The sequence below is a fragment of the Cloeon dipterum genome, chromosome 2, assembly GCF_949628265.1.
Source record: "Cloeon dipterum chromosome 2, ieCloDipt1.1, whole genome shotgun sequence".
NCBI lineage: Eukaryota > Metazoa > Arthropoda > Insecta > Ephemeroptera > Baetidae > Cloeon > Cloeon dipterum.
In genome coordinates this window covers 9,340,696-9,455,113 of record NC_088787.1, presented here as the reverse complement: position 1 = coordinate 9,455,113, position 114,418 = coordinate 9,340,696, and the positions used below count along the sequence as shown (strand labels likewise).

Genomic DNA, 114,418 nt, shown 5'->3' with positions numbered 1-114,418 from the left:
GACTCAAATTTGTATGATTATTTTTGAGCAACATTAATTTTACAGGACATCGTGAAAAACTATTTTTTGAAATAAAAAATCATTTTCTACTGCGAATGGCTGAACCGATTTTGGTTTTCAGCACGTCAAAAGAAAGCACATTAAGTAAAAAATGCACAGTAGCTAAATTGGGTCTGAAATCGCAGCGGAAGTTCCTTAAAATTAAATTAATTACGAAAGTATACGCTGGCGCCATCTGTTGACGGCTTTGAACACTGAGGATTTACACAACTGGAAAAATACTTATGATTTTATTTGCAACAACACAAAATTCATATCAAGTCAATCTGTTTTCCATGATTTGAAATATGTATTTTCATTGATGTATTTTTCCATAATTTGATTTTAAGACCTGATAGTTAAATAGTGTATTTCTTTATTTAAAATGCTCTCGCAATTTGTTTATTCATTAACTGTGTGAGGAAAATTTATAAGTAAAACGTGTTTTTTCAGATACTAGTTTTCTGAAATATAACCAAATATAAGTGCCTCATTTATAACTTAAAAAATAGAATAGCTCTATCAAGTATAATATTATGAAATAATTTATTCTATTAATTTTTTTAATGAAAAGTACGTTTAACTAAAATAACGGGTCATATATTATAATAAATTAAGATTCAGGGTATTTTTATCAAGCTCTGCAGAAGATATTTAACATTTGAGACACTGAGTTATTATTTTGATAGCCAACGTGGAAGTACTGCACAAATTGAAGCTTGCGCAGGTTCGTGATAAATTATTACTTCAAGGCGGTAAATTTTTTTTGGAAGGACCCTTTTTCAAAACAGGTCATAATGATGGGTTTGAAGCTTTCGCAGTATAAAATATTTTCCTGGTGCACTCGCTACATACTTGAAATTATATTATCTTGAGGATTTAAAGTTTACAACTCTTCACATTTAAAACAATCTTCTATTTTTTTTTAAAAAAAATCCTAGGTTGCCATAAAAAAGTCAAACGCCCAGTAAAAAAATTAACGACATTTATTCATGAATTCAATGCGCAGGCAATGAAGGTCCGTCCATTCAGCAGTGGCATGCGCACACAGCACATACAGCAACATTGTATCCTGCAATCCGAATTTTGCTGCTAATATGCACACGTGTCTGCGCTGCTGATGATTTCCATTTATGTGCTTTTTGACACAGTTGGGCGTATTGCAGACGACGTGATCGCCGAGACGCGGATAAAATGCAAATCGCAGTCATAAAAATCAAAAGCTACTCAAAATCCCGGCGCGTGTTTGCGCGTCTCGGGAGATAAATTTATTAATTTTTGGTACGGTACCCATTAGCACGTCTTGCGCTGCTTTTATTATCGGCCGCGCGCACCCGCCGGCGTTTTATTTTTCTCGCCACTTTTTATGTATAATAGTTTCTTTCTTTTTTTTATTTCTGTTAATATCAGCAAAGTCTGTTTAATGGTTAGCAAAAAGGATTAATGTCCGATGAAGGCCGTCGAGTCTGTGCACGATCGGTATTGTAGATAAATCGGGGGAGAGCCTTATTAAAGCCGTCCGCCGCCGCCGCCGCCGCTGCCGCTGACGACGACCAAGAAGAAGAAGAAGAAGAAGAGCCAGAGAGTATATGTGTATGTGTGTGTGTGTGTATAATTGTTTGCCCTTTTGCATTCAGGCCTTTGAAAACACGTTTATTGAGGCTTCGGACTCACTCACGCGGCGCCGCAGAACGCGATTCGCGTGTGATGCAATTAATTATGCATTGAAAGACAAGGGCACCGGACGCATGCCTTATGTATGAAGTAGTGTCTGTCGCACACAATGGCGAATTCGACGCTCCCGATCGCTGATGTAAGCCTCCCTGAACGCCGTAAATCCAACCATGAGTTTTTTCATTCATTTTTGTCGCGCAAACCAACAATTTTCTTTGTGTATTCAGACGCCTCTCAATTTGATTTATGATCTTGATGAAGATAAATAAATACAGGGCGCATTTTAATTTTTGAATTAATTGCTAATTTGAATTAGGGCCGAGTTAAAGTTAAATTTGAGATTTTGCACAATTTCTAGACACATTTTTTATTCCAATTTTTTATAAATAAATTTTAATTCCACTCGTCGTGATCTATCCAACGGTGCGTATGCGAATTGTATGGTAAATTTTCGCTCTGGTGAAATAAATTATGATATTCAACACGGAGATAGTATACTGAATGCTTAAACGGCATACAAACTTGTAGCCGATATCCTTGCAAATTTAAATAGCAAGACAAAACATATATTTTAAAATACAAAAAAGTAACAACATTCTTAAAAAAACACATTTTATGCTCAATTTTTATAATTTAAATATATTTTATACATAACTATAAATTTAAAATGTACAAATTCAATTTTGTTTATAGTTTTGGTCAACTTCAATTAATTTGTATTTTTTTTTAGAATCGTGAATGTTAATTTCAGGATTCTCTTATATAGAATTTAATAAATTTCCAAAGTCGATAGCCCCTATACTAAAAAATTACTACCTGCATTTTAGTAGTCAGCTATTTTGATTTTCCCCTTTTTAGAAACATCTTACATATTGGAATCAAATATTGATTTGTTCAAACACTCAGGAAACCTCAATTCTGTAGCATTATTATTTCCTTTTTATCTTCTGCGGTGTGCTGCGGACAAAACCGAACCCGTATGCATCTTCCCAACTGCGGGCTACACCGCAAATTCGTATCGTAATCATCAGTCAAATTGACTATTTTCTAGGAACTATCTCCCGAGCGGCACGAAACCCTGCAAATACCCGTTACTTTTCAGTAATCGTGTCAATGCGGCAAACTCTCAAATGTGCGATCAATCAAAAATCCATTAATTTTTTACATTTAAAAACCAGGTACCGGAAAATGGATGTAATCACAACTATGCTTAAATTTTCAAGGTGCGAATTATATAAAAATCATTCTCGTTTAATTTTTTCCTATTTTGATATCTCATTCCAACAAGATTCAGCATCACAGTAAAGCCCTTTTTTATGACAAATGTTTAGAATAAATATGAAATATTCTGCAATTAAAATTTTTAAAAGTAAAAAGTTTTTTGTAAGCAATTAAAATTATCCATGAGAAAAATTTATTCAAATCATCTCGTGATTAGCAAATTGTAAAATTTGTTGAATTTAAAAAGGATCTGAATGCATGATCCGTTAGTGTTCGAAACCACTAACAGATGGCGCCAGTGTATGTTTTCGTGATAAATTTAGTTTTAAGGCACTCCCGCTGCGATTTCAGACTCAATCCTGTCACTGTGCATTCTTCACTTTAAACAATTTTTTTGACGTTCTAAAAACCAAAATCTGTCCAGCCAATCGCCGTAGAATTGTCAGAAAAGATTTTTTATTTCAAACAATAGTTTTTCACGAATCTACGGTGATTGGCTAAACCGATTTTAGTTTTCAGCACGTCAAAAGAAAGTATGTTGAGTGATAAATGTACCGTGGTAGGATCAAGTCTGAAATCGCAGAGGAAGTGCCTTAAAATTAAATTTATTACGAAAGCATACGCTGGCACCATCTGTTGGCGGCTTCGAACACTATATATATTGTAAGCAATTAAATTTATCCATGAGAAAAATTTAATCCTTTAAAAATTGCTGTACAGAAATTAAAGAAGCACTAGTTTTTCTAATAATTCAAAAATTTAGACCCTATTTGAAATCATTTAAAAAAAAACTGCTGTAATACACATTGCAAAATGCTTGGTGACTGCGGACTTGAGGACAAAGCATTGGCACGTCCGCGTTTCTGGGAAGAATAAAGTAAGAGCGCGCAGCGAGTGAGTCGGCGAGGAAAGCAAGCAAGCAAGCAAGCGCAAAGCTCGTTTGAGGTGGTCACGGGGCCGCCCGCCGCAGCCAGTCTCTAATTTTGTGAATGGAGCGGCGGCCGCCGCCGCCGCCACTCGATCCATCCATGAATAAAGAGCTGCTTTGATCTTTATCGGCGCGCTTAGTTCTGCTCGTTCGTTCGGTTACCTGATCCATCCACACCAGCCACTGCAGCTCTTGCCTTGCCGCCCTGACTCACAACAACGGGCCAGGGATGTGAAAAACGGAGAATTTTTAGAATCCTCTCGCGTCTCTATTGCGAAAAAGGCATTTTTTGTTTTAAATTTTGTCGTAGATATTTTTTGCATTTTAAAGTGCATTGACCGGCGAAGAATCACTTTATTACCCCAATAAAATCCAAACAGAAATTTTCGTTTGATGTTGCGTCCCTGAGAGGGACTTAGACAATTCGCAGAAGTTTGGCAAGTCTTGAGTGACGTCATGCTTATATTGTTTGTATTTTTCCTCTTGGCAGTTAAAAGAAGGTGTTTTTATTATAGTTTCATTTTAACTCAATTCCAATTTTGGCAGTTAAAGTAGATTGATACGGGAACAGCAATTTAAATGTCCAATAGAAAAAGGTCTTTGCTTCAAATTTTACAATTTATTAAAAAAAAATTATAACATTTGACCAAATTTTCTTGGCAGATTTTGGTTCCTCTCGTAGAAATCCATCCAACGGCGTAAAACAAATTTTAGGAAACTATTTATTTTGAAATAAAATATCATTTCAATTTAGGGAGACAGTCCTCACCATTTGAAAAGGAAGCCGAAATAAAATTAAATTAAAATTTCGCTCTAGTCGGATCCGTAAGGGGTTGATGTATGTATTTTAGCAACAAGAATTTAAGTATCAATCCTCTTTAAACCTCTTTATAATTGATGGTGGCAACAATGACGTAATTTTTAACTTGACAGTAAATAAAGCGTTATTTTCAAAGCATAAATTTATTTATCTTTTCATTCTTCTCAGGGAAAAGGACAAAAAAAGAAACTTTTGGCTTTTATTAGATTCATTTTTTCTTTGTCAAAATAAGGCATTCTTCCCTTACTTATTTATTTATTAACTTTGCGCAAACTAAAATGATTTTTTTTTATTTTTCTCTGTAAAATCCAGAAGAACGGGTGACTATTTATCACAGCCCCGATTGTCGCGGCAGGGCTGCAGGGGAAATGTGTCGGAAAAGAGAAAAAGCGGTCCTTCTCACACTCTCCCGAGAGACGGCAGCCAAGGCCGGCGCGCTTTTGGACGAAAACCTCCCCCAGAGCTTTTTTATTCCTCGTTATTGGACGGGTTCTCAACCTGTGGTGTGTGAAAAACACTTCTTGATGTAATAATTTTCAGGTGATCCCGCCTCAGGTGGCCATTTAAAATGATGAATTGGCTCTCGAGCGAGAAACGCGTCTTCTGCAAGAAAAAATCGGCTCTTTACTCCCCAAAAAAAATTAAATCTCAGATCGCCGGCGCGCCGAGTGAAAAATCAGAGGTTATCGCGGTGAAAGCTGCGTTGTTTTTAATGGTCTCGCCGCGTGATTACATATTATTATTGCTGATCAAACTGAGCACACACACACGCCGAACGTAATATATGGCCTGATTTGCATGTTTAACCACGCACGCCGCGCGCATTGACAAATGACCTTTTTTACAAGCAGCACGCAACGCTCGTATTTATTTATTTATTTATTTTTTTCTTAATCCGCCACGGCCGACCTTTGCGGGAATCGGGAACTCTCTTTCTTTCTCGGAATAACGCACACGCGCGCGCTCGCGTTTGTTATGGCGCATCATTGCTGCCTATAACTTTTTCAATCGCGTGACTCGGCAAACTAACATTATATAAAACGTACTGATCTGGTTGTCGTTAACTAATGATCCGACTCTCTCGCCACAGATGCTCCTGGCCAATGGGAAAACCCACGGAAACTGACTGGAAAACCCAAAGAGCTTTTGATTTGATGAAACACTTTGATTGCTATTTAATAGAAAAAATATAACAATGAGACCATCCATCAAAATCGATAGATCAATGAAATTTTTAGCTTTTTCTAAATGATAATAATTGAAATTTAGAGCATCTTTATATAGCATCTTCAATGCTCCAAAAAGTTATAGAAAGTTTTTGTCTGCTCTCTGGTCCAAAATAAAAACACAGCTGGCTTTTACAATAATAATTATCACAACCTTTTACTATTCTCATCCAAAGCTATGAGAGAAACCATTGTAAAATAAATTTTATTAATTAAAAAAAAGATTGTTTAGCAGAAGAATAAAATTTAAAAAATTTCTAGCTCATCGTGCGCTTAGAACATTGTAAAAATTGTTGTTACCCCAGTTGTATAATTTCTTAGTGTTCGAAGCCACCAACAGATGGCACCACCGTATACTCTCGTAATAAATTTAATTTTAAGGCACTTCCACTGCGATTTTCAGACAAAATCCTGCCACTGTGCATTCTTCACTTAATTTTCTTTCTTTTCAAGTGCTGAAAACCAAAATCAGTCCAGCCATTCGCCGAAGAAACGTTGGAAAATATTTATATTTAAAAAAAAATAGTTTTTCACGATTCTACGGCGATTGGCTTAACCGATTTTGGTTTTCAGCACGTCAAAAGAAATCATATTAAGTGAAGAATGCACGGTAGCAGGATTGAGTTTGAAATCACATCGAAAGTGCCTTAAAATTAAATTTAATTACGAATTCATTCGGTGGCGCCATCTGTTGGCGGCTTCGAACACTAAGGGCTTATGCAACAGGTGTATTCCGCATCGAATCCTGTATTTTTATTGCATATCATCTTTAAAATACACTTTGTTCTATGGTTATATCAAATTAGCAATAAATATTTACTATTCTGTAGAAAATATAAAGAATAGAAACTCGAGAAGTTTATTGTTATAGCGCTAGATAGTAAATTTTATAGTAAAAAAGCGAGCGAGATTCTTTCTTCTTTTTTTTTAAAAAAAAAAATGAAAAGAAAAAAATACAAAAACAATCCACAGAAGTATCTTTTAATTTTAAATTTCGATTAAATTTTGCCTCTAAAATTTAAAACAAAAATAATTCGTTAAAATAATTTTGCTATTATAATCCTAATCTAAATACAAAACCGTCTAAAATTGGCAGGCCTGATTTAAAATAGAACTATAGTGAGCAACGCGCCGAGATATCTTTCGCACACGACACGCGCTGAGCGCTCGCCTCATTTGCAGGAAAGTGCATTGGCCAGGGCTATATTTTCGGCTCGTGTTCGCTCCGCAGCTCATAAATGAACATGCACAGTCAATTAATCATTTTTCATTATTCGAATGCATCCTGTTGATCTTCCAAGAAAAAAACGAGTGACAAACGAGGCATAAACTGCGCTCTTTTGTGCTGCGAGCGCGCTTTTGCTTCTCTCATCGCGCTTTTTGCACTGCCACGATATATATTTATATATATATGACTTAACGCGCGGCGTATGTGGGCCTGACACGAAAGCAACATTGTATCTCTTTCAAATTGCACCGGCCGCGAAAGACGTCAATTTAGCAAAAAGCGCAAATTACACAAGCTGATCCAACCGGTCCGCGTGTCTGCGCCCGCCGCGTCTTATCTTTAGAATTTTTAAATTAAATCCCGCCTGCATAATGCGGTTGGAATCAGCTTTTAATTGCGTTCGAATCCACAATTTCCTTTCTTTCTGATCAAGCTGCTGATTTTGTTAATTATTGCGAATGCAATTAAGGCCTTTTGGCTTTCAAAAAGACACATCACACGTTTATCAAGATTAATTTTTAGTTTTTGGGGTCGCAGTAAATTCGTGAATTGGGTCCTCTTTAATTTTTGGGCACGTTCGATAGTAGGAAAATAAAAATGGCATTTAATTTAATAATCATGAATTTATTTAATTTTAAAAGGCGTTTTGGGAGAAACGTTCAGATCCGTCATCTCTACTCGTTAAACGTTCAAAGACCTCTTGAATTGCATTTGAATCAGGGTTTGATAAAAGGGCGGACAGTTGGACAAAAAAGAGTCGTCTCCAGAGGGTTTCCCCAGAAATTTTCGTAAGAACCTTTTTAACCATACTATTAAAATTAGGAAAATTGAAAATGACAATAAAATTACGTAACAATTCCCCAACAGCCTTTAAAAGATAAACTTACCGACACAATAAATGTAAATTCTTTTTAAATTTTTTTAGGAAAATCCGGGAAGTTTGTTGCAACAATCTGCATTTTCTAGGCAGAAGAGACAAAAAAATCCCCAAAGCCAATAAAGCGGCGCAAATGATGTTGTCATTTCGACGAAATCGAAGATAAAACGCACGTTAAGTTTTATTTTATGGAGTTGTCAGCGAATTATGGCTTTTTTATTCGCCCGGATCAGTTGGAGGAATGCTGATTTATTCCACACTCTGCATCCTATTCATTTGCATAACATTTCTCTACAGCCGGGTTCACGCGTTTCAAACGCTACGGTTTTTTACCAGCGTGTTTTTGCCCATCTATGTCAGCAAAAAAGCATTTCTAATTGTGTAAATTTTGTATAAGTTTCAAAATATAGAATATAAAATTTTAAAATATTTATTTTCAATTTAATTAAGAAAATAGTTTTTTTACATTTAATTTACATTTATTTGAAAGCTTTACAAATTTATAAGATGATTTTATTTGGTTAATTTTTTTTATACATTTCAGTCACCAAGTTATTCTTGTGCGATGAACGTTAAAAATAAAAATTCTGTAAGAGTGTAAGGATGGTTAATGAATTTGAGATGGAAACTAGAAATAAATCTATAAATAAACTCTTACAATTAGTGTAATTTTGAAACATAATATAATATTGTGGAAGGATTTAAATCAAGTGACACCCCCCTTAAAATTACTGAATTTTTTATTTTTATAATGAATTTTAGAATATAAGTCATATTCTACATTATTGTTTATTTTATTATTATAAATAAATGCAACTATTAATAATTTTTTAACCATTGGCGTTTGGTGAAAATTGTGTGTTTAAAACGTTGTTGCTATTGGTTGCATTTGTTGATATTTATAAAGAAACACTGTAAAATAGAAAATATATTCCAAAATTCATTATAAAAATAAAAAATTCAGTAATTTTGAATAAAAAAAACGCAAAATAATTATATATTTAAAATAAACTTAAAAACAATTTTTTAGCAATTTTACTTTTTTAAAGTTATTTCTAAAAAGAAAATAGAAATATTTTATATTTTAGTTATTTTGGATTATATTTGATTAGTATTTTGCTTAAATTAATCGATTTAGATAGTAAATATATGAAAAAATATTTTTCGGATTTCCAGGGGGTGGTTAAGGGTTCGAAGGGGATGGGCACCCTTATGATCACTTGCATTACCTAGGGGAGGTCATTACGTATCAAATGGTGTGCGGTTTTTCTAAATCGGACCCATAGAAGCTGAGATTAAGCGGAAAACGTGTTTTTATTTATGATCAGAAGACCCGGAAAACATCGATTTTAAACACTCAATTCAAAATATCTCGAAAATGAAAAAAACAAGTCTCGCCAATTTTTTATATGTTGTTACCATGGATATGAGGCACATTTTGGCTATTTTGAATTTTCAAAATTTTATGTACTAGGGTATGTGGGATTTTTTCGAAAAGTTTGACCCCAATTTAGTGACCTTGACCTTTGACCTACGAAGTTTTTTATCTTGGGGAAGTTGTTTGGCGTTAAACGTAGATCATTTTGGATACAAAATTTTTGTGTTTACCACAAACAGAGTCAAAGTTACAAATCGCAAAAAACATCACCTTTTTCAAAAATCTCAAATTTTGAACCCCTGTAAAATGGGCAATTTTTGGAATTTTCACCTAATATTTTAGGGTTCAACTTAGGTCCCCTAGGGCAACATCTCCACCGAATTTCATCAAAATCTGAAGACCACTTGCCAAGGGGGGTGTCACTTGATTTAGATCCTTCCATGTAATATATTTTAGAGGTTTGGTTGGTGTACTATGCGTTTGGAAGTTAGTAAATTGATTGATATTATTGCCAATATATATTTAATTAATCAGGATAATTTGTTTACAATAATAATAAAACTCATTTTTAATAAGCCACATTTTTTCCTCTCAATTCTTAGGGAAATTCTCACGGCAAAATTTCGCACTCTTGTTTTCATTAGCTTTCATATTTTTCTTCCTTTGCAAAATTACAATAATAATGAAACTGCGGAACAATTCTTTTTGCAGAGACTGCTTGTCTCTTTTACTTAGCGCCTTTCTTTTTATGCAACCTGCCGAGCACTCCTTTCATCCTCCAAACCGCTCAAAACCTTTGCCCCTGCGCCGCGCTGCGGATAATTCATCAACTGCGTCGCGAACCAAAACAAATCAACAAAACTCCAAATTTTGCTCATCATCTTCTTCAACCTGATCGAAATTCTTAGCTGAATTCTGCGGAAATGAACAGCCTGTTTCAATTTCTCTTCGATGAGGACGTAACTGGATACAAATTCATCATCGTGAGTCAAATTTTTATTCGAACTCAATTCTTCCAAGTCATTGTATCAATCTTTATTTGAAATTTATTTTTGAGAATTGTCCAAACTCCAATTAAACACCCCAGCTTTATGTTTTTTCTTTGTAGCCGTCGGTGTCGATCGGAAATGTCGGTCAGCTGGCCGTGGACATTCTGATCGCAACTGTCCGGCCTGAGAAATGGGCCATCGCCTGGCACCCGGCCCTCGTGCCCATCGTCGGCGGCGACCCTTACGACTACAGCTCAAACAGCTTGGCCACTGCCTGCGAATGTAAATAATAAGCTAAAATAATAACTTGGAAATCTTAAAATAAATCTGAATTGTTGTTGATTTGCAGTGTATCTGTCGAAAGAGAGAAAACTGATTTTTCTCCAACTTAGATCTCCACTTGTCAAGGTGAGTTGTTTTTTTAAAATTAATTAACGTTCATAATAATTTTTTATAATGTTCAGGAGCATGGGAAGGACTTTCTGCTGAAGCTGTCCAAATGGATCGAGGAGAAAAAGTTCAGCGAAGTTCTCATTTTGGCCTCTTTGGCCGCTTACGAACGGTTCGGACCGCAACTGACAGGACATCCCTTCCGATACCTGACCACAAGCTCTCAGGTTGATCCTGAAATGTAAGCATCTCGCCCTAAAACTAATGAAAATATCGCTAGTATGGATTTTGTTAGATTTTTAGACTGAATATTTTACTAAAATGGTGATGGATTAGTTAAAAAAATAAGATTAATGGCTTGAATTTTTTTAAAATTGGAAATGGGACAATGATTCAATAAAAATTTAATATCCCTACAGTTCCAAGTGGGGTCCAGCCCTGGAGAAGAAACAATTTGAGCTTGGCGGCAAGAAAAGTGAGGATTTTGTGATGATTGGATCAGGATTTGCAAAGCAACTGTATAAATCTTGGTAAATAAAATATCTAGCTAATTTTGTGATTTTCTTATCAAAATTTTGAATTATTGCAGTTCTTCTGCTGGCGTCGAGAGCACTGTTCTAATGAAATTCTGCGACGAAGGCTTCAACGACACGGACGCCAACCAACTTGCTAGTTTTGCCAACGCCTGGAGCAGAATTGTGAGTGGTTGGATGTTGTGGTTAAATATATTTACTAATTTTATTTCACTGTATGCAGCTGTCTGCTGATTCCAAGTGGAGATTACCTCCTTCCTGGAGCCACCTTGTTGGCAATGGCCCACCAACCGGCATTTTTTAATTATTCCCCTTAAATTGGTTTTTGTCTGTGAAATAAATTCAATATCTTATAGATGCTCATTGCCTCTATATTTATAAACTTACAACTGCAACTAATTATTCCTATTGTTAATCGATTGTAAGTAAAAAGCAAATATTTTTAAACATTATTAAAAAACTATGGTTTAATTTAGTTTTCATTATAATTTAAACACAAGCACATTAGCAGGCATAAAAATCATATTTTTTAATTTAACAGCAATTTTATTTGTTCTCTAAATAGTAGAAAATTTTCACTTTATTTTTCAAATGATTTACAGATTTAATCTGAAAATAAATATTTTCCATGCCTGCTTAAATGATTAATAAAATATACAAATATTTTTAAATTATTTCGTTTCGGTGGCTAAAAAATAAAAGTGAGAAGTCAATATAATTTTAAATTTAAAAAAAAAATAATAATATAACGCATTATAATCACACAATAGCGAAAATTACGAGAAAAGCGTGTGCACACTTTTCATTATCTGAAGAAAAGGTTCGCTCCCAAGGCAAAAATATATTTGCATTGTGTGTTAGAAGTGCATTGCTCTCTGCTGTAGGGTTCACGCGCTTTCTCCGCGCCGTGCCGTGAGTCGTCGTGTTTGCGAAGAGAGCGCCCATCTGCAGCCGAATGGAGTGAAAGGTCATGCACGTCTCTTCCAGCCGCCTACGCTCCAAATTTAATTTTCAAGCCGACGTTAATTTTAGTCAAGAGAGTAATTTCTCTCTGTTGCATGATGATATGCGTGTTGCCGTTATGACGTCTATTAATGTTAGTTTAATTGAAGATTAACAATCAGAGAAATTTTTATTCCTTTAACAGATGAAATCTACTGCTTAAGTCTAATTTGCTAATTCGGAGGTTTAAGGAGGATGACTTTGACGAACTGTAAAATATCAAAATTAGTCCAGACGACATCAAAAATAGCAATTTTTCAAATGATTTTCTGAAAAACGATTTTTGTCTGACTGTCTGACAAGAAACCCTATCCTTAACGAATTAAGAAATATCCTCTCAGGAGAAATATTTTAATTCAACGGGGTTTACGAGCTATGGCGCTCTGCATGTGGAAATCCTTCCTTAATTATATTATTTCATTTGCCTTCCTACAATTATAAAACCGATAAAAACTTACAGAGCATGGAAGTAACGCTTGTGGGAAATTTCTATTTTTTTCCCGGTTCGTTGAAAATTAAATCTGATTTATTTGTCACACTGAACAGCTAATTTTAACATAAAACTTTTTTTAGATTGTGAGCAATTTTCATAAAATCTAAAAAATCACTAGAATTGTGGAATCGAAATTCCCAACACTGTAGTAGATAAACAACTAAGAGAGAAACGATTTCCTGGGATTTATCGTCTCACACTTTCTGAGCGAAAAGGTCAACTGCCGGTCTTCCACGCCCTCGTCGTCTATTAGAGCCTCTATTCAGAGTCTTCAGGGGTCAGTTTCTCCTCCCTCGCTGTATCCTCAGTTCTTTGTTACCTTGTCTTCTTTTTTTGAAATCTTGAAAATGTTGGAATAAACTGCGCCAAAGAGATCTTTGGAGGTGAACTCTGACTGCCACTCTGTACAACGCACACGCTTATATATGGTTTCATCTTGAAGTCCGTTTCAACCAGCTCGGGAACCACTTCAGGCACTCAATTGAACCTTTCATTTTCCAGCATACTGGTCTTACTTGATCCTCTTCTGTTTTGATGAAGTCTTGAAATCTGCTTTCTGAATTCCTTTGGAGCCTCTTTTGTTTCCCAGATCAAATTTTCTGAAATACATAAATATCGCTTTCCCTCCCTCGCCGCTGTGGTGAAAAGAAAGTGGCACTTTTGGCACCAGAACCGCAATCGGATTAACAAAGCCATCTTTTTGCAAGTCTGCCAGAAAATGGAGAAAAGTATATTATATTATAAAAACGAAAAGTTAAATGTTTTATATTTCTTCACGCTCTCGGCGAGACTAAATTTGAAGTTTCGGTTTTGAGTCCTCAAGAAATATATCCGATCTATAAAATATATTTTCCTCCGCAAATCGAAATTTACGTAGCTCGCATCAGGAAAATCTAAATTTGCCAAAAATCATATTAACGTCGAATCTTAGAAAAGGTCATTTAGAAAAGGTTTTCTTTAGACACTCTCCGCGTGTCGGGGTGTCCCGTGTCAACGCACCGTCTATAGGCGTAAACTGGTTGAAAGGGTAAATCCGGGCGCCCAAGTTCAGCCGACTGATTTCATTACGGGAGGAAAAGAAGGGCGCGAAAAGGCCGAACCAAAATTGACTGCTGCGGCTGATTGCTTGATGAGCAACTGGGCAAAAAGGCCAAAGGGTTGCATGCCAGATGGTAACGGGTGAGGAGAATAAGAAATATAATCAACTTGTGCTGGTGATACGGAACCTTAAGTTAGATATTTTATCATAATTAATTAGAGCATAATTATTAAATATTTATATATCACTAGATTGATTTGGAATGAATGAATTACAAATAATTATTTTACGTCTAACTGAATACACGTGGTGGGACTCCAACAGTTTTAAACAAAATATAAGCTTATTAATGTTCAATTTGATTGTTTAAAATTAAAAAAAAATAGAAAATAGGAATATTATATAGCTTTTAGAAAATGTTTGGTTGTTTTTAATTAATAATAATTTAAACAATTTAATTTAAATTTTGTTTATTTTATAATTTAAAATGCGAGAAGATCCCAATCACTCTAATGCTTGCTAGTATGTACTGTAATATTTTAATTATATAAATATATCTCTTGTGAACCAATGATGATTTTTGAATTTCATAAATATATGATTCAAGATTGTCAATAAATTTTTTCAGAGTATAAATTTTACAATTCTAACATTTATTTTAACATTTACTCTTAATAAAATTTTAACTCAATTTGAGCAAATACTGCTTTTTAAAATCGATTTTGAAGCCTTGGTCATTTTCTTCAAAGTCAAGAGTCGTAATATCGAAATAATTCCGTAAATTTTTATGTAAACTATCAGCACGAATACAATATTAACTTCACCAAATGCTAAACCGTTAAATTCTAAGAGTTTCATTTTAAGCGTAACAAATTATTATTTTGACTGCAAATTATTGGGTTAGGCTAATTTTGGCGTGGTGTTGAATCAGAAATAAATCTAATTGATTTTTTTTAAACGAAAATCTTTTGAATGTTTGATTTTTACAGTACATAAATATTAGTTCTTCGATTTGTGTGCTTCTTACTATTCTTCTCTGCCCTTAAATCTAGAGTGCTAAAATATATAATTGTTTTGTCAATCCCGTTCCCAAGGTATATTATAATGTGCCTCGCGTGCATGCAATTATATTTCTCCGAGGCGATGAGTAATTGTAATTGGTCAAATTGTTTTTTTGGAGCGAGATAAGAAAGCGGGTCAGCAGCAGTGATCATCGCGCGAACGCTGCTTTGGTCGCTTTGAATGCAAACGCGTTCTTTTAAGTGGCTCTCCGTGTGGTTGTGGTGCACAAAATTTCGCGCCTCTTTAAGTCGTCAAACCTTTTGCACTTCTCTCCGCTCCGCGTCATCACATAATTATCATTGCGCATTTAAATAAGTGTTTCGCCCATGGCAACAGTATGTATTGACTTTAATTTTTTGCATGTCCTCCAGAGAATTCCCGCACAGCTTTAATTAACTAAGATTATTTATGTTAAATATTTTAGCACTCAACAAATATTTTGAAGATACTTATTCTCTTTATGTGTATCGTTTACAAATTTTAACCTACATTTTCATAACTGAATTGCAGAAAGTTTATTTGTTATTTGACAAGTGACAAAAGATTGCCAGAAGAATTCAATGCAGCTTCCACGGTGTGTAGCGAACTGTTTATTTTCCATCTTTCTATACAGAAAGGTCCTGCTCTACTAGTTACGCGGCTACTGGTTGCATCCCAAATTCATGAGCATGAGTTTTCACAAATTTCCTGCATCAATTTAATATTAGCAAGTGTTAAAAGCAAGCTGTGTTTTCATATTGAAGTGTTTTCCGGAAAAACGTCTGATTAAGAAAAATCATACTGTCTCAGAAGAAACAAATCGCAAACATTTAATTATTTTTAGTTATTTGACGAGCATTTGATCTATAAAATATTGTTAATAGATGCCAATAAAAGCAGAAGCATGAGAGGTTGTCATAATTTTTCCTCAGCCCCAAGGCGGAACAGGAAGCTCATGAATAAAGGGGTGCCACCAGCTGAAACTAGTTGAGCAGGACACATTCCTGTAGAAATACGGTAAAATGAATTACTCGCTATGCACCGAGCAAGCAGCATTTAAATTGAACTGAAAATTTACAAAAAAAGGTTAATGCTCTGTAAAACGAGTACAGCCCTTTCAAATATATAAATTACAGAAAAGAACATTTTGAAATTAAATTGATTGGTCAATATCAACACATTTTGGGCAAGCTAATAGTGTGCATAGAAATCATTAAAGAAGCGCCATAATTAGTCTAACCGTTTTGCTAATTGAATACAAGCGAAGCACAAAAGAATGCGTGTTTAGTCTAAAGGCACAATTTTCTGGGTTAATATTACGAGCAGCAGTGCTGAGTAATCTCAAGCTCGAGTGCGACATATTGAATGTGTCAACGAAAAAAATGTAAATTGGGCAACGCGGAATTAAAGACTTAGCAATATTTGTTTTGTATTTCATTCGGAATCTGGAGCAAATAATGCTTTTCATGTTATGGAGTTTGATATTGTATTGTCTTGAAAGGCGGAGCGACTGATTTGTTTGGAAATATTCTCATGTAATTGGAATTTGGGCGTGGTGGGGTCTCAGTGGGAGAAAAACGCTTAAATAGGGGTGAACAAGAGTTATCAACGGACGGACGGACAGTCGGACGGACGGTCGTTTCCGGATCGGAGATGGGTGACGGAATGTGTTGTGCAGTGCGTGAATCTTCGTGGTTTCTGGGGTTGCCTTTTTCTCCATCACTGATTTTGAGGTCCAGCCACCGCCCGTGTGCCCGTGATGTTCAAGTGGATAATAAAGGTTAATTTTGTTCTATAACTTTTGTTTGTATTGAACTGCATTCCCCCCAGATAGGGCTTACAATTAGCTTTTGAATGGGACAGATTGAGTGCAGGTTATTTTATCAGTTGGACATGGAAAATTAGCAATCTATTAAGGTTAAAGCTTAAATTAGGACCATTATGCGCGGAGCCAGAGGAGCACCGACCTGCGGATCAGGTCGCCACCTCACAATAATATAATATTAATGCGGTTTTTTAGGAAGGTCATAATTTTTAGCCTGGTAAAGCCTGCATATTCCCGATTGAGTCAATTTTCAGGTCAAATGTTTTGGAAAGCTCTATTAAAATTACAAAAATTTCATGAATAGTGGTAACATTTTTCGCAATCAAAAATATTTCTCAATTTAAAGAGGAATGATACTGCAAAAGCCTGGGAAATGCTTGTTGCCAATGCATAAACTCGTCCCTTAGGATTCAGTTAAAGCCTAAATTGACCTATAAGAAGCACTGTAATTTTTTGAGAAAATTGGCTGGGAAGTTACCGTGCTTTTCAAATGGCAATGGCTGTCTCCTTACTTGAAATCCGATTTAATTTCAAAACTAAGAGTTTCCCCAATAAGTGGCATACACCGTTGGACAGATCTCGACGAGAGGAATCGGAATATGCCAAGAAAATGTGGTCAAGCTCTGTAAATTTTGGAGAAAATTGGCAAAATATGAATTTTTATTGTAGGAAGGTCCTTTTTTATTATTGCAAATTGTTGAACAATTTGTTTATGGCATCCAACAATTCAAATATTTTTCAATTGTTGCCCAGTATCGTTCCCCTTTAAAACCTCACAGTAAAATATTGTTGACTTGATATCTAGCAAAACAAAATCCTATTTCAATTGGTGAGGCTTTCCCTGAAAAGCCTTTTATATTTGGCCGATTTGCCAGTTCACTGATTGTGAGCTGCAGCGCGTCTGCTTTTCACGGCGCTTTTAATCCAGTCTGATTGATTCGCAATTTGTCAAGTGGAGTGGATCGCGATTCGGCGATCGGACCGATAGCAAAACTGCACTGCGATCGCGTCGCGTCGCGTCGCGTGCGATGAAAAGTGTGCCGTGCAGAACAGAGAGCTGCGGATGCGAGCTATAGCTAGGCGACACCGGCTAAAAATAATAATAACGCGCGCGCGAGCCGGCGAATGGTGCGCGGTGGAGTTGCAGTTGCGCGAGTTGAAATCCCGGCGCCTTTCTCTCGACCGGTGAAAAAGCGGTGGCTGCACGCTCGGCGCTCCAGTCTGCCGTCGAGTGCAGAACACAGCGGACAGCACAGACACAAATCCCCCAGCACCATGGAGAAGGCGGACTCGATGGCCACGGTCAACATCAAGGAGTATCCTGACAATGTCTCCTACACCACAGAAGCACCCCCAGTAAGCAATCATTGTCTTTAGTTGCTCAATAATTTATTGTATTCTTTTGCTAACATGATAATTTTAAAGTTTAGCAGACTTGTGATGGAGTATTCAATTTTCTGTTCCTGATTTTTAATGTTTAGGCAATATTATTTTAGGTTTTTTCCAAGTAAGGTTTATTTTTTAGCAACAATTTTCGAGTTTATGAATACTTAAATTCCAGGGAACGACACTCCTATATTTAACGAAGCAATTTTAATAGTTAATATTCTTTTATTTATTTTTATTTGAGTAGATTTATTAATGACGAGAGTTGAGAAGGATTTAGAAATTTTTGGCCTCCATGATACAGTTATTTAAATTTATTGTATTAAAAAATAGCTCCAAAATATGTGGGAAATTCAAAAAAGGGCCTTTATATAAAAGAAAAATTAAATTTTTAACATTCTATTCGGTACTTCCAGTGTTTGCCTGTATTTTTATAGAACACCCGACGATTTGTGCCACTTTTTCTATATTTTTTTAATTAAATAGAAAAAAGATAAGTAGGAAAACTGCTGCTATATTAATATGCTCTAAAACTTTGGAGCAATTCTTTTTAAAATGAATATTTAAACATCCTATATTTATAACTTTTAATTAATTTTGAATTAAATACAAAAATAATGACCCCTTTGCTCCATTTGGAATTGTAACTGTACTTTCTTTGCGTTTATATTCGGTACAACGTTTTTATTGTTAATTTAATTAGTATTTTCCACTAAATAAAAAGCAGCCCAAGTGAAGCATGAATTTACCGAGATTCTTACATGATTTAAATTTATAAATTTCTCAGAGACTTCGTCCGAGCTTTCCTCTTCCCTCTCAAAATAATATTTTTATGGATTGAAAGAGAAAACTGATAATTCCCGTTCTAAAATATCCTGTTTCCTCTATGGGAATTCAATCGAGTCAAAAACGGAAGCCGCTCAGCACAATTAGAGAACGGGTGAAAGGCTAGAAAAAAATAAGACTACACGAGTTCGAGTTGTGCAGCGGTACACTGCTCTGTGAATCCTTTCGTCACGCTGTGACATGCGGCTGAAAAAGAGCGAGAAGAAAGAAAAGGGACTCTTTGTGCGCTCCAGTAACCCATAATGCGCCGCCAACGCTGCATAAACATTGGAGAGCAAAAAACAGGCCTGCGACTTTTTCTCAACCAAATGCGCGGCGCCGGTCTAGCGGTTGAGAGTGAATTTCGGCGCCTTTTCATACCGCAAATAATGGAAAGAAATCACATACTCAACTTTCTCGCCGTTGGGAAAGTGATAAAAATCACACTTTTTCCATGATTTTCACGCGTTCAAATCTCAAAAGCGTCTTCTGTTTGTTTTGTACACAAAATCCAGTGACTTTTGAGTCCAACCATTAAATTTCAAATTTTAAAATTGTCACAAAAAATAATTGGTTTTAATTACTTTGTTATCTAGCGCAAATATATTATGTATCCTATTTTTCTGCAATACTGAGCGCCTTCAAAACAAGAAAAGCAGCACCGTTTGGCCTTGTATTTCTGCATTCGCCTCTCAAGCGCTGAAACTTAAGTCGAGACCTTTGATATTTATCACAGAAAAAGGTAACCTTATCTCGATCGCGCTTGGAAAGGCTGAAACAAAGAAGTTAGATTGAAAAACAATTTTAATTGCCGTGTAGCTTCAATGCGAAAAAATTGACTACAAAAGGAATAATTATTGCAGAAGTCAGGAAATATACATTTTTTTATATTTTAAATTTCAATAATGAATGAGCTCATCATTCGCAAAACGAAATTCAAGGCAATTTAGCACGATCATGTTAACTTTTGAGTGGCTTACTTCTGACCTTGTACCGAGGCGAATGCGAACACATAGCAAATAAACACGAAGTGCAGGCCGCTCTCGCAAAATCTAGAACGCGAATTTTCATTTGCATCGCTCATTGGTGGCCCTCATTGTCAGCAGCCATTGCCTTTTCCGTGCCATAGCAACAGCGAGCGCATCCTCCACTCGACCTCTCATATTAATTGCAACTAACCTTTTGACATTGAGCATCACTCCTTCCTGATTTGTTTTGTCACATTGGTGAAAAAATAGTAATTACATGAACTACATGGCAAAAATTAAATTTCAATTAAAAAATTACTACACACACAAACAGTAATTGTGTATTTTTAATTAAATTTATTTTCCTTTTCCCCAAAAATTTCAAATGGGATGGGAGGAAAATTATTATAAATAGATTGTGCTTCAAGGATGGAATAATGGAAGGAATTAATTTAATTAATTATTTACTGTTTTCAACTTAAATGCCACGTTCTTGGCAGCTTCTGGTTTCGTGTACGGAGGCGGATTTTCAATGATTTTTCGATGATATCATCCACGTATACAGCAAAAGCCACTGAGAGAAGTGACTTTCACTTTTGGTCGGTCAGCGAGTGTGTATGGTGTTGCTCATCTATCCCACATCTCGTGAAGCACAACGAGCCCGAACAAACAACCAACACACATTATAATGCACTTTAGTAAAAAGCGGCTTGTCACACTCGCCGCTCAAGGATGACTATTGTGTAATTTGTCGCGCTTGCATGTGTTTATCTAAATTTGGTGTAAAAGCCAATGATGCGCGCTTTTCGAATGAGAGAAAGTCATATTAACGATGATTATATGACAGCAGATTAGAGGAAAATCTGTCTCGATTTGAGTCAGGAAACGGACCTGTTTAAAAATCGGCAACATCCGGCTGCATTTTCAATTTGTGGTCATGTGGTAATTGCATGCTGTGCCTCGCCAACCGTTGCATCTCGGCTAATTTGCCCGCAACAATCGAAATGTTAATTGTATTATTCTCACTGATTGTTTTTCGAAACTAAATAATCAACAGTAGAGAATCATTGGGAATTTAATCGATTTGTGTTTTTATTTTATTGTGTTAGGATTCGGAATCGTTTGACTGTAATAAGGGGAACTTTCTCCTTGCTCCCGGCGCTGAAACACATTATTATCAATGCAATGTCCCGCAGCGGTGAACAGAAAAGAGTTCGTTGCACTTGCTGGTTTCGAATCCATTGGTTAATAATAGGTACAATGCAACTGGTCGTGTTTATTCATTGTAAAAAAACACAAAAATTAAACGCGGTTGAAAAATACATTTGAAACATATTTAAATTGTTAAAATTATAACAATACAAAAAATTATGTTTGCCTAGCGCTACTTTTATTTTTAAAAATGTTTTTAAAAATTATCAGATTTTAATTTTGATCCAATTTTATTTTCAATTAAATTATTTTATTAAAATGCATAGTTTTAAATTAATTTTTTTTAATTTAGTTTTACAAACAAACTAAAAAAAAGTCCCTTTAAACAATAAATTTTGGCAAACTCTATAGCTTTTTAATTTATTTAATACACAAGTCTCATGTTATTGATAAGCGATAAACTCGTCATGCGTAGCCTCTGATACAGTCCTGTTAAATTACAAATCAGAAACACAAGTTGCCATTGCCAGCACAGTAATTCGAACCGTGCCTAAAAACATCCGTGTCAACCACGTCAATTAAATTAAAGAGTCATCAACGCGACCAGAAGCGAGAGAAAGCCGCGACCCGTGACAAAATAACCGCAATTCGCGGGCGGAGCTTTTTGCTCAAACGTCGTACGGGAAATTACGCTAATTGGCCCGAAGAGACCGATTGCGTTTGGCTTGAAAAGACAATGCAGCTCAAGTGGCGACGCCCGCTCATGTTCACACACGAATTATGTGACTTTAAAAAAACGACGAATTTTTAAATTACTCCGTGACGACTGCATAAACAGTTCACATTGCGCAATTTTGTCTGACGCAACCGCGACTTTTGTAACCCGCATATTATGTTGACCGTTTTATTTAAAAGAGCCAAAAATGGTATGAAATTTTTGCAAATTACTGCAATGTAATTTAAAAATTGCATATGAGGGTAACCCTTTCACCTGAGTTTTAAATTTCTCTTTGTTAATTCTTTTGATACGCCAGAAATTGCCATCTCGTTCTTCAAGATCATTTATTTGTATTTAGCTTTGGAAAACAGTTCTGGAAACTCCTACAATGTACTCTAAGCAATTGAACGCCTCTCGAACTGAAATTTGCCACCTTGCCTCAATTTGCACATCGTAGTTGTCCTCGTTCGGTTTTCTCAGGTCTTTACTTTTAGTACACTGCTGCTAATTTAGAAACACGAGGTGCGACAAGTTGCCCAAGCTGTGTGTTTTCTAATTAAAACCATATGACTCACACAAGTAAAGAGTGAATATATATTTTAACACCAAGAGAAAATTTCCAGCGAGCGTGAGAATATTGCCTAAAGACCGAGTAAAAGTAGTTCTGCGTGAGCAACAGAAATAAAAATTGCGGTTTTTGGAGCACTTTCTTTGAAGAGAAATAAAATTGTATTTTTTATAAAGATGATTGAAATATCGACTTAATTGCTATCTGTCGTGTTGCAAATCTCTGTATTCAAAGTGTTGACCCAGATGATAAAAAAGCGCATCTAACACCAGCTATTGCTGAAATCACAATGCATTCATTCAAATGTGTGTTGAGCGGCAGAAAGAAAGGATGCACTTTATGGCTTGTGTGTAATAACAGAGTTCGTTCACCTTTGCTTATTTGCCCCAGCGTTTTTTAACCATCTGTCAGTGTCGCGGAAGTGACACGAAAAACGGATTTTAACAGGATAAGAGAGATATCAACTGTAAAAAGAGAAATCTGCACGAGAGGAAGATTATTTGAAGATCTTTTAAGTGCATTAATTTCCAATTATGGGTATATCAGAGAGAAAACCTTTGCCGCTTCTGACTAAACACACAAATCAATTTATTTTCCCACTGTTTCCCCTTTGAAATGGATTTTGTATTTTTAAGATTTATATACAGACAAATTAAAATAAATCATTCCGTTTGGAGATTTGAAATTCAGTTTGTAAATTATTCCCTCATCTTGTAAATTGTAGAGCTTTTCTCAGCATTTGTAGAGTACCGTTTGAAAAATTGCTTTTTGAGGCTGATTAACAGTTTCGATCGTTTTCTTGATGTTGCAGGCGTACAAACAGCCGCGTGCGACTACAGTGCAGGTTGCGAAAATCGTTGCGGTCACAGTGATTGTGGCCTCGGCGATCATCGGAGGCTGCATCCTCGCCTCGGCCTGGATCCAGAGTCGTGCCACCTGCGAACTTCTTTTCATGGAACAGCAACTGCAGCAGGCTCAGGTGATCATCAACCTGATTTTTTTTATTTCCATTTTTCCCCCCGAGTCTGTACCGAAATGTCAAAAGGACAACTAGTGGGAAGAATATGCTCGAGAGAAAATAATGAACTCAATTGATGCTATAAGAAGCAAGTAGAGTCTATTTATAGCTTGCCTGTCAGGAAAATCTAACGGCGGTGAAACTTTTAAAAAGAACACGGAGTTAAAATGAATAATGCTTGACCCGGAATGAGGAAAATGATCAAGCTTACAATTTTGGAGCTGGACTATAATTTAATTAAAATTTATTTTAATTATTTTAATTATTAAATTTACCAAAAGGCAATATAGAAACGCTAATTTGGTTCAAGATATAATATCTCCTTGGTTTTATCTATTCCCTCAGAATTTATTTTTCTCTGTGGGAGAATTCTTTGACTGACAGCCGTTTTCCAGCAATAAAAACCATTGTTTCCTGCATTTCGTTAGCTTTATTTGTTTTGAGTTTTGCTCTCTCTCGTGTGCGAGGTTTGGATTTTGCTCGATCGTGAGCTGCATGAAGAGCCGAGAGACTACTGCCTTTCACCCATCACGACTGACCCACTTGCAGGGCGCATCTCGAGAATACATAAAAGCAAACCCGACTTTTTATCGCGACCACTCTGTAGTTTTAACGCAGCCCGGCCTGAGTATACCTACGTTTCTTTCCCCGATCGTCGGCGGATAACTGAAATGTGTGTCGCAATCGCCTCTAAAGGGGCATGCATGCTAATTGACAATTAAAAAAAGGAAAAGTGGAGCGAACAAGAATTTTAAACTGCACTCTCGAACTCTGGAGTTCTGTTCTTGATAAAACAAAAACAGCTTCCTGCATGACAATTAATAGGTGGAGCCGAGTTGAGCTTTCTTTTTTTAAATTTAATTTTAAATATTTAAATTTAATCCTATTTTCTTAAATTCTTTATCTGGGACTTGAATTATGATTTAAATTGACTATTCTAAATTGAATGATGTAATGCATTTCCTTAAAAAAAATCAAAACCCACCGCAAAAATATTTAATTGCATGATTTTGGTGTCCATTCAATAATTTGCTTCTCAGCTTTGAATTTTAACCATAAAAATTTATTGTATTTTTTTTAACAGCAACAATTGGACGGAGACAGGCCTTCCTTCCAGGCCCTGGTGCAGGACAATGCCGCTGAAGAGTCCAAGGAGTCATCGACCACGACTGAGCGCGCCGCCGAGGAGCCGGAGCAAAACATGGTCAAGCTGAACAAACTGCCGCTGCAGCTGGACTTTGACGAGCTGGCTGGCGTGAGTGGAGCCTCAGGGTAGAAAGAAACCTGAAGATATTAATCAAAGGTAATCCGCAGGCGTTGATGGACAACAATCAGAGGGCGCACATGAACTGCGTGGTCGAGAAACGCCGCTCCGAGGAGCTCGTGGACCACGCGCCCCGCGCCGTCAGCCTGCCCTTTGGACTGAACCTGACCACCCCGCCCAGGCTGGAGCACCTCACTGGCGAGAAGATGGTCATTTCCTGCGAAAGCGGACGCGCCCAGGAAAGGTGAACTCGCGCGTGAAATGATTAAAAATGGGGAAAAAATCAATGCAGCTATTTTATACGAGTTTTTTTTTTAATTCGAAATGTTGGCCCATTAACGTTTAATGCAGAATTGATAAGAAACACTTTACAGCATAATATAGAACATTTTTTGGGCCTTAGTTCGTTTCAACGCACATATTTTTATTTATAATTTACCTTTTAACTTGAAAATAGTTTTGAAAAATTTTATTTTTTTATTTTATTCTATATTTTTGCACTAATTTAAAATTTAAATAAATCTAGAAATCAATGTGTTGTTTATAAGGGTCTTTAATTTGATTAATGAGTTAGGAGCTACAAGGTCTTGTAATTCTTTAGATTATATCCAAAGGCTTAAAGGTCAAATTTATGCTATAAACTTTTTATAACACGCGCGTGACAGAATTTCCATCTGTTTATAATATATTTTAATTCAATATTTTTCCGGATCGAACTATCAATATTTATTTTGCTATTCAGAATATTTTTAAATTTTTGAATCCGAATTTAATTTTTCCTATTGAAAAATAATATTTATAAATTTATTTTGTCTTATTCCGTTTTAAATTTAGCAAGGCAATTATTAAACCCGGTGCTAGTACTTACCTTTTCTGACTATTGAGATTCGATATAAAAAGAGTTTAAATAATGTTCCTTTAAAAATTACAATTTTTAAGCTTTATTTAATCAAGTTTCTCCCACAGGCACATGCCGGCGCCACCCCAGCACCCTCAGGCGGCCAGCGTGCCCCTGATGATCCCTCTGCCCGGCAACCCGATCCACATGCCCATGCCCTTCGCCCACCACATGCCCAACCAGCAACACAACGAGCTTGGCGACTCGCACCCCATGGAGCACATTGAGATGATCGTGGCCCACCCCGTGATGGATCACCAACAGCAGATGCACCCCGCCCAGTCGAGGGAGATGCGCATGGCCGTGTTCCAGGACGAACCCATCCCTCAGGAGTCGATGAGACCTCACTGTAAGCTCTTTGACAGTTTCTTTTTAATTGATCTGAATTTAATTATATTTAAATATTAAAAATTCAGTCCAAAAAACACATATTTATTCTTCTAATTTTTATTTCTATTCAATTTTCCTTTTTCAGTCTTAATTTTTCTCATTTTCTTTTGACAGATGTGCAGCCGAGGTCTGTTCCTAGCCAACCCGACTTCCTGAACCAGAAGAGAGCGAAGCGCTGTGCTTGTGACTGCAACTGCTAAATGCGAGCAGTTTCCAGTTTTTTCGAGGGTTAGGGCGGTTTTTATTTTTTATCTTTCAAAATTTAATTACTGCGTACTTGATTGAACCTTCCGAAAGAATTTGTCTGACCAAATAAAAAATATGATCTTAATTTAAAAAGTACACATTTTGTGAGGCTGTATTTTGAAATAGCTTTCAAGCGTATATATTTGTAAAGAAATCCAATCTGCGTCGAGATGTATGATGTATTTACGAGAAATAATAAAGTTTCCAAAAAATAGGTTACACAGGTGACTTTTATTTATTTATTTGCTGCATTCGAGTAGTTACAAAAATATTTGCTAATATAAGGGGATCTCAGTGTTCCCCTTGGAAGCAGATCCAAAAAGACGAGACAATTTTGCTACTGCGACTTGAGCAAAATGCGTGTGTATGTGGCACAACTTCAGAATTAAACTGGTACTTAAAACTATACATAGGCAAATAAAAATTTAGCGAATTCACAAAAGATCACACAAGTTGGACGGAATAAAAACCAAAATATTTCTTGGGCGTGTACAAAAACCATAAAAAGATGTCGTTGGATAGAGAACACAAGAAAATACATTGACTGGAAATTTAGTTTAATCACGTTAATAATTTTCTTAAGCTTTGAAGACGGCAAGTAATCAAAGAGGACCTTAATTACTTGGAAAATTGGCGTCATAAAATCGACTTAAGCACACTTTTATGATTTATATGTGTACAAAATTAACGATTTTTTTTTTCAATATTTCCGCTAAAGAAAAATTTAAATTTAAGTTTTTCTAACCCTCCCTTTATATTTTTTGTTCTTAAAAGGGTTCGAGAAACTTGAAAAACAGTTGAGTCTAGTAAATTAATGTAAATAAATTTGCAAAATATTGCACAAGTTAAATCAACTTTCCATCCATTTTTTTAAATGTTTTTAAAGTTAGCCAAAAATGTTACAATATCGCCATTTTCCACGGAAGCGTTTACATTTTTGCCAGGAAACCCGGCTTTTTTACCCAAAATTCAATAAAAAAGTGGCTTTTACAGGAGACTAAAATTCACAAGTCTAACAAAATAATACAATATTTGATTTCACTGTTTTGTTAATATCAGTCATCATTTTAAGCTGCGTTTCGATCTCTTTTAAAATTGGAATGCTTGGTTTAACTTAAAAGGAATGATATCTGCACGCTAAAATTGCAGTGGTTTGAGGTTATAAATTGCACGTGGGAAAAAAATACCTAATATCTGACGAGAATGCGTTCCTCCCTTTGTCATTTGGCGATTGATTCCATTTCAGGCGCATATGGCTCATACCGGAATCCACTTCTAAGGGAAAAGCTAACGTGGTGCTGAAATATACACAATAAAATAAAATTAAACTAAATTTAAAATTATTGCTATCAGACGAGTCCTTGACAAGTAAATTTTCTTTACATTTTTAACTAGATAATTGTCAAATTTGAATTAAATCTACTTACCGCGGGGTTATCCAAGAGGCAGTGTAGAGCTTCAACAAGTTCCTCGAACGACGGTCGTTCGTCGAGGTCGACCTGCCAGCACTGGAGCAGCAGCTGGAAGAGCTCATCCCCGATGTGTGGCAGCTGAGGCAGGATGAGGCCGCGCATTATCCGTGCAGGCAGCTCCCTAGTCGGCACGTCAGGGTACGGCGTGCCTCCCAGAGCCAGCGTCTCCCAGGCCACGCACGCGAACGCCCACACGTCACTCTTTGACGTGAAGTGGCCGCTGCGGAAAATCTCCTGCGCGGTCCAACGCGTCAGGTCGGTCGGGCTCTGCAATTTGTTAAAACAAACGTTAAAAATTTCTAGCGCAAGAAATGAATTTATGCCATATTTCCCCTGTGAAAACCTAAAATTTGCGGTGGGAGTGCTAAAAATTCCCTCTACTATGCAGATTTTTTCTTTTAAAATGCCATTTGCCGTCTCAATTTCTCCAAAAAGTACTCTCTGACAATTTTTCGAGTCGAGGTCATGAGAAAATTATTAAAAACTGAGGTGCAAACATTACCTGCAAGAAACTGGTTAAATTAAAAAAAAAACGAATTTGACCACTGCACTGATATATTTTTAAATGCAGGTTTTGCAATCCTGAGTCAATTTTAACCAGGGAAATAGAAATCTGCTAAAAATATGGTCGACCGTTGCAAATTTTGATAGTCAAGGTCCTCATATCTAATTATTTTCAACTGTTGAAATTTTGGCAATAATTACAAACAGATTCAATAAATAAATTTAAATCAATAAAACATATGTTTTTTTTAATTTTACTTCTGATTACAATAAAGTGATGATATAGCAAATTTTAGAGCACTTTCTGTACTTAATGCTTTAATTTTTGTAAGTGGTTGAAGATTCATCAAAATATTTAAGGCGCTGTTAACGTCAAAAATTTAACCTGCTATTCAGCCCACAAAAAATATCCAGCTAAATCCGGCAAAATTATTCAATGCAATAGATCGTTTTTGCTAACTGTTTGCTATTTCCTGCATTATATCTTTTGATTTTGTCTATTAAACATAATATGACATTCACTTTTTGATAGTAAACAAATATTAAACAAGAAAATAGTCTTGACTATAATTGGCTAATTTGATCCTCACCTGCTGACTTCTGCAGTACTCTGAGATTCCAATGGCGCTGATTTTTGGATTCACTCCGTCTGCCATGGCAACGTGACTGGCGCAAAGTTTCTTGTGGAAAATCTAAGATCATGGAAAATTAACTTCCTGCACATTCCCAGAAAGGCGGTAATAAAAATACCCTTTTGCCTTCCAGGAATTTCATTCCGTCCGCAACCCCGAGCAGAGTGTTCAAAATGCTGTGCTCGGAAAGGGAGCAGAATCGAGTAATGTTATCTTGCTGGTCTGGGGCAGAGTGCTCGAGAATCCTGGACTCGAGCAGAACGTCCTTCAGGGTCGCTGGATGGTGTTCGATGGCTATGTAGAGAAGGTCGGGATGTTCGCAGGTCCCGATGAGAGAGATCAGGTTGTCGTGAGAGCCAGGACGCACCAAAAGGTCCAGGTCCTTCAGCATTTCTTTCCGTTCCGCCTTGGACATCAAAACATCTGTGAAAAAGAAGTATTAGTATTATGTGGGATCTAGGATTTTTTGTTGTTAAGTCGCACCAGCTATCGAGTGGATGGCTACTGGAACAGGGAAGCCTTTTTGATTCACGCTGCCCTTGAGGACCGATCCGTATTTTCCAGTTCCGAGAAGATCGTTCTTCACGTCCAGGTGGTTCACAGGAATGCTCCAGATTTTAGCTTTTAAGGCTTCTAAATGGTTTGTTCTTTCATCTTCGTCCTCGGGAATGTATCCGGTGTGCACGTAACCATTTCCTTCCTGAAAATTCAATTGATTAAAAGCGAGAAGATTTTATTCTAATGTCCGATAATTATTTATGAAAATTTGAATTCAATAACTTAATATTTACACATTTACAGGAACCATAATTGTGATTTTACATACAAATACATCATTGACAGATGCATCCCAGCATAAATTATAAATTTTATTTTGTTGAAACGAAATTTACCGAATCGAAATGAGAATATTTAATTTAAATGTAATTTTTTTATAATGTTCAGCCCACGAAATAATTATAAAATACAAAATTTAATTTTCAATCAAAAATTATCTTTGAGAGAATTTTTAAATTATTTTAATTCTTCCCACACAAACTTGGAAAAACCATAATTTGGTACTTTAAAATTTATGAACTTCTCACAGGATTATATTTTGTCAAAATTCTCACCACTTCAAGAATTGGTCCCTGTATGGAGAGCTCCTGATTGTCGGGCAGCCTGAGGCGTCGCTGGTGAACCTTGTGTCTCATGACCACGTAAACAACGATGGACAAGACCAGCAGAACACTGAAGAAGGCGATTGCAAAGGACAAAACGATCACCATGGTCGACGGCGATGTGTCTCTTGTCACTAAAATATAATATTTATTAATTTATGATTTGATACATACAACAAAACCGACAAACCTGGACCGACGTCAAGAACAATCACTCCGTGCTGCTCGTGGGTTGCGTGAGCAAAGCTGGATTTCCGCACGCCGTCCTTGAAGCTGATAACACCCATGCTAATGTGGAAGTGACCCTCCGCGGAGAGGGGAGCGTTGTAGTAGCCACCGTAGAACTTGCCGTCACCCACCACAAACTTTGTGTCCAGGCTCTGAAATTTAAGGTTGATTTACAATCTCTGCTATTCTGATACAATATTAGAGCAGTGAAAGTGAGAGTCAAATTTAACTATAATTATTATTTAAAAATTAAAACAGAAAATTTTGGCAGGTGAAAACTAGAGTACAGAATGGAGGGAATAGCGGGAATGGAGCGATATTTCGTTTTAATTCATTTAAACGACAAAATTTTATTAATTTTTAAGAAAAAGCTACCGAATTCTAGCAATTAAATATTATTCACCGCAAAAACCTTGAATTTTTACGGGTTTAACCTTTCCCTTATCTATTATGATGAATCTAAAGAGCGTAATTTTAAAACACAACACTCACATCTGGATTGAGTTCAGCCGTGATGTAGTAGGGAATGCTTTCCTTCTGAGCCAATGCGTAAGCAAAGAGCGTGGATTCGTTGAAGGCCGTGGGCACGCTCTCATCCATAACAATGATCTGGTAGGCGGAAATTGGACCATTCTGGTTCCTGGCTGGCGTGATTTCTATTGTTATAGAATTTGCATCCTGAGACAACACTTTAGGCACTTCCGGCTCATCAGGATCTGAAGATAAAAAAATATTTTAATTACAGGAAACATATTTGGACCCTACATATGCACACTTTCTTGTCAAGGCAAAAATAAACGAACTAAAATTTTTAATAAAATAGGAAAATTTTATTCTCTATGCTCTCTATAGCATTTAGCATTTTACCTCCAATTTGTGTCCAGACTGTGGTGATGGCGGGAACGCCCAGTCCAGCCTCGGACATGGCGCTGACGGTCAGGTTGTACTCTGTGCCTGGATGCAGGGACGCCAGTCTGGCCCTCGACGAGTTGCCGGCATACTCCCACTCCATGGGCGGCAAGGGCGAGGAGAAGCCCCGCAAATATGTCAGGGAGAGGGTGTAACCCGTGATCAGGCTGTTGGCTGCTTTCGGCCGCTTCCATTTCACAAGGATGCTCGAGTCAGTCACCTGGTCCACTTTGATTTCTGGAGGCCCAGGGACTGAAAAATCAAGATAATATTATAAAGAATTTTAATTTAAATATTGTTTTAATTGTCTAACCTAATTGTCCAGTTGCATAAACAGAGAGGGAATTGGGTCCACCGCAAATCTGAGACGAATTCCTCGCGCAGGGCGTGGTGCATTCTCCTGCACTTGTGCCTTCGTGCTTCGAGCTGCAGTAGCAGGTGTCTCCGTTTTTCAAATTCGCATACCTGAATGAGTTTGATTCAAATAAATTAAGGTTTCTATCAAACATGAAGCGAATATTACCCGTAGTAGAGATTCAGACAGTTTATAACGCAGTTGTCCACTGAAGAAGATGACGAAACAGGCGAAATTTCAAAATAATTTGACTTCAATTCGATCCTGAAGCTGAAGCATCCGATAGGATAGGATTGACCTACTGAAATAAAATTTTCAGTACGTGATTTTGATCATCTTGACGGACAAAATTATACCTTCGGTCGAGCTGATACTATGCGGAAAGCAAAGCACAAATAGCGCAGCCACGAGAGCTTCCAAACTGGCCATTGTCACCGATATTTTAAGGCTTTAGTCCATTTTCACGAGAAAAAATCTGTGAGAAGAGCAGCATTAAGTGGGAATATCATCAATCTTTTAAAGCTAGGTTACAATGAGGGTGAGTAAAGCGCAGACACGCCCGACCTTCTGATTGGCATTTGATCGAATGGGCGATGAAACGTGTCAGAAAATTATAAAAAAAACAACGAGTGCAAAAAGCATCATGTTCAAATGCAAAAAATAGTACTAGAAATATATCAAAATCGGAAAACGTTTTCAGTTGCAAAATAATAATAAAAACACAAAAGGCTCACGGGTTTGACGGGAAGTTATTTTTTACTTCGCTTCGACTGCATTGTCAAAGCGGCATGAATGAAGATTGGACCACTCAAATTTGAATGCACATGACTACCTTTTACAACAAAAAGTAATTCTTCTTACACACCTGGAAATACAGGTGGTTTCCAGGTGAGGGATCTTCTCCTCTCCTCTCTATTCAAGGAACACCTGCAGCAACAGCAAGCAGTGGGTGCACCCCTGTAGCGACAGCAACTTTAACAATGCATCGAAACGCAAACGCTTGCTCGCTGCCCACACCAAAGACCGGATTGTGCCGTGAGTGACGTCACGATATTCAGCAGCCCCTGCCTGAGCTGAATCATTCAGCTACCCGAAGCGCACCAAAACAAATCACAATCAGCCAATGAGAAATCGGATTTGTAAAGCTACACCAATTACAAGCCGCCGTTTTAATGGCTGACAAAGACCTTGAGAGCAGTCCGCTGTCCGGCAGAGGCGCTGGCATCGTTATCTTAAGATGTTAAACGAGATTCCCAGAGGAACAACACCTTGATTCGCAGCATCCCTTCGCACAGGTCGATTTTCGAGCGCTTTCAAAAGGATCTGTTCGATTTTCGGTCTCTACGGGCATTTCTCTTGCCGGTTTATCCAGTGAAACGTGTGCCCCGGGTATTTTCCAGCGGACTGAATGCGAAATCAAGGTGGAGAGGCGGTAAAATGTCACAGACAGCACGGCGGAGCATCTGATTGAAAAGGACTACTAAGATGGCGTCGACTCCTCATGTTTTTGTTTGTCGGACACCCGTGCGTCGGTGGTTGTTGGCGCATTTCGCCTTGACTCTGGTGTTGATCGGCGCCGAGTGCGCGGTGGCGCCGATCCGTGACGCCGAGGCCGAGGCCGCGCTGCTGGAACGATTGCTTCCCGACGACGACGCCTACATTCCGCCCGTCCCCTGTCCGAGACAATGCGTCTGCGTGCGGGACAGCCACGTCCAGTGCAGCGGGCTCGTCGACAACATGCTTCCGGAAGACCTTTCCAACGAGACTGATGACCTGTGAGTGTCGCCCGCCGCCCCTCAAAGCCCCAAACGGTGGTGGCTCCTGTACAGGGTACAGGCGCCACCCCCTGCCATTTGCACATTACCTTTGGCTAATTTCTTCTTTTATACTTTCGCAGGCGGCTCGACGGCAATGGGCTGACTAAGATGTCCGAGTTTTTCCCTTTGCCCAATTTGAAAACCCTCACCATGTAAGTAAATTCTTACAATTTTACATAAATTGTCAAAGAGCTGAAAATTGCAGGTGTCACAGCATAATATTACGTACGTTGAATTAGTGTTTTTGAAGGGGCTGCAGGTCACGGCAGACACACCTAATTTTTTTTAATCTAGAAATGAATTTTTCTTTTTTTAAAGTAAAGCTTTGCGGCTAGCAATAAAGAGCAAGCAAGTAGTTCGTTAAGGTTATGTTCATCCTATTTGAATCAAATTAATTTTTACGAATAGTTTTAGTTATTTCCTTTTCTCCGAAAGACTGATAATAATTAGCATAAGTGAATGATCGAGAATAGTTAAATTAAATCTGATTTTTATGGTGAAATCCCAGGGATCGACACACATTACATTTAATTATGTTTTTAAATCCATTATTTTTATTAAAAAAAAAATAATAATAATTCCACCTCCCCACGGTTGAAAAGTCTGAAAAGCGTTTTCATATCGCCTAACAATATTCAGAACGTTAGTTAACCTAAATTTAAGACCTCACTTCACTTTTTGGGATAAGAAACATCAAAGGCAGGCAGGCATTCAGCGCGAACAGGTTTTGTGTTTGGCCTTTTATAAGGTCCAAACTGAATTGGCAACTAGGGTCGTAAAAACCTCGACATAATGCACAGTCACATTGTTGAGAGGATTAATAGTTAGTTGTTGCACAGATGAATTTGTCACTGCGGGGACTTAGGTGACAAAGGCAGGATCACTCGGTAGGGGGTATGAATGAGCTCCCTCTCCCGCTCGCCCCTAAAAATATTCAGTCAATAATGGTTATTTATAAAGCCAGATTTTACGCTGAAGAAGCTTGGGATTAGCCGAAATTATAATACACAATTTTTAAATTTCACTTACAAGCCAATAGAAAATTTGGAAACTGTTAATCAATTGTTTTCACGTTCTTTTTTTATTTTAATGTAAATAGAAACAATCAAATACACAATTAAGCATGAAAATGAAAAATAAATCATTAGTTAAGAACGAATGAATGTATTTTATTAAGTTTGTTGTCTCAATTTTTAATATTTTCACCAGAGCAAAAAAAATTGTACGACGTACGCTTTTTACAATGATAAAACATAAGCTTATAAATTTGTTCAAAATTATCTCCCAAATTAAGAAGACGCGAGTCTGGTGATTTTTATCGTACATATAATTAAAGATAACTGCATCAACACTGCCAAATTTAGACGACGTTCTTAATATCCCTAATACTGATAAGAGTGATCTAAAAAGACGCAAATTCAGAGGTAATTAAACCAAGTGCGTTCCATATTATCCTTGGAACTAAAGTTTTTATGGTGCAAAGTCCTTGAAAAAAAACGGAGATAACTTAACTGCCGCCTCATCTATCAGATTTTAAAATTATCTTCTATTTTCACAGGAGTCACAATAGACTGAAACGCATTTTCAAGAACGACTTGGAAATGTTCCCATCTCTGTACGCTGCTGACTTCAGTTTCAACCAAGTCAGAATGCCCCATACGAGTGCCATGTGTCCGGGAAATTATTCGTTGCGGAGATTGTAAGTTGGCTTCATTGCTATCGGGCGTTCGGCTTTTAACCTGAATCGAATTCGCAGAAACCTGAACTCGAACAAGATAAAGACTCTGCACAGAAACAACCTGGAGGGGTGCTCCAACCTGCTGCACCTGACGATTGCGCACAACAATATTTCTCAGCTCGAGAAAGGATTCCTCAGCAGCATGACTCAACTGGAGTATCTGTAAGATTAAATTATTTTGCGAATTACACTCTTGTCTGACTTTTAGTGTTGTTTTATCAGTGACTTGAGTAACAACAACCTGGTGAGCATCGACGGCCTCACATTTGGAGGGCTGAAAAGTTTGAAACATTTGATACTGAAGGATAACCGGCTGCAGAATTTGTCTGATGGCGCGTTCTACGAGCTTGTGAGCCTCGAAAACCTGTAAATAAATTTCTAAACTAGTGATTGATCAGTTTCTAAAGAACATGCTCGGTTCTCAGGCAATTGTTTAAGAACCACATCCCAATATTGAAGAGGGGCTGGATGTACCTCCTTCCATCGCTGAAGCATCTCAACCTGTCGACCAACAGCATTTCCCACATACAGAAAGATGCTTTTGAGGACTCCAAAGAGTTGACTAATTTGTGAGTTTGCATATATTTAGTGAGTTCTCTTGCTCAATCGTGTGTTGGAAATTGCAGGGATCTTTCAAGCAACATACTCACCTCGATTGGCCCGCGCGTCTTCAACCACCTGTCCAAACTGAAGAGGCTTGACCTGTCAAGTAATGACATGTCGGACGTTGACCCAACCGCATTTGATGACCTCTCCAGCCTGGAATCTCTGTAAGTTATCCTGAATAGCAGAATAATGATAGATCTAAAGGTAAAATGAGTTTAAAAAAATACGGGCCTGGATGACAGATCATTAATTAATTTTTCTCTGAGCTACCATTTTGGAAGCTTTTTTTAAATATGTAAAATCTGTGCGTTGGCTAAATAATTATTAACATTGATTAAATAAACTAAACCGACAGTATATTATTTGTTTACTTGTCTTGGAAAAAACCCAAAATTCTTAAAGGAAATGACTTAGTTTTTATTTAAAAAAATATAGCGAGAAATATTCACCTTTTTACTACTTAATCAATAAATTCCTTTGTTGATAATTTTCTATTCATATTTCTTCAGCATCCTGAAGCACAACATGCTGGCACACGTGGTCGAAGACCCGTCTGGCACGTTCAGCAAACTGTCAAGCCTGCTGATGCTGGACCTGTCGTCGAACGACATCACGTCCTTCACCAACAAGTCGTTTGAGGGCCTGACGCGACTGACGAATCTCCTTCTGAAGGACAACCCAATCAAGACAATGGGCGAGAAGGCGCTGAGCACCGTGAAAGTTCTACGCACGCTCGAAATGAACTCGCACCACCTGCTGTGCTACTGCAACCTGGACTGGCTGCCAACCTACCTAGTGCGCTACGGCCTGAAGCCAGACCTCATATGTGAACACCCGCGCAGCCTCAATGGCAGCCAAATCCGGCAGCTGGCGGCTGAGAGTCTGCCGTGCGTCGGATACCCCATTCCGACGATCATCGAGGGGCCCGCCCCATTGGAGAGCAAGACCGGCGACAACGTCACCCTGGCCTGCAGGGCCTCCTCGCCAGTCAAGGAGCTCATGACCTTCATTTGGAAGAAGAATAACGTCGTCATCGCCACACACAAGGGAGAGCTGGACACCTCCACGGACAGTGCGGCCACTGAATGGCAGCAGCACTCACTCATTCATCTAGGCAACATTGGCTTTGACAACTCCGGCTTCTACCAGTGCATTGTCTCCAATGGCTTCGGCACAAACTTTTCCGCCAAGTCCAAACTGGACGTTTACTGTGAGTTAATAATTCATTTGATATTTTGGGTAAAATCAGTTCAAAGATTCTCCTGGTGTTATATTTTTTAGAAGGAAAATTTCTACGTTTTTATTATTGGTGAATTAATTTAAGTTAAAGCGTATATCATGGCTGGAAATCATTAGTGGTAAATTTTTTGCGATTCATTGACTTATTGAGAAATATTCGGAGCAGAAACTAAAATTGCCAAAATGGATAATTAAATTCAAAATGTCCAAATCGACGTTTTTTCAAACTGTTTTCTCTGTTTTCCGCAGCGATGCCGGTGTTTTCCAAGGTGCCCAAAAACTTGACTGCAATCACAGGCACAAGTGCAAAGCTGGAGTGCGAGGCTCATGGAGAGCCAAAGCCAAAAATCTCATGGGTCAAGGAAAGGATCCCGTTCCTCGCCGCTGCAGAGAGAAGGATGCACGTGATGCCAGATAGCAGTTCCTTCTTCATTTTAACCGTGAAACCCGGCGACTCTGGCAAATACAAGTGCTATGCTGATAATAAAGCTGGTAAAGTGTACGCCGAGGTCTACCTTGAAGTATTAGGTACGTTAACAATTCATTCAAAATACCGTATGTGTATTAACAATATTTTAAATTTAATTTCAGATCCGCCAAGGTTCGCAAAGCCGATCGAAAACAAAGACGTGATGCTTGGCGAAACGGCAGTTATCGAGTGCATGGCCGAAGGCCTCCCAAAACCAAAACTGGTGTGGACCAGGGACGGCCAGCAAATTGAAAAGGATGACCGCCACTTCTTGACTGGGGAGGACCAGCTGCTGATCATCGTCAATGCAGGAAACACAGACAGTGGTCTGTACACGTGCGAGCTGTCCAATTCAGCCGGCAAGTTGAGCGGCACGTCGCGTCTCACAGTCATTCAAAGTAAGTTACGGACTGGACAAAGTCTTATGGATAATTTTGTTAATTGATTCCATCACAATTATTTTCTGTACTTATATCCCCTTTACGAGACAAATTGATTGATGGTTTGTATAATTTTTTAAATACATTCAGACTTTTAGTATAGTAAAAATTAATTATTGCATTAAAATAAATACATAATCCTGAAATCTGAATTTTTCATCTTTTTTTCGATTTAGCAAATGGTTTTTATATGAATTGGTTTAATATTTACTTAAAATATTTTTTAAGTTCAATTTTAATAATTATTCAGTGATAAAATAAAAATATTTAATAATTAACAACAAATAATTGCGCAAACATATAACGCATGTTAAAAATTCGTAAAATAAAATATTAGAACTAAAAAATACAAATAAATCTTTTAATTGTTCTCCTGGAGAAAAGTCTGCATAGCAAATTTCCCGTTGATTATTGAACTAAATTGTAAATTGCCTAATTTTCAAACATTAATAACGAAATCCCTATAAAATCCCTTTCTTTGCCTTGAAAGCTCGATTTACCAATTAAAACTATAAATTTTAAAAGACAGGACAATGCATCTATTTTTTTTTTTTTTAAATATTTTCTAACGCCATTTTTCAATGAATTTTCCAGGAGACGTGTACACAAATGAAAAGAAGACCAAGATGTTCTTGGTGTGCGCAGCGGTGGTCGGCGTCCTTGTGACATCCATGATTTGGGTGATCATGATCTACGCGTTACACAAGCGGCGGCAGAACAACTCAATGGTGCCGCGGGACCTGCCGATGGTGACGCTGAACACAGCGCCGATGGTGTCGTCGCAACCGGATGCGGACTCGTCGGACAGCGGTCACGGCGACTCGACCGAGCAGGCGCGCGATTACTCGAGCGGCTCGGACATTGCCGCCGAGGAGTTGGAGGAGGAGCAGCCCATCTACGGGAATGTAGCCGCCGTGGCGCCGACCATGTTGACGTTCCGACCGTACAACGTGGTGCGCAACCCTGACTACGTCTCCAGGGAGGAAATGGCCGCTTGCATTCCCAGGATGGTCTGACTGACTGAATTTTTTAATTTCATTTCTCTCTTTCTCTGACGCAGGGTTGCCAAACTGTTACACTCTGATAATAATTTAAATTTTTAAGAGTACCTTTTCCTGTACTTGATTCTAAAGATTTCCAGGAAAACGGGTTTTAATTTTGCTGAAAATTGTAAGAAGTCGATCAAAATTGGACGATCAGATAGCAGGGTTTAATTTTTACCCCGTTAGTGGTTTCTTTTTTGATTTCTAATGAATATGAATATTTTAATATGAGCCAGTTGCAGTTCAATTTTTTGCCACGTGCAATAAAATGCTTTTTTTGTGAACGTAATTTAAAAATAACAAATCACAAGTCTAAATTCCTGAGATTATTTTTTAATAATTGGCCATATTTTTATTTTTAACTCATCTGCAATAAATTAGTAAAAAATAAAAATGTTGTATATTGTCAGTTTGTTTCAACCCTGCGTCTATCGTCTTCACTCAGCGCATTGACCGGGCCAAATTTATTCATCGTTCGTTTGCTTTCGGATCTCAAAATCATTGCCGAGTATTAATAATTGCTGGAGTATCTACCTCACGCGCCGAGCCGAGATGGATGCCCTCTTTTTTATGTAGCCCTGATTGAGCAGGGCCGTTTGTGATGAAATGTGATTACCTTTTATTTAATTCAACCCTGATGTACATAGTCGAGAGTGTGTGCAATACGGAAACAATAATATTCAACAGAAGGCAACTATTTATATTTGGCAGCCATTTTTACACACAATTTTTTTCTTTTATTACTTAATTGCGGCGCGCACAAGTTTGATTGCACAAAGGCGGCGGAAAAGATTGGCCTTATTTTCCTGATTGGATTGCCTTGTTGAAACTAGACTTGAAAGTATTATGCTGTCGTCGACGAACCTTGAATGGATCGCTTTTTGTTGCACGGTTCCTGACTAGCCTTACATTTTCAGATTTGTAAAAAAGGAAAATTAACGTATTGCTGTCCAGGTTGTATGCATGTGCCGTGCCTATGAAAATGATTTCGTGCCTAATATTTTTACCGCATGACGATTTTTTTTTTTATAATTTTTCAACGCAATGACGACCCTCAATGTAATTCAATGTGTAGCTTTAGGTTGGCGAACATTCGATTTGTAAAGAAAATCTCTTCAATGTCGAGAAGAACAACTTGTATTCTAAATACAGGTGCTTTGAACTCCTGTGCTCGGAAATCGAGATGCCAAAGAACCCGAAATTACTAAGTTTAGAACAAATGTTCCTCTGAGCCTGATTACCGGTTTAAAGAGGGAACAAAAATCCGAGTTGCAGGAGTTAAATGAACGCGCTAAATTCACTGTTGAACTTTTAAAGGTTAAAAGTGTCGCTCGTCAACCGTGGCAGCAGCTGGTTTGACCGGGATTTTATGCCATAATTGAATATTTCTTAAATGTGTTCCGTGTCCTCCCGGAAACCCAGTGCTGCCGTCTTCAAACGCAACTTTTATACTTAAACCTCTTTAGACTACGAGAACTAACTTTAAAAAGAAAGAGCAGCGTGCTTTTGGTACCTTTCTAGATTTTAAAAAGACGAGCTAAGATCTAGGAATATTTAGGGAAATTACGTGTCATAAATAACGTAGCCATATATATTCGCATCCAATAATCCATACGAAACGCCCCCTGAATATTTGCTAATTTGTCGAGCCACTGGCGAACTACAAGACTCATTATTAGTATAGGAGATAGATGAATGTGCCCATTTGTCCACGTGCATGTCGTACAATTTGAATGAATGTGAATGTAAAGCGCAGCGGAGAATATACATTACATTGTTGTAAATAAATTGTTTCATTTTTACTCAAAACCTTTAGTTGAATTCGATTAATGGGAATTAATTCATGAAGTCCAAAGGCCATTTATATAAAAAATATGAATAATTTCTTTGAAATACTGTGCAAAATATCAAGCGAGGTGGTTATAAAGTAAATTATTGTCTCTGTATTTGGATATCTTTAGACTTTAGTTTTTACATTGGATTTTTCGACCTGGCGAAAGTGAGCGAGTGAGATTTGTTATCAAAATTTCTTTAGCTTCCCACACACAGCATAAAACAAACTATTTGATCTACTTTAATTGAAATAATAGGAGTAAAATTTAAGTTACCCCTTTGGGTTGAAAATGAAAACCATCAACTTATTAGTGAAATTTATTCATAGAAAATTAAGATTTAAAATTAATAAAATGGTCATCGTGGAGATGAGGCCTGCAAAGCTTAATATCCGCTGTACATTACGGCTAAGCGGTATTTTACTTCTCAAAACTTCGATGATAAATACCTCTCCATCCAGAATGAATATGCACAGAACTGATTCAGTAAATTTTATCTGCTTTTGAATTTTTTTCTATGTTATATAAACTATGATTTCAAGGCCAGCCCACATGGATTTAATGAAGATTTCTGTTTGTGCCCGTTTAATTTTTTTAGTCAAATGGATGAGCGATCAATTGAAGAAACTCTTGTGGACGGCTTGGTATGAGGCGGAGAAACCCTTGAATACGTTCAAACCGTTAGTCCTGAACCGCAAAGTCAGCTCCTCGCCTCCTGAGTATGTGTTGGGAGGTTTCTAAAATAAGAGGAAAATAATCAGTCTTCAATCACTTCAACTTCACATTATCTTTACTCATTGGAAATATTTGATTTACAAATACAATTTTAAGCATTAACAAAACACACACAAATAAAATTTGTAGCTGTTCTTGAAAGTGATTTCGGAGGAATTCGATATTATGATTGTAAGCAGGAAGGTTTTTCACATAGAAATAAAGCATCTGCTGCCGTCATATTTCATACAGAGAATGTCAGCTGATCACGCTTTCTATCGTGCAATGCTCAGTAAATTACAAGACTTAAAGGTATTTAAATTCAATTTAATTGAACTAGACTCCTTAAAATCTTGTGGTTTTAATTCAGTCTTGATATTTTCCTGATCAGATATTCCAGCCAAAAAATGTATTTCCTATTATTTAGTAGTTGCTTTGTTGAATATTGACTTTTCAGAAAAGTAGCCTCATCCTCTCATATTATCAATAAATTGTAAAATTACTTACACGGCTACCGCTAAATGTTTTGTTGAGAGACCCGGCGGCCAAGATCTGCACCCAATCGTTATTGTTGCTCTCTAGTTGGAAGGTGATGAACTTGAGAAGGACCACGTCTCCGATGGGGGCAACAATGTTCCACTCACAGTTTACCATGTTTTTGTAGTCCTGGTCACCGTAACTGTCGTGCGAGTACAGGTATTTCACTCGGTTTGACGCCGTAAAATTTCCCCCACAGACTGAAATTTTATAGAAACTAGGTAAAGAAAGCAGGTTTAAGTGACCCTAATGAAGTCCAATTTAGCATAAAAGTTCAATGAAACTCACTATCTTAATTACTTTTCAATAGGTAATGAAAACAAAATTTAATCCAAAAAAATTAAGTATCATTGAATTGTAGTTCTATCAAAATATGTGTCAAAATTCAACCCAATTTTCCAAATGTTCTATTAAAAATTCAATTTAGTGTTACTGAAAACAACAAGAAATTCTTTTAGGTCTTACTAGTGGAGTGCTCGGCCCAAAACCCTCCAGTCTGGACTGAGGCGTTCGACCTCAACACCATGTAGAGATCATTTGCACTGGCTATTATGGGGGGCGGTAGATTGGAGCCGCAGAAACTGCCAAGGGAGGTCGTGACCTCGCCAGGGCCGTCGTAGATGATGATGTTGCTGTAGGTGCAATTAATCTCGATTTTTTTGAAGTTCTACAAGGATTATCAATGAGTTTTAGACTGTTTTACATATAAAATGAAAAGAAAAAAGGAAAAAAAGTTAAATGCGATTAGCCGGCAATAGCAGTAAAAGAATAGTAGAAATTCCTTTCAAAAAGAACTGGCATTCCACTTTGCATGTTCTTCGGAAAATTGTAATTTTTTGCCATGAGTAGTCACGATAAAACTTGTATGATCATAATAGGCATTAAGAGATAAAAACTTTTTTACGAAAAAGTTATAACGGTTTTTTTTCGAAAAATGTTTCCTCCATATTAAAAGCATCAATTCATAACTTTATTTATTTGTTTAAACTCACCAATTTAATTCTATGTCCAGACTTTGTGGAAAACTTCCAAACGCATTCCCTCTTTTTGCGATTGTAAGGCAAGTACTCAGGGTAGTTTGGGCTGTGGATGGTGCCGTTGGGAGTGTCGATCAAGTGTTTGCAGTCACCCTGCTCGTTGCAGGTACGCATGTCATCATCCAGCGTGAAGCCGTTCTTGCACCTGCACTCATACGAGCCAACCGTATTTTTACATTCCTGCTGACACCCACCATTTTGCTTCAAGCACTCATCAATGTCTGAAAATAAAAATAAGCATTACTCGATCCATATAATCTCTTCTGCTTCTTATATTTAACAACTTGGCTGAGTTTTTCTTAATTAATTTTTTTTCAGAGACCCAAGGCGCGGCTGCCGGTCGCAATACAGACAACTCGTGCGATGAAGGTGCGAAAAACTAGGTTAAACTTAAACATTGCTCGTCTCACGCTTTCTAAAGAAAAGCCAATTTACGAACATCAAGCGGAATTTGACTTGTCGGCTGTCGGCCCAGGCGCCTGGTCTTCATGGCTCCTCTCAGGTCAGTGGGCAGACCAAAGAGTCGCACGACAAATCTTCTATTGAGATCAACGGAAGCGAACCAAAAATTAAAGCGTATGTAGTCGTGTTACCTGTGAAAAAACTGGCCGCAAAACCTTTCCTCTCCACGGAGTGATCCGTTGAGAATTTAATGCGCATTTTGTTTGTCTTGGAAATGATCAACCGAGGTACGGACGTGCCACTGTAAACGCCGTGGGTGCTAGTCACGTTGCATGGGTGAACACTCTGCACCTCGACTTTGTCATGCTAAAATCGGAAAAAAATATTACTAGTGCTAATGCTTATTTTGGCAAAAAGGCAACACACTTTGTTTCCCTCCAGTTCAAAAAAGTTAAATCTGAGGGTAATTTTATTTTGCGCTGGTGCGTGGATTTCCCACAAGCAGTACTTTAAACTGGGGTAAAGGTTTGGAAAACCAGGGCTGGTAATTGTTCCGTTGGCTGAGGCGTACAGGCCTCCGCAGGCGCCTGCAAACAATGTACATAAATCAAAACGACCGAAACATTTGGAAGTAAATCGCATATGTATATACCGATGCAGCGCTTGCCGTCAGAGTGCAGCTCGTAGCCTACATTGCAGGCGCAGTAGTAGCTGCCGATGGTGTTGATGCATTCCTGCTCGCAGTTGTTGGTTGATTCGCACTCGTTAATATCTACAGACGGTAAAATTCGTGAATTCATTGTAAAAAAATTCTTGAAATCAACCTTTCATGAAGCTGGCGGAAAAGCCGCTCCTTTGGATCAATGAGTTTGAAACAAACTTTATCGACATCTGGTTTCCAGTAGACCTCATCTCTAGGGGAAGATCGTAACCGCAGAACGTTCCTAGCAGCGTCGAGTTCTCTAAGTGGCCGTCGTGAACTTCCAAATAGTCATTCAGGCAGTTGTCGTTCCTTTCCATCTGCATTAAAATCGAGGGTACGTTATTTTTATTAGCAAAAATGCATTTGGTAGAGCTTAGCGAGTCACCAGTTCATTAAAAATATTAAATAACTCGCCTTAAACGAATGAAATTTGAGCCCGACTTGAAAGTTTTTCTTCACCATGATGCGCCACACACACAACACTTGGGCAGGGTGGTAGTCCTCCTGGAAGCTCGGGGACTCTATGTACCCTTTGTCCATCTCAAAGTTGCCACCGCAGAAAGCTGCGGATTGATTTGAATTTGCATTAGAATAAAAATTACAGAAAACAGATAAGGAACCATTTGTCGTGAACCTATAATCTGCCCCAATGCGCGCCTATGCAGACCAAAGGCGCGGCGATCGGTCGCTACATAAGAATATTACCGTTCATGCATAAAATTGGCTTTGCTCTATTTTTACCAATAAGTTAATCGGATGAGGAAAGAAAGTTACAAAATAAAGTGGAAGCTGTTCTCGGATGCAGTGACAAGTCGAATCTCCCCTTTCCTTATGTGGTCCCACACTCCACACTTAATCAGCAAAACATAACACGAAAATAAGCACAAGCTATATGGTTGTAAAATCAGCCTTCTTCCTGTGCGAACTGCAAATACACAATCCCCTGTATCATATATCCGCAAGACGCAAACAGCCAATCCCTATAGGATATGCAGCGTCTGATGACTTTTCCTTTGATATGTTTCACCACAACCCCCTGATATCCCGGAGACTGCTACAATAAAAAATAATTAACCTTTGCTTTTCCTTAAAAAGATATTGTTATTCTTTTAGAAAAAAAACACACGTAATTGGTTTAGGGTTTAGAGGATAAAAATTTTTGCAAGACAAAATTCAGAGAGTGAGAAGCAACAAAAAAATGCGTTGAATTCTGCCGATGAATAACCATTTTACATATATACTCAATTTCAAAACTATATTGGCAATAGGTGTTATTTTTTCATTTCATCGATATTTCAATCTCTTCAAGTTGCTGATATTTAATTTATATATTTTAGTGAAATTATTTACTCTCCCTCAACTTTGGAAATTTGATGAAAATTTTAAACTTCCTTATATAGAGATATGATTTAAAAAATAGATTTACTATACGATTCGAAGTCGTTGTCCATACAGATGGTCTGCTCAGTAGTGGAATAGGCAGAATAGTCGGTCGACGCTGCGGCCACCTGCACGGCCAGCAGGGCCAAAGCGGTCAGCACAGACCTCATGCTATCTCCTCTGCTGCACAGACCCGTGTCTGGAGAACTGGGTGGGTGTCTTGTGGACCACGTTGTGCGCTCGCTAACGACAGACACCGCCGACTCGACTACTATGCAACTCGCGCGTTGCCTGCTCTCTGAACCGCCGATTTGCATTGCAATCCCTCAGCGGCAGCACCGTCTTTCAATGCTCACAGTTAGAATTAACTTCTTTGCGTTCATCGTAATCTCTTTTTATAAATGTCCCAAAAATGTAATTTCCATGCATTAGAAGTACTACAGGGGAGCTTTTAGTGCGTGACTTTTGATATTTGACAGTGTTTGCAAATTTTTTAACAACCTCGAAATTCGCACCGATTTTATGTTCAACGTGGTCATTACAGACCGCATGCTATCACCTATTCTGTGCAGACCCGTGTGTCTAAAACGAGTTGGGTGTCTTCTAGACCGCTTGCGACAGACACCGCCGACTGCCGCTCGTCGCCTGCTTTCTGACCCACCGATTTGCCCTTCAGCAGCACCGACTTACCAATCATTTTGTCAGATGCTCTTATTACTTTGTGTTCTTCGTAATCTTTTCTCATCTATGTCCCAAAAGGTAATTTTCATGCATTAAAAGTAGGGGATGAGCTTTTAAAGAAGATCAATAGACTCGGGGTGTGACATGGATTGTTTGAGTTTTTGCTAATTTTTAGCGAAACCTTCGAAACTACTCTCACCAATTTTTTTCTCAACTAATATAGAATCGTTGAAAACATGGTAGTATACCATTTTGTCGATTTTTTGCGGTTAATTTGATTTTATATTTCGTGGATTATTTTGAGAACTATACAGATCTCATTGCTGCGGCCTGTTGTCCCTAAATGACGATTTCCCTCCTCCACCGCTGGATGTGTTGGAAGGAAGTAAGCCGGCAATTGAACACCTCGATGGTCATGACAAATTCAGTCTGCAGACTCAAAACCCCGCCGCTGAATCTGTCCGCTGATAGACAACAATTAAAATCTAATACCAAAAGGCGTGGAGCAGGGCAAATAGTGAAGAGAAAACGGGAAAAGCAAGAATTCGCCTGGCGTGTAAGAGGCAAGGGTGTTTATTGGTTCGCAGCACACAATTTTATGGCTGATGATTTCAGTTTTCTCGGCGAGCTGCGATGCCCTTCCGCTGCTCGTCGATGTGCCGCGGCTGCCCTTTGTCTCTTCGTCCCGTCTCTGGTCCTGGCTGTGCGCTCTCACCCTGGATCAGAATTCGGCGGTGAATATCTCTGCACGGGTGCGGGCCGGTTCGATGCCAAGCCGCCGGAGAACTCGGCGGGGGTCTCAAGCCTCCTCGTCACTTGGCTCGATGTGGCCGCACCTTCTTCCCCTCGGGCAGTCGAGGCTGCTCCGTTCCGTTCAGGCAGTCGCCGACGCTTCTCCGGAACGGGTGTCGGTTCCAATATCATGAAGGACGGTTGATCAATCCGGCTCCAAATAGGCGCCTAAACTACCACGTACCTTTGGCGAAGAGCCGCGGTACGGTTCCCTGGACGGCACCTCTCGCCGAATCCCTCGGCTCGACATTACATTGTTGTAAAAGAAATGTTTCATTTTTACTCAAAACCCTTTGTTGAATTCGATTAATGTAAATTAATTCATTAAGTCCAAATGCCTTTTATTAAAAAAAATATGAATAATATCTTCGAAATACATTGTGCAAAATGTCAAGCGGAGGTGGTTAAAAAGTAAATTATTGTCTCTCTATTTGGATATCTTTAGATAAAATTTTTAACATTGGATTTTATTTCGACCTGGCGAAAGTGAGCGATAGAGATTTTTTAATCATATTTTCTTTTGCTTCCCACACAAATTATAAAACAATCTATTTGATCTAATTTTATCGAAATAATAGAGGAGTAAAATTAAAGTTACCCTTTGGGTTGATAATAAAAACAATCAACTTTTTTGTTAGTGGTTCAATAATATGAAATTTATTCAGAGAAAATTAAAAATTAAAATTGTCGTTTTGGAGGTAAAGTACCGCAGATGAGGCCTGCAAAGCCAAAATAGCCGCTGTGCATTGTAGCTAAGCGGTATTTTACTTTTCCTAAAAACTGATTCAGTAAATTTTAATTTCATGCTTTTGGATTTATTTCTGTGTAAAGATGATAAAAACTATCGATCTGATTTCAGGACCAGCTCTCACTTATTTAATGAAGATATCTGTTTGTGGCCATTTAATTTTGTTAGTCAAATGGATGCGCAATCAATAGAAGAAACTCTTGTGGACGGCTTGGTACGAGGCGGAGAAACCATTGAATACGTCCGAGCCGTCAGTCCTGAAGCACAGCAACAGCTCCTCGCCTCTTGAGTATGTTTTGGGAGGTTTCTATAATAAGAGGAAAAATCAGGTCTGCATAATCTCTTATTCACATTGGAATTTTTTAAAGTATTCTTTGAATTGTGCTTACGTTTGTATATTAATTAAAAACTGAAACGTGAGAATCATAAGGGACTAAATAAAAATTTCCTTTTCAGAAAAGGAGCCTCGTTCTCATATTATCAATAAATTGTAAAATTATACTCACATGAGTTCCGTTGAATTTTTCGGTGAGAGGTTGCCTGATCTTGCCGTCAAAGACCTGCACCCAATCGTGGCTCTTTTCCAGTCGGAAGGTGATGAACTTGAGAAGGACCACGTCTCCGACGGGGGCAACAATGTTCCACTCACAGTTTACCATGTTTTTGTAGTCCTGGTCACCGTAACTGTCGTGCGAGTACAGGTAATGCACTTGGTTCGACGCCGTAAAATTTCCCCCACAAACTGAAATTGTATGGAAAAATGGCAAATAAAGCAGGATTAACTGACCATAATTAAGTGCAAAAATAGCAAAAATGTTCCTTGAAACAAGTCAAAATTTGATCCAAGGCCAAAGTTAAGGATTCATCGAGTTTTCATAGTTCTACATAGTTCCATCAAAACATTTGGTAAAAGTTTTAAATGAATTTCGATTTAGTGTTAATTGGGAACCAAGAAGGAATTCTACAAAGATCTTACTAGTGGAGTGCTCGGCCCAAAACCCTCCAGTCTGGACTGAGGCGTTCGACCTCAACACCATGTAGAGATCATTTGCACTGGCTATTATGTGGGGCGGTAGATTGGAGCCGCAGAAACTGCCAAGGGAGGTCGAGACCTCGCCAGGGCCGTCGTAGATGATGATGTTGCTGTAGGTGCAATTAATCTCGATTTTTTTGAAGTTCTACAAGAATTATCAATGAGTTTTAGAATGTTTTATAAATAAAATGAAAAGAAAAAAGAAAAAAAGTTAAATGCGATTAGCCAGCAATAGCAGTTGTAGAATAGTCGAAATTTCTTTCATAAAGAACTGGCATTCCACTTTGCATGTTCTTCGGAAAACTTTATTTTCGGATTTAAAACTTAAATCTCATTTATGTATTTAAACTCACCAATTTAATTCTATGTCCAGACTTTGTGGAAAACTTCCAAACGCATTCCCTCTTTTTGCGATTGTAAGGCAAGTACTCAGGGTAGTTTGGGCTGTGGATGGTGCCGTTGGGAGTGTCGATCAAGTGTTTGCAGTCACCCTGCTCGTTGCAGGTACGCATGTCATCATCCAGCGTGAAGCCGTTCTTGCACCTGCACTCATACGAGCCAACCGTATTTTTACATTCCTGCTGACACCCACCATTTTGCTTCAAGCACTCATCAATGTCTAAAAATAAAAATAAGCATTACTCGATCCATATAATCTCTTCTGCTTCTTAAATTTAACAACTTGGCTGGGTTTTTTTAAATTGATTTATTTTCAGAGACCCAAGGCGCGGCTGCCGGTCGCTATACAGACAATTCATACGCTAAAGGCACTAACAACTAGGTTAAACTTAAACATTGCTCGTCTCACGCTTTCGAAAGGAAAGCCAATTTAGGTACATCAAGCGGATTTTTACTTGTCGGCTGTCGGCCCAGGCACCTGGTCATGGCGCCTCTCAGGTCAGTGGGCAGACCAAAGAGTCGCACGTCAAATCTTCTCGTGAGATCAACAGAAGCGAACCAAAAATTAAAGCGTATGCAGTCGTGTTACCTGTGAAAAAACTAGCCGCAAAACCTTTCCTCTGCACGGAGCGATTCGTTGAGAATTTAATGCGCATTTTGTTTGTCTTGGAAATGATCAACCGAGGTACGGACGTGCCACTGTAAACGCCGTGGGTGCTAGTCACGTTGCATGGGTGAACACTCTGCACCTCGACTTTGTCGAGCTAAAATCAGAAAATAATATTTTTAGTGCTAATGCTTATTTTGGCAAAAAGGCAACACACGTGGTTTCCCTCCAGTTGAAAAAACGTAAATCTGAGGGTAATTTTATTTTGCGCTGGTGCGTGGATTTCCCACAAACAGTACTGTGAGTTGGGGTAAAGGTTTGGAAAACCAGGGCTGGTAATTGTTCCGTTGGCTGAGGCGTACAGGCCTCCGCAGGCGCCTGCAAACAATGTACATAAATCAAAACGACCGAAACATTTGGAAGTAAATCGCATATGTATATACCGATGCAGCGCTTGCCGTCAGAGTGCAGCTCGTAGCCTACATTGCAGGCGCAGTAGTAGCTGCCGATGGTGTTGATGCATTCCTGCTCGCAGTTATTGGTTGATTCGCACTCGTTAATATCTACAGACGGTAAAATTCGTGAATTCAATGGAAAAAAATTCTTGAAATCAACCTTTCGTGAAGCTGGCGGAAAAGCCGCTCCTTTGGATCAATGAGTTTGAAACAAACTTTATCGACATCTGGTTTCCAGTAGACCTCATCTCTAGGGGAAGATCGTAACCGCAGAACGTTCCTAGCAGCGTCGAGTTCTCTAAGTGGCCGTCGTGAACTTCCAAATAGTCATTCAGGCAGTTGTCGTTCCTTTCCATCTGCATTAAAATCGAGGGTACGTTATTTTTATTAGCAAAAATGCATTTGGTAGAGCTTAGCGAGTCACCAGTTCATTAAAAATATTAAATAACTCGCCTTAAACGAATGAAATTTGAGCCCGACTTGAAAGTTTTTCTTCACCATGATGCGCCACACACACAACACTTGGGCAGGGTGGTAGTCCTCCTGGAAGCTCGGGGACTCTATGTACCCTTTGTCCATCTCAAAGTTGCCACCGCAGAAAGCTGCGGATTGATTTGAATTTGCATTAGAATAAAAATTACAGAAAACAGATAAGGAACCATTTGTCGTGAACCTATAATCTGCCCCAATGCGCGCCTATGCAGACCAAAGGCGCGGCGAGCGGTCGCTACATAAGAATATTACCGTTCATGCATAAAATTGGCTTTGCTTTATTTTTACCAATAAGTTAATCGGATGAGGAAAGCAAGTTACAAAATAAAGTGGAAGCTGTTCTCGGATGCAGTGACAAGTCGAATCTTCCTTTCCTTATGTGGTCCCACACTCCACACTTAATCAGCAAAACATAACACGAAAATAAGCACAAGCTATATGGTTGTAAAATCAGCCTTCTTCCTGTGCGAACTGCAAATACACGATCCCCTGTATCATATATCCGCAAGACGCAAACAGCCAATCCCTATAGGATATGCAGCGTCTGATGACTTTTCCTTTGATATGTTTCACCACAACCCCCTGATATCCCGTCAACTGCTACAATAAAAAATAATTAACCTTCTTCTTTTCCTCAAAAAGATATTGTTATTCTTATAGAAAATAAAAAAAACACGTGATTGGTTTAGGGGATAAAAATTTATGCAAGACAAAATTCAGAGAGTGAGAAGCAACAAAAAAATGCGTTGAATTCTGCCGGTGAAAAAGCATTTTACATATAGACTCGATTTCAAAACTATATTGGCAATAGGTGTTATTTTTTCATTTCATCGATATTTCAATCTCTTCAAGTTGCTGATATTTAATTTATATATTTTAGTGAAATTATTTACTCTCCCTCAACTTTGGAAATTTGATGAAAATTTTAAACTTCCTTATATAGAGATGATTTAAAAAAATAGATTTACTGTACGATTCGAAGTCGTTGTCCATACAAATGGTCTGCTCCGTGGAATAGACAGAATAGTCGCTCGACGCGGCGGCCACCTGCACGGCCAGCAGGGCCAAAGTGGTCAGCACAGACCTCATGCTATCTCCTCTGCTGTACAGACCCATGTCTGGAGAACTGGGTGGGTGTCTTGTGGACCACGTTGTGCGCTCGCTAACGACAGACACCGCCGACTCGACTACTATGCAACTCGCGCGTTGCCTGCTCTCTGAACCGCCGATTTGCATTGCAATCCCTCAGCGGCAGCACCGTCTTTCAATGCTCCACTGTTAGAATTAGCTTCTTTGCGTTCATCGTAATCTCTTCCTATTCCGTCTCAACGTGTCGGACATCTGCACGGCCAAAGCGGTCAGCACACACCACATGATGTGTCTCTAGGGGTTGCTCGTGGACCACGTTGTGCTCGCTGATGAAAGTCTCCGCTGTCTACAGTCACTCTTTCTTCAAAATGCGATTATTCAAAGTCCTAAAAGCACACACTGTAGTTGTTTTCACTAAAAATAAACGTCTGATAGAAAAAAAAAACATTGAGAAACACGAGATCTATTTCTATCAGTGCTAATTTTCATTGAGATTAATTAAAAATCCCATTTATTTATTTATTTGGGTGATTGTAAACATGGAATGTTTCGATTTCATTAATTTCACAGAGGAAAATTATCATATTTTTTAATGAAAATAATAAATTTAATTGATATTTGCGCTCTTGCGTGTTTTCAATGAAAAATCTAAAATCTAGTTAGGGTGTAAATAAATTAGAACCAGCGTCGAGTGTTAAACAAAAAGACGAATTTTATTTACAACACATGAGAAGTTGTATTTATTTCAATTCAATCTAACGTATCAATGCCTGAGCTGGCGTACATTGTTATTCCGTGTAGCAATCAATCGAATGTGTATCAGTACAAAAGGAAGAATTGTTAATTCCCATCCTACACACAAGCCTATTATACGGCGTACTCGAATTTTTGGTACCACTATACGGATATACAAACACAGTTGAAGAGAGTTCTACCTCTCCCGTAATGGCACTGAAAATGTCGACTTTAAACCGTTTAAATACGTGAACACATTCATCGTCGTTGAGAAAAAAAATGCAATATAGAAATAATTGCCAAGTAGCGAACATTCGCATGTGAAATCGGTACACTTGAGAATCTCAAACTAATTATGAAAAGTATTAATAAATTTATTTGAGACCTAAATTATGAGATTAAACCAGCAGCCAAAAGGAATATTAAAAATTTGTAAACAATTTTAAAGCTTGTTCCAAAGTATTTTAGTGTCAACGAAAAATTAATTGCCTTTTTGGTAGAAATTAAAAAAAAATACTGAAATTCCCAAGCTTAGCAATTAATAGTTCCGATTCTACCTTCGCCAATTCCACTCTGCAAGTCCAAATAATTACAAACGTTCAAATTAGTCATACATCTTGTGAAAAGGCGACACAGCTGGAACGCAAGAAACAAAAGATCCATCAGACGCCGTGGTGAACTCACTTTTTGCCTGACGATGCATTTTTCTTCAAAGGCGGAAGGAAATGATTGTGCGCCAGATATATTGAGAGAAAGACTGACTTTTTACACACAAAAATTCTCATATTCCGCGGGCCAAAAATTGCAGCAGTCGCAATCACTCTTGCACACAGCGCACAGAAAAAGGGCTCGAATAAACTTTTAAGTAGTTTTGGCGCTCTCCGACACCCTCCCTCTTCGTTTACAATAATTATTAATAGTGTTTTGATAACACAACTATTTCGCAACTGGCATCGAATACAGAAAAAGTCTTTTCGCGTTTTCTGCCCCGCGACGACGGAATAGCTAGCGTTCTTGTTGCATTCGAGACTTTTGCACGTCCACGTCGTGAGAGTCGGAAATGAATGTAAGAAGTGCTCAGTCGATGAAGCTATCGCGGACGGCTTGGTACGAGGCGGAGAAACCCTTGGACACCATCGAGTCGTCAGTCCTGAAGCGCAGAATCAGCTCCTCGCCCATCGAGTACGTGTCGGGAGGTTTCTGAAATACATAAAGAATTTTTAAATTCATTTCCAGATCGTCAAATGAATAAAATATCATGATGGAGAACATTTTTGGTGGATTTAATACAAAAAATTAAATCAGGAATGAGGAACTCAAGAAAATAAAATAGCTAATATTGTTCTTAATAATATTTTTGCTTTACATTTGGAAAATAAAACTATTTCTTTTAGTTTGGTATTAATTATAATGACCAAATTAGTCAAGAAATAAAGCGTATATAAGTTTAAATAATTGCATCCAATTCTTTTTTATTTTCTGTATCATTCTATGACCTGTTTCACTGATTGAAAATATTTTAATTTGGACCAGTTCTGTTCCAGTTTAACTATTTTTCATAATTTATGATTTCTTACTTGGTCCCCGCATAGTTTATCGGTGAGAGGGCTCATATCTTCTCCAATAAGGACCTGCACCCAGTCGTAGGTGCACTCGTTCTCGGCCTCCAGCTGGAAAGTGATGAATTTGAGGAGGACTACGTGTCCCGAGGGCGCAAGGACGGTCCACTCGCAGTCGGCCGCGTTGTCGTAGTCCTGGTCGCCGTACTTGGTGTGCGAGTACAGGTGCTGTACTTGGCTCGACGCCGTTAAAATTCCTCCACACACTGAAATTAAAATTCAAAATGAAAATAACAAGTAAAAAAGAATAATAAAAAAATTTGAAACTGACCAGTGGAGTGCTCAGCCAAGAATCCCTTTCTCTGGACAGAGGCGTCCGATTTGAACACCATGTAGAGTTCATTTGTGCTGGCTACGATGGGGTGCGGTAGTTTGGAGCCGCAGAACCGACCAAGGGAGAGGGAGTCTTCGCCAGGGCCGTCGTAGAAGGCGATGTTGTCGTAGGTACACTCTTGGTGCGACTCCAACTCGAATTCTTTGAAGACCTACAAGAAGAATCATATTTAATAGGATTTTCACAATTTGTTAACAAAAAAATTATATTTAGATTAAAGCTACTTAGCGTTCTAAGTGTGTATCCATTTTGTAGATTTTTTTATCTCCTGTGAGTTAAATATAAAATGATAATTTTTTATTTTACTAAAATTCGAGTATAAAAAATATGATAACAAAACAGTGTTTAAACCAGAATGCAATTGCTTAAAAATTATTTATTTTGTTTTCAATATTTACTTTTGATACAGAACAAACCAACGATTTAAAGTAAATAAAATAGTTTTGTGTGTAAGGCAATAATTTTAAATCGTCAATTCATTTATTCATTTTCATTACCAGCTTGATTCTGTGCCCAGGTGTGGTGGAGAATTTCCACACGCAGTCCTTCTTATTAGGGTAGTACTCAGGGTAGTTTGGACTGTGGATGTTGCCGCTGGGAGCGTCAATCTCGTGTTTGCAGCCGCCTTCCTTACAGCTGTGCATGTCCTCATGCAACGTAAAGCCGTTGTAGCAGCTGCACTCGTATGAGCCCACTGTGTTTTTGCACTCGTGCTGACACCCGCCGTTTTGCTCCGTGCACTCATCGATGTCTAAAGATTAAAATTGAGTTTTCCTTGTGAAATAACTGATTTTTATAAGAAGATAATAATTAAAACGTCAATTTTTCGGATATATAAATGAAAAAATTAAATTAGAATCATAGATTCAGTGTATGAGTAAAAAATGAATTGCGGAAATTAATTACCTGTGAAGAAAACTGCCGCGAAACCCGTCTTCTGCACCGAGTTATCGGTTGAGAATTCAATGCGCATTTTATTTGTCTCGGAAGTGATCATTTCAGGCAAAGACGAGCCGCAGTAAACACCGTGGGTCCTGGCCACGTTGTACAAGTGAATGCTCTGCACTTCAACGTTGTCGTATTCACAGTCATGCTAAAAACGATCAAAATCCACATTAGACAGAGTCATTGAATTAATGTAGAGTTCAAGACATTTGAAATTCTCGATGAATAATTGAAAAAATTCAATTTGTGACGCTGAAATCTTTGCTGAAATACAAAAAATCATAGATATATATATGGTAAGCAATTTTTAGCGCATCTTATTTGTATCCATATTACTCTCAATGTTTAATAAAGAACGTAGAAATAGAAAACTTGGCTCATTTTATCCCATTTATCCCAATATAGTTTTCAGTTTTTTTAATAAAACGATAAAGCAGAAAATTCGTACTAAAAAAAACATTTTTTTATTATAAAAACCATATAAAATCAAATATATGTGCATCATTTAATTAAAGTGAAAAAGATTATAGAGCTAGAATGAATGAGCTTTCTTATAAAAATTAATTAACCTTTGCATTTTGATGTAATAAAAATGAATATAATTCTGAAGAGAGAAAACTGGATGTTGTTTTTTCAATTATAACATTTTTTAATATCAGCTGAGAGTTTACGAGAGCTTGTCCTTGTCTTACTACTTATTCAAATTCAATTTTTGTTTTTACAATGATAAATAATGCAAATGTAACAATGGCGTCTATAGCATCAGTTTGCAAACAAAAAAAATCATTTTTATCCACCTGCAGTGACACAGTTTTGCAAAGAAATAATACACGTGTCCCACATGCGGCGAGCAGTTCGCCCCAATTCGCTCCATATATACTCACGTTGTTTCCTTCCAGGTCAAAGAAGGTGAAGTTGAGGGTAATTTTATATTGCGTTGGTGCGTGAATTTCCCACAAGCAGTGCTTGTTGCCGGGATAAAAGGCCGGAAAACTGGGGCTGGTAATTGTCCCGTTGGCCACGGCGTACAGGCCTCCGCACGCGTCTGCAAACAATGCGAAATAAAAGAGTCTGGCACAAAGTAGTGCATCAATTCATCATACCGATGCAGTGCTTGCCGTCCGAGTGCAGCTCGTAGCCTATTTTGCAGGCGCAGTAGTAGCTTCCGAGGGTGTTGACGCATTCCTGCTCGCAATCGTGGCCGTTGGCCGACGCGCACTCGTCGAACTCTGCAGACGGAAAAACTCGCGTCAAGCACACTTCTCGCAAACTCAAGAAAAAAAATATAGAGTGGAGGAAAACTCTCGAGACGGACCTTTCATGAAGCTGGCGGAAAAGCCACCCTTTTGAATTGACGAGTCCGAGACGAACTTGATCCACATCTTGTTTCCGGTGGACAGCATCTCTGAGGGCGTCTCGTGACCGCAGATTTTGCCCAGCAGCGTCGCGTTCTCAAAGTGGCCGTCGCGTACTTCCAGGTAGTCGTACACGCAGTTGTCGTGCTTTTCCGTCTGTAGGAGAAGAAAAGCAAGGTGAATATTTAAACAGGGCAACAATTTTAAAATAATTAGGATTTTTGGATGCAATAGCAGTTGTTGATCGATAAAGAATTTGGACCTTTTGCTTCAGTGAAAATTCAAATTTTTCAAATTTTATCCAAAATTTACAGCGCTTGACCACATTTTCTTGGCAGATTTCGATTCCTCTCGTCTAGATCTGTCCAAAGGCGTATATAATCTTTTAGAGTAACTCTTTTTGTTGTGGAATAAAATAAGATTTCAAGTAAGGAGACAGTCCTCACCATTTAAAAAGCATTCTAACTTTGTAGCCAATTTTCTCAAAAATTTAAGTACTTCTTAGGTCAATTTTGGCTTCAACTGAATCCTATGGCAAACAAGCATTTTCCCAGCGGGGGCCAGATTCGTGCGAAGCGCAGATATGGCGTCCGGTGGCGTATGGCGCGATAAAACGGTCACGTGAAAATGCGCGAAAAGAAAATTTTCGTCAATATTGTGACATAATTTGCATTACTTGTACTAATTGTGCCCTTTGGATCGTAAAAACAAACTCTTGACACTCGTACGGCAATCCAAAGAGAGCTTTTTGTTTCCTACATTCACACGCCATCTTGGATCTGCGCAGTGGGAACCAATTTTATCGCACATCTGGACCCCGCTGAATTTTCTAGAATTTTGCAGTATTAATCCTCTTTAAATATATTTGTTGCTATTATCTATCCAATAGGTTCAAAGTCACATATTCACACTCCTCGCCTACAACAACCTGATGAAGTAATTTGTTATTAGAGTAAACTTAAGTTTGTAGATTTATTTAATATTTTTAAAATAAACTCATTGTCGTGCAGTAGCAGTTTTCACACTTACTGGTGTAAATTACTAAAAGAAATAAGAGTCGCGCGCACTCTGCTTCAAAGCTTTTCGTGCTTTTTTGTATAATGCTGCCTACATCAAAGAGATGAAAATATAACAGAGGGTTTGCATCTGGTTTAAGGCCCTTCAAATTAAAAAAAAAAATAAAACGAGAGAAAGTGAAGCATTGATGAAAATGATTTAAAAACATATTCTTTGAAGCTGGATGGCCCAATATTTTGATTCAGGATTTTATTAACTAACTATTTTCTAGTTAATACTTACGACCAAAAAACTAATTCGTTAAAATGCGAATATTCTGTGATTTTCTTCTCAATATTAAAAATTCTCGCAAAATTCCATAGTTTTTCAAACACTTCAGGAATTAGAAAAGTTTCAACACAATAATTTTGAAACCGTTGCAGTTTTTCACGGGGAAAGAATAATTTACAATTTAATTGCACGGAAAAAGGACATTTTTCTTAATTAATTTGAAAACTGGCGAGACACCTTTAAGGAAGGAAAATTTGCTCCACGGGGTGTATCGTCATCTTGTAGACAGAAAACAAGCCGAGTGCGACAAGCACAAGGCAGCAGGCTTTTATGTATCGACGACAGACCATGTAGGCTGAAGAGGTAAACCTCTCTCTCTTCTCTCGAGCGACGAGTGTTATAGTATAGTTGGTGCCTTATCACCAGACCAGGCTCAAGCCGCGCTGCACAACACAAGAGAGCGACTTGTAACTGTCGTCGTCGCCGGGTTTGCTCTGATTACATTTTTATAATTACACTCTCTGCAATTAATTGTCATATCGCAACTTTGCCGAAGCGAGAGAGAGAGAGAGAACAAGAACGAGGAAAATTGATAAAGCGCAGAGCAGGTGACCGAAAATAAATTTTCTATTTTGCCGGCGGTTGGAGTGGAGGAAGGAGCAGCCGAGAAGAGGAAATTGCTGCAGAGGGATGGTTCACCCTCTTCCCTGCATCCCCTCGAAAGCTAATTTGAGCTCGCCGCCGAGCAGTCGTTTCCTAAAAATATTGAAAGACTTGCCTCAAACGACTGGAACTTGAGCGCCACTTGATAGTTTTCCTCGACCGTGATGCGCCACACGCACTCCTTACGGGCAGGGTAGTCATCCGGGTAGTTTGGAGACTCTAGGTGTCCTTTGTCCATCTCGAAGTCACCACCACAGACAGCTAAAATTAAATTGGACCAAAATGAGAAAATAATTTTAAAATTTTATTTTATTAAAAAATTCATCCATAATATTTAATTTATTTTTTTATTAACACAAATTTTTGGGCATGAAATACATCAGAACATTTATTTACTATAAAATTTATTTAGATTAGGGAAATTATGGCATAGTTCAACAAATTTTTAAAAATAATTTATTTTGTGAATTTAGGTCTCAATTTGCCAATTTTTTTATTCTACTGAAAATGTTGCTCAGCAAATCCAGATCACGAGTTTACGAGTGCAAGTCAATGAACTTGAGCTGATAAAAACAATTGACAGGATGCAGAAGAGGAGTTTGTCAGTAATGAGATTTAATCTCGCTACAGTCAACAATTGCTGAAGAGTGTCTTGAGCATGATAATGTGTTTAGAAAAAGGAGAGAGCAAAAAATTGTACCTTCGTAATACGCCTGGAAGCCCTGTCCGCCGAGTCTGCCCGACGTTCTGTAGGTGACGAGCATCCTGCTTCCCGACGACTTGATCGTCGTTGGGTGAGGCTGGCTGCCACAATACTTGCCTGAAAAAAAAATAGTTTTCAAAAAGGTTACAAAAAAATCTGAAAATTTGTATTTGCTTTTATGTTGATATTTGGGATAGACAAATTTAATTATTCAAGATCAATTTTTTTATTTGGATTTTAAAAATAAAAATACAACGGGAGCCAGATTCGTGCGACGCGCAGATATGGCGTCTGGTGGAGTATGGCGCGAAAAAACGGTCACGTGAAAATGCGCGAAAAGAACCAAGTTTTCGTCAAAATTGTAACGTGTAATTTGCATTACTTGTACTAATTGTGTCTTTAGGATCGTAAAAACAAACTCTTGACACTGCTCGTACGGCAATCCAAAGAGAGATTTTTGCTTCCCACATTCAGACGCCATCTTGGATCTGCGCAGTGCGAACCAATTTTATCGCACATCTGGACCCCGCTGATAAAAATATATAAATTCTTGCTTGTGAGATCTTTTGATTTTTCGCATTCAAAAGATTTAGTGGAAATTTGATTGACAGTATTTTGCTGTCAACGGCAGCCAATTAAATTTAAATTTTACTCGATTATTCCGGCTGTTATGATTAATAATTTGAATTTTATTTCTCCTTTAATTAGTTTTCAGCTATTCTGTATTATAAATTTATAAATTTTACGTTGGTATTAATTAATAAAATCGGGAGACTGACCAATGAGCGGTGACTTGTGCCAGTAGCCATCCCTGATCTCAATGAAGTCCCTGGTGCAGTCGTCCGATTCAGGCACGTCAATTTCCGTGATGTTCAGCACAATTCGCTCGCCATGCGTGGCTGTGATGCGCCACTCGCACTTTTCTGGCAGGTCTGACGGCTCCAGGGTGCCGAATTGGGGCGATTGGATTGACCCTGAGCTGTCTTGAAGCGTCCTCCCGCACTCTACAAAAATTTAAAATTCATCTTTTAGAAAATTGAAATATTTTTGACACTTACTTGGACACTTGTAGAGCAAATTGGTTTGAGCTATGTCTCCGTCACTCAGTTTGATGCGCTGTCCGATCTCAGGTCGCTTTTTCGACGCCAGCTGCTCAAAAGGCAGGATTGTGTCCAAATAGGAGCCCTGTTTGGCGCAAAATTTAAGACAAAATTTTCATAAATTAACAAGGAAAAACGTACCTTGGAAAATGTGTTTCTGGAATAGTGCATGATGGAGTCGTAGTCGTAGCTCAAACCCAAGGAGTTCACCTCCTCAGACGTCAACTTGTTGAAATTGTACTCTTGGCCTGAAATCCACGGAAATAATTTTACTTTTAAATTCATTTGAAAGGGACAAATTGTTTCAAAATCACTTATATATTTATTCTTGTAAATTTTTATTTTGGTTCATAGATTTTTTTCTAAGCATTTTTTGCAGGTAAGAAATGTCATGAGAAAAAACTGATCCTAATTAAATCTCAAACTTTATTTTTGGCTTAAATTGACAAGATTTACCCTAAAACTTTGATTTCTTTTCAACCTGTTAACAATATTGCTCAGGAGGAAATTTAATACTTGGAATCAAAGTCTTTAATTTAATTTTTTTGTCCTTTGTAATTTTCAACACACTTAAAAACTTAATTTATCAGAAGTCTCGCTGTCTAGACAAGATATGTTACAAAAATACATACATTAGCTTAATTTTTGTTACTATTTTTAATTGACCAGTTGAATAAATCCCTAGTGTCAGAAGCCGCCAACAGATGACGGAACCATAGATGTTCTAAAAAATTTAGCTTCAAGGCACTTCCGCTACGATTTCAGACTAAATCTATCCGCTGTGCATTCTTCACTTAATATGCTGAAAACCAAAATCGGTTCAGCCAATCGCCGTAGAATCAGCTATTGTTTTAAATAAAAAATATTTTCCAACGATTCTACGGCGAATGGCTGGACTGATTTTGGTTTTAAGCATATCAAAAGAAAGCATATTAAGTGAAGAATTCACAGTAGCAGGATTAAGTCTGAAATCTTAGTGGAAGTGCCTTAAAACGAAAGTATACGGTGGCGCCATCTGTTGGCAGCTTCAAACAACAAGGGTTTAAACAGCTCGTCAATTGTTCTATTATTGTTTTTTTGTTTAAAAGAAATTGGTATTTACTAAAACACTAAAAATAATCAATGTCTCCATTTTCATCTCAGAGGACAACTATTTTAACCGAAAACCCGATATAAATTCAACTATTTTTGTCCCAATATTGAACGTATTTACCGAAAAACAAATAAAATCCCCAATCCTAATTTTGGGCAATGCTTCCTGATAAAAAGGCATCTGACAAAATAAAATCCAAACCCTTTTAAACATTTTTAGTGTTTGAAAGAGATTAAAATTCGTTTATCTATGTATTTATTTTTCATTCACAGCCATAACAAACGATTTCCAGTTGATGTAACGCACACGTGTTTGGGCAGCAATCAAAGCGGAAACTACAAAAAATGATGTACAACACGCGCATTATAATATAGAGCAAACCACCGAGCCTGCAGAACGCGAGCTCCAACAACTGCTGTTGCTGCTGTTCGCGGGATATTAATAGGGAGTTAAATGTAATAAGTAATAATTCCCCAGCAGTTGATTTAGGAGTGTGCCGCCGCCACCGCGTAGTGCATGCACATGGTCGTAAAATTAAATCAACACACAGCACGGCAATAAATCAAAATCATTGTGCAGGAGTCGCTAGGGACAAATTTATATACTGCTTCTGGGTTGAGCATTTCAAACCCGATTTTTTGTTAGTGAGAAGTAGAGCGGCTGAATATTTAGATGGTTGAATATTTTCTAAGCTTCCAATCTTCACAGAACCACGAATTATGCAATTGTCAGCTATATTTGAACCGCAACCCTTGAAATTAACAAAACAGTGTTAAACACAGTACTTACCTTGCAAAGTGTTATAATGATGGTTTGTGTGAAGATAAAATAAAAATTTAAACAAGCTCAAAAACGCTTTTTGTTCGTGTTTTTAAGTTACAATAATTTTTCTTTTATTAAATTAAACTTTCATTTGAATTTTTAGACTTTTGTTTATTGAATGTTATTAATAATGAAAGAAAATAAAAATTTAAAATATATTTTTTTTTCTTAATAGAGTTATTTTTAAGTAAAAAACCTTGCACAATCATTTCATTCTAAATGCTATCAAAATTATTGAATTAATATCAATGGTAAAAAATATTTAATATCCCCTCAATTGAAGGACTTAAAAATTATGTTGCAATTCAAAATCCTTTTTTGGGAGATTCCCTGATTATTCTTAATTATGTATAAAAATATTTTTAAACACCAAATAATTTAATTCCAACAATTAATCTGTTTTCAATAGTTGTATGTATCCGAAACAAACTCTTTTAACTTTACAAATTGGCAATTTTAGTGCAGCGTCAGGCGGTGGCAATTTAATAAAGCACGCGATAAATTCAAAATTTAATTTATTAAAAAATCTGCGTCTACGTGAACGATCGCACTAATGTGAATATAAAACCAAATATTTCGGACCAAAAAGTCTTTTGATTAAAAAACTGACTAAGCTTCACCGCTTTAATGAAGAGAAACTTTGTAAAATACTCAATAGCTGATCTAACTTGGTGCTGGTAAAAAATGTGTAAATTTTTAATACTTTTTGCATGATATTAGGTATTAAATCTTCCGTTTCTCACTACTGGAATTTTTTTACAGAAGAACTTATTCAATGGCTCATGCTTAACGGCTCAGTTGATTTGAATAAAGTGTCCAACCCCGAGGATGCATATTAGAATGAGAGTGAGTGTGTGTTGTATCAGCTGTGCTCTGGGCCCGTTTTGTTGGCGGCCGACCCCGCGCGCTGTTTATGCGCCTTTATTGGGCTCTCATCTGCTCCCATTCGTACATTCGACAAGAAGAGCGAAGGCGTTCGCGTTCGATTCTCCTCGTGGCCTGGGCCTCTCTTCAGCGCCCCGTCCTTGACCAACAATGCAATTTAGCTGCTCTGCGCTTATCTCTCGTTCGCGGGGCTCATTATTACGGCAGCGCCGGACACGCTTTCCGGATTAAAAACAAAGGAAGCAATTTTGACTTCGCCCATCCATTTTTAGAGCCCCGATTAAGCACCATTATATTTTTATTTTGTGTCTAATCTAATTTTTTCTCTTCCCAATGTGATGCGATTATTTTATTCTACGTTTGGGTAGAGGAAGTTGAACAGATAAAAATTTCATTACATTCCAAAATTTTATCTGGAAACGAAAATTAACAGCAGTGACCTTTGACCTTGACCTAGGACATCAAAATTGGTGTTAGCTTAGCAAAAGAGGAATATAGAGCACACCTCTAATTTTGAAATTGCGCTTCTTTTAGATGAGATGATATACTGAATGTTTTCCAAAATTGTCCCATAAAATCCAGCGGGGGCCAGATTCTTGCGACGCGCAGATATGGCGTCAGGTGGAGAATGGCGCGAAAAAACGGTCACGTAAAATACGCGAAAAGAACCGAGTTTTCGTCAATATTGTGACGTAATTTGCATTTCTTGCACTAATTGTGTCTTTTGGATCGTAAAAACAAGCTCTTGAGACTCGTACGGCAATCCAAAGAGAGCTTTTTGTTTCTAACATTCAGACGCCATCTTGGATCATCGCAGTGCGAACCAATTTTATCGCACAACTGGCCCCCGCTGATAAAATCCGAAAATTTATGACGCAATCAAAGTTTTATTGTGAGGTTTTCCTAATTTTTGTCCTCTAAAATCCATGACATTATTTGTCGTAAATAATTTGCTGGTTTATCAATGTGCTAAAAAGTTGCAAAATTAGGCGTGTCTAGCAATTATGGACCGCGCGCGTCTGCAACAAAGTGCGTCGTCTGAGTGCTTTTAAAAAAAACAGGCACATTTCATCTCTCTAATTCCCGGCTCGTGTGTTCGGTCATGCACGGAAAACGGTCCCGCGGATTTAGCACTTGTTTGTGCGCTCGAGGGCATATTGTGCGATTTGTCATTGCCTCGTACCGGCCGGTGTGTAGAGCGTAGCCAATAATCCCGTGCACATTATTTTGAGTGCATGAGTGCAGCGGCATGCTAATGTGCTTGATTGCGAATCAATCACGTCCTCTCTGCACGAGATGAGAGCGCTTCAGTTAATTGAGCCACTCGCCCTCTCTCTCTCTCTCTCTCTCTCTCTCTCTCTCTCTCTCTCTCTCTCTCTCTCTCTCGCTCTCTGCTCTCCTGCCCAGCCAGCGCCGCCCGTTGCTTTGACATCGTGGAATTACGCGAAATCAATTGAATTGGGCTGTTGCAGCGCTCCAAAACGTCCCATTCAAGAGCACGCCACGAGTTTCTGTGAAGCCATCATCCAATTTGGACAAACATTTTTCGATGAATCGATTTTTTAAACTGGATTACTTTAATAAAGGGTTTGAATTTTAAACGACTCTTTTCCGACGAGTTCCGAGCAAATTTAGACGGGTTCAGAGTTATTAATTATTAGCATTTTTCATAATTCTCTTAGTTAGTATGATATTGCGGTACTTTCTGAGAGGTCGAACTCAGATAATTATAAAGGCGGATTTGAATTATTTTGACGAAAATTAAAAGCTTTTTTCTAGGATAAATAAATTTTGTTCCCAAAATAATCTTTAGAATTCAGAGTTATCAAAAGGAAAAGATTTAACAAGGTGTTTAAAATCATTACAATTTATTTATTTTACAAGTCTATGATTTTTTAGTTTTAAATTGTTCCTTTTATTTTTCAATCTAATTTTTCCAATAAAAAGGGGAAAACACTAGCAAAAAAAAAATCATTTATAGGCCAAAGTCATAAATTTCATAGCAGGAAAATTGAGTCGCTTAATAAAGGTTGAAATAAAAATATAAAAACTGAGTTGATTTCTAAAACAAACAGGTTTAGAGAGCAAATATATATTTTTTTTTGTAAAAAAGGTCATGTAACGTTCGTGGAAAAATATTAAGCTACGCACTGGACATATTCATCAATTTTCCCCTTTCAATGTGATTAACGCAGTGAGTTTTTTAATTTTGATTAAAAACTTTTGATCTGTACTCACCAGCATGGATGTTTTCCCTGACGATGGCCACGTGGTTGTCCCTGTCAGGTCGGGTGTGTTCGTGCCAAAATCCAACCACGTGACCCAGCTCGTGCACCACAATGCCGAACTTGTCACAGTTTTTGCCGATGGAAATGGCCTGCACACCGTTCCCTCGACGCCCGACAAACGAACAGCACCTAGAACGAATCAAATAATTGTCCTGTCAAACTTATAATATTTAAACAAAATTATAAATAAATCATCAGCAATAAAAGTAAAAACGTGATTTAAAAAAAAAATAGAATCATTTTTGCTATAAAAGTAGGGTGGAACCTGAAGCTCACCCGCAGGGTCTCTCGGTGAAGAGGATGTAGTTGGGGTGGTCGCTGGGGTTGCGCTCGACGAACTTGATGCACGTCATGTTCTCCCAGTGGCGCATGGCCATCTTGAAGAGGGCCTTGTGGCTGCCGCTGAAGTTGGTGTCAATGTCGTACGGGATGACGCCGTCCTCCCAGATACGGTCCTTGCGCGCCGTCGCCGCCCTCTTCTGCACACTCTTCTTCTCAGACCTGTGGCGGCCCCTGAAACACAAAATAGTATTTTTTTTTCAAATAGTTTTATTATGTATACAAAATAGCATAAAAATGAAAATTATTTTTCTTATTGTTAGGTTAATGTGTTATGTAGTACAATTAGCAGTTATTTTAACTGTTATTTTTAAATTTTAATTAAATTACCGAAAAAAATCAAATCGGCAGAGCTGCCCCTCTAAATCTTTTTAAGTTTAACTTAAACTGAAACGTAATTTATCCCAAAACCATTTTTGTTACTAAAATTTAACCACAGAGACGGTTGTTATTTTTTCAAATTTTTAATATCAATCAGGTAATCTTAAGTTTGTATTCAATGTTCAATTTTCTATAACTATGCTTGTATATCTATAGTTCCGGAAATAACAATTTGCGATTTAATATTTAATTCATAAAATATGATAATGTGAGCACAAGCAATAAATAATAATAAAAATAACATGTGAATACTATCTCCTACATATATACAATATAATAACGTAAATGAGTTGTAATATGATATATTTTGATTTAAAAAATTAAATTGAAAAAATAAAAAATAATAAAATTTTATATATTAAATATACTAACAAATTATTTAAATTAAAAGATGCGCTTGATGATTTATGTGCATTTTCATATTTTTGACAGAAATACTTTTAATCTGACAAATAATTGCCTGCGTAATGCGTACCACATAAAATGCAGAGCCATTATCGTCACAAACGGCAATCAGCGAAACTCAATTTGGATTTGTCTCGGGTGGAAAACGACTTTCGGCGGCCCGACAAAAAAGGGTCCGGGCAGCACTCGTGCGGAATTAAAAATAAGCAGGTCGCACATGAAAAGTGCTGATGATTACAATAAAGTACAAAGCGCGTGTGGAGTGTAGCGAGTTCCGCACAAGTGCTCTCTCTGCCGTATCACATACACACATTTTGCACCTTTTTGGCGCCGCGCGCGACCGAAAGGAACGCATATGTACACCCTTTTTCGGCTCTGAAATGAAACAGCTAGCGCAAAAACGCCCTCATTTCTCGAATGGCAAAATTTTTCGCCGTCCGTATGAGCACATTTCACACAGTTCCTTGCCTCTCTTTGAGATTAAAAATCTCAAGAAGAAAAATTTTTTAAGAACCAAAATTTTGATTAAGAATTATGACTCAACAGGGAATTTAAAATTCAATCCAATTATAAATAGGTATTGAGATAAAAATTGTAAATTAATCTTGAAGAAAATTTAATTAAATTCAGCGGGGGCCAGATGTGCGATAAAATTGGTTCCCACTGCGCAGATCCAAGATGGCGTCTGAATGTGGGAAGCAAAAAGTTCTCTTTGGATTGCCGTACGAGTGTCAAGAGTTTATTTTTACGATCCAAAAAACATATAATGCAAATTATGCGTCACAATATTGACAAAACTTGGTTCTTTTCGCGCATTTTCCGACCGTTCTTTCGCGCCATATTCTACCGGACGCCATGATATCTGCGCGTCGCACGAATCCGGACCCCACTGATTAAATTAAATAACATTAATTTTATGTATAATTAATTTAGACAGTTGCAGTTTTAAATGGAGCAGTGCCACCAAAAGAAATGTTTCCAATTTTTGAACATTTAAAATATTCCCTAATTTTGTTTAGATTCATGCAGGTATCATTGGAAGAAATGTAAAAAATTGTAAAACATTTATGTTAACCCTTATTCTTAAAGCACTCAATCGGCAAGATCGCGTTTCATCACATTTTAAAATTTATAAGCAAAAAATGGAATTTCTGTACAACAGGAAACCTTCCTGGTCTCTTTGCTTTTATTAACATTCAAATAAAACTAGAATATAATAAATAACTTTCAATCTAGCGATTTATCTGCTGAATAAATTTGTATTTTAAAACCCATCAGAAAAAGTCAAACTATATAGAATCAGTTTTGCATAAAAAAGCAGATTATTTTAAAGTCGAGCGTTGAATACGGGTTGCAGCAACGGTCGGCACGGCACTCGAGTTAATTGCAATAATATTTATTCAGGGATTATAGTGCCGGATAATCGGATCTCTGCTAGAGATAAATCCGACGCGCTTATCGCCGCTCTGCAGCTTTAATTGACTCGCTTTTAATTTAATTGGCTCTGCAGTGGTGCTGATAACTCGGAACCGAACTCGAACCGCTTAATTATTTCCAGCTTTCCTCCCTCTGCATTGACAGCGGGGGTGAAAAGTTCCTCCAGCAGGTACCAGAAACTCGAGCTGCATGCGAGAGGAAATGAGTAATAATGAAGGGAGCCAGGCGCAAGGTCAGGGCTGTTGTCAGGTGCGAGCCACTCATAATAAGCCGACTCTTTTATTGGGGTGAATCCGGCTCAGTGTATATCATCATTATCGTTCTGAAACTATATCACGCGCAGACAGAGTTCGTATTGCGTAAAGGAATGCTCTGTTTTTAATTTGATTCCATTACTGCTGTCATGGAAGTTTCTAGCAGCAGAGAGCTTTGTTTATTAGGGCTGTAATTTATTTCAAAATAGATTAGAAAAAACCCTTTTCTTTTTTCTATGGTCACGATTCTCTAAGCCGGAAAGTTTTTTGTCCTAAAATTTAATCAGAACTAAAATTTCCCCAGGTCTCCGATAGTAGCAGCTCCAAAATTGTCATGCTTTTCAACTGTGTATCAAAATTTCGAATTATTTCGTTCAAAGTAGTAGCCATTCACCGTTGCAAAGATTAAAACAAGAGAAATGTAATTTAGGGGCCAGATAACTTTTAAAATCTAGAGAAATTTGTATCCTGGAGATTTTCATTGTCGTGTTGGACTAACTTTAGATTATTTTGCACCCAAATTTTGAACAGTCCGTTTAATTGAAGAATTTATTAACTAATTGTTCATAATACAACGAATATTGAGTCATGAGTTTTTTTTATTTGAAACACTTATTTTCTTCTTAATTTAAAGTGGAATGATACTGGGCAACAATTGAAATTTATTTAAATTGTTGGATGCCATAAACAATTGATCGATAAACAATATGTTCAACAATTTGCAATAATAAAAAGGACCTTCCTACAATAAAAATTCAAATTTCGCCATTTTTCTCCAAAATTTACAGTGGTTGACCACATTTTCTTGGCATATTTAGATTCCTCTCGTCGAGATCGGTCCAACGGTGTATGTCACTTATTGGGGAAACTCTTGGTTTTGAAATTAAATCGGATTTCAAGTAAGGAGACAGCCATTGCCATTTGAAAAGCACGGTAACTTTCCAGCCAATTTTCTCAAAAAATTACAGTGCTTCTTGGGTCAATTAAGGCTTTAACTGAATCCTAAGGGGCGAGGTTATGCATTGGCAACAAGCATTTTCCAGGCTTTTGCAGTATCATTCCTCTTTAAGATGCGACTTGTTGGCTTGTGTGTCCGGCGAAAACTAATTTAAATTCAAAATCTCTCTCTGTTGCATTAACGAATTTCTAACAAATATCGTCTAACAATCATTAATAGCAATTCCCTAGATCAAAAATGAAAAAGGAGTGGGAGCTGAACTCCGCAACCACTACATATTTAAAAAAAATATAGACTTCTTCCAGTAAGCCATTCATACAATCATTTATTTAGTCTAATACTATTTCTTTTATAAATAATAATCCATCTAGCGAAAGTAGCGATAGCAGCAACACCGGTGAAAATTATTCGCTGCCTCGACAAGTTCTGATCGTGCAAGTTGAGTAATATGTATTAATGGTGAAATAAAGTGCTGTTTATAATAATTATGCAAATCGCAGTAGGGCAATTACACAAAGCCGAGTTCATGTCTTCATTACTCGGGCTAATTGCATCGCGGAGCGCGCTTTTAATTCGGTGATTAATTCGACAGTGAGTGCACTGTGCAGAGCGCGCGGCAATAACACAATAATAATGGAGCAATTCCGCTGCTCTATACGTGTCGTCAAAGTTGCTGATGGAAGAAGAAGAAGAACAAACACAGAGCCAGCATCCCAATTTTCTCCGCGCTGTGCGGCGGCGGCAGCGAGACTATACAATGTTTTATTCAAATCAGCTCTCATTATGCACAGTCAGAGTGCACTTTAAAATGCATCGCGCCGCCAAGTGGAGTTAATCAAGACTGTTATTATTGACAAATAAGACAATGGTGCAACTTAAAAGTTCGAGGCTTCTTTGTTCCAGTTGTAAGCCGGTTCTGATTGTAATGAAGCAAAGTTTTGTGACGCACGGACTATTTATTTTCTTTTTCTTTTTTAATGAGTTAAGATTTTAAAATACACACCTCAAAATCTTTAATGTAATGAGATGCTTTATAAAATGCAGAAATTCCACATGTTGCTTTTGTAGATTGAATTTAACAAAAATGTGATAAAGAGGGTTTCTTAATTTTCTGATAATCTATTGCAGATTAGAAGCCCGCAATTTTTGTTGTCCTGAATAATTCTACAGACAGACGATTGCTAGAGTTTTTTTCGTGCAGTTCAGCGGGTACCAGATGTGCGATAAAATTGGTTCGCACTGCGCAGATCCAAGCAGTGGGAAACAAAAAGCTCTCTTTGGATGCTGTACGAGTGACAAGAGTTTGTTATTACGATCCAAAAGACACAATTAGTACTAGTGATGCAAATTATGTCACAATATCGACGATAACGTGGTTCTTTTTGCGCATTTTCACGTCACCGTTTTTCGCGCCATGCTCCACCGGACGTCATATCTGCGCTTCGCACGAATCTGGCCCCCGCTGATACAGATAAAAATGCAATTATGTGCTTTAATTGAAACGAATAAAAGTTTTGCAAATTTTTTATGCTTGTTTTCGCAATTCATAAATCCCAAATAATGCTAAAAGATGGGGGCCATTTATCAATTTATCATCTACAAGTTTCTGATTTTAGGTTTCCCTTAGTAAATGCACAAAATAGACAAAGAATTAGGTTTCTTGAAGCTAAGATCAGAGCAGAAACAATAATGCATTTTGCTCAAAGCAATGAAATGTACATTAAATTGACTTCAACGAGAAAATAAGAAAATTAATATACATTGTATTTAAGTGTTTTTCTTATCTCAATCTTAGGTCATAGGGGCATACACGTGCAGCTAAAAGAATTCAATAATTGGTCTAATTTTGTTGTCAACAAGTTACTCAGTTTTTTTAGTATTATCTCGCCCACGTGTTTTAACGCTTGCACGCATTAGTTAAATTATGTCCAACAGTTTTATTCAAGATTTTCGTATTTTGCAGCAAACTAGGAAGCTTAGCAATAAATAATAGAGGATAGCTATTATGATTGATGTTTTAAAAATGATTTATTCGTGATTGTCACTTGAAAATCAATCGTTTTCTTGGACGAAATGTACCAAAGAGACTGTAGGTCGCTTCCAAGAGAGGGAATGTTTTATTGAACCCGGTAAAATCAATTAAAAATAACACATTATTTATTGTCAATAAGGTTGTGATCCTTATGTAAGTGCCGATAAAGATTTTAATGAGAAAAATTTAAATAACTTTTATTTGACTTTACCCGCCTTTATCTCAGCAGAGTTGATAATATTCGATAATTGAAGGAGATTATCGGGGAAAACAGAACAGGACTTACTTGTGCCTTCGTTTCGATTTATTTCTGTGTTTGCGGCGCTTATTGCCCTCCGTGTGATTCGAGGGGTTGTGTTGGTGTTGTTTGTGGGGGTGGTGCTGATTATGCGACAGGGGGTGGACGGGAATGGTGTGCTGCCGGTCCCACTCTCGCTGCAGGGCCAGCTGCATATCTTGCTGGACGTTCGGCAGTGCGATGTCTTCGTCTCTCCGCTCTGAAAAGAGAATTATATTTATGCAAAAATAATGCGAAATTATTGAATTTTTTCTAGCAAACGTTTAATGTATTAAAATTAGTTTGAATTTTAGACTAAAAAGACGCCAAATTTTTGTATATATACTCTAAAACCTGTTTGAAATTTTAATGGTTCACTGTGTGAAATAATATGCTCCATTTTTGTATCACATAAAAAATGTAACATTTTTTAATTTTAAAATTTTCTAATCGATGATTGATTCAATTAACAATCAATTGGTTGTCAAACGCAGAAAAAAACGGCAATGGAAGCGAATTTGCAGACGGCAGTTTGGTTTTAACGAAGTTAATGATGACAAAGTCGAACAAAAGGAATAATTAAGCCTCGCTGACTGAGCGTTTTTTCCGCTTTTAATGGTCGGCGCGTCGAGGGGTTGAGAGGAAGACACAGGGCGGGGTTTCGCACACTCTGTCGCTGACAAACAAACGCGTGAGAGAAAGAAAATCATCATCATCATCAAGCAGGCACATTTATGTCACGCTGACAAATTGGCCGCCAACAGCATCAACACGAGAGCTCGCGGCCCTTTTTTTTGTTAATATGTGCGTAGAGCGGTGCGGTGCGGTTTTTACTTTATTATTACTATTACCACATTGGCTCCACTTTTTATTTGACAGTCGAATGTTAAAGAACGGACTGCGACCGTCTAAAACTATGGTGTTTGCTGGAGTGATTCCTAAACGACTGTGAAATTTTCGGGAGCAGGCTATTTTTAGACTTTTTTTCTACACCTTAGATTGTTCTAGGTGCTTTATTCTTGCTTAACAGGGCAATGTTTGTGCATGATAATATATCTTTAAGTAAGGAAACGATATTGTCAGTATAGTATTTTAAGCTATGAGAAGATAACAAAAAATAAATAAAAATCGTTAAGTTTTTTTAGAAATTGTTATTCTTTTGATTATATGATGGTGTCAACAATTTACTATCAATTTTCAGGCATTTCCATTTAGATTTTTTATTTTCAATCCTATTACTTGTGCTTTCTATGGTGTAAAATATTTAATTTGACACGCAGAAATCTAAAATTTTATTTATTTATTTAATTATTTATCATTTGCCAAAGCAATTTGCAATAATTAGTGTTTAAAGCCACCATTGACTATATTTACGATTTTAATGTACCTCTGCAATATAAGGCTAATTATCCTGCCAAAATACGCATGCTTTTATTATTCCTTTCGACGTCCTGAAAATAAAAATTGTTCAAGACAATTGCAGTAGAATTATCGAATAATTTATTTCATTAGAAAAATATCATTTTTGCTTTTTACGGCGACTGGTGGACCGATTTTTGGCTGAAGTACATCGAAATAAATTTTGTTGAGTGCCAAATTCAAAGCATTAGGATCAGAATAGTCCCCTAACAAGAAAGATCGACTAAGTTGAATTTAAAATATAAAAAAACAAATAGTTTAACCTTAGTGTAAATTTATAAAAGCAGAGTATTTGCAGTTGTCAAAAACATTTATTATATATTAATTTAATAATACAATGTTAATTATTTTTGTAATGTTATTTAATAAGGTTGTTTAAAAAAGCAAAATTTTAAATACCTACACATGTTTAAATAATTTACCATTCAAGAACAAAAAAGTTAAATAAATAGTTTCTTCATGCAATTTATTATCAACTGAACATAAATCAAATAATGAAAGTTCTTTCTCCTATATTTGCCTCATTTCTAAAGGATTTTAGAGTTCTTTTCAAAATCTATCACCAAGACAATTTAAGAGTGGACGAATAACCGCAGAGTAAATAAAAATAGATCCCATATTATGAAAGATAACAAAGCGGCGTAGCATCCATTATGTATTTTGTGTTCTAAAAAATCCTAACCGCTTTAAGCGATCTAAAGGGGTGAACGCGGAGGCAAAAGACCCGGATTTTCACCTTGAAGTTGTCGTTGGAAAAACTGAAATCGGATAGCGGTCGCAGAGCAGAAACCACTTCTGCCTGATTAGGCAGACAGTCCGTGCCTGTCGTCTGTTGCGAGGCAAAAGTTGGCGGGTGTTTTGTTGTTTTTGCGTGCATGTGTTTTGGGAATGACAAAGGGATGCGTCGCCGCGCAGTGTAATTTAATACCGAGGCACGCTTCGCGTTTTTTTGCCAACCAAAAATGATGCTGCGCGAAAGAGAAAGAGAAAGAGAAAGAGAGAACGGAGAGCGAGACCTGGCGACGACTAAAGGGGTTAAACGTGTGGAGTGATGCTTACAATTTGTAAGTCTTCGTTTCGAGAGGGGCGCCTCAATGATGTGTGCCGTGAAATTTAATCCGCCACCGGTTTGAGTTTTAACGCACGTTGCACCGTCTTTTCTCCTCGCCTGCAGCCACCAACCAATAATTCTCCTAATTTGCTCGATCTCTCTTGCTCGGAGCATTTTTTAAATAAATGCTGTTTGACCTTTGCCCTGCTTGTTTATCCAACAGGTCAATCGGAGCAAACAAAATTATTGGGTTCTCGTACGCCGCGCGGCACGTGGAAACTGCACTGCACTGGTCTTTTTTTCCGCCATGGGTCAATCTGTATTTGTACTACGACAGATCGAACGTTTTGCGTCTAAACTTATCAAGGATGCGTCCCGTCAACGGAAATTCGTCGTAAATCGTTTAAATGAATGTAAATGTTGCTAAAAATGAGTGCAAATCGTTGGCCATCAGTATTTATTCAAAATAGACAAAACTTTTAAATGTGTCTCAAAAGACGAAAATGGGGTTAAAATTATTTCAGATCCCTGTATGGGATATTGGAAATACGTTTTAAAGAGGATTAATACTGCAAAAGCCTGGAAAATCCTTTTAGCCAGGATTTAATTTAAGCTAAAATTGACTGTAATTTTTTTAGAAAAGTGGCTGCAAAGTTAGTTTGCTTTTCAAAATGGTGAGGACTGTCTCTTTACTTGAAACCCTATTTTATTTCCCAACTAAGAGTTTCCCCTAAGAATTTAATACGCCGTTGCGGAAAGATCTCGACGAGAGGAACTGAAATATGCAAAGCAGCGGGAGCAAGATGTGCGATAAAATTGGTTCCCTCTGCGCAGATCCAAGATGGCGTCTGAATGAGGGAAACCAAAATCTCTCTTTGGATTCCCGTGCGAGTGTCGAGAGTTTGTTTTTACGATCCAAAAGACACAATTAGTACAAGTAATGCAAATTATGCCACAATATTGACGAAAACTTGCTTCTTTTCGCGCATTTTCACGTGACCGTTTTTTCGCGCCATACTCCACCGGTCGCCATATCTTCGCGTCGCAAGAATCTAGCCCCCGCTGATGCAAAGAAAATTTGGTCAAGCGGTGTAAATTTAAGAGAAAAATTGAATATTTACTATAGCAAGGTCCTTTTTTATTATTTCAAATTATAGAACAAATTATTTACCGATCAACTGATGCTTGTTGCATCCATTCAATTCAAATAATGTTCAATTCTCGCCCTGTATCGATCCACTTGAAATAAAGACTCCAAATATTTACTATTCGAGCCAATGCAAATGAAGTGCTCCGTAAAATTCCGAATTCGAGATCAATATTTTGACACGCGGAACGGTTCATCAATATTAAAATGTAAATTAAAGCGGCCGGGTATCCCACAGAATGAATTATTTTCAGACTCACTCCACGCTCCCCGTGGATGAAAAATCTGGCGTGCGTTTTTAATTAAAGCGGCGCCGCTTTTTATTATTAGCCATTTGGAAGTGCGGTAATGGCCGAATAATTTGCGCAGTAATTGATGTGTATGTGCGGTTATTATCCTGCAGAGGCAATAAAAATATGCCGCGCGGCCGTGTTTTTGCGGCCGACACACCAAATTAAAAGTCATCCTTTGTGTGCGGCACTTTTTTCCCTCTCTCTCTCCTGAGCACGTGTTCGAGAGTAATTATCGCGCAGTTTGCAACGGCCGCTCACACACACAAACACACTCACACACACCCGTACCATACGAGAGTAGAAATTAATTGCTCGCGGTCTGCTCTCGTTTCACCTGGAATTTCATTATCTCTCCGCGCGGCTCCAGCTCTCTGAATAAACAAACGCAAATATTATGGAGGAGAGTGGAATCTCATCTTTTTTCAGAAGGGTTTAATTATTATTTTGAATCTCCTTCACATAATCTGACACTTTTAATGTATAGATAATCATCGGGGTCCAGATCCGTGCGACGCGTAGATATGGCGTCCGGTGGAGTATGGCGCGAAAAAACAGTCACGTGAAAATGCACGAAAAGAATTAGGTTTTCGTCAATATTGTGACATTGTACTAATTGTGTCTTTTGAATCGTAAAAACACACTCTTGACACTCGTACGGGAATCCAAAGAGAGCTTTTTGCTTCCCAGTTCCCACATTCTGACGCCATCTTGGATCTGCGCAGTGCGAACCAATTTTATCGCACATCTGGACCCCGCTGTAGATAATTTAAATTAATTTCAAATTTCCTTTACTTAAAAAATAACTTCACTGATTGCGCGCATATTATCTAATTTAAACAATAAAATAGAAGCCATAAACCGAATTTAGTACTTTTGTGATATATTTGTTTGCAAAATGAGGTTCAATAAATTCTTGGCTTGCCTTAATTTATTTGAAAAATATTATGTTGGTTAAATTTGGTCAAATACACATGAGCAGGGGGGTTTTATTTAGAAGAAAATAATAAATTTAAATACATATCAACAAAAACAGCTCATAAAATAGTTAAGAGGGCATAAAAAATTAGACAATTTTTTTTTAAAGGCGAGTTTTACGTTTTATGCAATGGCAACAAGGAATATCCAGGATTTTGCAGCACCAATTCTTATCAAATGGGGACATTCAAGCAGTAACTGGGGGAAAACGAATGTATTTCTGGCCTCGGATCTGCATCATTTCGGTTTCTAACTGATTGTGAGCATCGGGGCACCATCGATCATTTTCAGGTCATTTACTGAATCAGCTCGAACACGCGAAATAAATCAGCTGAAAGGAGCACGTTGCGGGAGATTATCTCTTCGTCTCATTCATCCGTCCAATTTCCTTTCCGCCGGTGCGCACTGAATAGACGGCTTTTTGAAACTGCCTAGCTGCATGCGCTCCCCGGCCGTTCCGATTCTGGGCGCAGATTATTTACAACACGACGCGCGCATATGAGTAGTTCTGTCCGCTGAATTCATTCAGCAAACTTTTCCACAGCGCACGCACGCACTCACGAAAAATTGCAGGTTGTCCTAGCCTCGGGAGTTCGAGAGCGAATATTAGCATAATGCAGATGGAGAGGAAGCAGATACAGAAATCCTTGAGCAACAAGCCCGAGTCATTCACACCGAATATCTCTGCGCCGAGCAGATGAGAAAACGTCAGCAATAAATAAAACTGCACTGCAATTACTCAAAACGAGAAGGACACGAAAGAGGTCGAGTAGCCGGGCCTATAAAACTTTGAGCGAGCAATTTGCATGGAAAATAGCGCGTAATTATATTGCCTAAAATTGTACCAATTTAAAATTAAGGCCTGCTCTCTCTGTGAAATTTAGACAATCGACAGTAGTTTTTTTTTGGTATAGACCTGCCCAAATCATACTGGATAAAACCGACAAGCATATCTCATGACGATGACCTGCTTAAAATTGATCTGTTTTGTGCAAGTTTAAAAATTATTAATTTAAATTTATTACATTTCTCCAAAAATTGTATAGCTGTTAAACAGGAAAATAAATACGCAAGATAAAATAGGAATTTATTTTTAATTTCATTCTTTTTAAAATCCGGCTCATTCTTTATGCCAAACACTCTATTATAGTTAAATTTGAATTTAAATAATAATTTTTATACATTTAAATTTACTCTAATTTTGGGAATAAGCAGCAGTTTTCCAAATAAACATTAATATTTATGAAAAAGACGGATCAAGCAGCAAGCACTATCTCCCTATTTGAAATCACGTTTTATTTCACAAGTAGGGAAAGTTTCCCTATAATTTGCACACCATTTAATAGTTCGTGACGACGAAAACAAAAATGGGATAAAAGCTGTTAAACTTTTCGAAATATTGAGCAACAAGCAGTGAAATTTAATTAATTCATGATCCTAATTTGATTTCTACCAATTTTAAAAATAAATAATTACAAATTGCTAAAGCAAAATACGCTTTTCAATGGGCGATTAAATTAAAAGAGTTTAAAATGTCAAAAGATTACAAAATATTATATTTTAAAAAATTTCTATAAAAAATCTAGCCGTCTAAAACTGCATAAATAAAGAGAAAAAATTGACTCAGATAAAGCAAGAAAAATCCATCGTTTTGCAGCAATTCTTGCAAGTAAGTTTTATTCGACTGCTTTAAAGAGAACTAAGCGACGGTGGCTACTGTAAAGTAAATCCTCTTGCCGAGAGTGCGGATCGAGCGGCGCAAACGGCCAGAGGGGGAGTTGTCAAAAGAGTGCTGAAAAGCGATTTATTAGCCTGATTGTTGCGATATTTCAAGAGCACACTCGGCTCCAAGAGTGAATCTGTTGTTGTCAAGCAGCAAAAGTGAAGGTCAGTCCCCTGAAGGTGTATTACTTGCTGCAAAAATACAAACCGGCGCACAGGGAAAACAGCCAACGAGAGACACTTACTCTTCTAGCCTATTTAGGTAACGTGGATTTTTCTATTTATTTGCAAAACTAGATTTAATTTATCTGAGGACAAGATCTGTAAAATAAGACTTCACTTATATTAATATCCTAATACCGGCTTTCATGCAAATTTATAAATTAAATAGTAATTTTATGTTAAAATTTAAAGAAAATATAATAGAATTTAATTATTTGAATATCAACAGTTTATATATTAATTTAATATTTATTTAAAAAAATGTAAAAAAGTAAACAAAGCATTTTTTTGCAATATTTCAGTTTAAAAATTATTATATTTTTTTTTGTTATATCAAAGACAAGTAGCAAAACTAGACGGCAAACTCAAAAATATTTAACCCGAGAGCTATAATCTGATTAAGAGAGAGACCAGTTTTTGCGCCGAAAGCGGATTACCAGTGAAAGACTGACTAATCAAGAAAATCCATCGCAGCCAGCCTGCAGGGCCGCTGATTGAGCCATAAAAGTACGAGGCTGAATAAAGCGCAAACCGCACGCAATTGAAATCCGAGTCGGTTTCAAAATTTCACGAGCTGCGCGCATCACGAACAACGCGATTCGCAGTTTTTTGTCCCACGTCATTCCATCGACTCTGCAATTTTATTAAATAATGCAGCTCAGAGCAGTAATGAAAGGCAATTAGCGAAAAATCGTTTCTGGGAAATGGGATTGGATTTCTACGCCCCGGAAGTGTTTTTTTTTTGTGGAGCTTAATTAGACTAGTTTGCATAGCAATTGGATAATGGATTGTTACTGTGCAAAATTAACTTGAAATGAGATTTTTCTAGGAATAAATTTGACTACAAATTAACACTGACATGCGTTCTAGGACCAAAATACTTGCTTATTAAAATAATTAGACAAATAATGCTAATTAAATTCATTTTTAACAGGCAGAGAATAATAAGTATACATGAATCAAATTATTTCTTGGAATTAAAATATTTAGATGCATTATGAATCACGCAAACCCCAAATTTAAAAAAGAAAAAGAAAAATTGGTCGAGAATTTGAATTTTATAAAAATTAAATGACGTTATCTAAGATTTTCGGCCTTGACACAAGGAAAAACTTGTTCGTCAGAGGTCAGAGAGTAGTTATTTTCAAATAAATAACATTGAACTCTTAATTTAGCACACCATTTATTTTGGGGTAATCGACTTTAAACAATGTATGAATTTTATCTCAGATTTCTCCAAACTAAAGTACTGTAAAAAAATATAAAAACTGTTTTTTGCGTTATTTTAAACATACCTGGTGATTTTTTTTACAGGCAATAAATTAATGACGTGTTTTTTGTGACTAAATAAATTAAAAATCAGACTTTAGCTCTGCTGAACAACAGTAAAATTACTTTTGTATCTAAAAATACTGCCTGCAGGGCCAAAAAAGCAGCTGTAAGGAACGAGAGCGTGTGATATTAATTTTATTTTACACATTTTTTTAATTTTTTAACCTCCCATTCCTTATTTCATTTGCCTATATTGTAAAATCTATTTCATAAATAAATTAGAATCATGAAACCTAAAAATGCAGGCTACATTTTAGTGGATCGAGGCCGAAGGGTAAGCGCAATTAGTTTCTAATCTCGGCGTTTTAAGGCCGACGAGGGCAGAGTTGCGAAAAAATCTTTCTGATTTTGACCCTAGCAATGATATCATCAAAAGTGCATGGAGCTCTCTTGGGCAGATAAAATTTGCGCACATGTTCGAATGTGAAGCAGTTAATACATATATGTGTGTGCCAGACAGCAGCAGCAGCCGTCTCGAAGTAGATAAGCTAACGGAAAATGAGCTTTTGGACCGTTCTCACACCATGCACACATACACGCATTTATTATGAGTTTCATATCAAGTGCACATCAAAGTCAGGATAAAAAATGATGCGAGCAGTGCACCAGAGATTGCTGACCTTAAACCTCAAAATGATGATTTCACTGATCGGCGGTGCATTTATATAGAAATCTGAAAGAGCGAGCGCAAGCCAAGCTTGAAAGTAGAAGCAGCGATTGAAACTTTTGATTGTGAATTTACAACTATATAGTTCATGAAATTTTACGCACCTCAAATAAGTGGAATGAAGACTGTACGCAATTTAGCTTTCCTCTCACAAGTAAAATTATACTGAGTAAAAGTGGATTCATACAGAGCTACAATAAGTATCTGATCAAGTAGTTATTAGTTTTGACAATTTATCGTCCTGAGGAAATGATTCCAATATTAATATTAAAATTTTCTTTAAAATTCACAGCGTTTGACCGCATTTTCTTGCCTAATTTTGTTTCCTCTCAAAGCAGATCTATCCATAAAGTGTTTGATACTTTTTGGAGAAATTTTTATTGTGAAATAAAATGAGAATTCAAGAAGGGAGACAGTCGTCACCATTTGCAAATCGTGATGACTTTGCAGCCACTTTTTTGAAAAATTCACAAGGTAATTTTGTCTCTAATTGAATTATTGGGGTTATTTAGTTTATGCATGAGTGACGACACTGACGACGATATTCCAAGTAGCATGAATCCTTTTTTATATGGATGTTTAATTTTGACTGTTATTTTACTAAAAAAAAAAAACTGAAAAGTATTAAAAAATCGAATTAGGGAGATACTATATTTTATTAAAAATCAGAATTGAAATTAATTTTCTCCAAAATGTTTGCTTTCGGAAAAAAACCAATAGACACTGATGCTATTTAATAGTTAACAAATTTCTCAAATAAAAAAACGTTTCAATTTAGATGTTATTGGCCGAAACCAATAATAATTAATTTTGAACATTTGTGTTGCTCACCAACCAAGACGTTAATTAGGGTTTTTTGTGAAATTTAGCAAAGTTTATCTCCAATATGTAAAATATTGAAATCAGTACCGAGGAACAGTTAAATTTCTAATTTTACCACTTTTCTCGAAAATTTAAACGGTTTTCCTATTAATTTTTCGCTTGATTTCTATCTCTCTCATCGCGATCTATCCTACGGTGTGCGAATTATGAGCAAAATTTCTCTTCTGGCGAAATAAATCATGATTATCAATAAGGAGACAGTGCGCGCCGCTTGATTAACATGCAAACTTTTCAGCTGATTATCTAAAAACGGCAACCTGGGAATTATTTTAAACTTTATTTCCTAATTTTTAGAAAGTAAAATTTATAAAGGGTTTAATTCTTTAGCTTTACTTTAATTAGGCATCTGTTAAAAATTTATCAATCCACGCATTATAAAAACTTGAGAAATAAATATTCTCTCAATTTTTAACACTAAGAGGCTCGTAATCCCACATTTCACCCCAATTTTATAAAAAAAACTGCATGACATTTATTTTGGACCTTATGTAAAGCACACCAGGATGAAAACTCAAAGGTTTGAGACCGTATCACTTTGTCACTCTCGGAAAAGACCCATATTTTAAACGAGTTTCAAATGGAGTCGTTCCCAACCATTTTTTTTTCAATGTCTCAAGAAATCTCGGCCCTGCCACAATCGAATTTCACTGAGGCAAAAAGTGAGTCATGTTGTGAACGTTTCCCACGCGCAAAGCCGGGCAAAAAAACGGCAGACACGCAAATATGGCAAAAATTTCGAGCTGCCATACCGAGAAAAGCCGCACGAAAGCAGCGGCGGTGGCGGCGGCCATCCGTTTCTGCTTGAGGTAGGTTTTCTGCAACCTTTTGGCTCGACTACTCCCTCGGCCGCTTCTTGGCCCGGTGTCTGCACGCATACGCGATCAAGTGTCAACAAAGTACAATTTCACCCGGCGGCCGGCGGGCAGGCAGGCAGGCAGGCGCTTTCAGCCCAGCTGCATAATACCCGCGTTCACGTGCACTAGGCCCATCTCGTGCCCTCTCTTTTGATCAATAATGCAGCCGAATGCCTCTCTCGCTCTCCACAGTCAGTCCATCTCGGCCGGCCGCTGCATCGGAAACTCGTAATGATTTTTTTGCAATCACCTGAATACTTTTTTTATATTATTTTGTGTCTGGTCGAAAAAAGTAATTTTCTAATTTACCCCTCAATTCAATAACATTTTGAGTTTTCATAGCTTTTTTTCTGTGTTGCCAATGCAAAGACTCGTCCCTTACAATTAAGTTGAAGCCAAATTTTATTTAATTAGCACCGTAATTTTTTAAGAAAAGTGGCTGCAAAGTTAGAATGCTTTTCAAATGGTAAGGACTGTCTCCTTACTTGAAATCCTATTTTATTTATCAAAAAAGAGTTTTCCTAAAAGGTTTCACACGCTGTTGGACAGATCTCGACGAGAGGAATCGAAATCTGCCAGGAAAATGTGGTCAAGCGCTGGAAATTTTGGAGAAAATTTGAAATTTTACAACAATCAAGAACAAATTATCCATCGACCAACTACTTATTGCATCCAACAATTCAAATGATTTTCAATTGTTGTCATGTAAAGGGAAAGTCTGTTCCTCTGTGTCTACCTTTTCAATCAGGACCTAGAAAATTTAAAATTTCAGATTTTTTACCAAATTTTTCGAAAGTTAAAACTATTTAGGCTTGATTTGAAGTCCTTATTTAATCGTGATCTAACCAATGACGTGCAAATTGTGTGGCAAATTTTTTCTGGTGAAACACATCATGATTTTCACTAGGGATTCAGCTCACGCCGATTGATTTGCGTGCAAACTTTGGAGCCAATTTCCTCAGAAATTTAAACGGCATATCCTGTGCAAATTTAGCACTATCCCAAACTTAAGAGAAAGTTACTGGTAAAATTAAATAAAAAAAATATGCTGTAGATCCACTTTAAAACACCAAAATTCATTGCAATGTTTTCATAGTCATAAAAGAAAAAGAAAGTACAGAAATAAATTAGATTATAGTTATATGGTGCTCCCATTTCATCTCATTATTATAGCTCTCTGATTTAGATTACGAACGAGCCTTTTCGGATTAACCTATACAGACTGTGATTTACGTAAAGAGCGTCCTTGCCCAACACCCTGGAGCAAAGACAGGAATAAAAATGAGATAATTTTAATAAAATCGGAACAGTACTGCTGCAAACTTTAAATTTTGTGTTGTCTTGAAAGCTTAAATTTCATAATCTAAATATATTTTCGAGTAGTTTAGAAATCCATAAATATGCAGAGATTTAAAAGTTAAGCCAGATTTTATTTAAATTAATTGTTATTGCAAAGATTTCCTCTGGTATTTCGTAATCAATTAAAATTACCGGGCACCGAAAAGTATTTATGGAGCGTGTACAGTTTCACTTTCGCACAGACCATTTCCTCTCTGCATCACTGAATTTAACATCAATTGCAGATTCGTGCTAAACGCAATTATGTGATTACCGCAATTAGGTCGTAAACCCCTTCCTTATACAAAAAAAAAGGTGAGGAATTGTATGAGAACGACGCTTTTCAAGCTCTCGGGCGGCTTGCTATGCATCAAACAGATGAAAAAATAAATAATCTCGTCATTCTCATCTGCGGCGGCTGCAATAAGAAGTCATCGCGATGAGACACAAAGAAATGAAAGACTACTCTTCTATTTACTAATTGTCTGCACTCTGCACTCTGAGACTCGTCGTCGGTGAATCCGTACAAGACAGACTTTGAAGAGAGCAACTGTCGACAAGTATTAAATTCAGCTGACAGCAAAGTCGGCTTTTTACAAACTTTTGTTGGCAGCAATTAAATTCGCAGTTGCATCCGCCTGCTGAATACAAAATAACAGCGGCTTTTTAATTAAGCACCGTGACCTGCCACTGCGTTTTGTTCCACACTGAAATTTATAGCGCATAACTCCCTTGTCCGAAGTCAACTGCAGTTTACACACTGCTTTAATTTTTCGCTCTACATTCTCCCTCCCATATATATTTAAATGCAAAATACCTCTCTCATGCGGTTGGGCGGAGTTATTTAAAATCGCATTAGGAAATTCCATTCCAGAAATAGCACAAGTTTTAAGTGAATGTTTTTTTTAATAAATTTCTTCTTCTATAAAAAGAAGTGGATTGTGGTAGTAAAATTACATATAATTTATTGAATATAAAACTCACAACAAGTAAATAATTCCGGGCTGACAGATTTGTAAATTTCAAATGGTTCCAGAACACAATTTTAGACAAATTTTTCCCGTTCGCGCTGGAGCAGGTTGTGAAATTTAATGTTTAGACCGATAATGAATGAAAATGATACTAATTTAAAGGGAAATTTCTTAGTTGGATGTGAAAATATTCCTTCAACGCGTTTTTAACATCTTTCTTCGTTTTCAAACTCGTGAATATTGAAAATCAACCATAAATTAGAATCTTTACTCTCCGAACTCCTTTATAGATAAAAAATTTTGGCATATGAAGTAGGAAAATATAAAGTAGACTTATTGAAGACAAAATTGTTTACCCAAACCTGAACAAAAAATTCAGACGGTTTGTTAATGTACCCTATGCTATAAATAGTGGAATAAAAAATAGGTAATTAAGTCGATTGGAAAGCCAATAAGAAACCCAACTCTATACTTTGTGCGATGATAAATTATAATTTTTACAGGTATTTTATTAATCACCATTGGCTAAAAGAGACATTACAAGTTTCGGAGGAAACCCAATACTTCCAAACAACATTAAAATTATTTTCCACAGATTTAATGACTTATAGCGATGGTTTAATTTTGGTCCAAATTTGGAAGTATTTCATTTTCAAAATTTCGATTTAATAAAGGACACATTTTTGCGACCAGAAATTGATGGTTTATTATTTTTTAAAAGTTTTAAATTAAATATTTTGAAGTTCAGGAAAATAATTTGGAAATTATTTCACATTTTGGAAAAGTTGCTATTTGAAAACTAGTGATTTGACTCTGAGATTTCTGTAATCAACCCCGGTAAAACAAACTAAATTAAAAAAATAATAACCTATTAAGAACGATGATATGTTTTTATTGAAATAGTTTGACTTTCGTGTTCTTGAGATGCATTTTATTTAATTATTTCCTCTGTAATATGACATGTTTGTATTGATGCAATTTAATTAATTCAACAGTAATTAATTAGTAAGATACTTAATTAATTTAATTAGTTAAAAGTCCTTGACTTTTATCTTCGTGTTATTCATTAATGTAGAGTTCTATCGTAAAAATCATAATTTTATGCTAAATGAATTTAGACGAATGCTTAAAAATACACTGATCCAAATCTGTGCAGTGTAAATTGAGTAAATCCAGCGAATTCCCACAAATGATCTTGTCCTGTCGGTGTGATTGTCAGCAAACGACAGGCGCAGCATTGACATGTGTGTGACTTCTGACGGCTGCAACCCGCGACTGTCGTTCACAATAGCTTTTAAAACCTCGTGTGCGGATTTTGACAGGCATGTTGAGCAGTTGAGCCACAATTATTTTCCTCAATGCCGCGCGCTGACAAAGGAGAGAAAATCGGAACGACCGAGAGCAGAGAAAAATCACACATCCTCCTCAGGGCAGGACGAGTAATTTTCCTGGAATTTCACTAGCTCTCAGTCCTGTTTGTACAGTTACGAAAATTTTAACGCGGGCTGCATCATTTTCACCGCGAAGAGCGGAGAAAAGTACGTCCGTTTGTCATTCTCACACCGCGTGTGATAAAGGGAGTTATAGTTGTATTTATTTAATTGTATATAAACGTGTTTGTTTACTTTTGATGACGATCAATCAGTGCTCTGCGAGAGAAGAGCAAACATGCTGACAAAGACGGACTAACAGCTGGGAACGAGTTCGGATGAAGGAGGAAAAGTTCTGAATTCATCGGAAAACCCCTCAGGACAATCAATTGAATGCAAAATAAAACTGCGTGATTCAAATTTTAGATTTTTAATGATTTTTTTTTGTTTTCTGACGAAAATAAAATTTTGTGGTGCGCAGCATTTTTATCGCGATATGGTCAGAGCAAACAGCAAACAAACGGACTGTGAAGGGGGATGCGTAAATACTCAAATTCACTGTGGAAAAACCCTCTAGAACAATCGATTGAAGCAAAACAAGAGAAAAAGAGCTGATAATACAGTTTATCCTCTCTAAATTATATTGCAATTTCGGATTTTTTTTTAATTAAATTTTATAATTTAAAAAATTAACTCAAATTGACCTCAAATTAGGACTCATGAGCAAAAATATGAAAAACAAACAAAAATCACGTGGAATATAAAGAGATTTAACTGACAGTAAGATGAGAGATGAATAGAAATTTACCAAAAATTTGTTCAGAAGAGTTTAATTTAAATACAAAATTAAAATTTTACTAAAACTCCTCATTTTGAACATTCATATAATACAAAATAATCAAAACATTGGTTGCACAATTTTTGGAATTTATTTCAATCCTGCTTAAAAATCTAATTTAATCCAAAATAAATTTTCCAATTGAAATCTTAAGATCAAATTAAACATTTTATCAAAATAAAACTACTTACTCTTCTTGCAAGGGTCGATGTCGATGTCCTCAGAGATGCGGTGTCCGGTGTTGACGAGCGCGAGCGCCTGCTGCACGCTCAGCTCGGCGGCCGCCTGCACGGCCAGCGCGGCCAGGGCGGCCAGCACGAGCCGCATGCTCTCCAGCTTCCTTTTCTCCTGCGGCTGCCTGATCTTTCTCTTCTGTGTGTGTGTGTGTGTGTGTCTGCGGGACGGCTCGCGGACCGCGTTGCGCACGCCGACGACAGACACCGCCGACTGCCGCCGCTCGCGGCCCGCCAGCGGTGGTGGGGTGGCTCTCCCTCCGACCCACCAACCAACCGACCGCCCCAGCCACGCGCCTCCGGCCGCCCCCGCGGCGGCAGCACCGTCCGTGTAGAGGTCGCCGACGCACCTTTGCGTTCGTTGCTGTCTCCTAAGGATTCAATTTTTGCATATTGTATTTTTCTTTCATATTTCTTTCAAGATTTTTCGATTAAATAAATTCTTGGTGTAAAAAACCGGTAGTAATAGCTCTGCACCTCTTTTATTTTTATATCTTTTCGACAAACCAAGTCTTGTTGGTCTATGCGCCCTTATATAATTATCTTGTATTATTATAATAGGTTTTATATTTTTTTAATGTTAATAACTTAATAAAAAAATAATCATTCTTATATTGTTTGCTGAATACGTTCAGAAAAATATAATTTTTATAGATTTTATAATATAACCGATTTAACATTCAATTTGCAGTGTTGAGTGTAGAAAACTTTCCTTAAGAAATATCATAAATGACAGTAATTTCAATTTTATTTTTATTTTTGCGTGGAATTTCCAAATTATAAGTTCTAAAGAAAAATAAATTTATTTATTTGCGATAAAGCGGTTTTCGATGTACGCATTTAAACAGTTCCCTATTTTGATTTTGTTCTCCAAAACAGCAGGGGGTAAGATGTGCGATAAAATTGGTTCCCACTGCGCAGATCCAAGATGGCGTCTGAATGAGGGAAACAAAAAGTTCTCTTTGGATTACCGTACGAGTGTCAAGAGTTTGTTTTTACAATCTAAAAGACACAATTAGTCCACAAGTAATGCAAATTACGTCACAATATTGACGAAAATTTGGTTCTTTTCGCGTAATTTTACGTGACCGTTTTTTCGCGCCATACTCCACCCGACACCATATCTGCGCGTCGCGCAAATCTGGTCCCCGCTGCTCCAAAAGAAGAAATAATTGCAAGTATTATAGCCCTTTTGGTGGTACAACTGTCCTTCTATTTTCTCTCCAACATTAAAAAATAATTCAGGTGCAAGAGCGACTGATTAAAACACTTGAGTGGAGATTGAAGCCGTTTTATTAGAAAAACAAATAACGTAACAAAATAATGAATTGAATACTAAAGAGATAGCAGTAGAGCAAAGTCACACGGAATGAAATACGAATAAATTCACCCGTTTCGGATGGGCAGCAACACTTTTCCGACACAAACACGCGTTTACGACTAGATTGAAATGCTTCGGCGAGTGGCGGCATGTATGTATATGCACTACCGTCACTTCCTCTTCTTCCTCTCCTTGGCCGTGACCTGCTGCTCCTGCTCCTCCTCACTGTCCTCGTCGTCATCAACAACGTCCACCAGGTCGACGACCACGCTCCTCGGGAACCAGCCGCGCAGCCGCCACTTCTCCTTGAAGCCGTTGTCGGCGGGCAGTTCGAGCTCGCCGAAGAGCCAGTGCTTCTTCCACCTGGTGACCAGCACGATGCTGCCCTGGCGTAGCCGCAGCCGCGGCTCGTCGCTGTACGGCGGACAGAAGAAGGTGTAGAAGCCGTGCGTCACCGGCAGCCACGACCCTGAGTACGAGCGGATCACCTCGTACTTGCGAGCGCGCTGACGTTTCTCCTGCTTTTGCAACAGTTGCTCTACCTGCAGAAATAAGAACAGAAAAATTAATCTGTTATTTTTATTTTTTGACTCAATGTGAAGATATTGAAATTAAATTATTCGAAAAATTCATTGGGAACAGAAATTAAAACAAATTTTTGGCGTCATTTTGATAGAATATGTAAAATACAAGAAAAATGCAGGAGGGTACTGGTAAATAAATATTATTATTAAATAAAGCAAAGGGAAATTGAGAAATTTCAGTCCTCATTTTTTCTGGATACACAATTTTTTAATAATCAAATGTAAAATAGTATTTAGCTTTACTACCAGGTAGTAAAAATAAATATAAGAAAATAAAAAATAGGAAAAACAATTTTGAATAGGGCAGCGATTGCGGCCGTCAAAAAGTAAACATTGCAGCGCAATATTTTTTCCCATTATATTCATCCTGAAAATCCTTTTTTCATGAATTTTAATTTAAAAATTAGGGTGCTTATAGGACAAAGACTAACCAATAAATCGTCCTTGTCCCGGCAAAATTGCGCAACGTTCAACAAACATCCAAATTTTCATTGTCTAATTGATTATTGACCTTTTCTTGCAACAAGGAAATTCGCGTTTGGTTGCTGAAAGTTACGCAATTTTGCCGGGACCAGGACGAAATCATGTTTTGCGTCAGTTTAGTTTTCATCATTTGATTACAGTGTAATCGAGTTATTTTGGAAATATTTAAAATTGAGAAACGTGCGTAGCGCGATTTTAAAAGGCAATTAAAAAAAAATCAAGAGGATGTTAGATTACCAAAATATGAGTTACCGTAAATGTATATTGGTCGCAGCCTTCCACAACAGGCCAATTGATTCCGTCACCGTAAGGCTCACAGGTCAGAGTCACCACCTGAGAGTAAATATTTATGATCAATTTTAATCAAATAAGAACTTAGACTATCAATTTACCTGTCTGAAATTTCGCCAAATTCCCAAATTGTAAGGATAAACAAAGGGTGTCTTCTTGCTTCCGCTGTGCAATCGACGATATTTTGCCTTCTCTAGGATCCAGTCTTCAATGGCAGTCTGGTTGCGGATTATTGCTCTCATCTGTTAATTTAAATTCGTTTTAGATTTCAATTGGAATTTTCAGGAATATTTTGGGCTTGCCTGGAAATAGAGAAGCATTCCAACAGCCAAAACAACGCCGATGGAAAGTCCGAGGCAGAAAACACAGCCAACTAAGCCGTAAAGTGTAAAAGTGATAATGGGACCTGAGCCGATTCCATAATATTCGTATCTCACCTAGGAAAAATAGAAATATCTTTTAGTTTGAGCTATAATTTAAATCATTGATGAATGAATGTTTATATTTTCCAACATTTCAAAAATAAATAAAAAACACGACCATATTCCAACTGTGTAAAATTTTAATAAAAAAAAGGATGCTAGGCTGGCTCACCGATTTCCCTTATAAAAATGAGTTAAAATTCATTTCATGTGACAGGTTTTCTCAAATATCTTAGTTTTGAAACAGCAAATAAAAAAACACACTGAAATTCACTTAACAAACTATGAAATAATAATTATTGCTGCAATATTGACAAAATAATTTAATTACGTTAAAATTGTTTTGTGGATCTAACAACATAAAAATAAAAGTGGATTTATAACAGCAATATAACCAATAAAATCCGAATTTTTGTCATTTGCTAATTTGCTGGTCAAACACATAAACCAGAAATTAAAATGCCTATTTTTATTTTAAAAAACTTGCATGCTAAAAAATACTAAAAAAATTAAATTAAAAAAAAGACAATATTTTACTCACTCTGTGCAGTGCGTGATAGAGAGTGCAGATGAGTACAATTGAGGCGTGCATGCATCCGAGGACGGCGTAGAAGAGGAATGCAGCAAAGTGGCCGTGGTTGCGGTGACCGACGCAGTTGTTGATCCACGGACAGTGGTGGTCCATCTTGGTGACGCAGCGGTTGCACTTGCGGCAGTGGTGAGATCTCGGCGCCTTGAACCCGCCGCACACATTGCACTCTTGAAGGAACTTTGCGTCGCTCTCCTTGTCCTTCAAAACAGGCAAAAATTAGTTTTATTTAGGACTCTCATCATGTTTCAAGGTTGAATTTTCAGGACTGTTAAATGGAGGAAATATTATTTGAAATTTTTTTAAATTTATTTACAAAAATAAAAAGTAAATCCAATTAAATTTGGCGCAAAATCAGGGCCGGACAGGCCTATCTGGCTCAGTGTGCCCCCTTGACCCTGCCAAAGCTGTCAGTTATTTGCGCCCAGGGTTGCATTATTTGCTAACCACCCGGTTTTTTCACCACTAGTTTTTAACGTTTTTTTACCAATTTCTCGCGCAAGAATTGCAAGAAATGAATTTATTCCATTTTTTTTTACTGTGAAAATCTAAAATTTCGGTCGGAGTGCTCAAAATTTCCCCTACTGTGATGATATTTTCTTTTAAATTGCTATTTTTCTGCCTCAATTTCTCCAAAAGTTTATCTCTGATCATTTTTTAAGTCGAGGTCATGAGCTAATAATTAGAAAATTATTGAAAAAAGGGGTGAAAACATTCCCTGCAAAAAAAAACTGGCAAAAAGGGAAAAAACGCATTTTACCACTGCAATGCATTTTTTATTCAGGTTTTTTGCAACCCTGTTTGCGCCCCCAAACCATTAAAAAATTTAAACGAAACTTTGAAAGCGTTAAACTGAATTTCTTGCATCCAAATTTAAGTAGATTGATGCTGGGTAATAATTGAAAATTATTTGAATTGTTTGATGCAATAAGCAGTTAATCGTTAAACAATTAGCAACAATCAAAAAGGACCTTACTACAGTGGAAATTCAAATTTTTCAAATTTTCTCCAAAATTTCCAGCGCTTGACCACATTTTCTTGGAAGATTTCGATACCTCTCGTCGAAATCTGTTCGACTGAGTATGAAACCTTTAAGGGAAACTCCTTGTTGTGAATTAATAACAGATTTCAAGTAAGGAGACAGCATGCAACATTGCAGCCATTTTTCTAAAAATTTAAAGAGCTCCTTAGATAAATTTTGGCTTCAACTGAATCCTAAGGGTTTAGTTCATGCATTGGCAACAAGGATTTTCCAGGTTTTTGCAGTATAAATCCTCTTTAAAACCCATAAACCCCCCTCCAACAAAAAACGTGATGTAATTATACTCCAAAGAGGTGCGCCTCCTTGAAGCCAGATGCCCCAGTCTAGTGCTGCGCAAAATATTACACATTTTCGGTGTCAAAATCGAGAAAAAAATCTAAGTGTTTTATTTAAGCTGTCATTAGCGCCTAACTTTAAGTGGCACGTGCATTTGAAACCAATGAAAAATTGATGAACCCTGCGGTTAGGGCCATTTTCGTCTTAATTTTTTAGTGGAAACAGGGGTTCATGGGAATGTGGCACCCCTATAACATTTATTATAATGAAAAGTGGAGCTCACTGGACACCATCCGAGAGGCAGATAGCCTGGTCCCACGTAGATTGCGTTGAGAAAGTTGTACATGGTGAGTCCGCTGAGCAGGAGGAAGAGGCCGAGCTGGAGGGCGCCGCCGGCCGACGTCTCCGGCGGCCACCACATGCGGCTGCAGTACACCGTCATGTAGATGATGCTCTTGATGATGGCTGCAAGGGGCAGAGACACTCGTTAGGTCGTTCGGGGCAAGCGCAATTAAGTGGCCTAGAAACGGCCGCGCGCAAGTGGGCCATTCTCAGCCGACTGACGACTGACTCACCCAGGGCTGCCAGAGGGCCCCAGTGGCAGATCCTCTTCAGGGGACCCACGCACATCGCGCTGCCGCGGGAGAGACGGCCGAAAGGGTCAGCAGGTCGGCGACACCGGCATCGGGACCCGAAATCCTATTTGATTTGGCGCCAGCACGGACGGAATTCCTCAAGAGTGTTTGTGTTGTATGCACCGTGTGCTCAGCTGCTTCTGCTATATGCGGTTAGTAACTGAATGACATTGCAATTTTAACCGGTTACCTTGGCAACGACCACTAATAACCGGCGCGATCAGTGCGTTCGCAGAGCCTCTGGTAAATTTTTGCTACCCGAAAATTCCCGGGGGTAAATTAATTATTTACGGGTTGAGAACGAGTGCTTAGTATTTTCAAAATTCTGGATTAATTTTGACTTGCGGTAGTAAGGATTTCAAAATAATTAGCCATTTTATAATAATATTTAAAAAAAAAATAAACTTTTACCTCAGCAGACAGGGCTCACGCAGTCTGATATGTTAGGTTTAACTTCTTGCAAAGCAGTACAAATTCACAATTATCTAGTTTTTTAGTACCGGTTATTTCTTGGCTGTCAAGCTATAGGGGTGTTTCATGAAGAGCGGCATAGCGTACAACCGAACTAAATGAATTGAATAAGCAACGCGTTTTCCGTGTCTACGCGATCAATCTTTACGAGGTGTTTCCACCGTCTTGAAAATATAGGCAAAACCACGTGTACCACACACCAGCTTAAAGCTTAAGCAATAGGTTTCATTGGTGCATAATCTCAGGGTTTTGTTTTATAGCCGTCAAGGAAAAAGTTTGAAAACTATTTTATTTTATCTGTGCTGACTGGCTGAGCCATCAATAATTCCTTGTTATTCTGCTTAAAACGGTACATAGCCAAAATTGTTAGAATCTATGTTTTATATCTTTTGTTTTAAATTTATATTTCCATTAGTGGAATATTTAAAGGAAAATTCAGGTCAAAACCAACTTTTAAAATTTCCATAACTCCTTTTTTTAATTTTAATACATGAATATTTCGCAATTATTGCATAAAGCATACGACAATCAAGATATAAATGATTAAATTTGTAAGATTGTTATTTAGTATACAAGAAGTCAATTTTTTCTTGGATGTCTTTGATTTTTAACCTTATTATTATAACTTGTGACAAGACTGCCGACACCACCACCCTGGTCTGATCCTTGGGAAGGCCACTGCTGAAATCCTTGACTGTCACTCGGAGTTGACGGCGGTGTTGGCCTGCAACGCGCAAAAAAACGAAAAAATATTGTGTTTTGCAGTGCTGCGGAATATAGTTACATGTTTCTTGTCATGCTATGCTCTTGATTTATCTGCAACGGCGACGAATAAACAGGTTGTGCGGTGGTTCCAGGTAACTAAAAATAAATTAATTCAAAATTATCAGTATAATTAGTTTTCCCCATTTTTCCCATCTTTTTTTTAAGAATTTATATTATTTTTGCGTTCCGTAAAAAGAGAACGAAATGTATTAAGCAGTGAAGAAATTTTAATCTATAAGGTGACGAATTATTACATTTTACAAGTACATTGACAGTAGTAACTCTCATATTTCATGTGTTACTTCGTTTTTGGTAATTAAATTTGTAATTCACTGTGGACTATGCCTGCAGTAAATGAGACTTTATGTTAAATGGATCTTCGATGTACATAAACTAAAGCAAGAATTATTAAACAAAAAGTATAAGCCACAAAGCTGGGAGATAATTTTAGACACACTATACTTTTGAAAGTAAATACGTTGTGTAATAATTATGTAATATACAAACGTTGTTTTGTGGGGAGCAATATGATTTTATGAATTTTACAATGCGAAGATCGTTACACTGACATTTGGGTACATTTGCCTGCTGTGGTAGTTTCCTGTTTCATCACCGGAGATCACCTCAAATGGTTCCATTGCTTCATCTGCAGGATCCACTTGCTCAGCATTCGCTTGGTACTGAAATTAAAACAACCATATATTAGCTATCAGCATTAATGAAAGAAAAGGAAATATCTCTTTATCTGTATAGCGCAAATAGTTTTTTCTAGACTCACGGAATTCTGCGGAGCTGCCATCTGCTGATTGTGAGCTCTTCTTGTTTCATTTAATATTTCAACGATTGACATATTTGGAAAATATTTGGCCTTCATTACACACAAATTTACAATCTGGGAGTACACCTCTCCTGCAATTAATGAAAATAACTAAATTAGCAACACCACACAGTCAGACACGTACCTAGTGTGAGGAAGTTGAAGGAGCTTAGCAAATCGTCATATGCCTTGCACAGTAACCTGTCAGAATAACCGAAATAGTAGAGTTCTTTCCCAGCATAGCTGGCTGCCAACCACTGGATGCACATTTTTAATTCGACGTCACCCTATAAAAAATTGCAAAATTAAAATATGCGAGTTAAGATATTAAAATTAATATTATTTGAACCATTATATTATTCTAAAGGCAATTTTACTGGAGATCAAAGGGGCATTCTAACTCATTTATTTTTTTCTATTAATAATCGTATTATATTAAATGCAAATTGCCACTGATTTAAAAAAAGCTTCTACAATATATTAGATTGTGACTTTTTCAACTCAATAGCCCTCTGTGAAATTAATGCCTTAATGAAATAAAGATTATATAATTGTCTAGAACATATTTTCTTAGTATTAAACTAAAACAATGTATATAAAATTCGTAAAAAAATAATAATAATATATAGGTGAAAACTTTGAATCTAGCTCTTCTAAGATATTATTAATGCTGCCGCATTCTGACAAAAATATTAAAAAATTAAATAAATAATTGTTATTGCTAACCCCAAATGCTCCACAGCCCCAATTTCCACTCGCGATGTTCATCTGTCCCGGGCAGTTGGAGAATCCGACGTAGGCCTTGAGCAGCTCCCTATCCACCGCCTGCTTGGAGTACTGCTGGTACTTAGGTCCGTGGACACCCGACTCGTGGAAGTTGATGGCGTCGATCGCGATGATGGTTTTTGATTTCTTCTCCTTCTCTAGGTTCGTAACCGGCCCGGCAAACTTGAACGTTTTGCCGTAACCCGTGTATTTTGCGTATGGAGCGGCGCCTTCGATCACGATGGCCTCGTTGTCTGCCATGTAATTTTTGAAAATCATCGCGGACACGATCAGCTCCGGACACGTAATGAACTTGATTTCTTCCTGCACACATCCATTGCTCATAACTCCTCCTCCGATGCTCCTGAAAATGACATAGTAATTAAATTGTAGCAGATTAAACTATATCATTAATTAATGAATATCAAACAAATTATATATTTATGAATTGGTTTCTGTTTTACCTGATATTAAATTTTTATCGCAGTCTTGAAATATTTTTTTAAGTCATAATTCAATAAATTTAACACAAAAATTTATACTCATGTTTACATACTTGTTTGCGAAATCAACCTGAGCCAGTTCTTTGTCACAGTCGAACATGTTGCTCTTTTCAAAAATGAAATTTCCCATTTTATCTCCACATTCCTCCCATTTTGGAATCCTTTCCACACGACAGAGTTTGAACGTCACCATCTCATCTGAAAATATATACTTATTTAGTAAAGAAGTCTAATTTTAAGAGCTTATTTATAGTCTTTTACCGAGATTGGGAGAAATGTTGCTGGAAGTGACCTGGCGGAAGTACTCTAAAAGGCACTTCAGCTTTTCCACTTTTGAGTTTTCATCGCCGCTTGTGCTGCGGTAGAGCCTGTGTGTCGAATGGCATAATTTATATAATTATCAAGAGTTAACACTTTCACTTCAGTCTAACCTGCAGAAGTTCAGAGGTTCGCCAGGATTTGCAAAATTGCAGAAGAATCCGTTTGCCATCATCCGAGCAATGTCCCTTTTGGTCATCAAGAATTCGTCGGCTCCTCTTCGTTGCACATACGTCTCAAATCTTTCGGCGCCAGCCTCTTTGGCCAGACGCAAGATTTTAGGAACCAGGTCTCCTAGTACGTTGGGGTGATCAAACTAACAATGAGGTAACATGCGGAGTCAAGAAAAATTTTAAATTGGTTTAATAGCTATACAAACCTCTTTAATAGCGTGGTTAAGGTTTTGGAAACTATCTCTTATGCAGCTTGGTACCCTCGACTTTATAAATAATTCCAGTTGTTCAAATGATTCAAATGAATCCCAATTTTTCAGTTGCACCGACATGTTGCCAGCAGACTAGAGTTTAAACAGAGATAATTACTAACTTTTTTCTATAAATTTGCTTAGGTAGATCGATTTGAAAGTTCAAAAATGCGCACTCTATAGTTAAAAGAAAAAGAATAATTTTCTTACTGCGGTTGATGCAATGTTTTACGGTGATAACGGAGTGAGACTTTTAGAACGAACCTTGGTGAGACTTAATCTATCGAATGCACGAGTTGTATGGTAACTGCGAATATATGTTGGCTGCCTTTTGCTTTAAAGCAAGCAAAAGTCTAAGGCACGAGTTAAAGTCTATGAACCTTTTGCGGAGTTGAAATTGCGCGATATGCTGCTACTGATCTAATCTTTTGAAAATGTTTTGATGAGAGATAGAGAGATAGCGCAAAATTTACTGAGCGCTAAAAAGAGCAGTGTGCATTAAAATATTTTCAAAATATAACTTTTAAACGCAAATTATACAAATGTTAAACCTGGATTCAATTTGCTTCATCACACGCAATAGATTAAAATTATTGAACAAAACAGTAAACAGATAATTATATTTAATTATTCCATTTCTTAAGGTAATATATGCTGGGATTGTTTTACGCCTTAACAGAAAATTAACAGATTCCTGCTTAGAAAAATATTTTCAGGGGGGTCTAGTATATACAATAAAATATTTTCACTGTAATTTTAGGTGAACATTTTGACGGGGAATAAGCAAACTACCGTCTTAAAAATCGTTTTTTGAATTATAATTCATATTTATCTAATTATTGTCTAATAAATTTACAAATTTCCCTCTAAAACATATATATTCCACATTTTTTCGGAAGTAAACAAAAAAAATGAAATAAGCAAGTTAATCGACAAAACTGTTTCCATTAAATCAATTTTTAGACAAAATAAAATGCGTTTTTATAAAATATAGGTTGATCGTGTTCAATTAAATATTGAATTTATTGGATATATCACAATTAATACATATAAACTCTTATATAGAAGGTCTAAATTAAATAAATCTGCTATTAATCCCAATAATTTAATAGCATTGTTTTTAGCATTTCCTCATGTGCAAAAGAGAAGTAAAGATTATTGGTGTAAAGTCCTAACTCAATAAACGTCAATTATTTTGGTACTTTTCCCTTGTTTAGTTTCTTTATCTGGTGTTCATTCGATGATAAATAGGGATCAAGTCGTTTCCGCTGGTTGTTTGGCTGACTTGACGTGAGACAATTATGTTTTTTATTTGCAGTTGAACCCACTTGGGGCAGATAAGCATGACTATTTTGCACTTCATAATTCGCCTCAGCACAACGCAGGTGATCTTCCACGGCAATCTACAAAGAAAAAACTGTCGAATAATTGCTGAATATTTTTGCTCCAGAAACTCTACTCACAGCAAGTGACACGCCGGTACGCACAAGAGAAGGCTGTAAATTTATAAGTTTGCTGTTTTAATAATATATACATATTTAATTTGTTTTTATTTACCTGATTGGCGCTGCTTCCTCCAAGCCAAAAACTGCGGCACATGTGGGTGGCCACGGAAAAAGCGACGAATGCCTAAAAAAGCGTATTTAAAACATATTCATGGTTCAAATAAAATTTTTATCTCTCACCCAAAATATCAATTTCGTGAGACGTTTAACTATGCTTGAATCATTGGATAGCAGCAAGTTGTAAGCCTCGCCTGCAGCAGAAACATTGCATTTAAACAAACTTAATGAATTTGATCAGATATTTTGGTACAAACCGATCCTCATCCCAGAAAATGTATGCTGGACCTTTTCAAAGGTCTCCTTCAGGTTTGAATCATTGTAGCTGAAGTAGCACAGCTTCTTATTCGCCATTGAAGCAGCAATCCATTGAATTTTCATTTTTAACTCCGGATTTCCCTAAAAATTATTTAATTAGCAGAAATGGACAATATGAAATTTAGAGAAAAAGGGTAAGAACGAAAATATTTTGCTGATCTATTTATCTTATCGGGAAAATAAGAATTTTTTAAAACAAACCCTGAAAGCTCCGCAGCCCCAGTTTCCAGTGGCAATCCAGTTTTTCGGGCAGTGCACAAAGCCGGTGTACGCCTTGAGCAGTTCCCTGTCAATGCACTCCTTCCTAAACTGCATCTTAGGTTCAATCCTGGAGAAGTCCATCGCGTCAATAGCGACGACCACTTTGGACTCTTCCGGCTTCCTGGCGCCCCCGGCGTGCTTGAAGGTGCTCGCGTAGCCGGTGAAGGCGGAAAAGGGCGTCGCGCCCGTCATGATTAGGGCCTCGTTAATCCTCAGGTCGTCGCAGAAGGCTTTCGCCACGATCAGCTCTGGACATGTGATGAACTTTATCTCCTCTTGAACGCAGCCGTTGCCCAAAACGCCACCACCAATCCTCCTGAAAAGATTTTTTTAGATGTGTTCCTAATTCTATTAATCACCTTTTATAATTTTATCAAATTATTTGGCATCTTATATATGTTCTAAACAATTTTGGTATTTATAACGAATGATAGAGGGAAGTGCTCTAGACTAATAATATTGCTTCTTATTTTAATGTAAAATCAAGAGGGCCGAATTTTTAGGTGTTTCACGTATTGTATTTAATAAAAATATATTAAACCAATGAAAAATACTTTCTAATTTAATTAGAGAACTTCTTTAATGATTAAATCATGTGAAAATAAAATTTCGTTAGGATTTTTTGATTTTTAAATAAATTTTGAAGTAATTATACCTAACTAACTATTTTGTACTATCTTTTTTAAGTTTTATATATTATACCGGCCTTTCTCTATTTTATCAATAAGACTTTATTTGATTTTTTTCTGGTTTTTCCCTAATTTAAATTTACTGCGTTAATGTATACACGTGCATTTATATAATAAACAATTTTCCCTTTTCCTCCTCCTAAATAAAAACTCACTTGTTTGCAAAATCCACTTCAGCCATGTATTCTGGACAATCAAACATGCTGTCCTTTGTGTTTATGGCAAATTCAGTGAGGTAAGCACGAGACGAATGCCACTTTGGTGCTTCTCTTGTGACAACTCTTTCGAAAGTTACTTTTTCTGCAAGAATTTAAAAATTAATATTTAATAAAAAAAATATCCTAAATTTTACCTGACATTGAGCTGACGCCGGATTTTGTTGCAGTGACTATCTTAAAGTAATGAATCAGACACTTCAGCTTTTCAATTTTTGTAGCATCTCTATGGCCATGAGCGAAGAGCCTAAAATTAAAAACCAAAATTCATCTCATAATTTTTTACAGTTTTGATTTACTATACCGATCAAAATTTACGTTGGATGCAAGGCCGCGGAATCTGCCGCAGAAAGCGTTGGCTAATATTTGCGAGATTTTTTCTTTGCTAAACTCCATTTGCGCTTGTTGACCCGCAACAAGTCTGCCAGAAAACGGAGTCTCCTCGAGTTTCTTCGCCAGGTCTATGATTTTAGGAATCAAAACATCGAGGAATAGTGTCTGATCAGTCGGCTGCAACTAAACTCGAGTTATATTGCTTAAAATCTTAATATAGAGATATTAAAACGCATACACTGTAGAAATATTGCTCCAAAACTGTGAAGTCCTGTGATGCGTTCTCCGCATCTTGGCAAGACGAAAGAAATAGCTTTAAGCCATCTATAGACTCGATATCACTCCACGATTTCAGCATTTTCAACTAAAAGTAAAAAAAACAATTGATTTTTGGTGTATTTTTCAACAATTTCTTTTAATGTAGAAACTATTCTTCTATTTGCTAAAATCAATATTAAAATCATTTACTTACTTAGACCTTGGCGCAGCAAAACGTTTGAAAGCAGGTTGATTTGTGCTGCTTGCTGCTTGTGGTGCGTGCCCCACTATTTTCAGCTCAACGGCAGAAAGTCTACGACATTCGCTCTTCGTTATGCTACCTCTAATCGCTGTGGGTGGGGGCCAATTACGCACTACATTCACGCATCATCGCGTATTACTAAATTTTTATCCAAACATAGTTTTGACAATAATATAGAAAAAAAATTGAATATATATTTTTTAATTACAACTGAAGCAGCGAAACACCAATTTTTTCGTCAAGAAAAGTCCCAAAAGTTTTATTTGTACTTTGAGCTAAAAGATAAGAAACTTTGTCTTATCAATTTATTTATTTTTTTCAGAGGGTAATTAAATGTTTCATCATTTATGATTTAGATCCAGTTTTTCTTATAATTCTGCTATTATTGTTATTGGATCTCGAGAAGTAGGAATTTTTTAATTATTATTTATAACAGATTAAATATAACAAATTAGCGGGGGCCAGATTCGTGCGACGCGCAGATATGGCGTCCGAGTATGGCGCGAAAAAACGGTCACGTGAAAATGCGCAGAAAGAACCAAGTTTTGATCAATACTGTGACCTATAATTTGCATTACTCTTAACTAATTGTGCCTTTTGGATCGTAAAAACAAACTCTTGACACTTGTACGGGAATCCAAAGAGAGTTTTTTGCTTTCCAAATTCAGACGCCATCTTGGATCTGCGCAGTGTGAACCAATTTTATTGCACATCTGGCCCCCGCTGTAACAAATAAAATTGCATGTTACTAAAGACACAAAAAATAAATCTTTCCGTTGCAGCTCTGAGTTTGCAGACAAATCCCGTTAATCATTTGAACAGTGACCACTGCGGATACATAAAACAAATAATATAAAAGTTTGTACTGCCTAATCACACAATAAAAACTGTACATGCGCGTACTTGCATTATTTATTTGTTACTTACCGCCGGGGAGAATGACAATTGTGTGTCTCGCTTGCGGCCGCGATGAATTGCATTAAAGAGCTTTGTGCGCGCAAGAAGAGAGTGCATTTTGCGACGACAAATGGAATTTCTGCTTCGTTCACTTGTTTGCTCGCTTAATGACTGTTTAGCTTTTAAAACAAACCACAAGAGAGTGGATCAATATTTGAACTGGAAAACCATTCATTCAGCTTTTCTTTTCATTCAGGATAATTCATGAAATAATGCGACTGCTTCGGAACGGCGTCTTTTTGTTTCATTTTAATGCTTTTTCCTGGTTGGTAACCCAGTACTTCCTCCTAATTGATTTTAAAGTACTGTAATTGCTATAAAATCTTTTAAAAATTCTACTTTTGCTAGGTTTAATTTGTAAAATCGAATAATTAAAAACTGATTTCTTTGTTTTATGGGTTTTATGAATGTTTTTTTTTAATTAAAATACCAAAATGTATAAATAAGAAATGGGTGTATCTGTTTAGATACAAAACTAATTTTGGCAAAGTTTCGAAAACTGGAGACAGTTAAAAATATTTCATTTTTCCCTGGGCAGTTTCAAAAATTATGAATTTCAAGATAAGGACATTTTAATAAGTAGGTAATGTTTATAAAAGTAATTTTTGAATCAGAATAAAGAAGAGCCACTCTTGAATCAAAATGTTGCGAATGAAAATGAAATCACATATATCTAGATTAAAATTAATGACTCGTGATTAGAGCTGGACTTTTCTCAAAGTCTACGCGAGCGCCTGGCTGGCGCTGCGCCCGCTCGACACGACTGTTCTGCCGGTTGCTCACAACTCGCGACCACCCAGGACGCAAGAACCAGACAAGAAAAGAGTTAATTAAATAAAAGTGCAATTCCAGCGCCAGAGTAACGAGAGCTTGCGTCCGGATTCGTGTGTGTTCCCCTTTCTGTGTTTATTATTCAATTTTCCTATTTATTGTTTATTTTGCTCTGGTTGTTCTGCAAAAACTGACCTAGTGCATCATTATAAAACAATTTACTTTTGTGGAAACAAAAAAGTGCTGGGGCCTGTTTTTGTACGCTTGATTGGCAGGTGAAAGAGGCGCGCCGCAGCTCGTTAAGACGAATAATGTGGCGTGAAGTTGACCCTGCGCCGCTCGCACGAACGCTGCTGCTTCTGCTGCTGCACCGCACGCCACGGAAAACAAATCCACTCAAGATGCTGCGCGATCCCGCCGATGCGAGAGATGGACTACATTACAGAGATGATTGATTTTTTACTCTCGACCCTCATTATGCTCAACCGTGATCCTTTATTTAAATTATTAAATTGGAGGTGGGATTTTAATCTATATGGAAATTTCCAGCGGGGACCAGATTCGTGCGACGCGCAGATATGGCGTCCAGTGGAGTATGGCGCGAAAAAATGGTCACGTAAAAATGCACGAAAGAACCAAGTTTTGGTCAATATTGTGTAATAATTTGCATTAATTGTACTAGTTGTGTCTTTTGGACCGTAAAAACAAACTCTTGACACTCGTACGGGAACCCAAAGAGAGCTTTTTGTTTCCCACATTCAGACGCCATCTTGGATCTGCGCAGTGCGAACCAATTGTATCACACATTCGGTCCCCGGTGTAATTTCCAAAAAAATTAGGTATAACAAAGACAAATAAAAAAATTATCAGATTCGCTTTTTTAACAAATAAAAGTGTACAGAAGTTAGTAAATATAAAAAATGTAATTAAATATTAATTAAATTTGGCAAAATAGTTTTATTTCAATTTGTTGAGAAAAGAAATGTTTTTACATATCCTAATATATATTACTTATAATGTATATTTCTGTTACTGATGTTCTTTTTTAATTTTTTATAGTTATTTAATCAATTAAATTTTTTAGAGGTTCAGTTTAATTTTTATTTTTTTTTTATTCTAGTTGAGCATGTTTTGTTAGAAATGGTTCAAGTATTAATAATGTCTATGTGTGCTTACGATATAGTTAAATTGAAAATGAGTTAGAACATCAGTAAGTCAACATAATTCGCCATTATACTATTCCAAGTTTAATATTTAGCTTTATTTTCACCCGGCCTACTTAATCGATCACGGAAATTAATTTAACGAATATTAGACGAGAAACAAAAATTATTTTATTATTTAGCTTCTTCGAATTGAGGAAGAAATATAATATTAATGGAGTGGAGTGTTTGATTAATTAAACTGCTAGGAAGACGGTTGATGAAAGGTGTCAATGAAAATCCGGTCGGCGATTTTTTTCTCCCCCGGAGCGCCTTCTCTTTTATAGTCAAAAAATAACCTTTTCGGCTGTCAATCATTCCCGGGGAGCCGGCGTATATTTTATTTTTTCTCCTCGTTCATTCTTGCTCCTCAGACATGCAAACCCTTTGTTTCTTTCGGGGAGCACCTGAATTTGAATACCTTTCCGTCCCTTTGCCTTTTTTTGCCGTGCGTGAATGGATTAATTTCAATTTGCGTTCGCTCTTTCATAATTTATGATAATAATGCGGTCGGAAAGTTTAAATTAATAAAATAAAACGCGTGTTGGTCACGCTTTTGAAGGCAAAAAGCGTCGTGTCTTTTTTGTGCTACAAAACATTTACATAATTTATCTCTTTGAAGTTGAATTGGACGCTGCTGCTTCAAGAAAGTCGTAGAAACTGTATAAATCTTGGAGAGTAATTTACAGCTCGTAAATAAGCACTTAATTAGCCGAATGATATAAATAAACGCGCACTCTACCTGCATAATCATAATTCGAGAAAAAAGGTCAGCAGGTGAAACTGGTCAGATTTTCATCTCGTAATCGAGCCTTGAGTTTTCACGCTGCGATCAATTAATTTCCATTTATCCGTCCAATTCACGCACGGCGCCGTACGTAATTGCGACACTCGACCGACCGACAGAGTGTCATCTCGAGCTCGTTTTACGACCCGCCGTCCATTAATTAATCGGTTTGCATAACGCTTGTCACGAGTCACAATCTCTTCATTGTCATCTAACTCAAACAGTAGCTGCACTGGACGCTTTTAGCCTGTATCACCGTATTTACAAATATGTATTTAATACACGGCTTTTCCCTTTAAGAGTGTGTTCCACCGCAGGAAACAGCGTATTTCAATATTCATCCATTAGCTAGTATAAATCTTAACTGAAAATATTATGTGGCTGGCTTAGGAGTGAATATTGACTTTCAAATTATTGTAGAATCAATGTCGTGCAATTTAATAGTGCTATTTTGTACAGCGAAATTCTCAAAAATAATTTTATCCATATTGCCTTTTGTCAATGAGAGGAAATTTATATGGTAGAATTTTGTAGAATGCTCGTCTGTAAAAGTATATAGGGATTCAGGCACTCAGGATCTCTTTTCCAATTTTTAGTGAAAATTAAAAGTAAACTAGGTTAAAACTAGCAGGGCTGCAGAAAAACCTGCTTTGTAAGACAAATAAGTGCAATTTATATTTTTTTGTTCCAATTAAAATTGAGATTTTCAATGTTTTAGCTCCGAAATTAACAGATTAAACTATTGTATTTTAATTTTTATATTTCTAATAATTTATGTTACAGTTACCATAGTTTTTTTAAATTTTTTATTGTATAAATTATTATTTAAATATTAAAAAATTATTTTATATTATTATTTTATAATATATTCTAGTTGTGTTATCATGGCTTAAAGAGTAAAAAATCTACTCATAGTTCTGTATAATCCTGTATAATATCAAGATTCCAGATTAATTTAAAATGAATCAAAATAATAGTAAGCCGATGATACGCACTAAATACAATGATATTCCAAACCAATATAGCTTTATTTTCACCAGGCCTACTTAATGGATTATGGAAATTGATTTAATGAATCGTAGACGAGAAAAATATGTTTTTACTATATTGGCTTCTTCAAATTAAAAAAAGAAATATTAATAAAAAATAAAAAAATTGCAGTTCAGTGGTAAAAAAGCGTTTTTTTATTTTAACCAGTTTCTTGCAGGCATTGTTTGCACCTCAGTTTCAATAATTTTTGGAGAAATTGAGGCACCAAATGGCAATAATTTAAAAGAAAAAAATCTGCAAAGTGGAGAAAATTTTGACCACTCAAAAATTTTCTATTTTCACGGGGGAAAATATGAAATTAATTGATCTCTTGCGCAAGAAATTGGTAAAAATTGAGTGGCAAAAACCTTTTAAAATGAACCAATGGTGAAAAAACCGGGTGGTAAGCAAATGCAACCCTGCTTTTCAGAAATATATGCAAAACTTATCTTTGTTTAGCTCTAAATTTACAACGTAGTGTGCGATTAAAAATTCCAGCACCTCTCAGATTGATATATTATTTGGAATAACCATCGAATTTCATTTTTTTAGTCTACTTCTAGTCAATAGAATGTCTGGTAAATTTGTTCGGACATATTTTAAACATCCGTCCTAATTATAAGACAACATTTCGACGTCAAAATATTTCATTTAGGTCAGCACTTATTTAAGCCCAGAAAAAGCGAGTTAAGAGTGCAGGACCAACTTGTTTACGTTTTAATCCGCACCGGCATTCTTCGCTATTTCTTTTATAGAAGCGATGCCGCCTTTTTAAATGGATACGTGACTACGTACGCGGAGAGGCGACTCATAGAATTGCCATTGTTCGAGGACGGGAATCGGGAGTCGGGAGTCGCAGTGAAGTGGTCTTCCAACACCATCGAAACGAAACGGAGAGCTGATAATGCGGCGCGGCAGTAAAAGTGAGCGTGTGCGTTGTCGCGCGGCTGGGAAATTCGCCGATTGAAAAAACAAAAGCGGAGAATGCGATGGCGCAATAATTAAATCACGGCATGACCTTTTTGAGATGTGCACCACAATCGGCGCATTTTTTCCCGACATGGCTGCTCGTCATTCAGCAATTATCTGGCAAAAACAAATCGCGGAATGTGTATTTCGCCTGGCGATGGTTTGGTTGACTCTTTAAATCGAGTCGACGAGATAGGAATGTCAAGGGCCGTGCTCGTCGCGGGAATGTGCCACTCGGCCGCGCGGCGTTTCGCCTTCATTGTCTGCGCCTAAATTGCTAATTGTCCAATCGGCGTTTCTTCCCTGCTTTTAACTGCCATGCGCTTTTTGTGCATATCCCAGATTTTGCACTTGCTCTCCTCTCTCTCTCTCTCCCCGACTGACTATCGAGCGTGAGAATGAGAGAAACTCGAGCCGCTCGCCACAATTCGTTCTTTTTCCAGGGCGAAAATTGATAGATATAAAGATTTTAAAATAATTTTTTAAACCAGTTTAATTTAGAGCACACACTTATGGTTCAAAAGAATGGAATAAAACAGCTTTTGAACAGCGGGGACCAGATTCGTGCGACGCGCAGATATGGCATCCGGTGGAGATTGGCGGGAAAAAACAGTCACGTGAATATTTTCGTCGATATTGTGACGTAATTTGCATTTCTTGTACTAATTGAGTTTTGGATCGTAAAAACAAACTTTTGACACTCGTACGGGAATCCATAGAAAGCTTTTTGTTTCCCACATTAAGACGCCATCTTGGATCTGCGCAGTGCGAACCAATTTTATCGCACATCTGGACCCCGCTGCTTTTGAATTTAATTGATCTGCCCACATAAAAATCGCATTTAATTCACTAGAAAAGTGCTCAGAAGATAAACAAACATGCTTGATAGTCATATAAAATTCAATTTCAGGATCTAAATCTAAACTTGGGCATTAACAGCGTTTTTTTACTTTAATATAAAGGATGTGTATACTTCAGCAGTTTACAATTTGTTGGCTGTTAAGAGAAAGATTAATTTAAAATAATTTAATCTCGGCAGTAGGGCAAAGACTTACGTTATTGTACGTTTGACCCAGTTTGACCAAACTGCATTCTGAATATTTTAATTATATAATTTACTTGACCAAAGCTCCACAAAAAAGCATTCATTGCGCGTGATGAGTTGAAATTCGATTGAAACACAATAAACTAACCACTTTTTGCCATCTCGGACATTGGGTAGCCAGTATTAGATCTCCGAACTCCTCAAATACCTCCCATTGCTTTTGACACTCCTGAGGAGCCAACGGGCTGGTTGCCTTTTTTATTTTAAAAATTGTCAGCTCAATTTAAAACAATTATTTCCTTGAACAAGAACCAAAAAATTTACTTATAAAAGGGATTTTAAGAAAGAACGGAATGGAAAAAAGCAAAAGGCACTCGACTCCTGCCTTCACCGACTTGCCCTTTGTCATCAGCAGAGCCACAACTCCACTTTTAACGTCAGGGCTTATGTGTCAGCGTGCAAGGAGCCAGCACCCGGGTTGAATTTCAACCCTCATAGGTTAGCGAGATGGTGATATATTTTATTATTATATCACCTCCCTTAACCCGTTTATTTATTTATTTATTTATTTATTTAAGTTATAACTTATTAATTTAGATAAATCAGGCTGACTTATACGAGTAGCGACTTACACGACGCAGTGTATTGCTAATACATAGAGGCTATTGCGCTACCACCAACTCAAGGAATCATGCGTCACTGAGACCTCATCCCAGTCGGTTCAGCCCTTAGCAGCCACCCAGCTCATATCCATAAATGATGCTACGGGGAAAATGCAGTCGTTTAGAGGTCAAAAATTTCCTTTAACGTTCTTTACTTCGTGACTCCTCCAAAATATTTGTAATTGGCACCAAACGACAGCTTGTAGTTTTTGGCATTTTCTGATATAAACATAATCATTCCTTAATTATTATTCAATTTTATTTCGACTGACTAAACTCGAAATCGGCACACAACTGAATGTACGGACGGTGACGTCACAAACCCTGAGAGCAGAAGGGGAGGTAAATTATAGGTTGGCACTCCTGAGGCCTGGCATTCACGCGTGCTTATTGGGCCAAGAGCCAAAAGCGAGCTATACTTTTGGCGGGAGTGCTGAATTTGGACTTTGGACAGAATAAAAATACAATCTTAATTAGATTTATATACGCAAGCTAGGTCAAATGTATTTGAAAATAAATTAATAACCAGCATAACGTTAAAAAATGTAATTTGAGATAAGGAAACATGAATTTTTTTAAACAATCTGCCGGCGGCGAAAGATGACAATTTCAATTTTAATGGCTGTTCGTTTACGCTGTTTATTTAGGAAACAGATGAGGCAGTGAGAGGAAAAGCAATTCATTTTTCCGGAGATTTAATACATATAGCATCGCGTACGCAAGCTGGAATAAGGTATAGGTACCCCAAGACATTTCAGCTCTCGTCTCAGGGCAGGTCGAGTCGTGTTTGCAATTGTGACTGATAGAATCCGAGATTCTAAAAATTCCTATTTTTTCAGCAACTAATATCTAGAAATGTGGGGGCAAAAAATTTTTAACACGTCTCTGCGGATAGTCCGTATAATTTATGGCCGGGCCGCAAGCCAAAAAAATCACAAAAATTTGTTCCGGAACCGATCTCAGGGTGGGGTACCCTGAAAAGGGTCGTCAGGGTAGATCAGGTGGTAGGGATCACCAAGACACGAATGTTTTAGACCTCGTGAGTCGAAATTAGTCAACCCATTGAATTTTTAGAAAATTAAAACCGTGTTGCCCCAACCGAGCTGCCAAAATCGCAAATAATAAGCGTCTTGAGCGCGTCAAAATAGCAAAATATAGTCTCAGGATAAGAGATAATCCTGAAAAATGCCAAAAAAGCACCGGCAGCTTCAAAGCCGTCAAAACCGGCCAATCAGCAGAAATCAATTAATTCGCGCGACCTGACGAAAGGCCGCAGTTTTACGGCTGAAGACATGTTTGAATTTTTCAAGCTTGCAACCTTTCAAACTATAGCATTACGAAAGCAATTTAAAGCCATTTATTTGAATATAAATCAGTCTAATAGAATAAAAAACTCACATGATACAATCTAAAAAATCAACTAAAATATGTGAAAATTATTAGTTTGTATTTTTTTGTCAAACAATTAAAACTTTTACATGCTTTAATATGATAATTATATTAGATCAAATTATTTTGGGCATAATTTTTGCAGTTAAATTTTTTTATTAAATCTGAAAAAGACGATTGTTGCAATAATCATTCAAATGTACTTATGTATAAGGAATTCAAATAATATATATTGATTTAACAGCAAATTAGATTAAAATGTGTACTCTGATGCATTTAAATATGTGCCAAAATTATAACTAAATGATTAGATTATTTACGTCTCGGAGTTCAATATTTTATTTACAAATTGCCTGCTCCCATTGCTTGTCTTACGTTTTTACTCACGATCCTCGATTCGCAACTGTGTTTTGTTTACTGACCTATCTGAAGCAAATTCAATATTAAATTAATTATTCAGGAGTACCACAACACATAGGTGTAATTTTTAAAAGTATAAATCTTGAGAAATCACACGCAGGGAACAACAATTATTGAAAGACATAGCAAAACAAGTTAATTTTCACCGTAGATTCATCGAAAAAGAATTTGTATTTCAAAAAAATAGTTTTTCGCCATTTTTGCACAGTGAGCCGAATTTTTGGAAAAAATTAACTACGCAATACAAATGTTTATTTTTCTATATACCTATATTAGGAATTCCTTGACCAACACAAACAGAATATTGTGATTTGAGGAGCTTAATGGTCGCTTTGTTAAGCGTGCATATTCTGCAAAATAATCAATCAATCCGTTTGCTGAGCTGTTTACTTACAAATTTAGGAATTTACAGCATATCCAATATTTTAAAATCATTGGCCGGAAAAGCTAGTTTGTCATGTATTTTAATATCTATTCAATTATTCCTGCGAGGGGCGAATGTTTTAAGGGATAAATTGATTCATTTACAGTTATCTTTAAATGATAACGTTGCAAATTATTTCGCATGTAAAAATTTGTATTAAAAGATATAAATAATTCAAAAGTTATTCATAACGCAACTAAATAAAAATATAAAATTACTCGTGTTTATTTTTCTCTGCCACAATACAGAAAACTTTTTTAAAACCAAAAATTATATTTTTACCTGAAACGCAATATTAATTATTTAATCTGCCGATATTGTTTCTCTTTTGTGCGAGTCTGGGACACGGCGGTGAAGAGAGCAGAGAAAAGGCACAGCAAAAAGAAGTGCTGGGAACGGGCCGGCCACTGAAAATCCACGGTAGAATTTAAGTGATGTCAGCTTTTGAGCGTCCGAGCATAGTGACGCAGCACGAATAATTTCAACAAATTATTTTTAGGCCTCACAAACACATTCGTGAATTATTTCCTCATTAGCACGCGAGAAATTATTATTTTGTATTAAAAATCAAGTCGGTCCGCGCGGCGCGAGTATCATTGCCTGGCATGACTCGGTGGAAAAATCGCCGCCGCGGCCGCGGCCGCGCGCATCGCCCCGAGAGTGAACCTTTTGTCGTTTCGCTGCTCCTCTCGCCGCGCAGACTTGTTTTGATCTGTATCCGCGTCGAGAAAATATATTTAATGGCAAAACTCGAGGGAAAAAGGTTTTGTACGGTTAGCCCGATTAATTGCGCGCACTCACTCATCAATTCCGATTATAATTGTTTTTTGCGCAAATCAACCGTAATTGCATGCGATTCCTAAATCAACGTGAATCAGCGCGAATTACTGTCACACTTTGCAGCCGCGCTGGTGTAATTTGACGCTTTTGCACGGCAGATGATTACAACTTTGAGTACCGCTTGCAAAAAACTGCATACCTCTGAAGAATTCCTCTCATATTGGAAATAAAAACTTTCTAATATTGCGATTTTTGTTAGTATAAAATCATTTTTCGATCAACTTACACTTTGTTGCACGGAATAAGATTAATAATTGTCGAGGCGTGAAGAAAGTGCGGTGATTTAGAAGAGTTTAGTCATCATCAAATCTTCATTAACGGTGCTCGCCTCGCGTGTGAATCGTTTCGGGTTTTATTAAGAGATGAAAGGAGCAAAATTATTTCCTTCGTCGCGTCGCTTAATAACTGTGGCAAACTTTCTATCCCAGATTAATGCCACAGTTCAGCTAATCTAATTTCGAGATTAACTCTGGGTCTATAAAAAAAAACGCCATTATAATTAAAAATTATTAATAAGCAAATTTGTTAATCCAACTGTAGTCGATGCTACAAAAAAATGAGAGGTCATCAACCCCCTTGTGCATATCCGCAGATATAGAAGATCAAGAGTAGAAATATTAATAATTGTAAAAATATAAAAAATAGTGTACTATAATACAATTTAAAATCTGATAATGTGGTAATTCTGACGGCCAGAAATAGGATAAAAAGAATTGTTTAAAAGTTCACGCTTACAAGTTCCCAAATTAATACATATTCCTGCTCAATTTTCAGATTTAGAATAATTTTTTTTCTGAAAATTGCAATTTGTTTCGATAATTTTATGCAATAACTATTCCCAACTGTTTTGAGGGGTGCAAACGCAAAGCGAGCTAAATTAGTTTTATTTTATTATTTAGACCACCGGGGGCCAGGTGGCGATCTGTGTTGGTTCCCGCCGGTCAGAAATCAATATGGCGTCGAAATAATGGAGGCCAATCAGGAGACAGTCCAGCGGCCAATGAGAAGCGTCGAAAAAGAGGCGTGCTGACCTAATACTTTAATTCCCGCGTATGTTGTTACATTTCCATTAGCCTGATGTGCCATCTAGTGGTGGATTTACCAATTACCCGGGTAATCAGTTGGTACTAAAGAAATAGCAACAAAACATTCATTGTGCTGAAGATATTTTCACGATAAATTTTCCAAGCTAATATCATTTTACGTTTGAAACTTTCCCGCCGTTAAAAACCAGACGCCATGTCTGCGCGTAATGTGATTCTGGACCCCGCTGGTATTAAAAATATAAAAAATATAATACAATTTAGAACCTCAAAAAGGTGGTTATTCTGTCGGCCAGAACTTGTCTATGGTTTGAAAAAGAATAGAGCTTTAAAAATTATTGTTTAAAAGTGAACGGCAACAAGTTCCCAGATTAATACAATTTCCCGTTAAATTTTCAGATTTATTAATATTTGAAATAAATTGCATTTTTTTTAAATATTCTTGATAGTTTATCCATACAGGATACGCGTGTAAAATAAACATTATTTAAAAAAATAAATATATACCCACTATTTTGAGGAACAAAAAACGAGCATTAAGCTTTATTTTATTATTTTGACCTAAGAACGTTAACTTGAAAGTGTAGCCCTAATTTCCTACGTAACCTTTCTGAATATTATTTTTAAAATATCCTAAAACCAGACCATTCTTGAAGCTGAAAATTGAGAAAGTAGTTATTACAATGAAACAATCTTGCGTAGGAATTTTGCGCGACACAAAACGGAATTAAAAAGAGAACTCCTATTTCATTTCTCAGTAAACACCATTTAATGTTAATTGCAGTGGCCGCGCGGTCACTGTGAATTTTATGTCAATTTGCGCAGTGCTGCGCGCTGTCTCTCTCGTCGTGCACACACACACACACACTTTTATAAACCACGCGAGATTTTTTGCCGCGAGATCATGTTTGAATTTTGGCGTGCGTAATTATCCGTGTGTGTATAGGAAAAACTGCTGAAATTCTCTCTCTCTCTTTCGCGGACTTTGACGATAATAATAATGAAGAGTGCCGTGAATGTGTGTAATGTGGGAGCACTGGTTCTGCGTTTCATCTCACCGCCGCCGCCGCGAACGAGACCATTGTTGCGCGATAATAAATAAAATGATAATATACTAAGCGCTTAACGCTCTTTTCACAGCCACCTTCTAGCTTGTACTCGCGCCGCGCTAAGCCTTTTTGTTAATGCCGCTGCATATTGTACCTTTCTGCTGCAAAATGTCGATTTTTTTTATTAGTTATTGTGGAAATTTTTAGTTAGGGTAACATGCAATTAGTCCTAGATAAAATAGTAAGAGGTTTCTGCAGAGCTGACTGTTGTGTAATATTTAATTTTAACTCTTTTCAATTAAAAATTAACTTGAACAATTAGTAAATGGTGATTTTTTAATATTTCTTTCATGAAATTATTAACAGAAAAGCAATGAAACATTTAATTTTAACAAATAACTATTGCAGCATAAACACATTTCTTTAAAAATTAATAAGTTAAATGATTTTATTAGTTTTGTAATTATTTTATTTAATTAAAAACTTTGATTATTTATTTTCTTTAAATTATAGGAAATGAATTTAATTTAAATAAAAAGCTTCTGCTTTTGGTGACAATAAGAGCATTTTACGAAATTAAAAATATTTATATTTGGGAAAATCAGATGAGATTGTTAATCAGCAATGTCTCTCTGGTTGGGTTGCAATGAATAATTTAATTTTTTTAATATTTGCGCTTCAAAATGAAAGAGGCATTTTTCAATATTTTTTACTCGCTCTAAAGAGCAACTTGTACACTTCTTTGTATTTTGGGTACATTAATCGTAGTTAAAACCTAGTTTTTTTTGCCCTCATTTTTTTAACATTTAATACAATATATGTACATTTAGCCAGTTAAGAATTTTTAAACTTGATGAGTAATATAGAACTGGTTGAGGACCACATGTTGTGCTAAAAATTTTGTGAAAAGAATTAGTTCTAAATAATATCCCTAATTGTTTGAGATTTGGAAATTGAGCCGTCGCCTCCAGTTTCAAGAATTGTCGGGAAATTTCAGAGGGCAGTGGTGCGTGGACTAATTAAATCAGCAGACGCGGCAACGACGGCTGCGAGGAAGCGCATCTGGCCCTCTTTCGCTCGCTCTCTCGTTATCTATCTATCCAGGCGTGTGTGTGTATGTCGGTGCCGGGGGTGCATCAACAAAACAACAGCACATGTCGCGCAACCAGCAGATGACTCCTCTTGTTATTTATAATCGGCGGCGAAAGGGTCATCTGCATTGGCATTGGCATTGCCACTCCCTCCAACCCTGACTAAGTCGAGTCATGAGCGAGCCGAGGGGGCCAATTTATTGCTAATAATCGTTACCGAAAGTCACGTCTCGTGAAATATGAGCCTGTCCGATGAATCGA

At 37.2% G+C, this 114,418-nt stretch overlaps 10 protein-coding genes across 14 annotated transcripts; 3 read left to right on the top strand and 7 right to left on the bottom strand.

Annotated features, from left to right (window-relative positions):
* The first annotated feature begins 10,214 nt into the window (after nucleotides 1-10,214).
* Nucleotides 10,215-11,658, top strand: LOC135935685 (proteasome assembly chaperone 2). Its single transcript, XM_065478194.1, has 7 exons — nucleotides 10,215-10,374; nucleotides 10,500-10,662; nucleotides 10,730-10,788; nucleotides 10,845-11,011; nucleotides 11,190-11,300; nucleotides 11,360-11,468; nucleotides 11,527-11,658. The coding sequence occupies exons 1-7, from the start codon at nucleotides 10,315-10,317 to the stop codon at nucleotides 11,605-11,607; spliced, it is 750 nt and encodes a 249-aa protein (XP_065334266.1). The 5' UTR covers nucleotides 10,215-10,314; the 3' UTR covers nucleotides 11,608-11,658.
* Nucleotides 11,659-17,813: 6,155 nt separating this feature from the next.
* Nucleotides 17,814-26,355, top strand: Msr-110. Its single transcript, XM_065477713.1, has 6 exons — nucleotides 17,814-18,059; nucleotides 23,132-23,299; nucleotides 24,423-24,593; nucleotides 24,653-24,846; nucleotides 25,569-25,849; nucleotides 26,005-26,355. The coding sequence occupies exons 1-6, from the start codon at nucleotides 17,829-17,831 to the stop codon at nucleotides 26,088-26,090; spliced, it is 1,131 nt and encodes a 376-aa protein (XP_065333785.1). The 5' UTR covers nucleotides 17,814-17,828; the 3' UTR covers nucleotides 26,091-26,355.
* On the bottom strand, nucleotides 26,349-32,419 carry Wsck (wsck). Of its 2 annotated transcripts, none has more exons than XM_065477711.1 (13): nucleotides 32,262-32,419; nucleotides 31,753-31,871; nucleotides 31,565-31,697; nucleotides 31,355-31,506; nucleotides 31,000-31,293; nucleotides 30,625-30,848; nucleotides 30,095-30,284; nucleotides 29,857-30,038; nucleotides 29,228-29,444; nucleotides 28,863-29,167; nucleotides 28,703-28,804; nucleotides 27,564-27,875; nucleotides 26,349-27,434 (listed from the first exon to the last, which is right to left on the bottom strand). In XM_065477711.1, the coding sequence occupies exons 2-13, from the start codon at nucleotides 31,823-31,825 to the stop codon at nucleotides 27,357-27,359; spliced, it is 2,262 nt and encodes a 753-aa protein (XP_065333783.1). In that variant the 5' UTR covers nucleotides 31,826-31,871; nucleotides 32,262-32,419; the 3' UTR covers nucleotides 26,349-27,356. The 2 variants fall into 2 exon arrangements, with proteins under 2 accessions (XP_065333783.1, XP_065333784.1); XM_065477712.1 differs by having other exon boundaries at nucleotides 31,565-31,694.
* A 188-nt stretch (nucleotides 32,420-32,607) lies between these two features.
* lbk (lambik) lies at nucleotides 32,608-40,536 on the top strand. The gene is made up of 11 exons (XM_065480957.1): nucleotides 32,608-33,171; nucleotides 33,294-33,365; nucleotides 34,772-34,912; nucleotides 34,970-35,113; nucleotides 35,174-35,317; nucleotides 35,377-35,520; nucleotides 35,578-35,721; nucleotides 36,067-36,767; nucleotides 37,046-37,324; nucleotides 37,388-37,663; nucleotides 38,300-40,536. Exons 1-11 carry the CDS (start codon nucleotides 32,882-32,884, stop codon nucleotides 38,719-38,721), a joined length of 2,757 nt encoding a protein of 918 aa, XP_065337029.1. The 5' UTR covers nucleotides 32,608-32,881; the 3' UTR covers nucleotides 38,722-40,536.
* Nucleotides 40,537-41,194: 658 nt separating this feature from the next.
* On the bottom strand, nucleotides 41,195-44,290 carry LOC135937473 (protein tolkin-like). Its single transcript, XM_065480625.1, has 8 exons — nucleotides 44,095-44,290; nucleotides 43,923-44,042; nucleotides 43,697-43,857; nucleotides 43,462-43,636; nucleotides 42,824-43,089; nucleotides 42,297-42,498; nucleotides 41,802-42,031; nucleotides 41,195-41,317 (listed from the first exon to the last, which is right to left on the bottom strand). The coding sequence occupies exons 1-8, from the start codon at nucleotides 44,288-44,290 to the stop codon at nucleotides 41,195-41,197; spliced, it is 1,473 nt and encodes a 490-aa protein (XP_065336697.1).
* A 3,172-nt stretch (nucleotides 44,291-47,462) lies between these two features.
* LOC135937472 (protein tolkin-like) lies at nucleotides 47,463-50,424 on the bottom strand. Its single transcript, XM_065480624.1, has 8 exons — nucleotides 50,229-50,424; nucleotides 50,057-50,176; nucleotides 49,831-49,991; nucleotides 49,596-49,770; nucleotides 48,961-49,226; nucleotides 48,551-48,752; nucleotides 48,081-48,316; nucleotides 47,463-47,881 (listed from the first exon to the last, which is right to left on the bottom strand). Exons 1-8 carry the CDS (start codon nucleotides 50,422-50,424, stop codon nucleotides 47,759-47,761), a joined length of 1,479 nt encoding a protein of 492 aa, XP_065336696.1. The 3' UTR covers nucleotides 47,463-47,758.
* Nucleotides 50,425-52,338: 1,914 nt separating this feature from the next.
* Nucleotides 52,339-87,201, bottom strand: tok (tolkin). The gene is made up of 17 exons (XM_065478195.1): nucleotides 86,834-87,201; nucleotides 71,571-71,781; nucleotides 65,755-65,991; nucleotides 65,429-65,607; nucleotides 60,532-60,638; nucleotides 60,349-60,475; nucleotides 60,070-60,294; nucleotides 59,288-59,407; nucleotides 58,703-58,848; nucleotides 56,598-56,793; nucleotides 56,386-56,511; nucleotides 56,167-56,327; nucleotides 55,244-55,430; nucleotides 54,835-55,088; nucleotides 54,275-54,488; nucleotides 53,962-54,209; nucleotides 52,339-53,584 (listed from the first exon to the last, which is right to left on the bottom strand). The coding sequence occupies exons 1-17, from the start codon at nucleotides 86,967-86,969 to the stop codon at nucleotides 53,462-53,464; spliced, it is 2,997 nt and encodes a 998-aa protein (XP_065334267.1). The 5' UTR covers nucleotides 86,970-87,201; the 3' UTR covers nucleotides 52,339-53,461.
* A 949-nt stretch (nucleotides 87,202-88,150) lies between these two features.
* Nucleotides 88,151-92,668, bottom strand: LOC135936470 (palmitoyltransferase ZDHHC6). Its single transcript, XM_065479285.1, has 7 exons — nucleotides 92,459-92,668; nucleotides 92,167-92,348; nucleotides 90,518-90,766; nucleotides 89,857-89,991; nucleotides 89,656-89,796; nucleotides 89,516-89,596; nucleotides 88,151-88,738 (listed from the first exon to the last, which is right to left on the bottom strand). The coding sequence occupies exons 1-7, from the start codon at nucleotides 92,511-92,513 to the stop codon at nucleotides 88,367-88,369; spliced, it is 1,215 nt and encodes a 404-aa protein (XP_065335357.1). The 5' UTR covers nucleotides 92,514-92,668; the 3' UTR covers nucleotides 88,151-88,366.
* A 786-nt stretch (nucleotides 92,669-93,454) lies between these two features.
* On the bottom strand, nucleotides 93,455-96,946 carry LOC135936469 (poly(ADP-ribose) glycohydrolase-like). The gene is made up of 11 exons (XM_065479284.1): nucleotides 96,792-96,946; nucleotides 96,537-96,674; nucleotides 96,271-96,473; nucleotides 96,101-96,207; nucleotides 95,893-96,037; nucleotides 95,298-95,700; nucleotides 94,717-94,858; nucleotides 94,533-94,663; nucleotides 94,324-94,434; nucleotides 93,774-93,850; nucleotides 93,455-93,713 (listed from the first exon to the last, which is right to left on the bottom strand). Exons 2-11 carry the CDS (start codon nucleotides 96,660-96,662, stop codon nucleotides 93,569-93,571), a joined length of 1,590 nt encoding a protein of 529 aa, XP_065335356.1. The 5' UTR covers nucleotides 96,663-96,674; nucleotides 96,792-96,946; the 3' UTR covers nucleotides 93,455-93,568.
* A 727-nt stretch (nucleotides 96,947-97,673) lies between these two features.
* On the bottom strand, nucleotides 97,674-100,492 carry LOC135937208 (uncharacterized). 4 transcript variants are annotated; one of them, XM_065480307.1, is made up of 11 exons: nucleotides 100,432-100,492; nucleotides 100,198-100,323; nucleotides 99,931-100,142; nucleotides 99,764-99,873; nucleotides 99,567-99,711; nucleotides 98,663-99,038; nucleotides 98,401-98,542; nucleotides 98,267-98,337; nucleotides 98,139-98,210; nucleotides 98,045-98,077; nucleotides 97,674-97,998 (listed from the first exon to the last, which is right to left on the bottom strand). In XM_065480307.1, exons 2-11 carry the CDS (start codon nucleotides 100,315-100,317, stop codon nucleotides 97,804-97,806), a joined length of 1,476 nt encoding a protein of 491 aa, XP_065336379.1. In that variant the 5' UTR covers nucleotides 100,318-100,323; nucleotides 100,432-100,492; the 3' UTR covers nucleotides 97,674-97,803. The 4 variants fall into 4 exon arrangements, with proteins under 4 accessions (XP_065336379.1, XP_065336378.1, XP_065336381.1 ...); XM_065480306.1 differs by having other exon boundaries at nucleotides 97,674-97,984; XM_065480309.1 differs by having other exon boundaries at nucleotides 97,815-97,984; nucleotides 98,045-98,096.
* Between the last annotated feature and the right edge of the window lie 13,926 nt (nucleotides 100,493-114,418).

Excerpts from the sequence above, each read along its gene's own strand:
- LOC135935685 (XM_065478194.1), top strand. The coding sequence starts at position 10,315 with ATGAACAGCCTGTTTCAATTTCTCTTCGATGAGGACGTAACTGGATAC. Across the intron at positions 11,012-11,189 it reads TCTCAGGTTGATCCTGAAAT|TTCCAAGTGGGGTCCAGCCC; the intron begins GTAAGCATCTCG and ends ATATCCCTACAG. Across the intron at positions 11,469-11,526 it reads CCAACGCCTGGAGCAGAATT|CTGTCTGCTGATTCCAAGTG; the intron begins GTGAGTGGTTGG and ends CACTGTATGCAG.
- Msr-110 (XM_065477713.1), top strand. The coding sequence starts at position 17,829 with ATGGTGCGCGGTGGAGTTGCAGTTGCGCGAGTTGAAATCCCGGCGCCT. Across the intron at positions 24,847-25,568 it reads AGCGGACGCGCCCAGGAAAG|GCACATGCCGGCGCCACCCC; the intron begins GTGAACTCGCGC and ends TTTCTCCCACAG. Across the intron at positions 25,850-26,004 it reads GGAGTCGATGAGACCTCACT|ATGTGCAGCCGAGGTCTGTT; the intron begins GTAAGCTCTTTG and ends TTCTTTTGACAG.
- Wsck (XM_065477711.1), bottom strand. The coding sequence starts at position 31,825 with ATGGCCAGTTTGGAAGCTCTCGTGGCTGCGCTATTTGTGCTTTGCTTT. Across the intron at positions 30,285-30,624 it reads CGGCTGAACTCAATCCAGAT|AGCCTGGACACAAAGTTTGT; the intron begins GTGAGTGTTGTG and ends CTTAAATTTCAG. Across the intron at positions 29,168-29,227 it reads AGCCATCCACTCGATAGCTG|ATGTTTTGATGTCCAAGGCG; the intron begins GTGCGACTTAAC and ends TCTTTTTCACAG.
- lbk (XM_065480957.1), top strand. The coding sequence starts at position 32,882 with ATGGCGTCGACTCCTCATGTTTTTGTTTGTCGGACACCCGTGCGTCGG. Across the intron at positions 35,318-35,376 it reads CTTGTGAGCCTCGAAAACCT|GCAATTGTTTAAGAACCACA; the intron begins GTAAATAAATTT and ends CTCGGTTCTCAG. Across the intron at positions 37,325-37,387 it reads GGTCTACCTTGAAGTATTAG|ATCCGCCAAGGTTCGCAAAG; the intron begins GTACGTTAACAA and ends ATTTAATTTCAG.
- LOC135937473 (XM_065480625.1), bottom strand. The coding sequence starts at position 44,290 with ATGGAAAGGAACGACAACTGCCTGAATGACTATTTGGAAGTTCACGAC. Across the intron at positions 44,043-44,094 it reads TTCCGCCAGCTTCATGAAAG|ATATTAACGAGTGCGAATCA; the intron begins GTTGATTTCAAG and ends TACCGTCTGTAG. Across the intron at positions 43,090-43,461 it reads TGCGGCCAGTTTTTTCACAG|ACATTGATGAGTGCTTGAAG; the intron begins GTAACACGACTA and ends TTTTATTTTCAG.
- LOC135937472 (XM_065480624.1), bottom strand. The coding sequence starts at position 50,424 with ATGGAAAGGAACGACAACTGCCTGAATGACTATTTGGAAGTTCACGAC. Across the intron at positions 50,177-50,228 it reads TTCCGCCAGCTTCACGAAAG|ATATTAACGAGTGCGAATCA; the intron begins GTTGATTTCAAG and ends TACCGTCTGTAG. Across the intron at positions 49,227-49,595 it reads TGCGGCTAGTTTTTTCACAG|ACATTGATGAGTGCTTGAAG; the intron begins GTAACACGACTG and ends TTTTATTTTTAG.
- tok (XM_065478195.1), bottom strand. The coding sequence starts at position 86,969 with ATGCGGCTCGTGCTGGCCGCCCTGGCCGCGCTGGCCGTGCAGGCGGCC. Across the intron at positions 56,512-56,597 it reads TTCCGCCAGCTTCATGAAAG|AGTTCGACGAGTGCGCGTCG; the intron begins GTCCGTCTCGAG and ends TTCCGTCTGCAG. Across the intron at positions 53,585-53,961 it reads ATAAACTATGCGGGGACCAA|AAACCTCCCGACACGTACTC; the intron begins GTAAGAAATCAT and ends TATGTATTTCAG.
- LOC135936470 (XM_065479285.1), bottom strand. The coding sequence starts at position 92,513 with ATGTGCGTGGGTCCCCTGAAGAGGATCTGCCACTGGGGCCCTCTGGCA. Across the intron at positions 89,797-89,856 it reads GAATGCTTCTCTATTTCCAG|ATGAGAGCAATAATCCGCAA; the intron begins GCAAGCCCAAAA and ends TTAAATTAACAG. Across the intron at positions 88,739-89,515 it reads GCGACCAATATACATTTACG|GTAGAGCAACTGTTGCAAAA; the intron begins GTAACTCATATT and ends TTATTTCTGCAG.
- LOC135936469 (XM_065479284.1), bottom strand. The coding sequence starts at position 96,662 with ATGTCGGTGCAACTGAAAAATTGGGATTCATTTGAATCATTTGAACAA. Across the intron at positions 96,038-96,100 it reads CAACATTTCTCCCAATCTCG|ATGAGATGGTGACGTTCAAA; the intron begins GTAAAAGACTAT and ends ATATATTTTCAG. Across the intron at positions 94,435-94,532 it reads TGGCAGCTCCGCAGAATTCC|TACCAAGCGAATGCTGAGCA; the intron begins GTGAGTCTAGAA and ends TTTTAATTTCAG.
- LOC135937208 (XM_065480306.1), bottom strand. The coding sequence starts at position 100,317 with ATGCTGAAATCGTGGAGTGATATCGAGTCTATAGATGGCTTAAAGCTA. Across the intron at positions 100,143-100,197 it reads TGGAGCAATATTTCTACAGT|TTGCAGCCGACTGATCAGAC; the intron begins GTATGCGTTTTA and ends ACTCGAGTTTAG. Across the intron at positions 99,874-99,930 it reads TCCAACGTAAATTTTGATCG|GCTCTTCGCTCATGGCCATA; the intron begins GTATAGTAAATC and ends TTTTAATTTTAG.